Raw genomic sequence first — 106,503 nt, 5'->3', positions numbered from 1 at the left:
GAGTGGCCTTGGAAACGGCTGTATGCCCTGGTGTATATTTGGATAGCTTTTCTCCCATTAACCTAGACCAATTGTCCTCAACGGTTTCTACTTCTAAACCGTCTACCTGTCTCTTAGACCCCATCCCAACGAGGCTGCTTAAAGACGTGTTGCCTTTAATTGGCACCTCACTGTTGGATATTGTTAATGTGTCTTTGCTAACAGGCCATGTACCACATTCCTTCAAAGTAGCTGTAATTAAACCTCTCCTGAAGAAGCCCACTCTTAATCCAGAGGTGTTGGCTAACTACAGACCAATCTCTAACCTTCCCTTCCTCTCTAAGATCCTTGAGAAAGTAGTCACAAATCAGTTGTGTGACTTCCTACATCAGAATAGTTTATTTGAGGATTTAGAAAACACCACAGCACAGAGACAGCACTGGTGAAAATTACAAATGACCTCCTAATTGCATCAGATAAAGGACTCATCTCCGTACTTGTTTTGTTAGACCTTAGTGCTGCGTTCGACACCATTGACCATGACATCCTATTACAGAGACTGGATCAGTCGATTGGCATTTCATGTACCGCACTAAGTTGGTTTAAATCCTATTTATCAGATCAATCTCAATTTGTATTTGTAAACGATGAAGCCTCAATGACCACCAACGTTCTGGGTTAGGGCTGGTTCAGGTTTATAGTTAGGTCTGGCTCAGGTTTATAGTTAGGGCTGGTTCAGGTTTATAGTTAGGTCTGGCTCAGGTTTATAGTTAGGGCTGGTTCAGATTTATAGTTATGGGTGGCTCAGGTTTATAGTTAGTGCTGGCTCAGGTTCATAGTTAGGGCTGGTTCAGGTTTATAGTTAGGTCTGGCTCAGGTTTATAGTTAGAGCTGACTCAGGTTTATTGTTAGGACTGGTTCAGGTTTATAGTTAGTGCTGGCTCAGGTTTATAGTTAGAGCTGACTCAGGTTCATAGTTAGAGCTGACTCAGGTTCATAGTTAGGGCTGGTTCAGGTTCATAGTTAGAGCTGGCTCAGGTTTATAGTTAGGGCTGGTTCAGATTCATAGTTAGTGCTGGCTCAGGTTTATAGTTAGGGCTGGCTCAGGTTCATAGTTAGGGCTGGCTCAGGTTCATAGTTAGGTCTGGTTCAGGTTTATAGTTAGGGCTGGTTCAGGTTCATAGTTAGGACAGGCTAAGGTTTATAGTTAGGGCTGGCTCACGCAAATTAAATTACATTTATTTTGTCACAAATTACAAATTATCCTCAGAGGGCTTTACAATCTGTACACATACGACATCCCTGACCTTTGACCTCACATCGGATAGAAAAAAAACTTTCACAGGGAAAAAAGGGAAGAACCCTTCAGGAGAGCAACAGAGGAGGATCCCTCTCCCCGGATGGACAGAAGCAATAGATGTCATGTGACCAGATGAAGAGTGTTACAGAGTTACTACACATTCAATGAATATGACAGAAATTATGAATAATTAGTAGTATGCATAGACCACGATCCAGATAACCACGATCCATGAAACAGAAGGAGGAAGAGAGGAGAGGAGGGTGCATCAGGTCCATGGCAGGAGGCAGGAGGCATCGCGAAAGAGGCCGAACCAATGAGGCCAGGAGGCACAAAGAAGGAGGCAGAGCTATTGGGAAGGAGGCCAGGTCCAGGCCAGAGGCTGGATGCAGGAACACACACACACACACACACTGGTGATAAATAAATACAATAAGTGTCATGTTTCTTTCTTCGTGATATTCTAAAAGTTTCACACCGATGAGGCCGGTTCAAGTTGAACCTGGCTAGATTTTGCCTCAACGCAACGTTATCTGCTGCATTCACCAATCAAACAAATGCAAGCCCACATTCCGTTTACTGTGTAAAGGGTGTTTGCCGATTGTATTTCTTTGTCTCACAAATACCGGATCCACTTTCTGCTGGACTCTTCAGTATTTGTGTATCATGGATGAAGGCTGCCACTAGGAAGTTACAGTCGTGGCCCATTTTGGAACATCTCAGATTCGTCTTTGACGGTAAAGCTGCTGCAAGTGTAGTTCAGCCAACAGGAAATGTTTGTCCACCTTGAATTGGCCACCTTGGCCACAAAGTGTAGGCTCAGGCCCGGTTCTAGCACGGCACGATACGGGAACCCATCCAGACCGAACATGAACACCCGAGAAAGTTTCCTCCCCCCTCCTATTTAAATGAGTTCATTCCCCAATGTGTCCGTAGCTCCATGAACTGAGTCTAATGTGTCAAATGTGTCAAATATTCAGCACAATGCTGAAGGAGGCTTTTGTGACTGCGAAGGAGCACGCGGCCAGCTCGCCGTCTCCGGAGACGGCGAGCTGGCCGCGTGGACGAACTGTCAGATTCGGCTCTTTTGTGTGTCCGTCTTGTCTCGTGGGTCCATTGTGGAGGCTGGACAGGCCGAGCCCACCTCGAGAATCCAGTTGTCCTCCCTGCCTTGTATGCATGTCGGCCTTCCTCTATTCCCTGGGAGGGATTTCATTCCCCCCCACCGTCCCTTTTCAAATCAGACGCCTTGAATGCTACACTGATCAAGGAAACATAATCAACTGCCCTTTTGTTTTAGCAGTCGCTTGAACAGGATCAAATAAACGTATGGTAATGAAGCCTTATCGTGTGCGGTTCAGACGGTGGGCGGGATGTGATCTGCCTTCCGGCAGCGTGGAGCCGTCCAGCTGAGGCCAGCTGACCCAGCTCCAGCACATTCTAATGCTGCCGCTGGTCTGAAGCCCTCGAGTCCAACCTGCTGCCCCGCTGATTCCTCCTCCATGTGGTACGTCATCAGGTATATTCATATTAAGTTACATGCATTCACTTTTCTACCACGGAACAGATGTGCTGGCCCCATGAAAGGCCTGTTGATGACTTCTATATTAATAATACTGTCCCATAGACACCTATTGGAAACCACACTGATAATGTCGTATTTGGTTCTTTGCCTCAAAGAATAGTGCTCCACTGAGATCATATGTTTTTATAATATCAATCTATAATGTGTAAATAGGAGACACTCGCTGGTGAATAGGGTAAAACATGTAACAAGATATTGCCATGAAACTTCCCCAGTTGATTACCTTTTATGATAACAAATATTTTTCTGAAAAACGTATGTTTAAAAGGACACATAATCTTGTGCTAATTTACATACATTCCCAGAACATAAATCTGAACAGTGAACAAAGCCAGGTTCAAAATGATTGATTCATTTTGTTGATGTATCAAAGTCAAAGGTTGTCAATGAGGGGTTTATGGATATCTCTTTGTAGCACTTCAGAATTTATAAAACACTGTCAACAGCCATAAGACAACAAGTTTCACCATGTTTTTATTAATAAATGTAGTATAACTGAGTCTCTGAATGCTGTGTGAACAAACCCCTCTGCATAAAGCTTCAGAATATATTTATGAATGAAAGTGTAATGTTTGGTGCATGTAAAAGCTGCTGAAGAGTCTGAGAACAAACTCATTGAGAGAAAACGGCCTTTAAAAATAAAACATACATACTAATAAATATGACCCTGAAACTTCCCCAGTTGATTACTTTGGTTTAATTATGCAAATGAGGTTTATCTAAGAACTCTACAGACACAAAGAGACAAAGTAGTAAAATAAAAACACATAAATGTGTATTTCGGATGTTTTATTTCCACCAGTCTGAAAGAAGATATGAAAGCCAAATAGACCAGTTCCTGAAAAACTGCTCTGCATAAACACAATGTGAGAGTACGTCTGGAGGATTAATCCGCCACTAAAACAGTCCCGAACACAAGCACGATTTCCTCCTGTTGTTGTTGTTTTTGCTGTGAGGCATTATTGACATTCTACTCATAGACAAACTAACAAGCGTTTACTTAATATCCCAATCCATCTGTCCGAAAATAGTTCCACGCTATGCACGTCACATTGTTTGCAGGATGTACCATGACCTCGGGTTGATCTGTGCTTTGAATGTCCCTGAATGTAACATCTGAAAGCCTCACATGTAGAATATGAAACAGAAAGATGCTTTCATATTTCCATCTGCTAGCTGTGTGCGCTGTGTGCCTGTGAGGGAGCCGCTGGAGGCTGCAGCTTCGTCAGAGTCCCTCCATGGAGGGGTGCGAGGAGGGCCTCATTTAAATGGAGCCGCTCCACTATGTGAGATTACACTCCGGGGTGTGTGTAGGACACGCTCCGCTCATACAGAGCCAAACCGGCCGGGAAGATAAAGATGAGGAAAAATGGCAGGAAAATTACGGCGCGCCTCGGTGCTATCGCTGCCTCGGCAAGGCTGGAGGTGAGAGATAGAACTGTGCTAAAGATGCGAGGCGGAGAGCAACGACCTCTCACAACGTCGGACGTGGGAGCAAGCTGAGCATCAGTATCTGTCCTCGGCACCGCGCTCGCTTAAATGGCTGTTTTTCCTCAATGTCAGCCCCGTGAGACACGCGGGAACAACAATCAGCATCAGGCCGTCTACATGAGATATTACTGAAGCCATCATGTTTAGGGGATGGAGGTTTTCTTTTTTCAACCAATCGACTTGGAGGGGCTTGAATAACATATACTGTATATAGAGTCATAATTAACGTGGCGTTTCATTGGAATGTACAGAACGCTGCTCCTTCGTATTTCAAATAAGGTCACTTCCACTTATTGGTTGAAAAAAGTCAAGATGGCGCCGAACTCGAGGCTTTCAAAACCTCAGTCCACGAACAAATGGGTGATGTCATGATGACTACATCCACTTCTTATATTCAGTCTGTCTGCTGTTTGCTGTGCATTGGGTTTGTAGAGGGCAGGAAACAATAATAATTGCCGTATTGTTGTCTTGTGTTGTAATTTTTAGGAGACCAGGCTGCCTTTTCCCTTCATTCCACTTCATTAATCACCATCACTCAAACGGTTTTCTTATGATGTTCTCAGGAGATGCATCAGTTCAGTACAAATAGAATAGAATTGTGTTCAATTTCAATTCAATTCAGTTTATTTTATTATCAGTTTAAACTGAATTGAATTGAATTGAATTTATTTTGTATACCCCAATATCACAAATGACAAATTTGCCTCAGAGGGCTTTACAATCTGTACACATACGACATCCCTGTCCCAGGACCTCACATCGGATCAGGAAAAACCAAAATAACAGAAACAAACTTTCACAGTGAAAAAAGTGCCACCACATCGGGCGGGGCTGTACGCGTTGGGAGCGTCACGCGATGGCCCATTAACCGCACCACGATTAACGACGGCTGGGTTGTAAAGCTCTTGGTTGCCGGTTGTGTGGATAGCCGCCGCAGCGTGACGTTGGGTTCGATTTGCCAAAAGTTGATTGTTTTTTCAAATTTTCACCGCAGGCCAATGTGTTGTTGTTGTTTTTTCGGCATCCCCTGCTGCAACATAAACGCGCCACCCACATTCAAATGAATGGCAGGATTGGCATTTTCACCGCAACGCCTGATTTGATGTGAATGCAGCCTACAGTAAGACCTACTACAACAGTAATTAGGTCTTAGGGGAGAGGGATCCTCCTCTGTTGCTCTCCTGAAGGTTTCTTCCCTTTTTTCCCTGTGAAAGGTTATTTTTGGGGAGTTTTTCCTGATCCGATGTGAGGTCAAAGGTCATGGATGTCGTATGTGTACAGATTGTAAAGCCCTCTGAGGATAATTTGTAATTTGTGATATTGGGCGATACAAAATAAACTGAATTGAATTGAATTGAATTGAACAGTCTCTGCCAATCAGTTAATACAATAATGGCTCGCGGCTGCACCTGGATCAGCCGTCAAAGCAGCAGCACGGTGGCAATTGCCAAACTTTATGGCGGCTGAAATGAGCACTGTGGTTTGGAGAGGAGCCGTCAGTGACGGATCAGCCGATTCATGGGAAATGTAGGAATGCCCTCACCTCCACTTGTAAAACCCACCGCTGACCTTTAAATAGGTGCAGAGCTGAAGAACCGGGCTCTGCCTCTGGAAGATTATTACAGACTCCTCAGCTTCCTTTTATTCTACGAGCTGCGTTATCTGCAGCGGTGGAAAAGTGCTGCACTTCAGATGGCATTTTATAGTTGGTCGTTTTTTAACACTGCACCCCAACCTCTGAACAGAGTGATCGTTCAGGGCAACTGTGTTTGACTTCAAGGGTTACATTCCTTTGAACCTATTCAAAAGACGCTGTTTGTCATTTAGAGTTGCCATATTAAATTGTATTTAATATCGGCCCTAGGAAGAGGGGGGTGTGATGGAATAGATTCTCCTTTAAAGGCTTCACACAAATCAATTAAGGCTGTTGGTTACTTACCTACACGTATGGTGTCATATTCATGGTCCCCAGAGGATGACTCCAAATGATTTTAGTGACTGCTGGCACTCCCTTTAGTGTATATATATATATATCATATATGTACAGTATATATATATATATGTATAAGTATATATATAAATATATATAATCTCTGCTTCCATTCCTCTGCCTTCATGTATTTTTATGTTCCATCTTTAATCCTTAATGTATCTTGTGTAAATGTAATTTGCCAGCCTGAACACACATGTGCCGTCCTCTTTGTTTACACTTTTTTTCTTTCCCTGGTAAAGTCACATTGCTATGAATTCTGGGTAATTCCCTTGCAGAAATGCAGAGTTAACGAAAGTGTTCACAAAGAGCTCCACATGTCTCAGAGAGAGAGACAGAAGTGAACCCTCGTGATTGATGACACTGGCATCGCTCCAGGCTTTGAGTCAACCTCTATTAGCTTTCTAGCTAACGTCACCGGGAGAAACTGATGTCAGTTTGCGGGACACATAATGCACTATTCCGTTGTTAATGAGGGATTTATGGATATAACACAACAGCCATAAGACAACAAGTTTCAACATGTTTTTATTAATAAATGTAGTATATCTGATTCTCTGAATGCTGTGTGAACAAACCCCTCTGCATAAAGCTTCAGAATATAATTATGAATGACACTGAGCAGCTTTAAAACAGACGATGTCCATGATAATGTCCAATGTGCAGCATCACTATCATCTTCACATTTACTGTCACGTCCTCACCAGGGTCTCCACTGGACTTATTGGTGGCTCTTATTAGTGCGAGCTATTTTGTTGCCTCTTTTCGAAAATGCTGAGTGAATTTACCTTTTGTGCGACGTCAACCTGGCACTACAAAATGGCCAACTTTTGAGACCAACCTTTTGAACACGCACTTTGTGTTGAATGTTTCCAACCAAAGAACAGCAGACTTTCGCAGCCGGCTCGGAGCCCCGGGGAGCACGTCGCCTACGAGTCGGCGGCACCGGAAGATTTGCTTTCACGATGACATTTACCAGAAGATTTGAGAGCGTTCTTCTTCTCTTTCTGCGTTTTTTAATTGCTGGGGATAATTCCTGAGATAACATCTCCTCCATGTGGTGAAGACGTTTGGATGACCTTTTCCAGCTCGACTTTAATGACAAACTCTGCTGCTTTATTGCTCCGGCTGCTGTCTGTGTGTGTTAGAGTGCATGTGCATCAGTGTGTCTGCTTTGAAGGAGCTTCTGACAGCAGCCTCCACGCACGCAGTGCACGCACGGACGGACGCAAAAAAAGGTGCTAGCATCAACATGTGAATACTGGATTCACACAGATTTATTTTGGCTCAATAAACACATTTACAGATTGTGCTAATTCCACTGGAATATAAATTCTTTTGATACCAAACTAGTGTTTGCTAACTCTGCTAAAACAGATCATATCCCCATCATAGGTTCAAGACCAGCATATTCCCTGTGAGGCGGGTACCGCTGGTTGAAGCCTCGGCACCACCATCCACACATCTGGTATTTGATTGAAAGAACTCCAGGGTTTGACGTGCTGAGGCCATGACCAAGTGCACATGCTGTGATGAATGGAGAACAGCAGCTGAAAAGCCACCAAGAACAAAGGAAACACCATGACATGCTTTTAAAGTGGTTATCAGCAGAGCTGGAAATATACATGAGTGGAAGAAAAGAACACCATGTTCTGAGTTGTGTGCCTTGCTTTTGAATGTCATGTTGCACACTGCAATGTGTGTATGTGTTGTTATATGACTTTTTTTATGACCTGGATTTGAAGGAACAATTAGGTTTCCACTGTATTTTTATATAACAGGATTGAGAGACATTTTGTGCTTCAAACTTTTGTAGAAGTGGATTCATTTTGATCCCCTTCGGGCGTAGAATGTCCGCCATGTTCTGGTCTGAATGTCTGCAGGATATTTTGGCAGAATTAAAGCCAAAGGTTTTTCATGCTGTTACTGGTAATTGGCTTCTTGTGGAGATCGGTGTTGTGGGAATTATGTTCGCTTCATTGAAGATGTGCCATGTCAGTTGGGCATTGATTGGCAGGTCCTCTCTGGGAATCATAGATTAAATTGTAAAGACATTTCTCTACAAGTGTAATCCAAGTCCACGTGTGTGTATCAACTTGTGTATATCCGCCTGTGTGTCCATGTGTGTGTGTGACCGCCTGTGTGTCCGTGTGTGTGTCCATGTGTGTGTGTCCACCTGTGTGTCAATGTGTGTGTCCACCCGTGTGTGTGTCTGTGTGTGTGTGTGTGTCCACGTGTGCCTGTGTGTCCATGTGTGTGTGTGTGTCCATATGTGTGTCCATGTGTGTGTCCACCTTTGTGTCACGTGTGTGTGTCCACCTGTGTGTCCATGTGTGTGTGTGTCAACGTGTGTGTGTCCACCCTTGTGTCACGTGTGTGTCCACCTGTGTGTCCACGTGTGTCTGTCCATGTGTGTGTGTGTGTGTCCATGTGTGTGTGTGTGTCCATGTGTGCGTGTGTGTCCATGTGTGTGTGTGTCCGTGTGTGTGTGTGTGCGTGTGTGTCCATGTGTGTGTGTGTGCGTGTGTGTCCATGTGTGTGTGTGTGTGTGTGTCCATGTGTGCGTGTGTGTCCATGTGTGTGTGTGTGTGTCCATGTGTGTGTGTGTCCGTGTGTGTGTGTGTGTGCGTGTGTGTGTGTGTGCGCGTGTGTGTCCGTGTGTGTGTGTGCGTGTGTGTGTGTGTCCATGTGTGTGTGTGTGTGTGTGCGTGTGTGTGTGTGTGTCCGTGTGTGTGTGTGTGCGTGTGTGTGTGTCCATGTGTGCGTGTGTGTCCATGTGTGTGTTTGTGTCCATGTGTGTGTATGTGTCCATGTGTGCGTGTGTGTCCATGTGTATGTGTGTGTGCGTGTGTGTGTGTGTGTCCATGTGTGCGTGTGTGTCCATGTGTGTGTGTGTGTGTGTCCATGTGTGTGTGTGTGTGTCCATGTGTGCGTGTGTGTCCATGTGTGTGTGTGTCCATGTGTGTGTGTGTGTGCGTGTGTTTGTGTGTGTCCATGTGTGCGTGTGTCTGTGTGTGTCCATGTGTGCGTGTGTGTGTCCATGTGTATGTGTGTGTGTCCATGTGTGCGTGTGTGTCCATGTGTGTGTGTGTCCATGTGTGTGTGTGCGTGTGTCTGTGTGTGTCCATGTGTGCGTGTGTGTCCATGTCTGTGAGTGTGTCCATGTGTGCGTGTGTGTCCATGTGTATGTGTGTGTGCGTGTGTGTGTGTGTGTCCATGTGTGCGTGTGTGTCCATGTGTGTGTGTGTGTCCATGTGTGCGTGTGTCCATGTGTGCGTGTGTGTCCATGTGTGTGTGTGTGTGTGTGTGTCCATGTGTGTGTGTGTGTCCATGTGTGTGTGTGTGTGTGTGTGTCCATGTGTGTGTGTGTGTCCATGTGTGCGTGTGTCCATGTGTGCGTGTGTGTCCATGTGTGTGTGTCCATGTGTGTGTGTGTCCATGTGTGCGTGTGTGTCCATGTGTGTGTGTGTGTGTGTGTGTCCACCACGTGTTGGATACGATCCAGAACTGTTCTCCCAACTTTGTTCTGTCTTTCTTCCATCAGAGCAATAACCCATAATTCAGTCTGTTCATGTAGCTTTTATGACAGCTCCAACAAGCAGCAATCAGAGATCTTAGGCAAACAGCTTTATTCTTATGATACATTTGATTTTCTTTTACATACTGTACAGCTGCTCGTTGAATTTAATGGCTCAAAGAGAATCCCATTTATTTCATTATGTAAAACTCTCCTTCCTCTGCGTGTTTAATAACTGTGATTTTACTTTTATTCGGATGGATAAAAGACATTTTCTTTTGTTCATGTTAAGGTTTGACCATTAAAGTCATAATAGCATATTCTGCTTCAGATGTGATCTGAAATGATCATTTTATTTTGATTGTGCCTCTGAACCAGCATTTAAACACCATCATGTACGACCCCGATATGACCAGATATGTGCGTTCTGTTTTCAGTGGGGTTATGATTTTCTACTATATGTGGCCTTATGAGTCAATACAAAAAGGAAAGACATCAGGGAAGAGGCTCGTCCTTGGCACATGTCAAATTTACACCCACATAAAAAGGTAAATACCCTGCAAGGCTGCACAGATACAAGCTGCTGATTGTCCTTCCTATTATAGCTTTATGGAAGATGTAATTCATACAGACATCACCCACCACTGAGCCTTAACCGAGAATTGTCTCCCTTTCAGAAATTATCAGCTGATATACAGTACCTCCAAAATACCTCAACCAGTGAAAGACCATATAGGGGAGTGGATAAGATGATGGAGAATCATATGCTGCTTATGTTTTCTGTGGATGTCTCTGATTCTTCTTGTTCTATTTTATGGGAACAACACACTGTGGTTATTCTGATGTGTTTCCATTCCATTTGAATCCTGGCTGTAAATTCACCACCTGAAGAGCACGTATCAGTAGTAAACACACACACACACACACACACACACACACACACACACTGACTGATGAATGTGTAGTTGAGTGTGTGTGGTAGGGCAGAGGCTCGTGGTTGGGGGTCATAAAACACCCTGACCCTTAGAGGCCGGCTCCTGCCATTCTTCTCAGTCCCACAAGGACATGCACATGGCTTATGTCGTCAAACACGTCACTGTTGTCAGTAACCAGTAACCAGTAACCAGTAACCAGTAACCAGTAACCAGTACAGTCGGGTTAAATTGCTATATTGGTAGACCTTAACCTGTCTGCTGCTGCAGTGACGCAGGAGGAGCAGCGGCTGTAGTCAAAGCAGCTTTAAGGGACACACAGGTCTGCCAGAAATACGTGAAATGATCACGACCTGTTAAAGTCAAGTTACTTATCAAGCCGCTTATTTTCAATTATCTAGGCCAGTGGTTCTCAAATGGGGGTACGTGTAGGCACTCCAGAGATACAGTGCCAGCACGGTACTTCAGATGGTAAATTATTATATCATCTCAAAGCCCTTTTGTATTACGGGTACATTTAATGCCTCACATCTCTCCAGGTAAAGACTTATTTTTTAGCTGATGAGCATAAATACATGTATTCTTTTTTATTCTGAACAAATACATGTGTGCTCATTATATCTCCTGTCTGTTTGAAGATTGCATTCCTTGTATCTGCTCTTTGAAAGCACACCACGCTGTAGAGTTGTTCAATCTAAAGATACACAATATGCCAGAGCAAACAAGTCGGTGGCTTCAGGCCTTGTGTCAGTCACGCTGAGGTTAGTCTGTCTCCCTTAAGTCTCGTCCTGCACGGGTTTCTTTGAGTACTCTTATTAAATCGCCATACCATAGTAGCTCTCTCCATGACCTGCCAAGGATAACAAATCTGTTTACTGTAAATTGCACCCCGCTCTCAAATACCATCTGCTGCCCGAACTGTGCTTCGCTCACAACCTCTAAAAATAGACATCCTGATTGGCTCGTGAGCAGACAGGGGTCCACATCAGCCTCCAACCCCTCACTGCTGGTTTCATCTCCTCTAGTCCAACATTAAGTCCACCAATCTGCTTAAAGTCTAATGAAAGTGTGTGTTTGTATTCAGGTGGGACTGACAGGGTTTTGAAGCCAGAAACGGACACAGAGTATATATATACGTATATATATATATATATTTGTAACTTTGATTGTAATAAGAATTACAATCAAAGTTACAAACAGTATCTTTGAGGAGGACACATTAGAGTGTACAACGTAAACACTATAGCTTACAAGCTAAAGAGCATTTTGGTGAAGAATGAGGACCGTATTATATTATACACCACCCAAGTCACAATTACAATAACTTAAAGACTACAGCATCCGTGCAATTGATCAGAATTGTGACGGCCAGATGTGTTTGCACTACACTCCATCATCCGGACACGTGTGTGTTACGTGATGGTTGAGGATGTACCACGGATGCCAAGGCACAACAAAGTGAGCAGCACTTCCTCTGCTGAGCACCGCTCACGCCTCTGCGCATTTCTCTCATCATCACGAGCTGTTTAGTATGCTGCGGGTGTAAATGGGAGATTGGCGAGGCACCGGGTGGCAGAGCGGGCCACTCTGTCATTAATGTGCCCATCGCTGTTATCATACGCCTAATGACATCGCTCTCAGATGGCATGCTGGGAGCCCGACCGCGGGGAGCCCGGCTCAAACGTCTGCGGGCACCGACGCCTCCCGCCATCAATTCTACACGTCTGTACACCAAAAATCGGAGACCTCCCGATAATGTCTTTCACGGTTGGGCAGACTTACAGGGCTTCCCTCCTGCCTGGCCTTGAAATGGGCAAATTAATAGTTCCTTTGAAACAAATTGGAATTACACCCCTCGATGCCTTAATGTCAGAATGCGAGAGCGTTGACGTCCCGCGTCTGACTGCTGATGGAATATGAAGATCTGAGGAACACACTGGAGGGGGGGACAGTGTGAGGGTGCAAAGATATGCAGGACTCCCCCTCACACACACAGATTCCTCCCTCGCTGCTCAGCGTGGACCTTTACACTTCCACTGTGTGATCTGTGTGAATGAAGGTTGGAGGCGTTTAATCCTGAGCATTAGAAGGGAAACCCTTCCGCCCCGTGTAAACACTGAGAGACTTAATAATGTCATGAGACATTACGCAGTGCTGTCTGCCATTATAGCATTTATTAGAGAGCTGTTCACACTGGTTTAAATGACCAAGCAGAGTCTCTACATCCTTACGGTTGTTCTTCCTTTGCATGCTGCACCATGTTTGAATACTATACTTCCTGACTGTCAGCCGAGGAGGTGGAGTAGCTCTTTGACACAATGAGTTATAATTGTTATAACTCATTTGAAAGCCTTCTTCTTAATCTTTCACATCCAACCTGTAAAAAACACTGAAGCCAATTATATATGTTATAGTCCCCAGGTCAGTATTCTGAAATCCTATCGGAATGATCAAGTTTAGTCCTTTAGTGATGGGATCCAGGTCGCAGGTTGGAGTCTTCATACAAGATATGGATGTATTAAGATCTGAGAGGGAGATTAGGGAGAAGTGGGGGAGTGACCGGACGGTTAGTGGGGGATTTGCTGATCCAGGATCGGGGTGGCGGGGCTGGTCGTGGCCAGTTGCTTGTAGGTGGCCTCGGGAAAGCCTGGCGTAAGGACCCGGAGCCCAGGTCATATGGTGGAGGAAGCTGGGTGTCCCTAGCCAGGGGAGTAAAGTCCCTGGAATACAAATGTACATTTGTGGGACAAAGGGGGAGATCCAGACACTACGCCACACAACGCTAGCACATGACTTCTGAAATAGGAGAGAAAATCAAATGACGGGGAATCATGAGATCATGCGTGGTCATTTGTTGTCCTTGCAGATAGAGGACGCTTATGGTCTGTTTGACTCTAAATGACCATAATTTACTAAATGAACATCATTCTGTATTGAAGAAGACTTGAAACTAGAGATTGAGACCAAAAACTAATGTTTACAATGTTTACTGAGGGAATAAATCAAGAGAAGTAAAGTCATTTATATAGACTTCTATACAACCAGAGGAGTCGCCCCCTGGTGGTCAGGAGAGAGAATGCAGCTTTAACACATGAAGCATAGACTTCTATACAACCAGAGGAGTCGCCCCCTGGTGGTCAGTAGAGAGAATGCAGCTTTAACACATGAAGCATAGACTTCTATACAACCAGAGATTATTACAATCACTGGCAAGCATCAATTTAATCTGAGTACTGTTTTGCAGCCTTTAATGTTATTCTCTAAATAAATATAAATTACACTTTCTGCCTTTATAGTAATTTTTAACCATGGATGTTGTGTTACTGGTGTCAGAGCCACCTTGATCGATATATATTTGAAACATTCCATGTACATTGACTCTCAGTGATAGAGAAGCATAACATGTTGTCAGTTAAAATGTATTGGCACTTTAAGGGATAATTCCAGATTCACGGTGAGCGCCTGTCTGGTCAAAAATAATGATTAGTCAGTTCATGAATGCTAAATGTAATCATCACTTTACTCCTCATATGGTTGTAAACACTTGATGCATCTGTGGCTCCCAGAGAGCTTAGAGACCCAGTCTGGACCACAGACTACGAGCAGGTCAGATAACCAGAGACAAAGTAGAAGAAAAGAACCTACACATTTTCAAAGGATGGAAATACAATCAACAATCAAACATGGGAGATTTTATTACAAATCCAATGACAAAATAGATTGGTATGTAGCACGTAAAGATACTGTAAATCAAAGATTAAAAAACAGACTCAATACTTCTGTCAATTAGTGAGAAAACAAGTTGATGTTTTAAATGGGGGAAGAAAGAAGATATGCATGAAATATAAAAATAAAATCCTCCAGTCAAATGTCAAGTGAAATGTGTGCGAAGACGGTGAAAGGACGCTTCACTGCTGACGTCAGCGTGCTCGGCACTCTGCTCGCTTTATCTTGTAAACAGGACAGTGAGGATACTCTGTGTGGACACACTGTCTGATCATCATTAGTGTATGAAAATAGATTGCGTGGAAAGTGTCATAAACACGTCCGCTGGCTGGCCGTCCACAGACAGACACATGCCTCTGCTGTAGAAGTGAAGTGGGGTGTGTGATGCTTTCATGGTCTGAGATCTCGTTCATAAAAAGTACAAACTCTTCCCTTAAATCTCAAGATATCTCAATCTTAAATAGTGTTTTATTCTAAAATACTCCTCTGCTTGCTAAACTATGTGGGGTGGAAGCTACCTGCTGGGCATCTAGAAACTTTGGGGGGCTAGTAGAAAGTTACGTGTGCTGTAGTCTGAACAGAAATGCTAAGACTGGAGGTGAAGCCACAGAGCAGTGGTGTGTTCGTGTCCGCTCGCTCGGGTTCAGTTTGGAATCTCCTGCTCCACTGTTTCCTCTTTAACAGCGTCATCTTCCTCCAGCTGCTCCTGCTGCTCCTGCTCTTCCTCCTCCTCCTCCTCTTCTTCCTCCTGGAAACACAGGACACAACAAACCGTCAAGTAACGTTTACACCTTTGAACATGTCTGCGTTGGGAACGCATGAACCTGAGCCTTCTCTCTCTGACCGAGGTGTAACGTACGCTGTCTGACTCAGAGACATGTGGATGTGTTGCTGATCAGCCCGCTGTCCCCACGTCTCACATCCAAACAGAGTGCTGCAGGAATGAGTCCTAAAACCCAGAAACGAGTCCGCATTTTTGCACTTCTGGTTTCCTCGTCTAAAAGTCAATGGGTTTTTGATTAGAAGCCTGAAATAAGGTCCGTACACAAGCTGAAGAGATTGCTTCCAAGAATTCAATTCAATTCAATTCAGTTTATTTTGTATAGCCCAATATCACAAATTACAAATTTGCCTCAGAGGGCTTTACAATCTGTACACATACGACATCCCTGTCCCAGGACCTCACATCGGATCAGGAAAAACTCCCCAAAAATAATAAGAACATGATATACGTTAATAAATACCACTCTGGGGAATTTTGAAACCTTTTTGTGTCTTTTAAAAAGCTGGTTGCAGGTGTCATCATGCTGATCACTAGTCCGCCTTTTGCTTAGTGGTGATAATGGTCAAGCTGTCAGAGCGTACCGTGGTTACCATGGAGCCCACACAGTCACTAGCTGCACTCCCTGAATAAATATTATCACATTTCTGGTAAAATGCAGACAGAAGGACAAAAACAGGTTCAAAGATAAAGATAGAAGCTAAGCTACAGGAAACAGAGTAAAAGTGAACCGCCACATCAATGTTTCTGTAGAACCGAGCCGGTCTTTATTCACTTCAGAAGTGCTAACGGTAGTTAATGATGTGCTCAACTACTTTTTAGGCAGTTTAGAAACGTATTTCTCCTGTCAAACTCTCCGGGTAAATATTGTCACTATTAGACAACGTTTAACTATGACTAGAAATGATGAGACTCTGTGGAGCATAGTTGTAGGACCCTGGTTGGAGCTGGACGATGCTTTACTGTGATTGGCCGGTCTGTGTTCAAGGGGGCAGGGCTTAGCGAACAGCCGATACCCCACCTCAAAATGTACATCCAGGGCCAACTTTCAGGACCAAGGAAGTCGTTATGTAGAGCGGGAGAAGGTCAGGAGGTAGGCGAGTGATGAGATGGGCATGGAGCACATCTGACTTGCATGAAGGAGACAAGGGTTCATCAGTGTCTAACGTAACATCAGACTGCACAGTGTAGGTTCATCAGAATTGTTACTTCTTAAGCACACAAGGAATACTATAAGTGTCGTCACGAACCAGCTCCCCGGTGTTCTTCCAAAATATGACCAACCGTAGCTTTAAGTTTTGGTAAAATAGAAATAATAAAAGCCTCATTAGAAAGTTAAGCATTAGCTCAGATTGCACAGCTCGAATGGAATGGAACAAGTTGTATACATGTTAAGTAGTTAATTTTCAATAAAGGTTATTATGGCTATAAAGACCTGTCCTCACCATCTTCTAGCTAGCTTCTGTTTCACAGCTGAGGGCCAGCCTTATTGTTTGGCCCCGATAGATGTTTTATGTACTGTATATATCTAATGTTTAAAAATGCTGGATCACAGTATTAAGATGCAGCTTCTGATTCATTTTCATCACAATTGGATCCACTGTATTTGATTGATGAATTATTAATTACATATTGTGTTGCCCACCTACAACTGTGACTTTCTCAAGTCAAAACCAGCGGTTTACCATTATTTCTTTATATTATTTGCTGGAGACTGATGATAATTATTTTTTGATACAAATGCCAACAAATGTCCCAAATGTACACGTGAGTTTTACAGCCAACTAAAAGGGAAGTGACACAAGGAGAGCAGGAGGCGTAGTGGGCCAAGCGAGGAGCCAGCTGATTTAGTCAAACAGACAAAGTGAAAGTGACAGTGGGGAGAGAAGCAGCGGTGATTAAACGACTCTGACAGATACAATTATCCCCCCTCCAGAGGTTAATAAACACATCTCCACTCCAGAATGTGCGATCACCAGGTTAGGACCTGCAGTCCACGATGCCTCATGAATCCACGATGCTCCAGCGAGCGGTGAGGTTTTAATTCTCTGTCAATCACAAATGCTTTCCCTATGGATTCTTTGTGTGCGCACATAAATGTACACATTTCTTAAATATTGTAAACTTTTTCAAACATACTCATCCTGACACAATCTGGTGCAAGCCTACAGAAAATGTGAGCACTTCAAAAGTACTTAAAAAAACCCGAATCATGCCCCTCAAGGCCAATCACCAAAGGACTGCGCCGTGTCCCGACTCTGTGCTCGCTAATTAAAAAAACAGAATTCATCTTTTCACAAAAGATTGTGAGGAGGAATTTCCCTGGCAGACTCATTTAACACCATTAGACTATTGGGCAAAGACTTTCTCAAGCATTTGGTCTAAAGATTCTTTGGGTTGTAATTAAATCTGGAAAATGATCTTTGCAACTTGATAACAATAGCCCCATGGCTCTGTGAAGCGGTACTTAGCCACAGTGGTGCTTGGAGATGAACGCTAACATCAGCATGCTAACACACTCGGCATGACGAAGCTACCGTGCTGATGTTTTGCAGGTTACCGTTTGACCATGTTCACCATCTTCGTTTTAGAATGCTGGCATGCTGTCGAAAACATATGGGAAAAAACAAATGAACTTTGACCTCATGATGTCCCTGGATGCAAAGTCAGTACTCGAGAAAAAGTATCACAGTGCATCGACCGGACATGTGAGACGATCACCAACGGCTGTAAAAACACTGATCCAAAAGCTGGAGAACCTTTTCTATCTGGGCCCAAATGGTGGTGACACTTTCACTGCCACAGAAAGATGAACACCCAGCCTGACATTGTACACTTCGTTACGTCCCACTTCATTTGCTTTTGAAGTGGAGTTCTTCTAAACTGCAGACAAAGAAACCATTAATTTCATTAACGAGAGGACTGTGCTATGTACAGTAGTGTTATGTATAGTATGTACAGTTGTGCTATGTACAGTAGTGTTATGTATAGTAGTGCTATGTATAGTATGTACAGTAGGCTTATGTACAGAAGGCTTATGTATAGTAGGCTTATGTATAGTAGTGGTATGTACAGTAGTTATATGTATAGTATGTACAGTAGTGCTATGTATAGTAGTGCTATGTACAGTAGTTATATGTATAGTATGTACAGTAGTGCTATGTATAGTAGTGCTATGTACAGTAGTTATATGTATAGTATGTACAGTAGTGCTATGTATAGTAGTGCTATGTACAGTAGTTATATGTATAGTATGTACAGTAGTGCTATGTATAGTAGTGCTATGTACAGTAGTTATATGTATAGTATGTACAGTAGTGCTATGTATAGTCGTGCTATGTACAGTAGTGCTATGTATAGTATGTACAGTAGTGCTATGTATAGTATGTACAGTAGTGCTATGTATAGTAGTGCTATGTATAGTATGTACAGTAGTGCTATGTATAGTATGTACAGTAGTGCTATGTACAGTCGTGCTATGTACAGTAGTGCTATGTATAGTATGTACAGTAGTGCTATGTATAGTAGTGCTATGTATAGTATGTACAGTTGTGCTATGTATAGTATGTACAGTAGTGCTATGTATAGTATGTACATCAGTGCTATGTATAGTATGTACAGTAGTGCTATGTATAGTATGTACAGTAGTGCTATGTACAGTAGTGCTATGTATAGTATGTACAGTAGTGCTATGTATAGTATGTACAGTAGTGCTATGTATAGTAGTGCTATCTACAGTAGTTATATGTATAGTATGTACAGTAGTGCTATGTATAGTAGTGCTATGTATAGTATGTACAGTAGTGCTATGTATAGTAGTGCTATGTACAGTAGTGCTATGTATAGTATGTACAGTTGTGCTATGTACAGTAGTGCTATGTATAGTAGTGCTATGTATAGCAGTGCTATGTATAGTATGTACAGTAGGCTTATGTGTAGTAAGCTTATGTACAGTAGAATTATGTACAGTAGTGGTATGCAATGTAGTGCTATGAATAGTAGTGATATGTACAGTAGTGCTATGTACAGTCGTGCTATGTACAGTATGTACAGTAGTGCTATGTATAGTATGTACAGTAGTGCTATGTATAGTATGTACAGTAGTGCTATGTATAGTAGTGCTATGTATAGTATGTACAGTTGTGCTATGTATAGTATGTACAGTAGTGCTATGTACAGTAGTGCTATGTATAGTATGTACAGTAGTGCTATGTACAGTAGTGCAATGTATAGTATGTACAGTAGTGCTATGTATAGTATGTACAGTAGTGCTATGTATAGTAGTGCTATGTACAGTAGTTATATGTATAGTATGTACAGTAGTGCTATGTATAGTATGTACAGTCGTGCTATGTACAGTAGTGCTATGTATAGTAGTGCTATGTATAGTATGTACAGTCGTGCTATGTACAGTAGTGCTATGTACAGTCGTGCTATGTACAGTAGTGCTATGTATAGTAGTGCTATGTATAGTATGTACAGTAGTGCTATGTATAGTATGTACAGTAGTGCTATGTATAGTAGTGCTATGTATAGTAGTGCTATGTATAGTATGTACAGTAGGGCTATGTACAGTAGTGCTATGTATAGTATGTACAGTAGTGCTATGTACAGCAGTGCTATGTATAGTATGTACAGTAGTGCTATGTACAGTAGTGCTATGTATAGTAGTGCTATGTACAGTAGTGCTATGTATAGTATGTACAGTAGTGCTATGTACAGTAGTGCTATGTATAGTAGTGCTATGTATAGTAGTGCTATGTACAGTAGTGCTATGTATAGTATGTACAGTAGTGCTATGTACAGTAGTGCTATGTACAGTAGTGTTATGTATAGTAGTGCTATGTACAGTAGTGCTATGTACAGTAGTGCTATGTATAGTATGTACAGTAGTGCTATGTATAGTAGTGCTATGTACAGTAGTGCTATGTATAGTGGAGGATATGAACAAAAAGGACAACTTACACGTCGTTTATTCCTATCTGACATCTTTAATGTGATGGATATTGACAATACTGATTGACAACTGATGTTATTGCCTTACTCCCATCTCGTAATGTCATAATATGAAAGCTCGGAATATTTCTATTTTGGAACTTAAACAGGTCCCAATGTCCCTAACATTTACTTTTATTGCTATGTTTGTTAAATTTTTTGGCTAACATTTTTTTTTACAAGATTGCGTTTGAACACATGTTAATGTCAAAGTTTAACTTTTAGTTTAACTTTATTAAGTTAACGGTCTGCCGCCAAAGAACGAGCCGCTGTCATCGCTGCACAAACATCTGCAGAAATATGTTGGCAATCACCGGTTGTTGGTTTGATTTTGGCACATATTTCTCAACCCTAATCCACAAGTGCTAGAACATACATTGTTGAAATTCAGGGAGACCATTAAAAACAACAAAAATAATGTTTCGCAGCCCTTACATCTTCCCCTTTCCTGCACTGTGGATGAAATGACACATTCTTGACATTCTTGACCGATGAAATGAAGATTCCTGACCAGTCTTTAGTGAATAAAATACGTCTGGGATTCTATGTTGTGAACCATCGTTTGATGATGCAGATTTAAATTTAAATTGTCACAGAAGACGAATCAGCGTGTGGAATGTGCAAAGCTACTTGCAGTGCTTGTTAAGGCATGTGTAGAAACTGTAGATTAAGGATTGGGTTAATGCAAAGGACGGCTCATATATTATCTCTTTACTAACAGGAACCTTGTCCGTGCCTGGAGCAGTCTTGATGTGCTATGCTGGAGAAGAATGTGCTACTTTTTCCCTGAACTCCGGATCCTTTCTGGTGCCGGTCCATAGGGCTGATATAAATCTAGCTGTGGGGTGACACCTCATGAACTCCGCCATCGTATACACCCGTGCCATCCTCCAAATCTCTCTGACAAGCCTGCCAATTTTCCAATTACCTGTGGCGCCATCCGTTATCGGCTGGGGGGGCAGTCGGCTCTTAAATGGGAAACAAGAGAGGGGAGGAGGGGCCAGCGCATGCTAACTATCTCATAAAGCCAGAGATGTGCCTCCCATGCCTCCCGCACTGATATAGTGTGTGTCCCTGGGGAGCGGGGTGACACCGGTCCCCCCCCGGCCTTCTCGGGACTTGTCGTGTACGTGATCCTCCCAAGTCCAACCCCTCAGCCCCCCGTCACACCTGTGTCTGCCTGAGGCTGTCGGCGCTCCACAGCTTCATTGTTGCTGGTATTATCCTGCTGTCTGTCTGCCTGCAGAGTCCCCTCCCCCCCCAGTCTGAGTGGGAGGGACACAGCCCCAAATCTTCATCAGTTTTTCGTGTTTCTTTGAATCTCAGAGAAAAGCTGTGCTGGGAGTGATACTACAGTTTAAGATTGCCTTCCGTTAGGGCCCACTCCTCATTCATCTGCCCTTATAGTCAGGCTTATGGAGTGAGTCTACAGAAATTGCCTGTGCAGCGTGCAATTTAGAGTGTCACAGAGATGGAGAGGACGAGCTGTTAGTCGCATGTGAAACACAGACGTCACCTGGGGAGCATCTTAGGAGTTGTTTGGGGAGGGTGTAACTCCTGTTGGAGAGCACATACTGTGTCATAGCGTTATAATTCTGTAACTGAAATATCTATGCTGCAATTAAACCTCTTTGAGAGCGGGAGCATTATTTAAAGCCGCATTCCCCAACTTCCTGGCCACTTCGGGGTATCAGAGAAAGCTGTAAATACAACGCATTGTGACGTATAGCCTGATAAATGTGTGAAATTGTGTCAGCAAACAAATCCCTATTTGCACATCCAACAGACACACAGCAACATTAGGATTCATTTGGAGTCCTGCTGGTGTTAATTAAAATCTCACAAAAACAGTCACATTGCTTATTCAGACAGAGGCAAGTGCTGTTTTTATTGTATCTGTATATGTATCTTTAACATTACAATGGAACTTTACTCAATGCCGTACATTAATGTTGTTAACGTAGTTTTTATTCTCCTGTTGCAACCTCTATCCGGTTTGCATGACATAAGTTTGGACCCTGGCAAAAAATTAAATAAATCAGACCACAATTCCATCACAATTCTGACTATGCTATTATTAGCATTGGACTGTAAAGCACACTTTTGACTATGCCATGATTAGCATAGCACTATACACCACACTTCTGACTATGCTATTATTACTATACAGCACAATTCTGACTATGCTATTATTAGCATAGCACTATACAGCACACTTCTGACTATGCTATTAACAGCATAGCACTATACAGCACATTTCTGACTGCTATTATTACTATAGCGCACAGTTCGGACTATGGTATTATTAGCATAGCACTATAGAGCACACTTCTGACAATGCTAGTATTAGCATAGCACTATACAGGAGACTTCTGACTATGCTATTATTAGCATAGCACTATACAGCACACTTCTGACAATGCCATTATTAGCATAGCACTATTTAGCACACTTCTGACTATGCCATTTGTAGCATAGCACTACACAGCACACTTCTGACTATGCTAATATGAACATATCACTATACAGCACACTTTTGACTATGGTATTATTAGCATACAGCTCAATTCTGACTATGCTATTGTTAGCATAGCACTATACAGCATACTTCTGACTGCTCTATTATTACTATACTGCACAATTCTGACTATGCTATTATTAGCATAGCACTATACAGCACATTTCTGACTGCTATTATTAGCATAGCACTATACAGCACACTTCTGACTATGCCATTATTAGCATAACACTATTTAGCACACTTCTGATTGTGCCATTTGTAGCATAGCACTATACTGCACACTTCTGACTATGCTATTATTAGCATAGCACTATGCAGCACACTTCTGACTATGCTAATATGAACATATCACTATACAGCACACTTTTGACTATGGTATTATTAGTATACAGCACAATTCTGACTATGCTATTGTTAGCATAGCACTATACAGCACACTTCTGACTGCTCTATTATTAGTATACATCACAATTCTGACTATGCCATTATTAGCATAGCACTATACAGCACACTACTGACTATGCTATTATTACCATACCGCACAATTCTGACTCTGCTATTACTAGCATAGCACTACACAGCACATTTCTGACTGCTATTATTAGCATATAACTATAGAGAACACTTCTGACTATGCTATTATTAGCACAGTACTATAAAGCACACTTGTGACTATGCTAATATTAGCATAGCACTATACAGCACACTTCTGACTATGCCATTATTAGCATAGCACTATACTGCACACTTCTGACTATGCTATTATTAGCATATCACTATACAGCACACTTATGACTATGCTAATATTAGCATAGCACTATACAGCACACTTTTGACTATGGTATTATTAGTATACAGCACAATTCTGACTACGCTAATATTAGCATAGCACTATACAGCACATTTCTGACTGCTATTATTACTATCCAGCACACTTATGACTATGCTATTAGTAGCATAGCACTATACAGCACACCTCTGACTATGCTATGCACTTCTTACCAACCATGGGAGAGCTTTAGGGTGTAGCCCGATATTTATTTTGATCTTGTTACTGTTTTTGAGTAGTACAAAGCATACAGTGGACACTGAATGTACAATGTTTAACACGACATGGGCATATCGTTTGTTTGTGTGTTAAGTTTGTAGGAAAAATGTTGCTGCATTTAGGATTTACAATTCACTGTCACTACGAGGCAAAACGTAAATCCGATGCATTGATTATTCTATCACAGTTGTGTCCGGACCACAACAGCCTATTCAATTTTTCATGTGGACCCTCCATAGAAAATAATTGCCCACCCTTTACACAGTACCATTTTTGTAGCTCTGTTTTGGAAAATGTGAACTTATTGCCCAACCCTAATCCACAAGCACTTGAACGTACATTGTAGCATTCAGGGAGACCATTTAAAACGGTAAAACAATTTTTGCCCACTGTGTTCCACAGCCTTTACATCTTCCCTTTTCCTGCACTATGGATGAAATTCACTAGACATTTTTGACCGGCATGCTGCTGATGGAAACAAAGTTGATGAGAGCTGTGAGACTAAATACGGCATGCTTCAAAAACAAAACGCTGAGCTGAAAAGATGCTCAGAGGCCCTGTAGTGCTGCAGGGAGCTGCGGGGCTGTAACTGGGTGTGTCAGGATGACCGCCCCTTTCACATTACACACGTCATTTGATTCATTATCAAGATAAGAATATTGACTAGTGTAGCTTTAAACATTGGCTAACCTCTTCACTCTTCCAATGTTATGTTGCAGCCTTATGCTAAAATCGTTTAAATTAATTTTCCATGACCAATTGGCAAATTTATGAAAATATATAGGGATAAAGATATAATGTACTTACGAAAATCTTTCCTGAAATATGTTGAGTAAGCAATTTGCAATTATGAAGCATCCCCTTTTACCATTTCAATTTTTGGCAGAGGGATCTCCACCCTGGTTGGAGCAGCTCTGACAAACTAAACATAATCTGTAATGACTGGATTGACAATACGGTTAATGCTAAAATGATGAACAATAAGGTATTGGACGTTTCACAATCCCTCCTTGTGAAGTGTCTTTGAAACAAATGTGTGTACACGTCAATCATCCTGCATCATATCCATTACATCAATGACACATCAAATATCCTGTTTTTAGACAATAGCATAGCTATAATTATCGTGGCAAACCTAATATTATCTGCTTGTTTGAAGATTTGCAGCAGGTTTTTCAAGCGCTGCCCCTCCACTGATCCAGAGAAAGGGGACAGAGGGTCCGGTGGACTCCAGAGGGTGAGGTACGGAGCTGCCGCTCGAGACGTTTGCTTTGTGTGTTTGTGAGAGGCAGATGCTCCTCTCCACCCCCACCACTCCTCCCTCCGATGGACCTGCAAGAGCTGATGGGCTCTGGCATTGTGGGATATCTCCATCCATTCCCTCTGGGGAAACGAGGGATAGGAGAAAAGGGGGAGGGGGTGGGGGTGTTTTCACCGCTTGCTTTCCATAGGCTGGCAGGCCCCCGGCACTAACATATACATATATGATAATGAAATGCCACATTTTTCATTCGAGTCGGGGGTCGCCTTTTTAAAGGGCAGGAGCAGAGCGTCGTCTCTGTCATGAGATGAGGGGAGAGCAGGAGGAGGAGCAGGAAGAGGAGGAGGAAGGCTCAGATTCAGCCGTAGGGGCGACGAAGAGCAGTCCGGCGTTCACACTGTTCAGTCTCACATCCCCCGCTGCACCATCAACAATAAAACACGCACACGCACACAGGACCTCAGCTGCATCAAGGTGGCGCCGAGCTCTCAAAACTAAATGTGTTATGCTCTTTCCTGACATGAAAACTCACACACACACACACGTGCACACTCTCTCACACACGTGCACACTCTCTCTCACACACACACACACACACACACACACTCACACACACACACACACACACACACACACACACACACACACACACACACACACACACACACACACCTCATAAGCGCAGATTACATTTTTGGCTGTAAAGGAATCAGAATGTACAATACAGCAGCGTGAGCTTCAATAAGCTTCGCTTTACTTTATCAAACGTACGCAGTCCTCAAACAAATTAGCAGTTAATTAGAGGGACTGATTTTCTTATCTTGTTTTCTGCTTTTATCCTATTTATTTATGAGTGCGTCTTACGTCTGTGTGCAGAAGAGGCTCTGCTTCATCGTGTCCTCTCACCTTGGATGGATTCACTATGCGTCTCAGTGAGATCAATGTTCCGCAGCAGATAACCGCACACTTCTGCACCTTTTCTGTGCAGCGCTACCACTCACCTGTTTCAAATAATCCAATCAAACTTTGTCATGTTGCACAATTAATTAAACCCTAGTTCAGTTTAATGACGAATATATTATTTCAAATGCTCAAAAAAGATTCTGATGAGCTTAAAGGATCGTTGGCAAAAATAAAGTTCACACTCGAGCGGTAACTAAGGAACAATAACAGCGTCCAAGTTCTTTCTTGGCCTGTGAAAATAATCTGGACTTCACGTCATGTCAGCTCCTTGTCACAGTAATAAGGTATTTTTTAGATATTCTTTTAGGGCATCTAATGTTTTTCAAACACTACAGAAATATGGAATTCTAAAAAGTCAACAATTATTAGAAATTAAAATAATAATAAATAAAACAATAATAATAAGCAAAATAGTCATTATAATGATAATATTCTAATGTTAAATGTTATAATTTGAAGAAGAAAAAAAATGGCCAATTCTACTAATATTTCATAATTTATATATTTCTTAAGATATTCCTGAATACATTATTATTTAAACAGTTTCAGGGCTCTCCTACAGTTTATGTAAACTTGTAATTTTTTCTGTTTTCTTCTTCAGATGGTTTGACAACTGCAATTACTAAAAGTAAAACTGGGAGACAATTGCCTTTTTCTCAAAGCTCAATACTACACACATCACAAGTATTGAAATCGCGGTGATGTAAACAGTACACACATACTCAAATGTCCATGCCATCACTATATCCAGAGATCCAATTACATTTATAAATGGGGGAATACATTGTGAATTTGTTTTTATATGATTACAAGTTCATCTTAAATCATGCAAATTAACACGAGTGATTGCAGAGATTATTAGGAAATGCTTCCATATTTTATTTCACAATTTGTTATTGAATTATATACTTATTACTGGCCATGTTTGGTACATAAATCGTCTGTATATATATATTGCATTACTCTATTTTCATTGATATTATAAAGTCATTCCAACTGACTAATGTTGTATACTGTTAGATTGTTGGCTTGTACTGTGGGAATGTGGCTTCTTCTCAGCACCAAAAATACCCATCAACATATTAATAAATTATAAGACAATACCACATTGTGTGCGTGTGTGTGAGAGTGCCTCTCTGTGTGTGCACTGGCATCTTGTTGCCATTCAAGAGATGACACAGTTGCAGTGGGTCATAAACAGCGGCTTCATTAGCCTGTTCAGGCAGTGCTACGCGCTACATTTAACCACCTCCGCCCCGAGCGCTCCTCCTGCACCCACAACCCAGTCACCGGAGAGCACAATTACATTTCATGACTGCGCATATTTGCAATTCCCGTTTCATTTATTACAAAGGGCATTCTTTAATGTCCTTTTTTTTGTTCTCTCTCTCTCTGAAAGCTATTTCCATTTTAGTGAGGCATGACCGATACCGAGGTAGAGGTACCAGGCGGCTCCTAATTTAAGAAGGTGTTTTTTTTTTATCGCCTCATCACAGAACTACAGACTAACTTCCTCCCAGAAGAGGATATATGGTCGGGACACGGAGAGCTGCTTTCTCTCCGTTTCCATTCCAATTTGAATCATTTAGAATAAAGCAGGGGATCATAAATAGGTCTGAGTGCTCGGGCACTGTGGGATAAGTGCTTGTGCATCTCTGCTTTATCTCTGAACAACGCTGGGAACACACGGCATGCCAGCGAGAAAAGGAACAATATGTCTTGTTAAATTTGACTATTTTTAATATTTCACATGGCTTAATGAGTTCTACACCGAATATACAATGTGGCATCACAAGGGGACAGGTAGTGGAGGGGCGCTACAGAGTGGCCACCAGTGCAAAAACTACATCTCCCAGCCTGCCTCACCGCTCACCCAGCTGCAGCTGCTTAAGGCACCTGATTGAGGCAGGGCTGGGAGACTTAAGGGAGAGCACCTGGGAAGGAGAAAGGAGAGCGGAAGGTGAACCCACGAGCACCTGGAAGAGGACAACAAGGGAGAGGACCTCGTAGCCTGGATTCACCAGGATTGAGTTTTTGTTTGGTTAATTAACCACTTTCTCCTCCGGGATGTTTTGTGTTATCTAACTGGACCTTTTTTTTGATACTTTGTTGTTTTTGAATGTTACCTTGCTGGTGGGATGGGAAATAAACCTGGACTTTTTGTTAAATACCCTCGGACGTGCCTGTGTTCATCTCTCTCTTTGCACCGCCCCAGGCTAGCCTGTCCTAGCGACAGCCCGTGACACTACAACAAGTACATGCATATATATCACTTTTGCACAGCACTATATAGGCAACATATGGGCATTTATGAACTTCTCTAGTGTGCACAGAGGTTAACTGTCACCCCCGGGGCTCTTTATAACAATAACCTGCCATGCCAATCCAATTTTTGTATAAAATACCTGCATACGCTAAGCTCCAACAAATCTCTGACAAATAGTTAAGTCCCTCCTGTGTCTGTATTATGAGCAAAGAGCTAATTACAATGTACAGAACACTTTGACCAGCTGTAGAATAATGAACCCTTGTCTGGTTAATGTGTTCTCAGCAAGCCAGCGTCTGTCCATGGCCCGGGATCGTTGTAAGGAAAAGGAAATTGGTCTCATTGAGATAAATGGAATGCGTTTTTACAAGGAAAACATCAACATACAACACTATCTTTCTAGTCTCATGTCTATTAGTGCGACGCTCATTACCTAACACAAGTGAAGGCCACGACTCACCCCTTTGTTCAGCCGTGGTGTGTTCACAAACAGATGTTAAAGTAAAGTTTATTTTGAATATGTATTGGAGCATGCTTTCTGCCCACGCAGCAGGAGCCAGGGACTTGTTGGAATGCTATCTTAATGAAGGGCGATAAAGAAAAACTGACTGCTACACTGTTTATGGCCATGAAATACTGAGGGGGTCCGAAAAGCGGCCTCATGTACACTCACCGCTAAGAGGGTTGTTAGAATGAGCCAGGACCAGAGAAATGGACAGCCGGGGCCGCTGGGGACCCCGGCAGCAATCACACACTCCTGTTTACTCCACAAATTGGCCCCTGAGAGGGGCACGGGCGTCTGTAGCGCCTAGTTAAAGTGATTGAGGTGACTCCTAGCCATTGATTTTCTCTTCGTCTTCGCCGTCCCACCCGGCCACCCTTGACCGTGCCCTGTGCTCCCTGCAGGCTAGTTTAGCTGCCCCCGGCTTGCCTTTAAATCACATTAAACTGTGGTTAAACTTTGGCCATGACTAAAAGACAACCGTCATTGATGAGGTTCTCATGCTTTAAGCACTTCATACGCCTGAGTAAAAGCCCCGACCGTCGGGCTTATTGATCGCGCAGCCCTTACGGCATTAAGGTTCAACTCGAATACAGATAAGAGAATGTAGAGAGCAACAAATTCAGATCGCCCTGCGGGATTTGTCTCCATTCCATAAATGCACCAACAATACTGAGTAAACCGATCAGACTGCTAATGAAAAAGGCCTCATTGAGAAAATAAAAGCAGGCACCCACTGGCTGAGGAGTTGGTAAAAAAAATGCATTCTCTGTCTCACTCTAAATACCATAACATCTGATGAGTAATGATGCCAATTTTTCTTTCAATTTACTCGATACAGTAAAGGCAGCCAAGCGTGCCACTTCATTAAGTTAATTAGGCTAACTTAATTACAGTCTTTCACAGGTCAAGCGATGGAGCTTCTGATTGATGGCACAGCGTGTAAAGGTAATCTTCCTCTGAATCGAGAATGACATCGAAACATCAGCTGCTAAAAAAATATAAAAATAGACAAACACTAGTGAAAATAGGGAAATAGGCAAAGACTTTCCTCAAACACATAACTGCCACACACACATAAAAGGAGCTGCATATGCCTTGAGGTCGTAAAAGAAGTTCAAATACAAAGCCATTGCTGTGTAGGAGTGGGCCTGTGGCTGTGGAGGATGGGAGGAAGGTTAGGTTTTACGGACAGTAATTCCAACAGTTGCAATCCTTTTGATGACAACAAGTTTGAGTGCAGCTAAAGTAATGCATCCCACACAAGTTCACAGTTGAGTACTTTAAACACTGCCTGGGCAATTTTAAGAGCTTTTGGCATTTCAAACCTTTTATCCAAATCTTCTGGTCTGATTCACCGTGGTGCCCAGCATGCCAGGCGGTGCTGCAAGGGTGTAAATAAAGCCTTAAACAAGCACCCCTTGGCACAGTAACAGGCTTAAATTAAAGTACATCCGTATATTAAGGGGAAACTGTCACTTTACTACTGAAATCAATTCAGCGAGGGCCTGCGGCGACAGCAGGAGGGATGTGGCCTTGGTCAGAGCGGGTTTATCTAAGCCGAGCAGGCCGAGAGAAACACAGCGTCTATAATGAACTCAAGGCTGTCTAATAAACAACGTCTGCAATAGCAACACTGCAAACCAGCAGCTCCTCTGTAATTACTGCTGCTGTACAAACATCTCAACAATACGAGCACATCAAAGGGACAAATCATCAGCAATGTCAAGAAGACATTTTGATATTCAGAGTCTCAAACGAAAAGAGTAACAGACGAAAGCAAAAGCTCTTGTGTCTTAGGGTTTGTTTTCTTAAAGAAATATAGTGGTATAGTATCCTCTTTGTTGTGTGTCAGCCTTACGTGGCCATGTGTTTGGTATGTGCCAGATTTTAATAACACGGTTTTAGAACTTTGAGGCACCGACTAAACCTGGGATTTGTCCAATGATTCAAATAGACTTGGTATTCATTGATATCTGTTTCCCATGGTTGGAGAAACAATCGACCAATCAGGGTTGTCTAACTGGATTCAGAGCGGGTATGTCATCTTCACATAGCTAGCTAGCTACGGAGCTACATCCATGACATACAATGACACAAAGATAGCAAGGCAAAGCAAATAAGAACTATATTTAAAGAACAGCAAGACTAACAATCTGACATGGCATAAAATGCTAACCTTTGATACTGTGAGTTTTACCATACTAAACGCTACAATAAAAACCAGACATGTTAGTCAGTGGTCAAAGTGTATTGAGGTTTGATATTACAATTTACATTACATACTGTTGTGTTTTCAGTAAAAGAGTACTTTGAGGGGTGAATACATTTCATAAAATATCTCAATGTGGTTAAAAATGACTAAAAGCACAAACTGGCTTTCACATTGCGCTTGCAACTGGGTACAGCGCACATACCCAGCCATAGTTAACAAGCCATTGGAAATAATGGGTTTCAGAGCGTAGTGTTCTATGAAAGGCCCTATAGAGCTTTTATATAATTATTCAAAACAATTCAGGAACATATATGTGTACGTTGTGTAACATTGAAGTCAAAAAATATCTGTACTGTGTCAGCCTCCAGAGGCCCAAATCCGCCAAGCCCTTCATCTAACCATACTATAAACAGGCGTGGGGAGTAATGGATGAGTGAAACAGCATTACGTAACTAGGATACAAGACTGTATTTTATTATGGTAACAGAAAAAACTATGTAATCAAATTATTGATACAATTAGTAGAATTGGGGATTAGTGGAAGGATTTCAATTCTGAAATATATTTTAAAATAAGGTATGCTATACTACCATGCAGGTATATGCACACATTACAACTTGAGTCTGACAATAGCCTCTGATGTTAGTCAATACATGTATTTAACTGGGAGTTATCTATCTAACTGAAGGGGAACAACCTCACATTACAGTGCAAGTTATGCCTTTCAGCTGTGAAAATGCATAAGAAGTGTGGATACCATACCTAAAGTCCTTACATCTAATGCACATCCCAAATCTAAATGCACATAGCGTAAATTGTGTTACATTCAAATCCCACGATGTAGTTTCACTCATGGCAATTTATTTTCTGTACTTAACAACCATCTCAGTAACTTTTCTGAAATCTACGGATTGGCCAGATGTTTGAGGCTGTGAATGTAACCAGGATTTGATCTTCTTTCTCAAGCTTTCTTTTTGTTATTCTTTGAAATCATCAGGTCAAAGTCTCAATTTGTTCAATATGGTTGACCAAATACCCAGTGCAATCACAAACTAATGGCAGTGCCATCAGCCTCAGCTGTATGTGGTGTTCGGTGCTAAACTTCTAATATTACTATGCTACCATGCTAAACTGAAATGGTGGACATGGTAGACATTACACCTGATTGGTATCAGAATATGTTAGCATGCTGACTTCAGCTGAGCCTAAAAACAGCCTCTGGGAGCCGCTAGCATGGCTTTCAGTGTTTCACACCTAAAGGTCCGGTTCCTGAATCAAACCAATGCGAGGATGATACATTGTGTCAATGTGATCTCCCCTGTGGCAATATTGTGTGGATGAAGTATTACGTTGTTACATTTTACTCAATTAGGTGGCTGGCTACTTAGCTAACTAGCTTTCTAATTCCACCATGTGTTCACGCTACACTGGTTACAGAAAATGAGCCGAGCAGTGGGCGGGTTGCCAGCGGCAGCACTTGCTCTAAACGGTTTGTCTGTCACTCTCTGCCGCTAGGAGACTACGGAGCTGTCGACTGCTCTTGTACCGGTAAATTGGTCTCCATGCGGCAGGGAGCGAGGTGGAGGGACCGCATGCTGCGCTGGCTAGCTAATTATTGTCTCATTTGTGGTCTAATAAACAGTTAGTTCAGACGCAAATAAGCTACTAGTTCACCGACACAGGAAAAGCAATGGTTTTTAACCAATGAAATGACAATGGTGCGCAGCAAGGCACAACGGCTCCAGGGTTTGATTCAACCAGACTAAACAAGGCTGCTGTGAACTTAGTCTTGGGGTCTGATTTTTGCATCAATGTGAGGAAGTACTTTGATTTGACAGATATTACATTTGCATATACCTGTGACTCAAATACAACTAGCGAGCCATTATGTCCCTTGTTTGAATCATCGCATCTCGCCTCTTTTTACGGCTGCAATCTCAGTATATTTGAGTCGGTCGCTTGGAACAGGTTTTAATTTAGGTTGATTATGTGGATAGATGACACTTGGTATGACTGAGACCTTAATATTTGAAGAAGTATGCTGTCAATATATATATATATATATATATATATATATATATATATATATATATATATATATATATATATACACACAGTTATATTTGCTCAGCATTACATACTGTCAGACATTTTGTTCCTCTTCCTTCATACCTCTCCCTTCAGATGTCAAGTGTCTTCCTCTCAGATAAGAGCAGTGACTGCGGGGAGCTCAAATCACTTCCTGTACAATTCTTTGTAACAGACTTCCAGGCAGAAGGGTTGACCATCCACTATCTCTGCCAGCAGCTATATCTCAGTCGCAATGATCAGGTACTACTGTGCACTTAATGCTGGCATTTACAAAAACATTCTCCCCCCCATAGGCAAAAACGGTGCATGACTTGGCATTTAAAAGCAGATAATAAAACGTTCCTTAAATACAGCTCTCATCTCAGAGTGCTTTTTAGATGCCCTTAGTGGAGTCAATTATCTCCCTACACTTGCTATTACTGAGACACTCTGAGCACCTTGTGCCTTAAAAAGGTATGTACACTATGCTCTCTCAGAAATGTCACATTCTTCATTGCCTCTCAGAATGTAGACCCTGCAACATTAGAAATGGCGTACACGTGTTGGCTTCTTTCACACATTTGTTCCTTAAATAAGCCTCTTCAATGTGCCGGAAGAACTCAAAGCGAATATTTAAGATCCTTCAGAATCGGAAACCATTGACTCCTACATGTAATTCCAAAGTAGAATATGAACAGATGGGTATAACTAAGGCTTTGAACCGGTTTAAGGTTCTTAAACACGAGTGATCTTTGCCTACTCAAGGAATGGAGAGAAAAAACGTCCACACTAATTTGTCACGTCAACACAGCAAACATTATTCTCCCGTCACCAGTGAAATGTCGACCTGCTCTGGGGTAGAGAGAGCTGAAGGCAAGAGCTTCTCCCATTTGATGTTAACAAGTAGGAGGGAGGGGGAGGAGGATGGGAGCAACTTCATAGGGACCACATACTCCAGAGGGAAGGAGAAACGAAAGTCCAAGAGGTGGCAGAACGAGGGAGATGACACGAATAATTGAGCCACAGAGACTGGCTTAATACTCACTATTTGTCTTTACTGCTATCAGTCTGCAGCATACAAGTCTAAAATATATGAAGTCAACAATAAAAGAGGAAAATACCTTCTAGAACAGGTTTCATCTGACATGAGGATTTGAATGTTTACCGATCAGAAAACTCTCATATATTGATGGCTTGTGACACACACAGGGATTGTTCTGGAAGTCATCTGACTCACAATCAGAAAGCGTTGATATCATTTTGGAAGGCAATGACAAAAGTGTTTTTGTTGAGATGTAGTTTTTAGCAACCATAAGCTTTAAGTTTAGGGATGCACAAATCAAAACCTCAAACTGACATGTCATTACGTTCATACTTTAGAGACTAAATAATTTTTTCTCAGAACAAACAATACTATTTTACGGTGGAGTTTATTCAACACTGCAGCCTCTATGACTTCAAAGCAAGCAGGTAGTTTTATATATAACTAGAATTTACCGACTGAATTAAATGGATTCCATGTTGTGACAAGCATCAAACTGAAACTAATTAAGCAAGGATATGAGTTCTTCAAGATGCCTGAAAATGCAGTGCAAAGGAACTGTGCTGAGGTTCATTAGAAGTTAGAGTAAGATGCCAATGGACTGGAAATAATCCTGAATCCCTTTTTCGGATATAAGAGGACAGATGTTCACATCTGATACTGGATTATGCTGCCTGGACTGATCCTCTTATTCAGTTTTTCTGAACATGTTCTTCACTCATGACTCAGCTATGCCACAGATCAGACCATTAGGCGTGTATGCATTATGTGTACATACAACACAGAATGTCAAATAAAGAAATGTATGGCACTAAGGAAATACTAATAGTATAGGGCTTTAACCTTCTGGTTTTCTTGATAACGTTCTATTCCTGTGATATAGCATTTCCACTACAGCGCTTAGAATGTATTTTTTGTACGTCAGCATCAATCAGCCCAATATTCCACATAATATTCCCATCAGGACAGATTACTAGTTTCTAGACGGATAGAAAGGGGGTACACATTTATCAATTAGGTTGAGGCACCAGAATGGTCTCTTTATTGCAAATGTATTATATGTATAATAATGTATATAAAAACAAGCAAAGAACTAAATGAAAAGAAAAATGTAAATAGTTGTGCAGGTTTTAATTTTTTGAGTGAAAAGACATTTGCAATAGATAATAAAGAAGTAGCCTACAGTGTTAGCATTTGGGCCTCACAACATTTTTTCAAATAATTAGTGGGTAAGCAGGAGTCAGACGTAATTCATCAAACACACGATCTATGTATTCTTACAATGACCAATTTTCTAAATCAGAACTTAAAGGTACCTTGTGGAGTTTTTCCTTGAACAAATATAAAGTAGTTATTTGAGGTATAACATGTGACACCTGTTACAATGATTTCCTTCAGAACATTTACAAAGTCAGTTTGTGGAATATCATGAAACTTGCATCGTTTACATCCACATATTTCCTCTTTTTTTTTGCCTTTTGCTGCCACATTGCTAGTTTTTTTGGTTACTGTCACCAACTGTCAATTAGTGTGATGATTGATGTAGAAAAATGTATCAAAATGTGTATCCCTGTACGCTAGTTAATCATAACCTACAAACAGTACCTGCTCCTCAAACTTTGCTTAAAGTCAGCTGCCCCCATGTTGCATCGATAGACTGCATTTAAGAAATGGATGTAGTCATCGTGACATCATCCATTGGTTTGTGAACTGCTGTTTTAACGTATCAGGTGCGTCCATCTTGGATTACGGCCATCGCCATGTTGTTGTTTTTTGCAGCCAATGAATGGAAGTGACCATATTTGGAATGCAGAAGAGTGACCTACAGATATCGAATACGGCTCTGGTAGCGGCAGCGATCTATCAAGCATCCCCTGCTTTATGGTCTGTTTGACTCTAAATGAGCATCATTTACTAAATGAACATCACGCTGTATTGAAGAAGACTTGAAACTAGAGATTGAGACCATAAACTCATGTTTACAATGTTTACTGAGGGAATAAATCAAGACAGGAGTAGAGTCATTTTCTCAGAGACTTCTATACAACCAGACTTCTTTTTGCAACCGGAGGAGTCGGCCCCTGATGGTCAGTAGAGAGAATGCACATTTTAAGACACATTGGCATTGGCTTCACCCGGCAGAACCGAAGGTTGCCGCCTGGTTGCATTTTTCTTAGCTAGGAGAAAGCAATTGTTTGTTATACACCTTTGCTTCATACCATTACATAATGTATTGTTATTCATTATTATTATTATTATTATTATTATTATTATTAAGTTATTATCATGGATTAGGTAAATCACTTGGAAAATGTTTCAATTAACATATCCTCTCAGGTTATTAGTAGTAGATTATTAGTATTTTGTATACGGACACATTAGCTCATGAAGCTAGCCAATATACCAGTGGGATCAGTCCCTGGATTCTGGATGAATTAGATGAAATGTATCCACTCTCGACAGTATCTCGCTACGTTGGCTGCAGACTACTGGCGCTGCAGGGGAGCTGAAGAGAAGCAAAGCATAAAAGACATATCCTTTGCGGTAACACTGTCCAAAGACATAGAAATCAGTCTACAAGCTGTTAACCAAGAAAGTCGGGAAAGGTCTCTTGTTAAGTTTTGTTACAGTCCAATGTTTCACACATTGGCAATACAAACCCTTTAACACATACATTGCTTCACATAGTGCCTTTAACGAGTGCTGCACTGTGAAACTATATATCTATTCAATACTATTTTCTCATTGTGTTTATGAATAAATTCTGACCTCACAATTTGGTTTGGTTGAATTGAACCTGTGCCTCCTTTAAATTGTAAATGTGCTCAATCGGTACTGTCTGACCGACCCACTGTATTGAGATTTAGTGACCATTAGAGCCCATTTTGCTGATAGTTTGTATTCCCATTAGGAAATGGAAGCTAGTCAGACTAATATTAGCATGGATTCCCACCGGCATTGCTTTTTCTTTGTGCTATTTAACACCTGATGAGCTGCTCCTCAGCCCGGCGCTGTGTCTAGAATCTAACAAGCATTAGCTGAGTCCAGTTTCAGTTATGGGGGAAAAAAACAAAACAGGCATGACCTCAGCATTTGGTACATTTCTGTATGAGCAAAGGTGACAGAAAAAAACCTTTACGTCAGTCTGCCGGTTGTAATTCAGAGTCAGAGATATTGCCAATTTGTGACTGATACGATATCTCGGTGACAAGAACAACAGACATACCAACAGACAAGGGGCAAATTGTCTGCGACGCCACCACAGGCACATTGGAATGAAATCCAATATTTATTCTAATTCAGTTAGTTCAGATTAGAAGAAGGGAGCTATACATGCTTTGCAGCTATAGTTCAGTAGCTAATTTAGGCAATTTGTTTAGTTCAACAACAATAAATTCCCCCATCACCTCAGTTGCTTTCTGAGTCACGCACCACATGCAGTGCACACTCACCTTGGAGGAGGATGTGTCACACTCCTGGCAGATCCAGCCATACCCCGTCTGCTTGGGGGATTTCTTCAGCGGGGGGTCCAGACACCCGAAGTGATAGCAGAGCCGGCACTCGTCACACCTGGACAGGGAGGGCACGTGTTACGCCTCGCACAAAGAAAGCCCCCGTCCTCTTACAATGAAGAGGCCTGCTCACGGAGCAGTGATGGATGAGGACAAGGCAGCTAGTTGTCAGTCATGAAACTTTGTTAATGCGCTCCAACGTCCCTCTAATCACTCCAGCCCCGTGACCTTACACAGCCATTGACTGTCCAATGGGTCATATGAGTAGCCAGATAAATACAGCTTTTGTCATATATATGACGGCCAGGTCTCCTGAAGCTGAACTCCTAACAATGGTCAGACTAGAGAGAGAATATCCCCTCAGAAGATGATTGAAGTTGGGTTGAATTATAAAAGCACTGACAGATAAGTCCAGAACGATGCTATTGATCTTTTTAAAGGGTGATATCTAAAACTACTACCCAAACTACTCTTTTTTTGTGCATTTTCTTACGTAAGCCAGCAAATCGAGTCAATATCCGCTCGATAGATGCATACAATCCTTCTTAAAATAAACTTCAGTCTTCACAGTTCAAACTGAACTAACTACCTAGACTACCTAAACTACTTAGGTTAGGAAAAGCTTGTGAAATACTTAGTTAGGAATAGGCAACAATGCACTTTGTTTTGGCACAACTGCACTTGATTAGTATTCACAAAATATTCTGGAACAGTGCTGTAACTGAAGTATGCAAGTTAGGTGACAAAAACATCAACACTGTCTTATAATGGGGATCAAACAGCTTTCCTGGCTGAAAGATGGCTGTTTGTTAGATCAATCCCCATCCCCTGTCCACCCAGGTTATATACAGTATATATATATTGTGTATATATATATACACAATATATATACACAATATATATATATATATATATATATATATATATATATATATATATATATATACACACACACATATATATGTATATGTATATACATATACACGTATATATATATATATATATGGCCACTTGCTAATGTATTCTACTCACTAATAGCATACAGATCTAGATGGTCAATTTGCATAGGTTGCATTTGCAACCACTTTGAGTTAATCCCCTTGCATAGTTATTGCATATTGTATTTTACAAACTTTAAAAAGGATCTATACATGAAAGAAAAATAAGCATGAAAGCCAGAGCCAGAAAAAGCTCATCAAATGTGCTGTAGTTCTGTAATGTCAGCTACAGGTAATGCCATTTACTTTTGTTTTTATTTATCATTCGGAATTATGCTTTACATGTACCACAGGGAATAGTTGACCTCCCACTCTACTCTTCCTCCTGTCCAAATGGGGCTTTAGATTGATATTTCAGTCTTAGATATCCGGCGCTTTACTAATTTCCCAGGTTAGACATTGATCTGAAACTACCCTGAAGATAACCAGGGCTTAAAGTCTCTCTGAAACCTGCAGACACAGTAGTGATTATTGTGCACCTGTGCTTCTCTCCGTGTCTAAAGCCCCCACGCTGTCCTTCTTTCCCAGTAATGGAGACGAATAGAGAGGGTTCAGGTTGACCTCCCTGGCTGTTAAGCTGTTACCACATTTTCATTGGAGAATGTGAATCTCCTTCATTGATTAGAACATAATTGGCCCTAATTGTGGAGTGTGAGTGTGTCTGTGTGTATACCAGGGAGGGGGGGGGGGGGGGGGGGGGGGCGGGGGGCAGTCAGCCTCATAATGATTCAAAGAAGACTCTGCTCTCTCCTTGCTCCATGCTTTTAACCCTCTGGTCCTACAGTATTTACGCCACGGTTATATTCATATCTCGGCGGTAAAACGGCACATAAATATGGTTCGGATGTTGCCGTAATCTGTAGACGTTCTACTTCCGTGTCCTTCTTCTCACGAGATCGTACGTGATTCACACATCGAGCCAAGGGCTTGGACGTGCCGTGTGACGTTTGTGTCGAGCTCCGCCCTGCAACGTAATTTGTGGAATCGTGTGTCAATATTTTTTCAATTGTCAATTGTGAAACTAACCAATGAACACTTAGGAAATCACCAAGGACCTACCCAACAAAAGCGGTTGTGATGTTCATTTTTTTCATTTGCATACATCCCATGACGCTTGATCTGTAGGATGAAGTCATTTCTCAGTCCCATTTTATCTCAGTCTCTCTCACATTTGTTGAAAGACTGACAGACAACACTTTTACCAAATAAATGATATTACAACATTTGGTTTTAGACATTTATTACATGTATCTACTATGTTATTTATATATTCCACGACTTTTGTGAACCTAAGGCTTCGGTAAACCAATTTCCATCACCAAAACAGTTCGTCCACATGAGTAAAAGAGATTTGAAGAATTTTAATAAATTGGACTTCAACTTTTTAGCTTAAGAGCCACATTACCTCTTTACACTGTGCCTAAAGACAATGGTGCTTTGTTATATAGACAGCTGAGATTGTTCTGCACAACACATGGGTATGTAACAAATGCAAGTGCCTTTTAAAAGGTGAATTTAAGAAATTACGTAAAATCGAGAAGACCTTGGACCCCAGAGAGGGTTAATGGAGTTGGCAGCAGCATTGGCTTCCCTCAGGTCTTTCTTGATGTTAGGTGTTTTACTAGCTCTGCTGACCGTAAATAAGATTTGAGGAAATAGTTATTAAAAAGAAAGATGGTAATGTACTTGTTCTGCAAAAGGGTTAAACATAAATAAATATGAAGGTGTTTTGGTGGCCGAGCAGCCTTTTCAGTCCAAACAACGCAAACCTTTTCTCTGCAGTTGTTTCAATTTCCGTGAACTAAGGATGACAATAAGAACAAACCAAGCAATAAAACTGACACTTGCTCAGGCTATCATCACATTTTATTGAATGTCCATTTCATGGATTCTCGCGATATCACGATATGGTAAAAGTTTGATAGACTTGTCCATGTAGAGCGCTTTTCTAGTCTTCCGACCACTGATGGCGCCATTTACACACTGATGGGAGGAGCCACCATGCAAGATGCAAGGTGCCACCTGCCCATCATGACTATGTCACCATTCATACACTACAGGAACAGCCTGCGGTGGCAATTTGGGGTTAAGTGTCTTGCCTAAGGACGCATTGACATGGACTAGCGGGACTGGGATTGAACTATCGATCTTATGATTGAAGGGCCCTGATCCACAGCCGCCCCCCTCAAAATCACTCCGGAATCGAGAAATCCATCAGGCTTCGAGTATTGAGTTTGTGTCCAGACCGATCAGCTTCCAGCAAGGCTACAATATACGGCTACAATACAATACAATAGCATCAGTTACTTACTATACTATATCAGAACTGGAGAGTATTGAAAGAAGAGCAGATGATGGCACTGAAGGTTTTTCACCATGGGAAAGGTGTTTTCTTTCTTCTCCCGACAGACAAGGGTTTGATTGACAAACGGTTCGTCCAATTGCCTGCCAAGTATTTTGTGGCAAACAGTTCCCAACGACGGCTTCTCAGATGGTTCTGTGTGGCGTTATCTTATTATACAGCGTACCCCACCCTTTAGCTAGGGGCTAAACAGGAAGACCTGCAGACACTTACGAAGGGGCTTTAAAAAGTTAATCTTTGATTATTTTTGTTGACATTTTTATTTACAACGCTTGTTTTGAACATCTTTTAAGCAAGGGGGTACAGCACAAAGCTCTTTGTAGTTAAGGTGCAAATATAATGATTTTAGGTTTTCAGTTGTGAGAATTAACTGTGCATTATATACATTCCTGTGGTTACCTGCTGTTTAACAAATTGAAAATGTTGCATATGGATGTAGAATAGCGGTTCAATTTTAAAAACTATATCCGAGACATTCCACCTTATTTTAAAGAAAATCTGCCGGCCAATGAGAAACGAGTATAAATATAATGTTTCCGCCGTTTTAAGGATCCACATATATTTCCTTCACCAATGTTCAGGAAGCTGTCAATAAAAAGAACAGGAATTATTGAATCAGTGGGCGAACAGCGCTCCTCCACACCGATTCTGTTTCATTCAGTTGGGATGTTCTGTCTCCTCATGCTGTGGTTTCAGGATGAATATCATGAAATCACATTATACGCTCCGTCCAAGAGGCTGTCTTGTGAGTGATTTATGGCAGCTGGTGTTTGGATATCAATTACTAGCCCTCACAATTGAAGCCAGCTTTGTGTTGGACGTGTGCGCTGAAAGGAATTAGGCAGTTTGATGCCGTCAGATATGATTGCTCGTCAGGCATGTTCAATATGGTGAAAGGAAAATGTGCCTCAGGCTTTGACGGTGGCCGACGTTCCACAGAAAGAGCTGAGAACACGTCCAGTCTGAACATGAAGGAGTCAGCAGGTCACTCTTTATTCACTTCCTGTTATGTTACACTGCTATCTATGAGAATTGTATATGTGATTTCTGACATTCCAATTCTCTAATGATCTCCCATTCATTTAGTAATGTAATAACAAGTCATTGAATAACATCTTCAGTCAAAAGAGGTACAAATTGAATTCTGTGGATGCAGGTACTAATAACTGCCTTGTTTTTGGGGAGTTTTCTCCTGATCTGATGTGATGTCCTGGGACAGGGATGTCGTATGTGTACAGATTGTAAAGCCCTTTGGAGGCAAATTTGTAATTTGTGATATTGGGCTATACAAAATAAACTGAATTGAATTGATAGTAACCGATTTGAATTCAGGAACTTAAATAACAATGAAAGATCTTGTGGTACTTTTCATGCTTTCAGATTTATGGGAAATCTCCCACAATGTGATAACAAAAACAATGACAGGATGTCAATGCATTCATGAATTAAATAATTGAGACAGTAGCTACATTTTCGACAAAACGACATTCTCCTGAAGAAGTAGCTCATATAACACCTGTTTTGTGGATTGTCCACAGGAACCGCCCCATTGTTTCTGGGGTTGCTGGTGAATCTTTCAAAGTGGGGAAAATCAGACCAAACCCATCTGGTATGATGGCTGCAGCACATCAAAGACGGGCCAATCATAAGAGTGTTAGAGGTCCAGTCTGGTTCACTTGTAGAAAGTTCAAGGTACCCTGAGAAGCTTTAGACATTAAGGAGAACTCGTACGTCACAAGGACGTCCTCGCATGCAGGTGATACAGTTCTACCAATGACGTGACACCACTCCACTGATCACTAGGTGTCGGTCACATGCCAAGACATGCTGCAATGCACCAGCAAGGGCAGGAAGGAGGAGGACACAAACTAATTAGAAGGGATGTGATGCATTAAAAATACTTACAAAATTGGCTTTGCGAATGTTTTATGGGGAGGAAAATGCACCAGTCAGGTTGCGTAGACTTCAAGGGACACAGATTCCTGGTTTTGCCGGTCCGGTCCGTTGTACGAGCTCACACCGGTTTGACGTTATGCAAACTAAAAAGTGGCCAACATCAACCTTCGCCAATGGCGTCATGGGGCTAAATCCAACTTGTATAACATTAATAGTATGCAACATGACACTGATTTACATAATATCGTGTCATTTTTTTAAAGATGTTATATTATATAGTTGGTGTTTTAAGTCATTGAGGTTAAATTGAAAATCAGCAGTGGTGGAAGAAGTATTCAGATTTTTTAATTGAGCAAAAATAGCAAGTAGAAGTATAATCAATTGGAAATACACATACCTTACAATTGTTCTTAAGTGCAGTACCTGAGTAAATGTAGTTACTTTCCACTACTGAAAATCAGTGTTTTGCTGTAAAAGTGGCAGCTGGAAGGCCTTCGGCTGGCAGGGCCAATTCTAGGTTGCTGCATGTGTATTACTGACTAACGGAGCCACTAGTGTCACGGCAGCATGAAGGAAATCAAATGTCAATGGGTTCAGAGGTGGGAGTGGGACATTGGGTTTGTCCCATAGACAGTGTGTGTGTTTTTTGGAATGACAGGACAGGTTTCCAGAAGGTTTCCACCAGCCAGTGTATTGTACGCCCGGCAGCAGGTGTTAGTGAGCGAGTGGTGGTGTGCAGGGAGCAAACATGTGACTTACGGTGAGCATTAAGGCAGCGGAGACGCTGTAGCTGTGAGCGTAGCGGTGCATGGCCTTTAACAGGAATGCTGGCCTGCTTGTGTTAGGAAGGCTAACAGCAGCAGCTAGTACCAGAGCTCCAGTCAGCCAGAGAACATCTTGTTGTTGAGATACATAGATATCTCTAGATTAACTTCATCGGCCACAGTGCTCTGTACCTGGTACCGTGTAATTATATATAAACAGTAAACGATATTGGCAGCATATTCAATTATTTTTACCTAATTGTATTATACTTGCATGATAAAAGCAGACCAGTGTGGACCTGGCCATAATCATATTCATATGATTTCTAAAAAAATAAAAGTAGCAGTCTAAGCTGTTACAAGGGGATACGTCTGCAGTTATATTATAAACAAAACGACTATCACGCATTTATTAGACTAACGTGACCCCTGATGTCAGCGTTTAACTGGGTGCTCTTCACTAAGGATGATGGCAAAAAGCAAAAAAATAAAGCCCAAGTGGTAATAATCTAGAATGTTCCTTTAAGTAACTAGCAGGACATGGTGATGACCTCCATTTAGACTGGGACAAGCCAAACTCTAATAAACATAAAGTTATGGAAGGAAGCCTTCTGGCACTGGCCTAAAAAAGAAGACGCTGTGAATAGGTCTAATAATATCTACCTGTAGTGTTTACATATTAAGTCCAGTGGATTTACTAAATTCAGAGTTGAAATTTAATTAGCGTAGATAATTGGCATCTTGAGTTGTAGGGGCATGAGCTAACAGCTGCTGCACATTAGCACAAATGTGCAGAGGCAGGTGGATCTCTCTCTCACACACACACACACACACACACACACACACACACACACACACACACACACACACACACACACACACACACACACACACACACACACACACACACACACACACACACACACACACACACACACACACACACACACACACACACACACACACACACACGACGGGCTGAGCAGGCATATCTGCCTAGGAAACGATGGGAATTTTAAGTGCCCTCCGGCCACCTAGTGAATAGAAGACAAATGACCAAAGTGTGTGCGCTCCACTAATGAGCACACTCCCATAGTTGCACACAAACCACCCAATTGATTTCACATGAATCTCTAACCAAGACAAAAAAAAGGGAAGCAGCAAACCCTTCATATTCGCTGCTGGAGACTCTTGAAGACCTTCTAAACTCACAGGAGGGCTCGTTTTATTTGGCGAGACTGTGGCGGCTGCACGCATGCTTCCCTAATTACTTTACCTTAATGAACCCTTGCTTAATGTTTGTTGTGTATAGTGGGGAAGATCTTTGAATTGAAGCACTGCTCACTGATGCAGATGCAGGGTTTATTTTTTGTGATAATGTGGTTTTTAATCTTCATTTATCCGTGAAAGGTGGGATTAAATTAGCTACAATGAGCTACACATTTGGAGAGTACCACATATTCACACAGAGAGCTGACGAACACAACCTCCCAGTCCACTGCTGAGAGTAATGGTAAATGGACTTGTATAACCCTTTTCTAGTCTTAGGACCACTCCAAGCTCTTTAACACTACATGACATCATGCACACCCATTCATACACTGATGGGAGGAGCTAAGGTTCCACCTGGCCATCAGGACTAACATTCATACACATTCACACACCGTAGTCACAGCTACGGGAGCAATGTTGGGGTTAAGTGTCTTGCCCAAGGACACATCGACATGAGTTAGTATCCTCTGATTGAAGGACGACCCTGTTCCCCACTGAGCCACAGTCGCTATCTGACAGATACATGCTAATGCGGTCTAAAGAATCACACAAGGAGATTTTATGTTACGTTTTCATGTACTTTGGCGCAGTACTTTGAGTTGTTGACCAATAGCAAAACAGTGCTGACCTTGAGGGAAGGGAAAGGTACAACCCTCTAATAAAAGAAGCTATGATAGCATTAGCATTGTCCAGTTAGCTAATACTACGGGAGTTGATGGTATGGTCTGGTGCGAAAAGGGGACAAAGCAACTAGAACAGTAAAAGGAACATTCCAACATTTTGGTAAAGTTTTGTTGTTCGCCTATAAAGCCTTATAAAGCCTTGAGTTCGACGATTTTGCATCGCCACCTTGGATCACGGCCGTCAACATGTTGTTTTTTACAACCAATAAACATTAGTTGATCGAATGAACATTGATGGCTCCATCGACACCCCCTCCACCGAGGTCCGCAACCTCGGTATCATCCTCGACCCCACCCTCTCTTTCCTACCCTACGCCAACCACATCAACAAAACTGCCTTCTTTCACCTCAGGAATATTGCACACCTCCGGCCCTCCCTGTCCTCTGCCACCACTGAAATTCTCATCCATTCCCTCATAACCTCACTCCTGTACTCTACCCTCCACTACATGACTCATCCCTGCACCCTACCCTCCACTACATGACTCATCCATGCACCCTACCCTCCACTACATGACTCACTCCTGTACCCTAACCCCCACTACATGACTCATCCCTGCACCCTACCCTCCACTACTTGACTCATCCCTGCACCCTACCCTCCACTACATGACTCATCCCTGCACCCTACCCTCCACTACATGACTCACTCCTGTACCCTAACCCCCACTACATGACTCATCCCTGCACCCTACCCTCCACTACTTGACTCATCCCTGCACCCTACCCTCCACTACATGACTCATCCCTGCACCCTACCCTCCACTACATGACTCACTCCTGTACCCTAACCCCCACTACATGACTCATCCCTGCACCCTACCCTCCACTACTTGACTCATCCCTGCACCCTACCCTCCACTACATGACTCATTCCGCATAGCTTCTCCAGTTTTTTTCATGGACCATCATTTAATAAATGAACATCATGCTTTATTGTAGAAGACTTGGAACTATAGAGATTGAGACCATAAATTCATGTTTACTGACAAATCAAGTGAGGAGTCATTTTCTCAAAGACTTCTATACAAGACTAATTTGTGCAACCGTTAGAGTCGCCCCCTGCTGGTCAGTAGAGATAATGCAAGTTGTAGACACAGACATTGGCTACACTCTGAAAAATCTGAGGTTGCCACATGGGAAAAACAGCCAACAAAAAAAAGAAAGAATTCCAATCATACCATCATTCAGCACAGGTAATTAAGTCAGCAATCAAACAGCTATCTAACTGGTATGTTCTGTCTGGCAACAGCTGGCTGGAGTGTAAATGTTGTCTCACCTGACAGAGGCTTGTATAACCAAAAATGCCTGACAACAATATCTTTATTGGCAATACACATTTTTTTACCAGATTTATGTTTGTTCAGGAAAGAGGTTAAAGCCACGCTGTAAATTCAGTACCAATAGCCAGACACTGAAGGTTAGGCATCAGTGACTTAAGATAAAGTACCACAAATCGCCACTAGATGGTGATTTCAGAAACCTCTGACTTTAAAGAAATCTATTCAGACTGAACCAGAAATCACTGACACCGTTGGTCACTTGTACTCAATTAAAATCCCAATGAATGCAAACGACTGATAGTGTATGCGATTGTCAATGTTGAGCAATAATTTTGTTGAGGATTTTACCTCGAGAACCATATTGCACTGGGAAAGATAACGTTTAACTGGCTGGTAGCGCTAGAGTAAAAGTCAGGACATCACCAAAGTAATTTGTCATTCCGATTTCTGTGAATGTTTGTGCACAATTTCATGGCAAGCCGTACTATGGATGTTGAGATATTTTCAGTCTGCAGTGGCTGACAGACCATGATAAACACCGTATAGTTTGATACAGCTAACATTTGGCAAACATTTGATTACTTGCACATCCATCATTAGCATTCATTATTATCTCAGCCAAGAGGATCATGAGTCTGTCCACGGCCAATCTCGAAAACTGGAAATATTTTAGGTGGCTAGCTATGCCTCCATGGACAAATACCTCTGTGGTTGCGATCACTCACACTTTCTCAAAGCACCATTTATTCAATTCAATTTAATTTATTTTGTATAGCCCATAATCACAAATTTGTCTGAGAGGGTTTATTGTACTGCCATTGACTGCCAGCAGACCCCTCACTCAGTGCTCTTAATCGTCCGTTACTCCTCACCCAAAGACATAGTGGGGGTAAAACATGTTTGCCCACTTTTATTGTTTTGGACGGTGTATTTGGCTAAGAGAACAACCAGCACACCACTGTTGAGTACATTGCTGCCAATCAACTGCTGCTACACAGATTTGTCTTTGAGCGGATTGCCTGTTTCTTTTCAATTTGTTTTTAGTTTGAACGAAGTGTGAATTTTTACGATGCTTTACAGCCTGTTGGTGTCTAGAAGGGGGGTTAGCCAATAGTGGGTTGTATTCACTGAATCACACAGACAATACAGTAGCGGTCGGTGCACACACATTGGGCAGAGATCTGCACCTGTCTAGTTTGCAGTTGTGTTTCTAACCACCTGATGAATGTAAGTCCACTATTCACTTTCTTGCTCTGTTTTTGGTCTCAACCAGCTAGTCTGCCTCTCTCCACTTTGTTCACCAGCTAGTGTCTCACTGTGTCTCTCTGTTGTAGTGAACAGTTGGTCTTTAAAGCTTTGAGAGCAGGGAGAGTGACTCAGAACACCAACGTTGTGGGCTGGGCCACTAAACAATGAGCTGAAACTCACTCTAAAGCTCTGTAAAGTGCAGATTCAGGTGATTATTCTCTGGATGCTCATCATGATGGGCGATCACTTTACAGTGTCACATTGTTCTGCATCGTCAATACACTGTCATTCCTAGCTTCCGAGGAAAATGGAACACAGCCCTAATAACTTCCGGGACAACCAAAATGTCAATCATCAAAACATCTATTGAGAAACTATAGGTGATAACACAGACCATCCCTGTTTTCTGTGCTTTTGGCCAGTGTTAGGCTGATTAACTACCTAGGTAGCTCCCAACACTTGCCCTTACACACCCAGCCACAGCAAGGTCCTTGATGTTATCCAAGCAATTTGGCCCTGCTTTAATCATTGGGAAAATTGAGCAGCCCCCCCACACTTTGGAAGCAGACAAAATCCAATCACTCATAGGAGAGATTATTGATTGATGTAATCTTATTGGAGGTGAGGTGGTGGAGGGGACATGATTGATTGCTTTTGTCTGCTACACATGTTGCTCTCGGTTGGCGATTCGTGTCCACTTTCATCTGGTATTTAATCTCTGTGTGAAGTTCTAAACCCCCCCCCCCCCCCCACAGCGACACCGGGGGGGGGGGGGACCTGTCCTCGCCGAGCGGGGCTCAGGACCCACAAATCGGAGCTGGCTTCATTTGATCTCCTCCGCCAAAATAGCTGTCACATTGCTGTCATAAAGAGGAAGCGCCATCGCTCGAGGATCCGCAAAGAGCCCCCACATCCTTCGACGGACGCTGCAGAAGTATCACCACAACTAACTGAAATTGCACTGATGAGGACATTGAAAATGCAATATTAAACAGAGTCAGTTGGACGGAATATCAAATGATGTGCCTAAATGATTTTTTGGACTTGGGAATGAGTAGTGAAATAATTCAAGCTAAGTGAACCATGTTGAAGGAGAAGGATCTCTGCAGAAATACTTATCCCCATGATGGCGCCTATCGATTAAAGTCTGTCGATATTTAGTTTATCTAGACCAAGATACAACAGGACACAACTGTACACATTAAGTCTGTTTGTAAGCTAATTTCTAAACGTTATCTATGTTAATTTATGCAAAGCCTCTATTTTCTCAGTGTGGAATTATCAATGCCAGTTGATCAGCACAAGCATACTGTGCCAGCACAAAGCAATGAAAGCAAGCAACACTAACCTTCTCCTGTCCTTATCAAAACCAAAGCAGACTGCAAAAAAACAATGGGAAAAATCAAAAACACAAACTGAGCACTGAGCTAAATAACCTTAATGATGAGAAACAGAACCTGTAGGGTTATTGATGACTGTTGCTTCCCACTTGCTTTGTACCCAGTCATGGGTCCATGTATCGATGGTGGGTTTGTGGCCTGAAAAACATGTTTTCTCTCCAGCAGCCTGAGCAGTCTGAGCCCAAGTGGCTGAAACAAGGCAAGGAATTTATCACGAGTGGGCAATGCAATTACCTTGGGAGTGGCCATGTGACGGAAATCAATATGACACAAAGGCACTCAGCCATCGACTCTCATCCATGACAAAGTGTGCCGCCGGTGTCTTTCCATAGAAAGGAGTGGATTATTGGACTTGAGCCTCCTACTTTTTTTGATTTACTGTTGGGTCACTACAACATTAGAAAAGAGCCATTGTTTTACAAGAGGGGCGAAGAAATTAATGGACTGCCGAAGTCGCACCTATGGTGAAAGCCAAGTCAGAGCAGTGGCCTTTATTAGCTCATCTGGACACAACTCATTCACAGCTGGGAGGGGAGGGGAACGATGTCTACAACTCTCACCTGCTTTGTATTTGACTGAAGGCGTGTTTCTTTCTAATTCCAGCAGGGGTCCCCGGTGAGCTGGGTACAACCCTGGAGAAGAGTCTATTTCAGCGGCAGGTCTGTGCCCTCACCTCTGTGGGACAAACCTGAGCCTTCTAGCGTCCGACCCCAGTAAGGAACATAGTCTTCTTTATTGGTACCTCTGGGAATTCCACTAGAGATACAAACAGCTTGTGGCCCACTGCAACTCCATTAAAACAATGATGAGGTTATCAATTAAGATATAAGGCACCCACAGGGTTTTGTGGCTCATGTTCAGTATGGGATGATTAAAAAAGGGGTAGGAGGCAACCCAGTGCAGTTAAAAGAGAATACGACAGAAAGGAGGAGAGGGGAGAGCGTGTACATCAGGAAGCATTGGAGCAGACCCACACTGTGGCAGAATCAGTGGGATAAAGAGACGGGGAAGAAGCTGGGGAGTAATAGATTTTAGCTGCTTGGCCACACTTCCCACACAGCCCCAGTCCCAGCTCTAATGTTTTCTGTTTTAATAGGGGGGGAAAGGGTGAAGTCAGCAAAAACAAAATGCTGCCATTAAATCATCTCCCCGGATCTGGTGTCAGAGCAGTAATGGGAAACGCACTCATCATCGGAAAGGTTACTGCCTTCCAGAACCCCCCCCCAATCGCTAGCTTTGTCTGTCTTTGCCCCTCCCCTTCCTGCGCCCCTCCTGGCCCCGGTCTCATCCCAAACAGAAACCAGCTGTGGCCGAGCCGATCTCTGGTTTGCCGGTTGCTGCTGGGTCCCTAAAGACCCCATGGTGGAGGATGAGGGATCAGGGGGCTGGGGGGAGGGTACAGTTCACCACGGTGAGATGACTCCATCTCACAGAGATGCCACAAACCAAAATGTCTCTGTCTTCTGCCACAGCTGTTGAAGGAACAAGGGCTGAGCTGAACTAAGCTTGCTCAGATGAACTTGCCTGTATTCCTGAAAAAATATAAATATTTTTCCTTTCGGGAGAATTATATTATTCTATAATATTCTATTATTAATTATATTTAATTGATCTGCTTAACCGTATTTTACTAATTATTTCTCCAGTATGAATTATGAAATAAAAGTTGGCTCACACGCTGTCCCCCATGTCTCAGTCGTCCAGCTCCGCTCTGATTGGGCCAACTCGGGAGTACATTGACATACCTGAGCGATGGATGTGCTCGTGTCTAGATTTAATTCCCTGTTCTTTTTTTTGATGACGACGTGCTGAAGCCTGACAAAGATCTCTGTTAGTTTGTTTCCTTTGATTGTTGCCATAGTTAGATCTTTTGGATTCAGGCCCATTTGAAGTTGTATGTATGTGCACCCTGACATGTTGGGGCTGCCCATCGCCTCTTCTGTCTGTCAAAAAGTGACCAACGGCCAAGTCTATAACTTTTGACAAAAAGAAAATCTCACTGACAGCTCCAGGAAATGTCCAATAAGTTTTCTCATATACCATTTTAGTTCAGTAATGAGCCTTAAAGCTCCACTACTGCCATGAAATATGATGTGGATGATTCATAACGTTTCCAGTGACCTCCTTTACGCTATCAATTATTTCTACCAATACGATGTTGTAGTTTTTAACTCTCAAATATAATCAGTATTGGTCTCAGAACTCAACATCGTGTCAGGCTTAAACAAAATTCACAGAGCACAGTCGTGCACTCCAGAGGATGAACCCTTTACCCTTTATGAATGACACTTTAGTCGAGCACCAATCTCAGGTCATGATGTCAACTTTAGCCACAGATATGTCATGAATGACAAACTGCCATGAAATCTACTACATTCATGCTCCTGAGGTGATGAACCCTTTTGTTTTATCTTCATTTCATGAAAAACCATCAATGGGGTTAAATGCTGATGTGATTGACATGAAATATTATTTAGGGCTGTATTAAATCTTCTATAGAGGTTTTCGAAAAAGATGTTCAATGTTTGTCAGCATCCCCCCCCAAAAAATGATAAAACATGAGGTGTGAGCGTAGGGGTATTCATTCATATGGCTGCAACCATACTGCCAAACACCCCCAAATCCTACATACTGTGCCTTTAAGGTTCACAATAAGTTTAATTATGACATGAATATTTAAATACTCTACAGCTGATATTTAATTATTTCCATATAGGCAAAGGCAGAGCAACATTATTACAAAAAACATCAAGAAATGCTATTGTTATGAAAACATCCAACATCTGAGTTGAAATCGTTAACCCCACCAATCTTGTTCATTAGCAGTAACTTTAATAAATTCTGCGAAGAAGCCGGCGAGTATTGGCCAATCAGAGGCGGGGTAGGGCGACCCGATTGGGGAACAATCAAACTACCTTAAATAACAGGCCTCGTAACTGTCAATAGCTGTGAGAGGTGCCGTTGGTCCAACACGTGCCACCGTGGGCGTGCGTTGCCTGGCGCTGGAGTAGCCTAGTCTTTGTTTATGCAGAAATACTGGTTTTAAACAGAATGAATAGAGGTGCAATGAACATAACAGTCCAGCCCGATGATCATTGCTTCATTGGTTGTCTATTGGTTGACAGCTTCAGAGTTCTAGGCTCAATAATGGTCTTGGGTCTTTTTCAGACACGAGAGACGTGAAATGGTCAAGATATTCCAAATCAGCAGCTTCTCAGTGTACTTCAGAGTGTTCACTGGTTTTAAAAGTAATGGATGCTGCTCCGACCTGCTCAGTGACTGCAGTGAGAGAATAGAGAATCCAGCAGAGCAGTTCTAGACTGTATTGTATGTGGGCTGAGCGGCAAGATTCTGTCTGAGAGCCCCCCCCAAACCAGAACGCCACTTCCCAGGTGATAAATCACAGATGACAGAGGGCATTACACGCACAAACGGGCTGCCGCCGCCGCACCTTTAGAACAATTAATTAGCTAGCTGACACTCATTTATCACTACGGCAATAAGGTGAAAAAGTCAAGAGTTTATTAAAGCGCCGCTTAATTTTCAAGAGCTGTAGGCCAGAGGCTGACACACTGCACATACACAACAGCAGCAACATTCACATTCTTACTTCATACAGTATCACAATACAATTAATCAGAAATATTCCCCTAAAAGCATGGGTGTAAACAACCAATGTTTGGCGAGCCAAAGGAAATATGGTAGTCGCTTCAAGACTATATCACAAACCAGAGTTCAACTCTTTTCACGACACAAGCTTATGATGTATAATCAAGTATGTAGGCACATCAATGTATGATTGGCCTCTTCAATAAATACTGTACACATTGTCACACTTATAGCTACCTGGCATTCAAATTCAACAAGACCACATCACTTATTTGACTTGTTTTTTTAATTACTGTATAGATCTGGATAAATAGATACAGCCATGCATTGTAGAACTGACTTTGAGACGGCCTGAGTGTGATGATGTGAAAGGACTGGTCAGGGGACAGCGAGTCGTTCTGCACGAGGTCTCGTCTCTAAAGACGGACCCGGTGTGGAGTTGGGTCCGCACAAACTCCAGAGAAGCAAAACGCAGTAAACTGCATGAGTTTGACTGCTCCCAAAAGCATGTATATAGCCCTGGAGGGGCAACGGAGTGACATCTGAGGGCAGAGTGGGACACTTGTCATGAGCCCTGACAGAGCAGCAAGCAGCTGTTGTTTTGACAGCTGTGACTATGGGCCGCCAGGGACATGGAGACAGATCTGGGCTTCTTTCTGAGGAAGTGTCACTTGAACTGTCACTTCAAGAAATGGAGACAGAGGAAGACCTAATGCCTAAAGACAATAAAGACATTTGGACTAGTATGTAGGTGCTATTACCACTAACTAAACTATAGTTTGTTTCTACTACAGATGCTATATAGTAGCATTCTTGAACCAGAAACAGTTGGCTTTTCTATTCACAACACTGACTTTTCTTAATACTTGGGGTCCTCTATGTACATAGAAAAACACAACACAACATTCAAGTCTGGGAGATCCTCGATAATACTGATCGGTACTGATGAGCAGTGGTATTGAGAGGGTTACAAGTGTAGAGACCTGATATAATTCAAACACATGGTGGGTGCAGGAGCACTAAGAGGCAAAAAGAGGAATGAGTCCAAAGTCAGAAGAGGCAACAGGCTTTGATCTTCCTCACTGTGAGCAACTCGGCCAACAAGCCAAGAGTCCTGCACTCACGTCTCCAGAGAGGAGACAGCTGCCATGCCAGCAATCAAGAGGCGCGTCAGCTTTGGACAAACGTATTGCACTCTTCTGCCAGATTTGAACACAATCTTTAAGAGCCCATGACATTTTTCTTCTTCTGCTTCTTTGTGGAAAACAGTGTATCTTCAGTGGTCTCCGTGGTTCATGAGTGGGTGGACAAAGAATCCTGCCTTTATGCTCATCTAATACTCCTATAAAGAAAGGTGCTAACTAGAACTATATAGAGAAACATTTCTGTCCCGGTAGAACCTTTCATAAAAGTAGTACCTTTCATAAAGGTTCTAAAACACAACGTAAAGGGTTGGCTGGTAGAATCTTTAAACACTCATGCTTCCAATAATCCATGAAGCTTTATTTATTTCAAAGAAGGGTTCTACCAAGAACCCTTTTTGTCTACCCTTCAGAAAGAACCATTATATAACAATTATTGAGTGTATCAACTCAAACTGATTTCCCATTCATCGTTGATAAATCCCTCGCTGTGTAACTATGTCTAGAAGAAATCCTTCACATTAAAAGGAGTAATTACAGCATTTAAAGAACCCAATGACTCAATGTCTTACAAATTAAATTAGTCCGACCAACAGTCGGCTCCAAGTCAACCTCGTCAGTCATTTTCTACTTATTTTTATTGAATGCTCCCTAACTAGCACAAGAGAGGTGTTGTGGTTATTCGCCAGAACAGTTTAATACATGAATTGTATAAAAAACATAACTTTTTCGTACTTAGCTTTGTAGATGCAGAAAATTGCATAGATGCAACTTGCGCCACAATCGGTCACAAAGAGAATCAACCAAGTTGCTCGTAGTGTGTAAAAGCAGTTAAGAGTCCAACATTAACCAAAAAGTACTGACTCCGTGATTTGGATTCAGACAGTCCCGCTCAATTTTCGTTGGACAGTTCTTGGTCCAGTTTGGATCAAAGGTGGTTGCGGGCGGCGTGACGGTCTCGATCTTCAGCCTGAATCGAGCGCCATTCTTCAAACGCGTCAATTTGCCTCTCTGTCTCTAAGCCAACGGTCATCTGTCCCGAGTTTTTACGGGAGGTGAGCTGGCTGCCCCGGCTCTCACAACCTGTGCAATGCAAAGATAGAAAGAGTCAGGGCAGCACACCTCACAACCCGACCCGCAACCCGCACAACGTTTTTCATCTCTCTCCATGAGCGTATTTTTTCAGTACAAGATGTTACTACATGGATCGTGCGGTTTTTTATTCTACATTGATTTTTTCTTGTTGGGTTCGGTCTACACAGACTGCTCTGTGAAGGTAGTGCAAGGGAAAAAAACACTCTTGAATAAAAGCCAGTTTTTAAGAAATATCTGCGTCTCAAATAATAAGCATGCACGGACAAAATACTGGTCAAATATTTTGGGTATGGTGGGTGACCTCTTGCATCTTAAATTCAGCACATTTTTGACAGCACTATTCATCAGTACATGCTTCTACTTTGCTGTTTATCTCCATAACTGTTGAGGGATCAACAGCACTGCTTCGTTTCACATTAAGGGGAGACACCCCAGCTGAATGGGTTCAAACATTTGCATTGAGACGTTGTGTTCTGAAAATATATGCTTAAATATAAGGCATTATCTTAAATAGGTGCTAAAAACATAAATGTGAACATCGGATGAAGCCAGGTTCAAAATTCTTGTTTCATTTGTTTGGAATGTTAGAGTCAAGGTTTTTACAGAGGGAGTTTTGAATATCTCTTTGTATCACTGCTTATAAGTTGTTGTATGAATCCGGCTATGAATGAGATATGAACAAACCTCTGTAAAAACCTTCAGAATACAGATACTGGAGTGGATGTAAGTGCGACTCAAGTGGACATTTATGGCTTATGTTTAGTAAAATGACATACACTTTGAAGACAGTAATATAGAAAAGGGTACACTCTAACTAGTAGATATCATAATGCAACTTGACTTACATTCGGCTATTATTTTTTCGAAATACTGTTGACATGATATGGAAGCAAAATAGCCCAAAAAGTAACCCCCCCCCCCCCTCAAAATATTGGCAAATAATTTTCTGCTGATTGACTTCAACTCTAGAGGGATTATATTCTTTGAGATGCTGGAATTGACCAAAGAAAAAAAACAGCAAAATAAGTGGTTGTAAATAAGTAGTGAGTGACCGTAGTATTTCTATAAAACATTTAAAAACTACAATAGAGTTCTGAGTATGGAAACATTGGGTGGAATTACAGCTGTAGAATGTACATTACTTCAACCAGGTGAAGACGGAGGAAGTGTTTCGCTTGTAGCAACAGAAAATGACAGCAGGAGCAGATCAGAACTGAGGAAAATGATCAAAATGATAAATTATAAAACGAGCTTTAAAACAAGAACAAACTGTAACACAAGCAACACAACTCAAAAGTAATAATCTGGTTCCAGTTACTATATACTACAATGATGAAATACATGAAGTCTGATGAGAATGGAGAAGGGTTTCATGGAAGACATTCATCACATGACGATGCTGTGATCTGGTGGTTTTAATATGCTTTCTCAAACAATTCCAATGTCAAAGGAAAAGAAACTGCTTATTACCTGACACCTGAAATCCCAAGAAAGGAGCAGAATAAATTGTGCTATTCATTACGCCTTAATGAACTGTGCAAATGTATGTGGCAGGTCAATACAAGGGGCCCATGGACGAGATACCCTCAGCCCCTCGTCTGCAGAGCCCATGCGACCAGAGCCTAATGAAGACTGAACTTTAATCATCAGGAGGATATGGCTGCCTCACGAGACCCCCCCCCCCCCACACACACACACACAGAGCGTACCAATTAACCCCACCCCGCTGCTTCCACTCTGAACCACACACACACACACTCCCTCACCTCACAAGGTTCTCGTTGTCACCCGGTCCTCTGCAGGTTGTGCACTCGGTCCTCGTGTCGTCAGCTTTGGGTTTTTTCTGCATTGCAGACTGCCGTTGTCGGCGTTCCCGTGGCAGTGGTTCCTATGGAAACATGGACTATTAGAATCCTGTACGCACACTTTTTGGCGGTCGAGATGTGAAAAAACAAAGAATGGAATGTTGAACTGGGGGAGAGATGGGGGAACACGCCAGAGCATCACTTCATGAAAGTGACCGTTAGGATGTGGATTCTTCACAGGAGACCTTTCTGGACTAAAAGAAACTAACATGGAATAGTCTTTATGTGATAACATCTTCCACATTGTTTTGATGGCGTAAGGTTTGTTTATAGAAAAAAAAGAAGAACTGCCGACTTCTGCTGTTTTTATTCTTTGAGAGAGATGAGAAGGCGCTGGAAGGTTACAAAAGGTTCAACTATTTCTTCCCTCGGGAGTCTGACAGCACTGACACATTCGATTTGAATTATTTAAGTTAATTTAGCAAACAGTTGCTTCCTTTTCCCCATGAATGTAACAGGAGCTGCTGGTTAAAAAGAGAAAGCAATTTTTAATGTTGGAGGGCATTTCCTATTATATTTTTAAAATGTTTACATGATTCATAAATGATCCATGGAAAATAAGTTGTGTCTAAAATCCATTTATTGACATGAAGTTGTGAAATAAATATATCACTTGATATCACCCTTCTACCAATCATATAAATAATGGTTAATTAGGTGTCAGAAATCCATTAACTGATCAATAATACGACGTAATACGTTGATCCTTGCAACTCAAATATACCTGGATTAGTAAAGTAAAAGGGGTCAGTAAAGGTCGAGAGCAGAGCATAAGCAAGTAAACGAGGACACACCTCCATCTTCTCTTCTCTGTCTTCCCCGATGGGAACCCTCTTCCTCTTCTGCCCTCTGGTTCTCTGCAAAACACAAACACATCAATAAACAACTCGAACTAGAATTTAGATCACGACCCTCGTCATATTGGTTTGTTCAAAGAAAAGTACAGACAAAAGAAGAAGCAATCTCTTCATATTTTTATGTTAAAGTCCGATAATGTTTCTTCCTGGAAAGCAAAACATGACGTGTAACCGAGTACCAACGGATTTCAACCAATTATATATCATGCAACATTTAGCAACAAGATGATGTGTGTGTGTGTGTGTGTGTGTGTGTGTGTGTGTGTGTGTGTGTGTGTGTGTGTGTGTGTGTGTGTGTGTGTGTGTGTGTAGTGTGTTATGGAGTCACACTCCACCCACTTTGTATCAGTCCAATCAAATGCAAAGGGTTGGATTTCCATCCTTAAATATTAATTTTCACGTGGGACTACGAGTACAGAAGCTAAAGACGCTCCAGCTTCCACTTCACTGGACTTTGAATGCTGCTTTTCTAGTAATGAATATCCAAACCACGTCCTTGTATAGAAGGACTCCTTCCAGCCCGTTCATAGAGAAGCCAGATGGAATTCAGTGCCCTCTCTTTGCCCAAAGCACTGCTCTCTTCATGTCAACAATACTCGCTCACCCCTTCCACAGCGAGTCGCGCTGTGGCCCCAAAGAGGACTTTCCCAACATGCCGCAGCACCAATCCCATTGGATCTGAGGGAGCTAAAGGTCTCCTATGGTCTGCAGTGTGCTCTGTCCTCGCAGGAGACTGAACAAAGCATGAAGGGAAATACGAAATCAAACATCCCCTTCTTGTTTTCTAGCGAGCGAGCGTCGGGAGCTGCTGGGGAGGGTTTAAAAGGGGAAGAAAAATTGACAACATATTTAAACAGATTGTGAAAACAATCCCATCTGTCGCCTCCGGCTCGCCAGATGGGGCACTTATCGTTAAGAAGGCTAACTGCAAGAACGCTGCCAATTGGCTCCTGCGGACCTCCGCGGTTTCTCCCGCGACTGCACCACCAAACAAATGAGATGATTTGGTTATTTCTGTATTGAAGTAGTGTCTGTGAAGTAATCTATGGGAAGGCCGGGGAGAGCAAGGTGCAGGTCAGCAGCTGGTTAACACACATAAACCCCCGCTCAGCCACACAGCACGGCTAATCTCAGGCTCTGCTCAGGTGAGGAAATTAAAACTGCAGGCAGTTTATAAGTCCCAGGCAAAATCAATCTTTTAATTAAGTACATCAGTGCGTCTTTAACAAGCATGAATCATTTCACACAGGATTAGAGAAATTAACAGAGCATAGGAAGTGGTAGTTACTAGATATATTAACTTAATTCTCATAATTTCCAACTGATTAATGGCATATGTTCATATTGGAGGATTTAATGTTATCACTGCAGTGGTAGAAGGCAGCAGTAAATCACGTCCTATTAGGAGGAGCATTTTATTGCCACCTCCAGTTAGCCTCTGGAACCTTGAATTTCCCTTAATTATCATTACATCAAATGAATGTGGTGCACTTTGCCACATAATATCTTTTAAGAACATGTAATTACAATGGAGAATAAAAAAAATCCTACATGGCACGGTGAAAACAACCCTTGACACTTTGATTTTAATAAAAACTGCGGCTACAAATAACTCATAATGCAATACTCTCTGCAGGAGGCGGTGTTTCACCGGTGCTCTGTTGAAAAAGAATATCTGATAGTGCTTAAATACAAGACCACCTATTAATAAGATCATATTTTCATGTAGGCCTCGTTTTGGCTCAATTGTTGAACAAGACCTAGTGTACAGATTTACCCACGAAGGGTAGGAGGCCAATGGGGGCCACCAAAGTTCACCTTCAAGGTTAAGTGCAGCCCAAAACCAACAATGATGATGATTATGAAGTTATAAGGTTTCACATGAACTCAAAGTAGATTTACATCAACAATGGACTCCATGGCCACGACGCAGAGAGGAGGGCATTGTAGAATCAAAGGGGTTTGAAGGGTTTAAACAGATGGACAACTGAATGCAACGTGTCCATTACAGCAGTGTTCCTCATTCATTATCTACAATGCTCCCGGGGCCGTGAACTTACAGGGACGGAGACGGGGAGGATTGTCCTCAATGTCTTAAAAACACAGACCTTCACATGACCATTCATATCCATACACCCAAAGCGCTTATGATGACATCATTTACTCGAGCACAGAAAAAATAAAAAAATAAAAATACTCAATTCAAAATGTTACCGCAGTAAAAGTCTAAATATATTTAAAGTACCAAAAGTCAAAGTAGATTCATGAGCGGAATGAGCAGCCTAAAGGTACTTTGTTACTTTCCATCACTGCTGGAGAAAACATCGTTCATAGTTCTAGCCTTTCATTTCTTTCTCAAAGTGCACCAGATTGATGCATTTCTACTTTGAAATGGACACATTTGTCCTCCAGGGGAGCATTCCCCCAGACCCCCAGACCCTAGAGTGCAGGCTCCACCCACCACTGTCACACAATCTCCTACATTCAGAGGCGACTGAAGGGGACTCAGCACTGGATCAGATGGAGGGTTCTAGAGAGGCTTTTCCTGTTCACGGCCATGGTGTTCCAGGGCCCTTCTAGCTCAACTGATGGCATATATATATATATATATATATATATATATATATATATATATATATATATATATATATATATATATATATATATATATCTGCATCAGGAAGTGAGATGAGTTACTGTTTTTTTTACTTCTTACTCTTTTAAAATGTAGTTTTACTATACTTTTTACTTGGTGTATTGCTTTTAAAGTAATATAGTAACGGTAAAGTAAAGTTTACAACGGAATGTTCTTTTCATCTTTGACTGAGACAAACTCAAAATAATGCCGATCCTCCCAGCGGTTGGAGGTTTCCTGTCATCCTCTCCAGAGGGGAACAGTCACTCATGCCTGCTGAGGCCATATTCACTTCACATGTTGTGAAGATGCAATGCAGACTGACCGTGTTTTATTTTGGAAATTAACTCTCCTTACGTTTCAGGTTCCGTGCCCTTCCTTTTGTGTCACCAGTCTGATTGTCATTCCTGATTGTGTCCACCTGTTTCCCCACTTCCCTCATGTGTACTTATAGTCTGTCTCCCCTTGTCCTGTGCCAGTGTGTCTGATCCTTCGTACTGCACACACGCCTAGTCATAGTCATGTCCAGGAACCTAGTGTTAGATAATTATTTTGTTCCCGTTCATCCCTCTTCGGAGGAGCTAGTCATTTCCAGGTTTTTTTCCCTGTGATTTTTTGTTAGTCGTTTCCAGGTTTTTTTCCCTGTGATTTTTTGTTAAGAAATAAATATACTGTTAGTTAAACCTCCACTCTGTGTCCGAGTCCTCCTCCACAGTTCCCGCCGCGTGACAGTACACACTGGCCAGAATGGACTCGGCAGAGAAGGACCAGCTAACTGCGGCGCTGTGCGCTCAAACCTCAAGGCTGGCGCAGCATGAGGATCGGGTGGCTAGCCTCGATCGAGGAGTCAGGGGACTAGCTCAAAGCCAGGAGGGATTTAAAGCCACCATGACCACGCAGGTGGGACTTCTCAGCACCCAGGTGGAACAGATCTTCACCCTCCTCGCCACGAACCCAGCTGCTGCTCTCGAGCAACCTTCCACGCCTTCTGAGCCCTCTCCTGTAGCCATACATGCTGACGCATGCACCCGGCTGGCACCCCCGGAACGATACTCTGGGACCATCGGACAAAGTAGGTCATTCATTGTTGAATGCGAAATGCACTTTGAGCACTCTCCTCTTCACTTTCGCACAGAGAGATCCAAGGTCGCCTTCATGATGTCGCATCTCACGGGAAGGGCCAGATGTCGCCTCAGAGGTTTGCCGACGCTCTCAGACTCTTCTTTGACCCTGTAGCGACAGACCGAGAAGGGGCTAGGGAGCTCAGTCGGTTGAAGCAGGGAGGAGAGCCCGTCTCGGAGAGCGGGTGGAACAACACAGCCCTATACGATGTTTTTCTGAAGGGACTTTCAGATCCGATCCAGGATCTCTTGGTCCCATTGGACCTCCCTCCGGACCTCGATTCTCTCATCGCCCTCGCTATCCGCACAGATAACCGGAAGCAGCAGCGCGGGTCCAGGTCGACAGTCACTGCATCGGATTCCTCAGCGGCTCTCTGGCAAGCCAGACCACGTCGGATCTCGCCTGAGCAACTTTCACGACCTCCCGCCGGAGGAGAGGAGCAGCCCATGCAGATGGGAAGGACCCGGCTCTCTCAGGCGGAGCGGCAGCGGCGCTATCAGGAGGGCAGGTGCTTTTACTGTGGTGAGCATGGCCACCTCATTGCCGCCTGTCCCATGAAGGCCAACCTGTCGGTGAGTCATGTCACAGCAGTTACTCTCACCCCACGACGATTAACCACAGTGAGGATTAAGCACCACAATAAAGACCTTGAGCTGGGAGTGCTGATTGACTCCCAGCTCAAGTGAACAATGCGCTCAACGGGAGCGCATTGTTCACTATAACGCATGTTACTGAACCAGTAGATCATAGGGAGCACATAGGGCTGTACCTTATCCACTCACCTCTTCACCATCTCATCCTCGGGTATCCGTGGCTAGTTTGCCACAACCCACACGTAGATTGGCGCACCGGGGACATTTTGGCGTGGGGGGAGAGTTGTAGTAACCAATGTCGGGAAACACAGCTCCAAGATAGGAACCCTATTCTAAGCAGTGCTTTTACTCACTCGGTTCCAGACTCGGAGATCTCCGATCTGAAAGCGGTGCCAAGTTGCTACCATCATCTCGCGGAGGTTTTTAGTAAAAGCAAGGCCACAGCCCTACCTCCTCATCGCGCATATGACTGCCCCATTGATCTCCTGCCCGGCTCCACCATCCCGAAGGGTCGTCTTTATTCGGTTTCTGGGCTGGAGAGGCAGGCCATGAAGGACTATATTGAGTCTTCTCTGAGAACAGGGTTGATCCGACCTTCCTCATCCCCAGCAGGGGATGGTTTCTTCTTTGTGGGGAAAAAGGATGGAACTCTTCGCCCCTGCAATGACTATAGCCCGCTTAACGAGATCACAGTTAAGAACAGATATCCCCTTCCCCTCATGACTACAGTATTTGACCAGCTTCAACAGGCACAGATTTTCACCAAACTGGACTTACGCAACGCTTATCATCTGGTCCGCATTAGGGAGCGGGATGAGTGGAAAACAGGATTCAACACGCCAACCGGACATTATGAATATCTGGTCATGCCTTTTGGTCTCACCAACGCCCCAGCAGTTTTTCAGTCAATGATACACCATTTTGTGTATGTTTATATTGATGACATTCTGATTTATTCCCCCGACCTAGACACTCATAGGAATCATGTTGAACTCGTCCTGCAACGTCTCCTAGACAACGGGTTATACGTTAAAGCAGAAAAGAGTGAATTTCATGCCAATACTGTCTCCTTCCTGGGCTTTATCGTAGCCCCTGGAAGGGTTCAGATGGACCCGGCTAAAGTAAGCGCTGTAGCCAAATGGCCAACACCTGATAGCCGCAAGAGGGTGCAGCAGTTCCTCGGTTTTGCCAACTTTTACAGGCGGTTTATCAGAGGTTTCAGCGCAACAGCAGCTCCGCTCCATGCTCTCACTTCTCCGCAGGTATCGTTTCACTGGTCCGCGGATGCGGACGCAGCCTTCCGAGAGCTTAAGCGGCGGTTCACCACCGCACCCATCCTCACGCTCCCCGATCCCGCTCGCCAGTTCGTGGTGGAGTTGGACGCCTCTAATAACGGGATCGGGGCCATTCTCTCCCAGCGAGCAGAGTTGGACAACAAGCTTCACCCCTGTGCTTTCTTATCACGACGACTGACGGCGGCGGAACAGAACTACGGCGTGGGAGATCGTGAGCTGCTGGCAGTGAAGGTGGCGCTGGAGGAGTGGCGGCACTGGCTGGAGGGGGCACAGCACCCATTTCTGGTTTGGACAGACCACAAGAACTTGCAGTATATCAAGAAAGCCAAACGTTTAAATTGCTGCAGCCGCTGCCCATTCCATCCCGGCCTTGGGCAGAAATCTCTATGGACTTTGTCACGGGGCTCCCGATCTCCAAGGGTAACACCACGGTTTTGACCGTGGTGGACAGATTCTCTAAGATGGCTCATTTTTTAGCCTTACCCAAGTTGCCGTCAGCTAAAGATATGGCGGATATTATGATGAACAATGTGTTTAGGAGCCACGGATTCCCCCAAGACATTGTGTCGGATCGGGGGCCCCAATTTGTCTCAAGGTTCTGGAAGGAGTTCTGTAAGCTCATCGGAGCCACCGTTAGCCTCACATCTGGGTACCATCCTGAGGCTAACGGCCAGGCGGAGCGCCTCAATCAACAGCTGGAAACCGGCCTCCGATGCCTGGTGGCACAGAATCCTGCGTCATGGAGCCAACACCTGACATGGGTCGAGTACGCGCATAATTCCCTTCCCACCTCCGCCACTGGTATGTCTCCCTTCCATTGTGTGTTTGGTTACCAACCCCCTGTTTTTTCCTAGTTCGAACCAGAGGTGTCTGTGCCCTCCGCCCATGCCTTAGTCCGTCGCTGCCACCGCATCTGGGCAGCAGCACGCCAGACCCTAATCCGACAGGGGGACAGGGTAAAGAGAGCAGCAAGAGGAGACCGGCACCGGTATATCAGTCCGGCCAGCGAGTATGGCTCGCAGCCAAGGAACTACCCTTACAGGTAGAATCAAGAAAGCTTGCTCCACGTTTTGTCGGCCTGTTCCCCATCTCGAGGATCATCAACCCAGCAGCTGTGCGTCTTCGCCTGCCCCGGTCCCTCAGAGTACATCCTACATTTCACGTTAGCAAGATCAAGCCAGTCAAGGAGAGCGCCATGATGCCGAACCCCAAGCCACCCCCGCAACATGATTAATAACCGCCATGTAATTACTGCTTTGGGAGGAGTGATCCCTCACACGATGGCTACTGGGCACCGGTCAGTGACAAAACAACCTTCGGGTAATTTGGCTGTGTATTTTTCAAACCTCAGAGAGACCTGCCGCACAAAGTTCTTTCATTTTCAGAGTCATCAACTCGTGCTTCAACTGGCTATCTCTGAAAAACACCTTTGCTTAATTAGAGCATTGGGGGCGGGGGGGACTGAAAGCTGCTGACGGTGAGAAAGGCTCAGTATTAAAACTTGATCCACGATAGAGCCGGACCAAAGCCTGGCTGCGTTTCTTTTACACCGAAGAACAAACGTGTGCCAGCGGCTCGTCCTTGCATGACGCTCCATCTGGACAGAAGGTTGTTGGAGCGGTCCATCTTATGCAGGGCATTCATTTTACAGCTGTGACATTACATACATGCTGAAGACGTTTCAGCTCGCGGGTTGACTTTGACGGTTCTACTGTGGACCATGAAGAACAGCCACGAGGACCTCAGCTGCATCAAGGTGGCGCCGAGCTCTCAAAACTAAATGTGTTTTGCTCTTTCCTGACACACATGCACACTCTCTCACACACACACACACACACACAGGAGGTTGATTAGCCAGTCCTGATACATTAAAACGTGGCTTTAGAGAAGTGCCAGTGCTCCGGCGCCCTGGTAAAAGCATAACAAATGCAAAGCGGGGCCCTTTTAGCGTCTGCCATGGCGCCTTGCATATGAAGATAAACGCTGCACTGAAGTGCCTCGCCCGAGTGGCTGTGGCCGCGAGGAAAAATCAGAAAGCTGCTTAATCCCCGAGAGCTCCAGCAGGGTCCTCGGCACATGTCTGGGTTTCCGAACCTGAACAGAGGAACACATTAACCCAGACAGCCACTGTGCTCCAACACACTGCGCCGTTTCCCCTCTAAGACAGATAGGCTACAGAGAGCGGAGGAGTGGCTGAGGCACTTCCTTTGTTTGTAACAGAGACGGCTTTCGGTGGAATCGACTCTGCTGTGAGCGTCCGCGGTCACAAGAGGGAAAGTTCACTTCAGGTCCCAAGTGAGTGGCACCGGGTCACACATTGACAGTGGAAAAACAAAAAGGGAAGTGAAAGACATTCCCCCCTCCACCGAGCTGTCAGATATCAATCTGGAGTGTTTCTTGAGGGAGCGGGGAGGCTGCTCCGTATCGCAGGATCAGAGAGCATGGTCGGTACAGATAAGTGGGATCCAGTGAGGGATGGTCCTGTTCCCTCTCAATGCTGACAGAAAATGTTTCACCACAAGCGGACACAGTCCCCATGCCGTCGCTCCTTTTAAAAGCCCGGAAGAAAAAAGCAGCTGGAAGGTAACACACAACAAGAGTCGTAGCCTTTAAAACCACATGACCATCCACTTATGTCACTGGTGCTGATCATTTGAGCAGTCGTTTAGGGTGTTACTGAAATACCATCTATTATTGATCATTTATCATCGTCATGTTTTAAGAAGATTTTTGCCAAACCTTAAAGGCATTCTGGGGAAAAAAGAAAACATCAAGAGGTGTGATGGTGTGTAATTCCTGGCTACATGCTCCCAGCTGAGCGGGGGCGGCAACTGGGCACAGTCGCCGGTTGGGGTTCAACGATGCACTCAGCCGGTCACTGGCAGCAGTAGCAAACAGGCAATAAAAGGGGAAGCCACTGCAACCACGAGGGGTCCTTGAGCATGCAGCCGCAACTGGCCACCCAAATGATTAGATAGACATCGAGGTGCACACTCACTCACTGACTCATGGTCACATGATCCTGCTGGTGGAGATGATTAAAAAATACAAAATACAAATAAAATAAACAAGCATCCATGCAGCTTTACAACAATGCAATAGATGTAGGAATCTACATTCTTGGAGAAATTCACAAAAGCTTAAATTCTTCATAGATCAGAGCCTCATTCAGGTTGATGTTTTGGCATCGAGCTGACCAACTGGATTTAATTCCAAAAAGTAATCAGTAATGAGGCGAGTTACAGTCAGTTTGTAGAGAAAGCTGCTCAATACATAATCATGTGGGTGCCCTTTGCCATTCACTGTGTCTTGTCTCTGTACAACATTCAGTAGTTGAGTTGGTGGACGAGGACTTCATAGTTACGTCGCTTGAATCGTTCAACATAAATCTGACGACACAGCCCCCCCACCCCCCCCCCCCCACCCACACCCCCCTTGTGGAGGATGTCCAGCTCACTGAGTGTGAGTGACAGAGTTTCTTGTGTGCACATGGACACCTGACCATTGTCTGTCTTTACACCCCTTCTGAAGTTTGGACTGACATTTAACTGGACTTGTGCTCAACCTTGAAGAGGCTTGATCTGAATGACTGTGAAGTGCACAAATCATTTGATTATTTCCCCCCATAAAACCCTACACATCACTTTGTACAGTAGATGTAGACATCCGTGCATTCATCCTGTGGAGGCATGATGCTTTGAGCTGCAGCCCTCCGAGTTTCAGTTGCTGCTGCTGCCCCGTATTTCTCTTTATTCTTTTCAAACACCTTAAAAACCAAGAGACTATCTTTGAAACAGAGTCTCTGCAGGGCATAAAATCACATACATATACAAAAAAGGTTTTCTGGAGTGTGCGACTGCACAGAATGATTTTAAACATTTGTTTCTAGTATTTCCCAGCAGGCCTTCCTGCTCTTATAATCAAATGAAGTGAGAACAACAACTGTGTCCACTGACGTTGTATTGTGTAACAGAAGTTACAGATGTTTATCCTCTGCCCATGGGAACCCACTATCACCTTGTTCACCTTTCTGATAACCTTAAAGACTCAAGTTAATTAGTTGTGATCAATGCAGGTCGATCAATCGGCTGCACTCTAATTACAACTGATCACTTTCTTAAATTCTCAGTGTGTCAATACACACCGTGCCTCTCACTTGATGTTTCTTGGGCTCCGGGGACATCTCCTGTGGGATGAATTTGATCGGTCCTTTGATCTGCCTCCTGGACCTCTTGGTGCCGTCTGGCAGCGTCTCCATGGCGATATCGGCCTCATCGCTGCTGGCCTGGTCACACTCGGAGCATTGCCTGAGGAGAAAGAAGACAACTCCTCTCACTGAACTGTATTGATTTTTATTATCACAGACCCCAATCTATACTGTAAAAAAACAACAACTAAACAGCTTCTTCTCATCAAAAGAGGAAATAAAACGGAGGGCTGAGTGAAAAAAGAAAATCAATAAACAAATATGTTCCCCAGACTGAAATATCTTGACTGATATTGGATTGATGCAAATCTCAATTGTGGGTCACCATGAGTCTCTCAGCTCGCTCCATGATCCAGCACCACCATTAGGTCAGAGTAGCTGATGACCACCAACCAGCAGAACTAATGATTCCCATCATCCTTTGCTGCACTTTGTGTTAGCTGCTAATTCGCTAATGTTAGCTCACTGTGCCCAAGTACAGCTGCTAGCATTGCAGTGGAAACCTGATGACATATTGTGTGTAGTTTGTGTGTTGATGCTGTTGTTGTTTGTGACGACATTATTTCTAACATCCATCCATCCATCCATTATCACCCGCTTATCTGGGGTCGGGTCGCGGTGGCAGCAGGTTCAGCAGGCCGACCCAGGCTTCCCTCTCACTCGCAACACTTTCCAGCTCATTCTGGGGGATCCCGAGGCGTTCCAAGGCCAGCCGGGAGATATAATCCCTCCAGCGTGTCCTCGGTCTTCCCCGGGGCCTCCTACCAGTTGGACGTGCCCGGAAAACCTCTAATGGGAGGCGTCCAGGAGGCATCCTGACTAGATGCCCGAACCACCTCAGCTGACTCCTTTCGACACGAAGGAGCAGCGACTCGACTCCAAGCTCCCCCCTGATGTCCGAGCTCCTTACCCTATCTCTAAGGCTGAGCCCGGCCACCCTACGGAGGAAGCTCATTTTGGCCGCTTGTATCCGAGATCTCGTTCTTTCGGTCACGACCCAGAGTTCGTGACCATAGGTGAGGGTTGGAACGTAGACCGACCAGTAAATGGAGAGCTTTGCCTTCCGGCTCAGCTCCCTCTTCACCAAGACGGACCGGTACAGCGCCTGTTTTACTGCTGCAGCCGCACCGATCCGCCTGTCGATCTCCCGCTCCACCTTACCCTCACTCGTGAACAAGACCCCGAGATACTTGAACTCCTTCGCTTGGGGTAGGCAGTTTGCCCCCACCTGAAGGGAGCAATCCGCCGGTTTCCGGCAGAGCACCATGGCCTCAGATTTGGAGGTGCTAACTCTCATCCCTGCCGCTTCGCACTCGGCTGCAAAACGCCCCAGTGAATGCTGGAGGTCACGGTCCGAGGAGGCAAACAGGACCACATCATCCGCAAACAGCAGAGAGGCGAGGGATCCTCCTCTGTTGCTCTCCTGAAGGTTTCTTCCCTTTTTTCCCTGTCAAAGGTTATTTTTGGGGAGTTTTTCCTGATTCGATGTGAGGTCCTGGGACAGGGATGTCGTATGTGTACAGATTGTAAAGCCCTCTGAGGATAATTTGTAATTTGTGATATTGGGCTATACAAAATAAACTGAATTGAAAATAAACTGAATGTCTGCACACATGAATAAAGAGGCATGAAACCTGCATTCAAGGGACACTGAGCGCGTGTCAGTCAAAGTAAACAGACTGAATTATTGTGTGAGTGTTGTGTGAGTGGAGCAGATGGTTATCGTCGTGTTTTGGTGATGATGATGGATCACACATCTCCATTTCTGAGAAGTAGCACACACAAGAGAAATGGAGGTAAACGTCACCAGCTCCCGGACTTGGTTCAGCATTTGCTAAAGTCTACACCCAAACCTTATCAGATGTCCTTGCCAATACACAACCCCATGAGATAATACTGAGATGTACTGCATCAAGTCAGCGTCAGTCCTATAACTGAATACACTTCCCAAAACAAGCCACAGAAGAGCACTGTTAATTTTCAGTCAAATAAAAGCACAAGTAATTACTCCAGTCACAGGCAGATTGTGTGAGACAAACACAAACGCCTATTGTATTGTGACACCAGCTGCATATCCTTATGTCCTTAATTCAGCAGAGATTCTCTCTTTTCTACTTCTAACAGAATATCTCAGAGCTATCATATGTGGGGGAGATGCACTAAATCTCCTGTCTAGATAAGGAAGTGCAGTAGCTGAGAGAAGAGACTGACATTTCTACCATCTGATAATCCCGCTGCCACCGACTGGCCTTAAATGTCAAAACTAATGGGACTAAACATCCTCTGGATCCCAATGTGTCGCTACTGCGAGCAGACGGATAATGAATATGTAAAGCACTCTTCTGTTCATATTCACACAGTGAAGATGTTTTATGATGTCAGGGTTATCAAAAGTATAGATCTTTCTTGAAATATAATAATACAATCTCCAACAGCTAATCCGAATACCCTGCTGGTACAATGTAGTAATGTGAGAGATCCACAGCTGAGCATTTACATGTCGGGCTGTGAAATGGTACTTGATGTTCAGCAGAGTTGACCCATTAGTAACGCATTCATTAAGTGTCCCTTTAAGTCCTATTGAAGGACGGTTAGTCAAACAAGATGACCGACCTCACTGTGGCAGGCTTTATGTCCTGATGACCGTGTGTACAAATGTTTGGAAGCATAATGCATTCGGATGAAGAAGTTAACCTGGTCAATTCAGAAAAAAACACACTTATGACGTCTGTTTGGAGAGTCGACTCGAGATGCATGTGGAAACTGAAAGTCCTCAATAAGTGCTAGAGGAACAACCTTGACAACACGTGGAGCAACTAACTTCATCATCTGGATTCATTCCCATGCATGCTGCTCGGTCCTCCCTAACAGAGTTTATGGACTTGCATTATGGTGTGTTCCAGCTCTAGTCAGTACAAATGAAGATCAAGCGAGGGTGAAGTATAACGCTATCGTGATGTGTTCAAATAAAATGTAGGTTTTGGCCAGACCTTGAACAAATCCAGTTGGTTGACGGAGATGTTTTCACAGCAATATTAAATAGATAGAGAGGGAACTATGAGCTGTTTAACTTCCTAACACTTCTAAGCTTATAATGCATCATCTAAAGCTACTAATGCAAAGGTTTATTTCAAATAGTTAGATATATTTACGAATCATTTGAAAACTAAAGATGAAAGTAACACATATTTAGAATTTCTATATATGTATATAATATTCTGACTTCTGTCTGGTTGAAACAATTTTTTTGGGAGCCGGGACTGTGGTGAAAGAAGTTAGTCTGGAGTCTGGCTGTCAATTATCCTTCAGAGCAACAACATGTCAACAAGTTAGATTTAACAACAACAACAAATGAAAGTGATGTAAACGATACACATGTACCTTGTCACGGACATTAACGGAGACTACGTGATTTACAGGCCCCTAACCTTTAGGTCCCCTAAGCCCCTCGTGTCTCTCACCAGTAGCTGTTCTTGGTCTTCTTGGGCATGCGTGTGAGTGGTGGCTCCAGGCAGCCCAGGTGGTAGTAGAGCTTGCAGGTGTCACACAGCACCAGCAGATGCTGGTCCTGGTTCTTCTTACAGATGCCACAACTGCAGGAAAACATGTGAAATAATGCGTGAGAAAAAAGGTTGGTTATTGGATATTTGGCAGGAAAAGCCGTGTTTTGAGAAACAGTGTGACATAAAAGCCTCATTCATTTGAGCCTTTCCTTAAAAAAGGGATTATATATATAGATTTAAAAACACACATGCAACCCTAAATGGTTGATAAACAATGATGGGCGTCTGCAGTGCAACACACATTTCTGCCTCTGGCATTTGATATTTAAAACAACTGCACCCTAGTTTCACTATATTTACTTTATCATTTAACCTTCATCTTTAATCCTTCCTATTTGTTGCTTAGCATCTCTCAGGACACCGTGTGTTCACCTGTAGAGGATTGCTGGCAGGCTGGATGATTTCCCTGGGGATCCTCCCTCCTTCTTGCTGGGCTTCCTCTCTTTTGGGGCTTTCAGAACAGCTGGGGTGTTCAGTTTCTGCCAAAAAAAAAAGGTGCACACGTGTGTTCATGTTACACCTATGAACAGAAACATTTCTTCCCAAAACAGTGGCTTTACCCAGACCCTTTCCTCCTGGTAACCCACAGAACACGCCGTTTACCCACGGATTGTTACTTTCTGAAGGAAGTGGTTCTAATCAAAAGTGTCAACTCGATCTTTCAGAATAAAGTTAGAAAAGTTGATACGTTGCTGAATCGTGTAGGTTTTGAAGTCAGGAAAACAATTCCAGCATCCCAGAGAGTATTTGACATCCCAGTCATTTCTGTGCTCACACTTGAAAATGTAATACAGAAATAGTAATAATAATAGAAAGAGACTGAACACCCTCCCATATTCTCATTCATCATTTGTATTGTTCTTTAATTGTTTTGTTTATTCACATGGCATAAGTTCATCGGCAATAGAAACTGACATGTTTTATGCACTTAGGTTGCGCTGACCTTTTGTATTTTTGTGCTTTCAGGTGGGTAAAAGTGGTGGAAAACTGTATAAAACAACACAAATGTATCATAAGTGGAAGAGTAATGGACAATCAGGAATGAAGATAATGTATGAGAAGAATGTAATCAGTTGTGTTAATGTACATATGTCGCTAGCGTAAATGAAGTTGTGAGAGCAACAGTGGAAGCTGACATGTGATGTGTATCGGTATTTAAGACAGAAGGAGAATGTTCACAGCCTGCAGTACGTGGCTACGTTGTGTACATGTATTCCTGTGCTTTCAGAGAAGGCCCATGAAGTCACTGTAACCATGAAAAGTACTGCGCAGCAACCCTGAGATTGAGACGTAAACCATTAATATCAGATTTTGCTTCCTAAATGTAATCTAATGTTAAATTCACTTCAACTGGTTGTGTGTTTTGGCACAGAGCTGAGAGGCATCATCTTTTTAGCAAGCATGGGGTCTGTTCGTCCAATCAGTTTTAGGAAGAGTTCCTGTTGTCGATAAGGAAAGGGGACAACTGTTTATCATCTAATGTGCAGCCTCGTCTGTCTCTGAGAAAATTAAATTCTACCACACCCACTACACCCTTGGAATGAAAAGTAACATTGTTGAACAAGTGACACTTCATTGATCCCCGGCGTTGTGATTGCTAATAGTTCAGACTGTCCAAATAAAGTGTGAGCCAAAGCAGAGCTGTGAAAGAGTTGTGAGGGGAAGCTCTTACATGTGGCAGGTGAAACGCAGCAGCAGACAGACAGACCAGCCATGTATCTCAGGTGCATTGCTGCCACGCAGGTTAATTAGAAAACTTATCTGGTCGGGACCAAGTTTGTCACTAAACAGACAAGGTTTCCCCTGAGGAAGCTCTAATCTGGGCGTGCTCGCTCTGCCTGCAGCGCCGAGGGAGCGTCCCCGCGGGGAGGCCTGATAGATTGGGGGGGCGGGGGGGGGGGGGGGGGGGGGGGCCTCAACCTGGACCGCGGTCGGACCGAATCCGACCACGAGGCAGTGTCTCGACTGCTGATACGGAGCAGTTTCAACATCTTTAACATGCTTTATCAGACGGATGAAGACGTTTAAAAAGGTCCAGGTTATAAAAGGTGAGTGGAAGCAGCCGGCGCAGAGACGCTTTAGGCCGTCTGGCTTCCTGCTCCACTGCTGTGTCCTCGGGGAAAGATGGAAACATCACAGTGCAGGAGCAGACTGGATATGTACATTCATTATATAGAATAAGCCATTAGATTAATCAAAACAATTATCTGTATATCAATTGATACAAATGAACATATTGTCAGGTGGTATCTATGTATATATGTGTTAATGTTAATGTACATTGTGTTTTACAGAGGAAAGCAAATCCATGTTTAGGTCAAGCCTGATGTTGCCCAACACACACACACACACACACACACACACACAGTGAGGCATACAGTTTATGAATGAAAGACAGGTATGCCAAAAGGCATTGGAAGTGAACAATCCAAATCGCTGCACCCCTGGTAATAATTTGCTTCATAATAATGGCAGACTTGTAGCCTCCTACAGTCTGGCCTCTCCCAGCAGCCAGCTGATGTCAACTCAATTCCTCCGTCATGATGATAATGTTCAGTCAACCCCATTTTCTCAGCCTCCACCTTGGGATACGTTTTACAACCGCTCAACAGTGTTGCTGTTAGTGCTGGACGACACGGAGGAAATCAAAAACATGTTGGATCAAACACCTCAATATTCATATCGGGACTATATTGCTAGGTGAGATATTTTTTAAATGTGGATATAATGACTTGAAGGCAAATAACAGTGAGTTCAGAAAATCGGATCACTTTACTATAATGCAGCCTTTAAAACTAGGAGAAGACTAAACCATATTATACTATGACTATATCCAAAAGCCTGAGAGGATATCAACCTTTCAAGTCTCAGACTAAAATCCGCCTTAATTTGATATTTTCTGCTTCTCAAACTATGACAATTTGCTGCTTTACACGGTTTTCCATCATTATGAATATTACATTAAAATAAATTAAACATATATGTGTTTTGTAAAATCACAGATTATTATTCAATATTGAAAATAATATTTCTGATCCGTTATAATGAATACATTATCTTTTACTAACACTCAGCTTCAACTTCATTTAGAGACCGGTATCTATTCCTTTTGGTTTTATAAAATCCATTTAATTTCATGCAATACTGTGCTTGTAACTGTTGTGCAATTCCTGTTCATATTGTTTCATAATCACATTTCATTATAATATATAATTCACTATAATATATCATTCCAGTTTGTAGATAATATAATGATGTTGTGGTACAGCATGCTGAGGTTAGTTCAGGAGTTTCTCTTCAGTATCAGTGAACCTGACAATGAACTTATTTCATTCTCTCTCTCTTTGCCTTTTTGGTTTCAAGCTTATAGCAGAGAACGCAACCACAACTAATATACACTTCGACTCTCGTGACTCAGAGACCAAATGATTTATTGAGGATTGTTTTAGTGCAGCTATGCACTCCAAGGCCAAGGCCTCCAAAGGTTGCTGGGGGAAATAGTGGAAGTGTGCACTGCGGGAGGAAAGCACACAAATACATGGTTTCAGCCGTCGTCAGAGACAGTCTGGGTCTCTCGGTCGCCCTCACTGCCCCGTGGAACCACTTTCAGTCCGGAAGGCAGACACACTCACCACAGTTAAGACTTTCCTCTTTGATTACACACAGTCAGGCCCAGACTGCAGGCGGACTTCCAAATGGTTGTGCCTCCTGTAGTAGCTCTACCTGAAACCTGCTGCTACTATTATTATTATTAGAAGTCACATTACTATTACTGTTTTTGTTATTGTTATTATTCCATTATATCTACTGCTGCTGTTAATATTAGTATATTAATAATAATATATGTGTTTTTTTATTCTGCTATTATTAGTGCTGCTACTGCTATTGCTTCTGTCACTATACGTATCACTTCTATCATATGGATGGGCCATGTTATAATTGTGTCATGTTGTTCATTCTGTACATGACACATATCACACTTCTGTCCATTCTGGGAGAGGGATCCCTCCTCTGTAGCTCTCCCTGAGGTGCCTTCCTTTTTCTCCCATGAATGTGAGATGATGTGAGGTCCTGGGACAGGGATGTCGTATGTGTACAGATTGTAAAGCCCTCTGAGGCAAATTAGTGATTTTCGGTTGCTGATACAACATGCATATCTGGTTTCAGGACAAGTTGGCAATTATATTTCCGTTGATGAACACTAAACTGGACTACACTGTAACACTTATCCCAGTTATAATATCTGCTGCCCAGTAGCCGTTTGTGCCTTATGGCATTTTAAAGTGGCTGGTGGCAAATGTCTTGTGAGTGCTCTCTTGTGAAGTTGCCAGGAGCATCAGGGACAAAAGCTCTGACTGTGAACTGGAAGAGGGATGAGAGTCCCGGTTGGGGACATCAATAATTTCTGCAAATGCACGGGCAGGATGACAAATAGGAGATGAAAATGTGTCAGATAGATGACACAAAAGCATGCAGTGCTGTGACTGATGTTGCTACTTAAATCGTACGTGTTCATAATTAGGTGATTTATGGTGGTCGTTGCAGATTCACTGCCAGCTCCTGTCCATTCTGCTGCCTCACCCCCGCATTAGCATCGTGTAGCCATTTATCCACACGGCTCATACTCACAACGACCATACTTTTAACAAGGCTTTTTATGGCTTTAGCTGGTATTCATATACATAAAAACCCTGAAGGAGTGCCAGGCACTGCAGTGGAAATGCTGAATAATAGTTGTAAGTAATGGGTCAGAGTTAACAGCTTCCTCTGATCCTAGAGGTCAAAGAAACTCGTAATTGCTGTGAGTGACTAGAAAATACTTCCCAAAGAAATCATGGACAACCAAAAATGCATAAGAAGCCATAGGTATTATCCACATCCCGTATTATTCCTGGAAAGCGGAGGGACAGTCCTACAAACGCAAAAGTCTGAGTGTGGGAGTGAGCGAGGGATTAAGTCGCACCATTAAGGCTGTATTGCCTTAAAAGCAGCTTTGAGATGTTGAAGAGTGACTTGTGGGAAAGGACACAACTGTGTTGTTGATGTGATGTATATATATATATATATATATATATATATATATATATATATATATATATATATATTTTATTCTGATTAATCTGATCATATATTTCATAATGTATATTTTCCATTAAACCCTTTTGGGTACCATATTTGTGTGCCAAAAAGTGTTAACCAAACAGATTGACTTCAGAGACAGGAGTGTTGGGCTGATGCTGCTATGTTATCACCATATATACCTGAATGCTGCAGGAGTCACAGGAATACTGGATGTAAACTCAAGTTTTAGCCAGTCCCCCCAAAGAAAAAAAACTAAGCTTTCAGTCTATTTTTGTAGATTGCAGTTCACATTCATTAAAAAACCCATCAGCCATAGTGGCACATCTTGGCAATTGGTTACCATAGGAACGGGAAGCGGGAGACGGCTTTTACTTCCCCACAGTCAGGTTTGACTTCATGGCGAATGGCAGGTCAATCAGTTAGTGCAAAGTGAAAGGATATTTATAAAAAGCAGGGTTATTACAGACTGCAGTCACCCCACTGTTGGCCGTGTGGGTTGCTAGTCCCAATTTGATTAACTCTCCATCACAAATCACTGCTACGCAAAAAAATTAATTCTACAAACGGGCGTATTCTGTACACGTTCTCAACAGCTGATCTGTGCGTGGAGAGCAGGACAGGAAAGGGGGAGCAGGGTGTGTGAAGAGGCAGTGATACCTGGCCCAGGATGCCTCCCAGCAGAGTCCACATGGCCTGGCCGTCACTCCGCAGCTCTCCGTTCACATTGAGCAGCTCCTTCAGGGAGTCGCAGAGCTGCAGGAGGAGAGAGGAGACAACACCACGACTTACACACTCACATTTTATTAAGCATATCAAAGCAGATCATTGTACACTCACATATATATATATATATGTATCTATGTAATGTTTATGGACCAATTATGCACCAATGCACTTATTGTAAGCCGCTTTGGATAAAAGGGTCAGCTAAATGACATGTAATGTAATGTAAAAATGGTATGTCCTGTGTCCTGAGGTAGCAGTTAACCCTTACAGCTACTGTGTAATATAAATATATATATACACAGTAAGGGTTTTAACTGCTGCCTCAGCACACAGGACATACCATGTCCATAATTGGTCCATAAACATTACAGAGAGCGTAAAAGTCACATTTTGTGTGGCTGCAGTTGGCCGAGGCGTCCACACACAGACCTCTCCAAAACACCTTTTATGTATGTTAACTTTATCCTCCTTCCCTTTGATGAGTCTTATGTTCACATGCCTCTGAATATCATGTGTGTGTAAATTATTTAATTTATTACATGCTTTTCATTTTAATAGCCTTTTGTGAATTTTCTCATAGACTAGATTAGTTAGAATGTGCACAGTTGCACCAAAGGTTAATGTTCATATCTGCAAGAGTTGGGCGTTGTGTCACAAAGTCAACCTTGCACTGGGCTCTACTACTATATATCAGTCAAAGCCAGACTTGTAATTGTCTCCAAGGCCAAAGTCATGTAAGAGCAGCTCAGTCAATGCAATTAGCAACACACACTCCATTAATAACGTTTAACACGCACGGCAGACGACTGAACGCAACATTAACTCTTGTGACTTTTACTCCGCTGCTGTGTTCCCTTCCTCGTATTGACAGATGGACCGGCAGCCTCTACAGAGGTCACATGTTTGAGTGGAGATGAGAGAAAGGCTCACACGGGATGTCCCCACGCCATGTCTAATGTGGTGGTCCTGCACCAGATAACACAAGATAAGATGAACCTTATCCATAAGAAACCGAGGTCAGATGGCCGCCTACTTGGTAAAAGAATTACCAAACGACGCTTGAAATTCACAAATTGATTGTGTTCTATTTGACACATTCTCTCACATAATCGTGCACTTTAAACTGAACACACATAGCAGCACTGCTGATGCTGCTACACTGCAGAGACCTGGGTTGTACTGTGTGGTACATTGTTGTACAGTGTCGGCGATGTAGAACATCAGGAAAGCTGTATGCAGCGCTGTTCATAAAGTTTATTTAGCGCTTAAGAGACTCATGGATGTGTTCATTACATTCCCTGGCCATGTCCGAGTAAATGCAATAAAAGTTTTATATAGTCATCTCCACATACATGTGGATATATACACACATATATATACACATATATATATATATATATATATATATATATATATATATATATATATATATATATATATATATATATATATATATATATATATATATATATGTATACTGACATCTGGTTCAACTATCCTGATTACTGACATCTGGTTCAACTATCCTGATTACTGAAGTCTGGTTCAACTATCCTGAGTACTGAAGTCTGGTTCAACTATCCTGATTACTGACATCTGGTTCAACTATCCTGATTACTGACATCTGGTTCAACTATCCTGAGTACTGAAGTCTGGTTCAACTATCCTGAGTACTGAAGTCTGGTTCAACTATCCTGAGTACTGAAATCTGGTTCAACTATCCTGAGTACTGAAGTCTGGTTCAACTATCCTGATTACTGAAGTCTGGTTCAACTATCCTGAGTACTGAAGTCTGGTTCAACTATCCTGAGTACTGAAGTCTGGTTCAACTATCCTGAGTACTGAAATCTGGTTCAACTATCCTGAGTACTGAAGTCTGGTTCAACTATCCTGATTACTGACATCTGGTTCAACTATCCTGATTACTGACATCTGGTTCAACTATCCTGATTACTGAAGTCTGGTTCAACTATCCTGAGTACTGAAGTCTGGTTCAACTATCTTGAGTACTGAAGTCTGGTTCAACTATCCTGATTACTGAAGTCTGGTTCAACTATCCTGAGTACTGAAGTCTGGTTCAACTATCCTGAGTACTGAAGTCTGGTTCAACTATCCTGAGTACTGAAGTCTGGTTCAACTATCCTGAGTACTGAAGTCTGGTTCAACTAGTCTGGTTCAACTATCCTGAGTACTGACGTCTGGTTCAACTAGTCTGGTTCAACTATTCTGAGTACTGAAGTCTGGTTCAACTATCCTGAGTACTGAAGTCTGGTTCAACTATCCTGAGTACTGAAGTCTGGTTCAACTATCCTGAGTACTGACGTCTGGTTCAACTAGTCTGGTTCAACTATTCTGAGTACTGACGTCTGGTTCAACTAGTCTGGTTCAACTATCCTGAGTACTGAAGTCTGGTTCAACTATCCTGAGTACTGAAGTCTGGTTCAACTATCCTGAGTACTGAAGTCTGGTTCAACTATCCTGATTACTGAAGTCTGGTTCAACTATCCTGATTACTGAAGTCTGGTTCAACTATCCTGTGAACTGAAGTCTGGTTCAACTATCCTGATTACTGAAGTCTGGTTCAACTATCCTGATTACTGAAGTCTGGTTCAACTATCCTGTGAACTGACGTCTGGCTCAAATTAACGAGATTGTTTGAGCGCGGATCAGCCTTTGAGAAACCCAGATAGCCTGATTTCAATCATTGGGTTAATTTAAGCTGGATAATAGGACATCTGATTGACTTAGTTGAACCACGTACGAGAAATAGGGCCCAGCAACACTACAGGTAACAACACTATTAAAAACTCACTCAGGGCCCGGTTCAAATGATCTATAGCGAATAGTCTAAAGTGCATAAAGCATGTACAAGTGTATTGAACAAGTCTATTTAGCAATGACAGTTGTGCTGATAATATTCATGCAGGCAGGTGTGCAGTTAGTACCAGTGTGGGCTCCAAGAAAGCTTTGACGGCTTAGCAAAGTCACTTTAGAGTAGAGATATGCGTGTTCCCCTCAGGATGAACAACTTCAGTGATCCCCTAAATAATCCTCCAGCACCTTCATCAGGTTAACATTTAAATGTTTCCAATAGTTTGTTTGTCAAACATTAGCATGCTAACAAACTAAGATTGTGATATTGGCATCACCATCAACACATAACTGCTAGCATGGCTGTAAATTCTTGCTAGAGTTTTCACCATGATTTTTTTTGCATTATATGTCTTTTAATCAGCTGTTACTTGAATAACATTAAAACCCTTTACAAAATATAAATAACCTCAAATAAAACACCTGAAAGATAACAGAGCAATATACTTCAAGAGACACTTTTTCTTTAGCTTGATTTTTGAATGACACTGGTGGGTGGAGCCTATTTCACCTGTACCAGGTGTTATCCTGAGGGGATCATTATTTGTTCATATAGTCTTGTTTGTGTAGTAACTGGTGTCGGAATAACTGCCTCACAATTGTGCATATCTCACTACAATATTGAATGAGTTAGAGCTAAACTTCATGCAGCAGAAATGGCCCATAACTCTGGGGGTTAGGGTCGTGTTGCTCACCTTGTTGTACTCCACGTGCAGTTTTTCTTGCTCGCTCTCCAGCTTGTCTTTTAAGTTCTTCTGTTCAGAGATGTTGTCCTGGATCTGGATCATTCGCATGTTTCGCTCTGAATGTCAATTGGACAAAAATCAATAGCACGATCACAATCTATATATACAGGAAAACGCACATGAGAGAGTGTACTGATGGCAGATAGGCCCTCTGCTGCAGGCTAATGGAGTATGCTCTCAAGGTTACTGGCGTGGCATCTCACACATCTGGCATCACAATCGTTTATTTGGGGAGAGAAAAAATGCTTTTACACAGCATTCCCACAATAAATATAAGGGATAGTTTGGGTGTTTTGGAGTTGGGTTGTACGAGGTTCTTATCCAGAGTCAGTGTATTACCCAGAAGATTGCAATCGGGCACGCCCTGAATTTGGAGAAACCCAGTACTCCTGCTCGTTTATCCAAACTGGGGGTGTGCCGACCGCCGTCTACTGTAGGTTATCCACTGACTATGTATATGTACCTCACAAAACTTCAAAACAGCCAAACTAAGCCTTTAACCATCCTGTATACAATATGGAGATAAATGCAAAACCCTTTTGAGCTTTGTTCAAATTACAATCGTGACACTGGACTTCATTTTGCACTTTGGATCTAAAAAATTCCTAGAAGTTTCCCACTTTAAAATGTTGTTAATGCCCAAAATGCATATCCATGAATTTAAGTGCACAGAGCACGTGGACAGCCAGAAGAGGGACTGTCAGCGAACTTTCAGATAAGCATCACGTTTTAAGCTCTTCCTCAGGGAGCTCTGAAGGAGAACGGAGGAGGAAAAGAGTGCTGCTAGTGTCGCTGCTGCTTGTTGAATACAGGCGGTTTGACTACTGTGCATGCGCATGTCCCAATGTCGATGCTGGAATCATATATTGTGCAGCCCTCCTATAAAGTAAGAATGGCAGGAAAATGGTTAATCAACTGATTCTAAAACTGATCAGATAACTAGTATGTGGAAATACTCTCCACTAGCATTACTAGTAATTTTTTTAAATGTCCCTTTTAAAGACTTACATTTCTGCAATCTGTGAGGAAAAGACACAACACCCATGCAGTGACTGGAGCGGAATACGAGTTTCCTCACCCAGGTAGTAGTTGACGAAGTCTGCTGTGAGGGCGGGCTGCTTATGCTTCCTGCGTCCGTCCAGGCTGGCGTTGGCGTCGGACGTGTCCACGGGGAAAATGTCGGTGCTGATGCCCATCAGCTCCGCTTTCCTCATCAGCTTCCTGATGGCTGAGGCACTAGAGGTCAGGGGTCGCGGCAGCTTCTCCCGGGGCACCCACGCCTGAGGCCGAGTGTTCCTGGACAGCTCTGCTTTTGCCCTGTATTGCTGCAGGCGGGTAGTGATTCGGGCCTGTGGTGGGATGTACACATGTTCACATACAGCTGTATACCGCTAAATTATATTCCAGGCCTACACCAATCATCAGCAGATCTTCTTTTCTTTGTAAAGTCATACGAGCACATTTGGACGGAGGTACAAACACACAGGTTTAAACGCTGTTGTGACATGAATAAAACAACATCACCTGGGCTTCAGGAGTGAGCTGTTTCTCTCTCTCCTGCAGGGAGACTTTGCAGTACGACTGTAAAGCCAGATAATTCTTCCTTTTCCACTTCCTGTCAAAGCGGTCAGCGTGCTGTTTGCAGTACGCAAAAAACGGATCGGCAATATCCTGAGGAAGCAGAAACATGTGCATGCATTAACAGTTGTAACCGTGACTCAATACCCCACCTGATGATCAACTCACACTTTAGAGCTGGACAGAAGGTCACCTCTTTACATTCAAAGCTTCTATTGAGGTTTTGGTCACAGTGAAGATGTTTTTTAAAAGGCTAAACGCCAACAAACATGGATTGAAGCAGAATTTTTGTTAGATTAAAACCCATTGTGAATTTAAGAAACACCTATCTTGGGTGACTGTGGCTCCACTAGCCCATGTCGATGTGGACAAGACACTTAACCTCCAAATGTACCTCCCGTAGCTGTGCCGACGGTGTATGAATGTGTGTGTGAATGTTAGTTAGTCCTGGTGTGTGGTGGAACCGTAGCTCCTCCCATCAGGGTGTGAATGATGTCATGTAGTGACTAGAAAAGCGCTTTACAAGTACAGTCCATTTACCATTTACCATCTTTTTTCAATAGACTTTACAACACTCTGGTGATTATTAGTAATGCATGTATCACACAATCCTATGCAACCACCACTGGAATCCAATTTTCTAAATTGTATAATACTAATACAATATGTGTGTACCCTGATCTTTCTCTGCATCTGTGCAGAAATACCAGGTTTAAAAACTATAAATAGACATGCAAAGAGAAAAAAGACTGCACCGCATTCAAATTTGATTTAGAATTTCAATGTCAACATTATGAATGAAGCATCAAAGCTTTGAACTATTCGGTAGAGCCACATCTCCTTAAGCCAAAATATGTTCACTATCTGAGCTAAAAAAAAACCTTTGTTTAGTTGATCATACGAAGAAATAAAACATCGTTATAGTTTTGTAAACTTTGTAAGTTGTATGTAAACTGTAAGTCATACGTAAATTGTAAATATGGTAATTGAGGAACTTAACCTTGGCCATGTGGTGTGATGAGAACGCAGACAAGCGGTTGTACAACATTTACAGTGCTAGTCTTTACTTGTGTTTGGTGTGTTGTGCCTGCCTTATAAAACCTCAACTCTTTAAATATGGCTTCAATCGGGTTTTCTAACCTTGACAGTTGCCAAGCAACACAATAGCGTAAATGTCAATTTTAGTCTTTGACCCTTTAGAAAAGTGAAGAACTCACCTCCTCTGCTGCAGCCTCAGACAGGAGCCCCTCCCTCTGTGCACAGGTGACATGGAAGTAGGAGCGACACATTCCTGCATCGCAGCTGATGCAAACACCGGTCCGGGCAAAGCGTGCGTCCTCACAGAAACTGCACTCCTAAAGGCAACAGAAGACAACAGGGAGACGTCAGGATGGAGCTGCAGCGAGGAGAAAAACAACACCGGTCTCTTTTAGCCCATCACCACATAGGTTGCTTTCCTACTATATTTAGCTAAAGGCCTTTTTAAAGGGGTTCTGTAAGATAAGCACTTATCTAACGAATGAATGATTCAATTGTAGCTGTTTTGATTTCAGATATTGTGCATGCACTGTCACTCAAAATTAAAATGAACAGGGCCATTATTAGATATTAGTAACACCGAGCGTTTTTCTACAATGACAAGTCCAAATGTCTTCTGTGAGAAAGGCCTACTATTACACTTACTGACATGTCAAAACGCAACTATCTCCAGCTTTTCCACTTCAACCGACATTTCAAGGGAAAATTGACAAAAGAGGTTTTTCATCGCTCCCAAATAAACATTTCAACTGCTTTCATCTTTAACTTCATCTCATTCTTCTGAGTTCAACTGTGTTCAGTGATTTGAAGTGTTTTTAGCACTTCCACTTCACCCACTATGGAAGCCAAATGTGGTAAAAAGAAATGGATCCTCTAAGTCGCTATCATGAAATTATGACGTTGTATCTCAAAGTAACAAGAAACACTCAAAATAATGACTTGATGTCTGAAAATGAAAAAAAAAAAAATTATCAAGATATAAACCTAATATCTAAAAATAACGAGTACACACATATATCTATATAATAACTTGCATGATCAGAAATGGGTTCCCTTATCTGAGGCTTCAGATCACTGATGTCATTGCTTGTACATCTATTGACACCTTCCTGTAAACCTCCACTTTAACTCTTGAAACCCTTTTAGTGCTCAAACTAGTTCTAGTGGACAATGACTAAGCAGGAACGATGAAACATAATCAATATATTTGGATAAACAATCATGATACACTAATCAAAAACAAAGTGGCCCCCGCAAAATGCGAAACATGTGACATGAACATGAATGTATAATCCCGCCTGCATAAATATGGTAAAAGAGTACTTGCCTTGGCCCCGTATTTTGAATAATTCATCTCTGTGAGCGTCACTGGTCGTAGTTTATCGATGTCTCCAAATGCTACGCCGGGAACATAAAGTGCACAGACCACATGCACCCATCTAAAAATGAAGAGGAACAAAGTCTAATGGGTCGATCAACAGAAAAACAACTAAAACACATTAGTATGAAAACCTTGAAAATGTCATAATTTAAAATATATTGATTTCCGGTCACTGATTTCAAGCGACGCCATCAAATTGATTACAATCCATGGCTGTGGTTATTTAGCATTTAGTACAGTGGATTAGTGCAGACAATAAGAAGCTTCGTATCGTGAAAATGGCTGCAGTTAGTTGCTCACACACTTCAAAAAGAAATGGATTCATAGATTTATGTAGCCCCAGACTCTAGCTGTGGTTGGTGTGACACAATTTCAAATGCGGACTTTGGGGAAGAGAATCCGAAGTCCAATATAAAGATATCCATCTCTAGCAAGCAACCGCTTCACAGTTTAATTTGCTGTGTTTTTCATGCTCTAGTGAAGTAGTAAATTCGGGTGCAGCCTGGCTGAGGAGCACTATCAGCGATAACGTGGCTGAAGTCGCCACGCTTCACATAACACACTCTTTTCTCTCACTCCTTTTCTTTCTCTATCTCTTCTCCTCCCTCCATCCTCTTCTCTCGTTCCTCTGACAGTTCTCTCTCGCGCCTCCTTAATCCAACTTATTTTTCTCTCCACTGCTGAGTACACTGTATGTGCAATTTAGCTTGTACATATATCGCCTTGAGCATTTCAAGCAGCTGAGGTCATTGGGCATTATTCCACTCGCTGCCTCTCGTAAATGGCAGCCGACCACCGGGTCAATGTGTTATTGTATCCCACCTCCCGGCGTCCGTCTCTTTGAAGATGCCGTCCTGGTTGGGGCACAGCTCACAGCTGGGAGTCACTCCGTTCTTGCAGGCGTCACAGAACCACGGCTCTGTCGAATTCTCTGAGGCAGAGCTCATGATGGAGTCGCTCTCGCCGTCCACGCCGTAACATCCTGGAAACACAGGAAAGGATTGTCGGTATGGCTGTATTGATGATGTGACTACTGCATCCACTGAGGACATGCAGGCCTGTGAGCTTGCAGTAATTAAAAGACCAATGATTAAAAGTAAGTTAGAAAGGGAAGGAGGGTTGTAGGCAAGCCAAGGGTTCATCTAGAATATCAAAACCTCTTTAAAAAACTGGCAATGAATTGTTGGTATTAACCCCTCGTGGTACTAGAAGTGTGCAAAATAGAAAGACAAGACGGTAAGCTCAAAGATAAAATAGGGAGTGGGTCTAAAAAGTAAGTAAACTGTGATGATTGTTTTCCATAAAGAAATGGGGGTAATCATTTTACTGTTCACACTAGTTGTCTCTTCCAAAACAGATAACCTGAAGGCTAACAACCTTGACAACCTCTCCAACCACCTGACTGTTCATCTTTCTTGTCAGACAATAAACAAAGTAATCACCAGACATGATGACCAAATCTACAAAAATAAGAACTAGGTGGTGATGAAATGGAATTCAGGTAAGAAACATAGAAGTGGAAGAAATATTGGATAAAAAAAACATTTTGTTGTTATAAGTTGGTCTATCACAACTCGTATGGAGCAAGAACATTATTTATCACAATCAGAAACGACTAATATCCATATATATACCTCTCTAGAGCCTCTGTGTTCGCTGCTCTGAGATCTGTCCTGAGCCAGAGATACTACATTGCTAGACTGTATGTCCTGTCTTCAATTGACTCAAATGATTGGACACTGAACAAGTGTCAATATTGTTGATTGAAATATTGGTCAATAATTGTATAATATGTGTCCTCCTGTGGTTTGCTCTTGTAACAGTCTGGGAACCAATTTGAAGACAAAAAGTATGAAATTAAAAATATTAAATAGACCTGGTTTGCTCTGGTTTCAAAGCTGTCAATCTACTGGGACTCTGCAGCACCACAAATTGAACATTTGATGTAAAAATATGCCCCAGAGAAGAACGAAGATGCGAAAGAATTTTAATGTTGCCTTCTTAATTTTCTGAGGTTGCCTAAACAATTACTTGGCTGATGTGGTTTCTATGGCAGCTATTACACCAGGCAGACGTGCTCTTCACTACCAATGAGGGCAGCAATCAGTACTCTGCCTCCGCTGGGGAGATAACACTAACTCCTAATTCAGTCAACCAGCCTTCGGGCTTTTTGAGCAATGGGAAAGACTCACAAATCAAAAGCTCAATGTTCTGCATGCCCGTCACTGTGTGGCACTCCGGGGAGTCGGGAGTCCATCGAAAGCAAACACGGTTTATTCAGCTCTGTACTTTGTTCGGTGGGTGCATGTCCTTTTCTGATTGCGAGACCTTTGCTGTGTGTCATGGTGAATCACTCATTTTGAATTCTGCTCTACACACGCTGGAGTGCTATATCTTGCGTTTTTACAAGCCACTGGGTTTGGTTTCAGAGGCCGGATACACCAGTCAAGCTTCTGATTATTACACTTGTGCAATTAAGTCACAGCTGGAAAGTGCCCTGACCTTCAAAATGGGCTAACTACCCGAGATGTCACCGTAACTCCTGCCTATTTTTCTACCTCCATTTTCCTCCACAGCAGGTGGCAAGGAGGCTAAATCCTGCCAGCTCCAATATATCTCTACTCAACGTTTATTTTCTTAAAGAAAGAGGTATTACTGGAGTAACTGTGGCAACAGTTGGGCCCTTCATCCTTACTGATTGGGCTCTGAACCGTGGAACTGGGGGTTGTGAACGACCACTATGCTGGTTTAACCGACTTATGGCTGAACCGTGGCACAAATCTTCGGTGTTCCTTTTGAACTGAGATACAAAGCTCAGACTGTTAAGCCACGGGTTGCTGGCTAATAGGAGCTAAGCTGACAAAAAGTGATGACTACTGGATATCTTCATAATCCCTGAAGGAAAGATTATCCTTGTCAGAAATGACGAGCTTGGCAAGAAAAAAAAAAAGGGGCAAGGTAGAGTTGACTGAACCAGGAACAGTACTTTTTAGATTAGTAGATTTAATAGAAACAACTGTTTTCTTGCCTTCGACAAAAGCCACCTTGTTGTGGTTGCATCCAGCAGTGAGAATTAATATAAAAGGCAGTAAAGACAATGTAGGGGTGTTCCCATGGGTGGTGTTCCCATGAGATGATGAGATGATGAGAGTTTTGCAGCAGTCCGCCAGTATCCATCTATCCATCTGCTTGCCATATAATGCAGATGAATGAGTGACCGATTAAAAGAAAAAAACGAATGAGTGGAGAAAGATAATGAATGCAGACGTTTCCATACAGGGCACGAGGGTCACAACTGGTTGATGACTGGTAGTTATAAATTAGTTTCCATGTAAATTGTAAAAAAAAAAAATGTGCCAAAGAGACAACTGAAGTGTATCCAAAGCCTGTTTGTTAGATATTTTAAGTGGTTTTACAGATGTTTAAGTTTATGTTTGGAGTTCAGTGCTACAGCCTCAGGTTAGGGAAGTCAGAAAGTATTAAGAGGCACGTGGTTGGTTTATGTTTTTCCATGGGGTTTGTTGACAAATCCCCCCCATGTGGCAAACAATGAGGCATCAATGAGTTGGAAATGCGATAATAACTATATTTAGGGTACATTGAACTCACATTTCAGTATAAAAGTCAACATCACTTTCACTGGATCAGAAGAGGATGACAGCTCGATGGTGATGAATTATTAACCTTTACCTTTACTACAGTAACCTATCATAGACGGGAGAAATGTGTTGCACTTAAATGATAAAATAAAGGTTCTGGATGTTCAGACTACTGAATAAAAAGAAAACTAGAAGCTTAACACATGACTATGTGGCAAAGGGGCCTTCTTTGGCATTTAGAGTCAAAGGCAAATAAAGGAAAAGGGAATTCTTGTGGTATGGTAATGATGTCTGCCTGAATGACTGGCGAGTGTGATAATCAAAAGGCAGGCTGGTGAAAACAGGACTCCTCTTCTGCTCACTCCAGCTTTTGATCTCTCACCCAGGTCGTGTGTGCCAACCTTTCATGTCGTCTGAGAGGCAAAGGTGGTGCAAAGAGAACAAAGAGAAGCAGTGAAATCGAGCAGCAAGACCGACTCGTATGACTCAAAGTCCTTCCTAGTTTGACCTTTTCCTAACCTTGAGATCTTTGTGATCTCTAAATTTGTGTTATGAGCACATCTTCATCCCCAGCATCAGACTATCAGACTCTCACCAAGTACTCAAATTAAAAAATAAAGCTGTCAACATAATGATTCTTAAATGTAGGCAGGATAGTTTTTGCATTATTTTTCTGTAGTTCCATTAATTATTTACTCTAGAGAATATGCCGTTGCAGTTAATACAGTATATTGCCCAGTGGAGGCACACAGGTAAAATTAAAGTTATCCTAGAGGTACTTTTAACTACATTTTAACCACAAAGATGACTGATTTCCTTTGAAAACATGTCTATTTTCTAGGATTCAGGAATTTTGAAAGATACGATTTGCTATATTAGAGGGAATGAATAGCATTCTCATTTTAGTGTGATTTGTGCAGGGATCTGTACCAAACCAAAAATAATATGTGTAGACCAGGACATATAACATCTAAAATGTTGTTGGCCTTATTGGGATTTTGATAACATCTTGATGAATTATGCAGCCCTATGTTCACATGTTCTAGTAAAACAGAGCCCATACCACCACTTACATTATCAGTCCTACACAATAAGTAGTTTACAGTGATGGTGAGTAAACAAAATCCTCCTTCAATATATTACTTTTTATATTACAATATATACTTTTCCACCACATGCAACCTATTCTTTCTGAATTACTCTTAGCTTCATCAGAAACTCTTCCACCAGGAGTAGGCTTGCCGGTGTTACCAGGGTTACGGCATTCACCGGTTAAATTACTTGACCACTGCCCTCACCGTCATTGTACATGTTTTCATAGAAATAAAACCAATTTAGTACATTTTCATGCATCAGCTCTCAAGTAAAAAAAACTCAAATTTGTAAAATTCTAAGCGTGCTACAATTGAAGCAGCAGAGTCGCGGCACGAAACAGGGTTCACTCATCAGGTCACGAGAGGAAGGAGAGATGACCGGCAAGACCGCGGCGCAACGTTTGGTGTCAGAGTGAAAAGCAAGAGCGCCGATTTGGCAACATTTCAGATGTAATAGGGAACCTGATAACGATAAAAACATGCACATAATCTAGTCTGTTTTGGAAGGAGCCAAAACAGATGGAGCCGGGAATATTTGTGAAAGCTTGACAAGGGAGACCAACGCACAGCCATCCAACGTTAGAGATCAAAGTAAGTGCTCCACAGACATTGGGCGTCACTGACGACCGTCTTCTTTTGTAAAACGTCCACTAATTGGTTGGTACATTGTGTGCTTTAAATATCAAGGATAAGATCATATGTCTTGACAAAAAAACTAAAACAGCTGAGCCACTGAATTCTACCTCTAATAGCACAATAGATCTATCCATTGTGAGGACAAGTACACATGCGCTCAAATTCGGTTTGCCAGAATGAAGTTCCGTATTCTACTGCCCAGACCATCCACGTCCTTGGAGAGGGAGATAGGAGGCTGGCCGCAAGTGCTGCCACTGCCTCCTCGCTCTCAGGCCTCTACTGCAAACCACTTAGTCTCCCTTCTGTGTCTTTTTCAGGGAGATTAAACATGTCTCAGAGGAAGAAAATATCAAGCAACCTAAAGAACAAGATAAAGTTAAGACCTACTCCTAATATCTCCTGTCTGACTATGGAGAATTTGTGATTAGGACGATTCCCACCCAACAGCGTGCACACGCTGTGTGTGTGTGTGTGTGTGTGTGTGTGTACACACACGTCATGAGAGGGTGCGTTAGGCTGTCTGAGATAATCCAACAAGTCCTGCTGCCTGAAGGCTGAACCCTGATACACAAGCCGATCACAGTGATGGTGGACCGTGTCCCGGTGTGAGTTTGTGTGATGTTGTGTGTTTTATGTGTGATGCGATTACAGGCATGTGAACTTGGGCTGATATGTAACCCAAGGAATGCCTGTATTTAGTGCTCAATATTTCATCACATTTGCAAAACATTTTTTTCACGTTTTTTAGGTCATAATAAAAAATTGTATTTGTTTTGCATTTGCCTCTCAGGGTGAAGTTCAATTCAATTCAGTTTATTTTGTATAGCCCAGAATCACAAATTACACATACGACATCCCTGTCCTCAGGAAAAACTCCCAAAAAACAGAAAAACCCTTTCAGAGGGAAGTGAAGTGAAGGGAAAGATGGCAACGCAGTGCAATAAGAGAAGTGCTCTACACTGTGCAATGTATTAGCACGTAACTTAAAACAAGGATGCTGGTTTTACGATTCAAGGTTTGGGTACGGCCCAACTGTCACTTCAAGCCATTATATTGGTATTAATGGAGCTCAAAATCAAAAATATGCACATTTTGCAATCTGTCTCATTTCCTAGTATCAACATGTAGGAACCTCCTCTCCCATTACCATATAGTTCTGCATGCGTGTCCAGTGTGTGTGTGTGTGTGTGTGTGTGTGTGTGTGTGTGTGTGTTTGGCGTCATTCTTTTATTATATTTTCAAAGATGGTCGCAGCTTTTGAGAGGCTGGATTCAGTGATGTCTGGCACTGTTGTTTTGTTTTTGTCTTCATTAACTGATAATCATTCAACTTCAAATCATTATCTGTCAAGTGACTGGACATTTAATAATAATCATATTTAATTACTTAAAATAATCAGTTCTAATTCATATATTCCTAATTAAAATAAGCATTTTGTTTAATAACAATGTTCTTGAGAAGCAGCTCTTCTCCGTCTGCCTTGCTTTGACTGGTGCCTTTAGATTAGCACAAGGGGAAATGAAGTCATAAATGAAGTCATTGAAAATGATGAGGGTCACATTGATCCACATCGCTTGGTCAGCCTTAACTATGACTGTCTGGGACACACCAATCAAAAAAAGATGAGCCACAGAGTCATCGATTGGGACAAATACCTCGACACACTTCTATGTTGGTCGAAGCTCAGCAGCCTACCTTCGTGCACCGTCACCCCACAGTTGTCACACTGGATGATCTCATCTGCGTCCTCGCTGTTGTCTCCCAGACAGACGCAGCAGATGAGGATGTGCTGAGTGCTCCAGGTTTGGGACCGGTCCAGCAAGGCATCCTGGGGAATCAGGAAACAGAGACACAGTAAAGCCACTTACCAACGTCCCCTCCTCCTCTGATCTGACCGTAGATCCACTAACTGACTGTTAGTAAATCCCATATACAATGCTCATGGACACTGTGCTAAGTCGATTAGAACAAAGGCAGAAATTATCCTGCAATCACGCTGATACCATCTAAACCTCTCATTGGATTATATGGTGACTTAGTGACTCATATTGTTGTTTGGTATTATGGAGCACCATACAAAGAAAGTAGCCAATGTGCAGACCAAATACCTAACTCATCCACAGTGGTTACTGAACTAGTACAATGAAGACTGCGTTTGCTTCAATGCTCAATAGTGTAGCAGCTCTCAATCAGCCCAAAGTCGGGTTCACAAGAATGTGTCCATAACCCCCCGCCCCCAAAAAGTTAACATCTTCCAACAAAATCCTTCATTTGAGTAAAGTTCAAATTGAAATTGAAATCCTGTTCAGAATAAAAACATTTTTTTAAATGATATATTTAAAAGCCCAAAAAAATTTTTTAGATGAATAAATGAGAAAAAAAAAAGATACAAATGTGCAATAAAGAACCAAGCTGATGAGGCGAGAGAAGTAATAGAATCCTATCCTAATGTGCAGCATATACATAATGATTTAAATGATTTGAATGCCAACGTTATGAGTGAAGCTATTTGGTACAGCCCAAAACTAAATAGTGGGAAATGTTTCTGGACTGCTATTCTGTGAATTTCAATGATAAAGCCATGTTCTCACACTGTAGAATGAACATTGCTCTATACAGTCGTTGTGGCTCAGCCGCCGTTCTTGAGAGGCGGCTGCATTTTACATAGTCAGACAGCCTCAGCTCTTCCCCACATTTTTCAATCTATGATGTGGAATCCCAAAAACGTCCTGGCACGAATAATGGCGCTCACCTCATTGCCTTTTCCCTGGGACACGCTGTCGTTAGTCAACTCTTCATCAAAAGCATTGGTGCTCTTAGTCTTCTTCTTGAGCTTCTTCATATCTTTGTCACTTTCACTGCTACTGTTGTTGTTGTTTTTTTCGCCATCACCGTCCTCCTTGTCATCGTCTTCATCATCATCATCATCGTCGTCCTCGTCGTCGTCGTCCTCATCCTCGTTATCGTCGTCCTCGTCATCATCCTCACTAGCACTGCCCCCGTCCTCCTCAGGCCCTCCTTTCTGAGCAGCTGCTTTGCCTTTCTTCTTCCCCGCCGTGGGTCTCCAGTCGTTGTCGTCCTCGCTGTCATAGTCGTCCATCTCGTTCAGTTCCTCCATCGTGGTGAAGTCCAGAAGTGGGCGATTCCTGCGGAAATTCCATTTCTTGGGCTCGGCCTGAGATTCCTCTGTGTTCGCACTGCCAAACCCGGATGTCGAGGTAGATTCAGTGCCGGCCCCTGCAGCGGGCTCCAGCTCCAGCTTCGGCTCGGGCTCAGGCTCCGTCTTTAGCTCCGCCTCCGGCTCTGGCGGAGGCTCGGGCTCCGCCGTCTTCTTGCTCTTGCGTCGGCTTTTGGGTGGGGTGGCGGTGGTGGTGTCTTTGGTGGAGCTGTCCGAGGAGGCCTGCTGTTTGGTCTTCCCTTCATCTTCAGTGCAGTTGTCGTCAGCAGCCAGGTCTTTGGCCTCCTCTTCGTCTATGCCATCGTCTGCAGAACCAGCGTCGTTGTCCTCGTCGCTCCCTGAACCCGCAGCGCTGGCTTTAGACCCTTCCTCGTCGCTGTTGTTGCCTGTGCCGTCCGACCCTGGGGGTTGTACACAATCATGGAAGCTTCAGTAGGCTTGCAACACATCCTACCTTTGAGAATCTTTAAATATGAAATATTACATAAGGCTGCTAGACATTACAAAAAGCCCATGCTTACCTGAAGCATCTCCCACTTCAAAGTCGCTGTCATCTGAGCTGTCATAATCCAAGGCATCTAAGAGGGAGGTAGCGAGGGGCTTCACCTGCCGGCGCTTCAGACTGCGGTCCACTGGGAAACAGGACAGAAACACACAGAAGCAAAGTTTGAGTGAGCAGGTAATTGGAGAAATCTCGACCACATGAAACCTGTTATTAAAGTGTTGCCTAAAGATGATTACTCCCACACATTATAAGAAGATACAGGCCCAACGCCTCCAATGGGTGATAATATGAAAACACTGTCAAAGGGAGATTAATCAAAGGAATATCAGTTCTGTCCTCCTTTACACATAAATGCATTCGGAGCCTTAACAAAATAGTACAGGTACAAATATAGCTAAAAGCATCAGGTTAGGGCTGAGGTTGGCCAGCGTGTTTTGTCATGATCCGTTTAGATGTAAATTATTTCAAAGCTTCATTGTTTTATTATATTTATGTTTTAAACTTTATCAGCATTATGCCTTTGTCTAAATGTATACAGATTAATCAAATAAGATTACAAGAACTTTAATTTATCCGACACAAACTTTCCATTGCAGCCTGGGATATTTGAGAAAACTCGGTTTTCAAGCACCACGCTTGAAAAGTAGAGACCATAGTGTGATCCTCAAGATCAAGTGCCATATAACAGACTCCTTTTCCGACCTCCACAACCCCGGAGAGATGCATCATGTGTGATCGGGCTGTATCGTGCTTTCATTTGAATCCACACTGTACTTTGTGGCACAGAGCGATGACGGAAAAGTAACTTCTAGTTTGCCTTCTTTTTTCACATGTAAAGAAATAGGGACAGCAAACAGCAACACGCGCACCCCAAAACAAATCCATTTGCAGCTTTAGTGGCATTAGTGGTGTATAGACATTGCGTTTCGAGTCAGAACCAGAACCAGACAACCCTGAAACATGAGTTGGTGCGTTCGGTTTTAGAGACGACGGCAAAGCTACTTAAGATGTTTGAAGACAATAACATCGCAAACAAACGCGCAAATAGTTCAACCGACGAAAAACTAGAACTGGAAATGTGTGAAGTATCCTGGTTGAACAGAAAAGGGTGAACACGCACGACATGTCAGTTTCTTTCCAAAAGGAATACTTCAACCACCAAGCGGGTGTGCGTTAGTGCAGACGTCAACTTGACTTTTTAAGACTTGTCTCACTCCTGCACAGGTGAGTTACTTGTTCGCCTGATGTGCTTTACATAGAAAGGTTATAGCGAAGATGTTTGGGAAGCAGGGAGCATTCTTTCTTTAACTTCCTCAGCAGCGTTTGCACCATCAGTGATCCCGACCAGCATTGGAAACGTATCAGAGCTGCACACACTAAAACAAGAGAGACACACCATCAGCACATGTCATCTGCCAGCTGAACACAAGTCGTGCCATTTATGAGTGGCCCACAGCGGGCTGTACCCTAATCAGTAGTGGCATGTCAGTAAGAACCAGTACGGGACAGTGGGACACACTATTGCCAGTAGAGCACGAGTGACATACTGTATTGTTTCCAAGCGCCATATGTCAGTGGAACAGACACACCAATAGTGATCATGATCCACGACCAAGAATCCATATGACAGTAAAACAAGAAGGGTGTCTCGGCATCGCTCTAACGGTCTTGTCTTTGGGTTCACCGGGACCGGAAGCTCAGCCTGCTCCATGTCGGGGCAGCTGAATGAAACGGCTTTGCCTGAATAAAACCCACAAGGGCTCTCGTTGCGCCGGGTCCCCGTTTCAGAAGAGGAGGGGCGGGAGGGGGGGGGTCTGGTTCTGCTCCTTCTTTGGAGGAAAAAGGCCCCACGACTGGTGTTTGTTGACATTCTGCAACCCTTAAAAACGAAGTCACAGCAGCGAAAGCAGGAACGCGACACGCGAGTTGAGTCGGGTTCGGCCAGGCAGCTTTAACCGGAGACGTTCTCTGGTGCTGAAGTTCGCTCGATGCCCCGAACCTCACGCGCACACTGCGTTTGATGTTAGCGTGGTGTTAGCAAACAAAGCGCTCTCGCTTAGCAGCGCAGCTTCTCTCTCGGCAAAAAACGTCTCCGCGTGCACAACAACGCCTCGCGGACACGACCGTTGAGAGAGTGTATCAGCCCACGTCCTCCTCTGCCAAGCGGAGTAGCTAACGGTGGCTAGCATTAGCTGTGGCCATTCGCGTCATATTACGGCATTGTCACACACAGACCTCTCCGTCGGCTCCGTGCAGATACAAGTATGACAGAGAAGTGTGAGAGCGTCCGGCCGGCCTAACGATGAAAGACCAAACAAAGAGGCAAAACTCTGCGCAGAGCAAATTAGCATTAGCATTATTAGCAACACCAGGCGCTAGTCACAAAGCACAGCTGGGCTAGCTAGCTTAGCCGGCTAGCTGATAATTAGGAGTTCGAGGCAACAAAACGCGTTGTTAAATCCAACTAAACGACATCGTGCTGAATCGTAGAGGGAAACGACAACGTGGGAAAGCAGCACTCACTTTGTAGTTCGTTTTTAATACAAGGAACAAGGCGGCTCTCCTTTTAGCAGCATGTTATGTGGACAATGGGAAACACAGCCGCTGTGACGTATAGACGACCGGAGGATGTTGCCATGGGGACACGTATGGGACAGATGAGGAGGAACGCCAAAGGACCGTTACGTTACGGACAAATGAATACACGAGAATGATGCCTAAATGAATAATAATCGTATTATTAAATAATCACTTAGAGATGAAATGCTGCTTTGGTATATAGGCATGTACTTCTTTCTATCTTTGGAAACACATATGTACAGCATAAGCATTAATTAAGACCATTTATAAAGCATTCAAAACCAAAACATGTTCGGCCCAAAAACAAAATATGTAAGATGTAAGAACATCTCTGTTATGTTTGGTCATGGTATGGTGGACAGTAAACTAAAACCAGCCTTAAAAGGGAAACTAATTAATTAAAGAGGTACTGCACACACAAACATGTTTTTGAGCTATACGCTAATGGGGCGTTCACACCAAACGCGTTGCGAATATTTGATAACACAACAGTGGTGTATTTGGCGTGTTAGCTATATACACCACTGTTGTGTTATCTGCTGTAAGTCAGCCCTGAACCTTGAAAGGCCAATACTGACATAGAGTTGACCGTTTAGGACTAATCTTGTGAAATTCATATTCGATAAAAGGATATCAATGCCTCCTGCTTTGCAAGTATGCAGTGGATGGAGTTAGGCTAAGACCTGGACATGAAGGTACACTTTAAGTGTCTCAGTAAAGTTATTCCACCTGAAAACCAGAAAAGCTTTAGTGCTCCTTGTCATGGATTACCAAAGTGTGTAAAAGTCTTCTGGAAGGCTGCATTCTTCCAAACAATAGTCCCTAACTTGGTGTTTTGAGGATAGGGGTGTATATGTAATATATTAATATTAATATATGTACATATATGTATTCATATTTTATATCTCTGTTTTTAATTTTTTGTTTTGTTATTGTTGACGATGCAATTGTGTAACATTTATGAGAACGCAACAGACCCGTTGATTCTGTTTAAATGTTTGGAACAGCTTGGTAATAAAATTGCCTAAATTGGTTCTGATTAAATTATCATGAGTGCTGAAAATGGCTATAATTAATTTCCCCTAATTAATATCCTATTTATATTTCTTTACTTTGCTGCAATATTTTCTTCTTGAAAACATTTTTTTTTCTATTGAGAAGTCATGCGCTTACTGCATTCAGACTTTCTTTGGGATTCATGAAGAAACTGGAAAGTTCCTTTCAAAGGATGCTGTTGCACAAAACGTACAATCATACATTAGCTCATTTTCAAAAAGGAGCTTTGTTTCTATTGTCCTCCACTGACTTTGCCAGTTTAGCAAATAAGAGACGATTAAAATAAATGAGCTTAGATTGATCCTGATATATGGAAAGGGGAAGACTGATGGTGTAGGCAAGCAAAAGGGATGATTACAACTGTCCTTGCTTGATGACAAATGGCTCTGCATTGTGCTGGAGAGAGGTAGTTTTTTATCAGCTTGCATCAAAACATCATAGGGATATCACAGTGGCCGTCATTGTCATCATCACTATCAGCGTTTTCATCGTTTTCCCTCCTGCACTGATTTGATCAACATAGAACCTGTGATGCAGGCAGATAGTGTTGGAGGGAATGTGACGAATGGAGGGTCTGATATTACATTGGTCACTGTGATCATGTTAGTGAGGCCAGGTGTAACTTTTAACATTGTTAGACTCACTGAAGTAGATCCCAGTTTATACAGGTCCTGGTAGTACAAACGGATATAGAGCAGTAAAGGCTGCACTTCTAAACATTAGGTCAGATGACACATTTTATTACACACAATGTATTTCTGACCTCCACTTGGCCAAGCATCGTACCAAGTTAGAATGTAAATATATCAAGAAATGCATGTTAAATATACAGCAGTTCAGTTTTTTTCTCTTTAAAAGTATGTTATCGGGCTCTGTGTCAGTAACAGCAGTCATGTACATGCTGCGGCTGGTTGCTCCCATGAATTTCACTGCATTTCATGTTTTGTGTGTGTGTGCGTGTGTGTGTGTGCGTGTGTGTGTGAAAGAATATATTGCTCAATATCTGAGAAGGAAGTGTGGGGATTTAGTGCAGCGGACTTTGAGACCGCCCACGGCCGCCCAACCTGCCGGGACGAGAGGCAAGATGGAAGCTAAGCTAACCCAGCTAGGACCTCAGGCTACTCCAATAGACAGCATGCTGCTGGTTGTTTGAAGGAAATAAGATGGATGCAAGCAGCAGGAGATCGTGACCATTGAGCCCACATCTTCACAGAGACCTGGACCCAGGATCAAGCTACACTTGACGGGTGGACAGCAGGACAGAGATCAGGACTGTGGTGGGACGAGAGGAGGTGGACTGTGTTTACATCGTGATACTTGCTGCTTAAACATCAGTCAAAGTTGACAATGCTTTTTTGACAATGCTTTTTTTCCTCATGTTTAATTTTGAATGTGAAGATGTCGGCCATATATTATGTGCCCAGAGAATTGTTTTTGTTGCTGCTGTTTACCTTCCTCGGAATGCACTACTGTACATGTGTGGTCTATGTGGTCCGGGCACTTTAATGTGGACGGTCAAATAACTAGAAAAACATACAGGAAGTTCTTATTGTGATTTCAGTAATTGAACAAATCATTTTTCAGAATCCCCAGACTCCAGTGTCAACATCTTGCTCTTTGTAACTCTACATCTTATATTTGATGTGCTGTACTCTGAAAACACGAGCTAGACTGAAAACATTTTTGTCCAGTGCACATAATACCTATGCTAAATATGTTTTTGCATCAAGTTTGTCGGCAGTATAGAAAAGCAATTGTTGGGAGAAAAGCGGTGCACGCTCTCTTCCGCCCTACTGACTTTGTACTTGGATGGACGATTCAAACAATACAATTTTGGAGGAATTGAAATCCTGTCAAACGGATGATCGTTCCATGGGTGGTGTAAGAGCCCAACGTGATAATCAAATTGTGTTACTCTATATGTACACTGGGTGGCGCTGTGCTTGCCTATATAGTCAATTAGAAAACAAAAAACTGGAGAAAATAAAACCTCAGTAGCCTGGGCTCCTCTACCAGGTGGTAATGAGATATCAAAACAAAAGGAAAATGAAACGCTGTCCATGAAGCTGCACTCATTGGTTTAGAAAGAACAGACTGGTGAAGTTGTGCTGGCCGTGAAGACGTGCCTATATGATCACATTTTAATGACGTATTTAAGGGTTTGAATTTGAAAATTATCTCCTGAATGATTACACATGGACTCAACTGTTTATTTAGTATATTGTGATTTGAAAAGCACAGAGAGGCTTGAGTCATTTAAACGAGACAAATGAGGTGCACACACATACTGTACACATTGAAAATTACCCTCGATCCATTCCGCTGAGGGGTAGAATGAAATGCGGCAGACGATAAAACTAGATAGTTGCAACTTTAGAGGAGCGGTAGAAAAGGCTGTGCAGAGAGCTGAGAACGTGTCCTAGCACAGATATCAGTCAGCTTGATGAGCCAGAGGACAGAAGCAATTACATTGAGAGCAAGAATAACACTGGGTTTAGGAAATAAAAACATTACTATAAGGACGCACCATGACAAGTAAAGTTTAAAACCTCATTTGAAGAGGAGTAATTGCATTGGATGTTATTTATGAATCCTGAAGTCAAATGTACCAAAATGTCTGTGTTGATCAACACATCCAGCCTCCCTCCACTTCAACATTTTGCATTTAAATTGGAATATCTATCTATTCATATGGTGTAAATCATGTGACGCCATATTCTTCATTTATCTTTCATGAGACTGCCTTTACATCACATTCTAGATCTGGAGAAAGTGAGTCGTGTTACTAGCCGGCTGGCAGTGCATGCCGATGTGTGGCAATAAAATGTTGACTGGTGAGCAATTACTAAACCAATTATATTTTAAGAAGAATCATTTTCTAGCTTTCAGTAAAATCAATTTGTTCATGCAATTTGATGAAGATAAAAGTAAATGTTTTTATTTATTTTTAATGCAGTGGTTGCTCAGATACGGCTCCATCAGGGGCCTCCAGGAGACCTTGTGGAAAAGGATTCCAATGGATGGGACAACTAGCATTATTTCGAGGGATTGTACTATCGTTGACTTGAAAATGTACTTAAAGTTAGTCCGGACTCAGATTTACCGGAATCAGAATGACAGGACTAATAACTTTCATTTATGTGCGTAGAGTACAGAGATAACTGTGGGTCGTTTTTGGGCCTAGATTAAAACAAGACATGGGCTGTGTTTGAAATTGACCACAGAGTACTGTTCATACTAAGTATGAAGTGAAATGGTGCTTGGGCAAGACACTTAACCCCAAATTGCTATGAATGGGTATGAATGGTCAGTTCGAGGTGGCTCCTGTCATCATGGTATCAATGGGTGTGAATGGGTGACTGATGACAAGTAGTGTTAAAGCACTTTGAGTGGTCGGAAGACTAGAAAAGAGAAACACAAGTACAGGTCCACTGACCATGTATTATCACCAGTCCCAGGGAGCTCTTGAACAGCCTCATCAGACTCGGCATCATGAACATGACTATCTTACTATGTTTAACTATGTTAAAGACCTACCGACCTCATGTTTGGCCATGAGGTTAACTGGACCCCTAAGAAAAAGAAAAATCACAGTCAGCTGTCCTCATGAAGATAGATGTTCACAAAACACAGTAACACACTCAGTCACAGAAACACATAGACAGCATAAGTATAAGCAAGGTTAATAGATGTCATGGAAAGTCTATTCATTAGCCCTCGACGTGTTACTGAGCCATGAATAGGCCGCTCTCTGTGCAGCAGGAGATCCAATCGCTCCCATATAGGCTTTCAGTTCTGCCACTTTATATGTTATGATGCTTCAGTCATGTTTAAAGAGTGCCTCTATTGAAGATATACTCCAAAAAAATGCAGATGGCATGTGTCTGACAACTTCCAATTTCCTTTAAAAGGCTGTACTATTAATAAAACTTCCAGACACTTGGCGTTTTAGACACAGCCTCAATTTCCCTGATGGATTGGCTGTCATATTCCGACAGTGCAGTGCTTCTTTCACTTTATAGACGTGTCTGTGCTCCTGACTGTGCACTATGAGCTGTAGTTTTTCTCCCTTATCGTCACGTCGCTCTTTCTGGGCCTCCTCAAGTAAACAAACAAGCAGCACTTGTGAATAATCATGACTTTGAGAGGGTTGAACTCCAGTGATGGAGCTCATATACCATGTAAGGTCATCTTCATCACTCACTACCTCATCGGACTTGTTAATTACTTCCATGTTCATGATGTCACGGGAGCGATATGCATGCACGTATTGTATGTTAGTGTGCAAGCAAATATAATTCAATTTGATCACGACAATAAGGGGACATTTCCCAATGTGATAACAATTAGGTGTAGACATATTTAAAGGATTAGTCGAAACAGGATCAAGGTTCAGGGTTAAGATTAAAATGGAATGAATTAGGGACAGTGCTTCCATCTTGACAGCTGTCCCTTGACACCCATAGAACATAGAACATAGAACATATGGCCTTCATTAACAGGTTTTTCTTTTGTCATAGTTTCATTTGGGCACATTTGGGATCACCTACTGCTGGTATCATATAGAACCTGGATGACCCGGACTCCTTCTTTACCAAAGCTTTATTTATCATGAATATCTGATGCAATGGGTCATTTTTATCCTGAAAAAATAAATTAAAATAAGATACAATATGTGAATACGTTGCACATAATTAAGCCCCGTAAGTGCGACTATCCTCAATCACAACCACCAATCTCTGATATGAATCACACTGCCTGTGAAATTAAAAAGTGTTATTAAAGATTCAACACACCACACTCACAGTCTGGAAGGGATACTGGTGCATCCGGGCCATCAGTAGGCTTTCCTCACGCAGCTAATTCGATGCCCTTCAGATAGCACTTTATATTCTGTAGTTTGGTATCATATTTGTATTACATGTGTGTGTGTACGCGTGTGTATATCACACTCACACATTTAAAGTGAGACTATGTCATTTTTGAAAGAAAACCAAAGAACACATTCTTCCTCTGAACTCATAATAAACAAAACACATTTAGCTCACTTCTGTTCATTCAGAGGTTCTGAAGCCGCACTTGTTGTGACCTCAACAGAAGCCCATCATTACTAATGCTTGAAATATCTATCTAAAGTTTGCTAATGCCATTTGTGCTATTTGGTTGACAATATTGACTCCACTCAACTTGTGCTATTGTTACACTCCATTACCGTAATTACAACTTGTGGCCACATTAGCCACTGGTTAGCAAATAGTCTCTCTCTCTCTTATGCCTTTTTAAAAATGTATTTGCAAGAGTAGGCTAGCTCCTTGTCAGATGTTAATATTAAAGTTAAGTTCATTTTATTTGTACATCCCAATGTCACAAATCACACATTCGTCTCCAGGGGCTTTACCCTCTGTACATCACCCTGTGTCTATAGACCCTCCATAGACTCCCTCCAAGACCAACTCCCCCAAAACACCTTTAACAGGGAAAGATGGAAGAAACCTCAAGAGAAGTAACTGAGGAGGCATTCCTCTTTCTGCAAGTACAGGCATGCAATAGAATAACCAACATAATAAAAGTAGAGACAATTCAAATGACTAAAGAGATTTATGAAAAACTGACAATATCGTCTTCAATCTTGAAGCTTTGGGGTTTTTGGGAGACTTTCACACAACAAGGCTAGCACCTACTTTGAGTCTGTAACGTGAGGCTCTTGTTGTACTTTTGGCCACTTTGGAGCGAACTAGCATTCAGTAAAAGTTACATTGTGTTGGAAATGGCATACTAACATTACTGCACACGATACCTTAATAATCAATATGTCCTGATACCGCATGTTAAATGAACGACAAGGTATTCCACTCAAGCAATATGTCTTCTCTGTATCAAACGACCATCAAATCAATCACGACGTTACCGGTCCGAGCTCCCGTCACCACAAACGTGAACAATGAATAGTATGAATAGTTTTGATACAAAATGTTATTGCAGGTGAGTATTTTCGTGTTGTTTATTCATCATGCCACTAGTTTGTAAATGCCGTAAGGGGCCTGACTTTTTAAAATTGTTCTAACTAATAAAATGAAACAACATTTTCTTCAAAGAAGTTTGGCCAAATTATGACCTATATGCCCATTTATATATGTATTTATTTTAATAATTTAATAAATAATCCTCATTTGTTGTACCTCCTCTGTTCCAAACTGCTATTTCAAAGTAGTACAGATAAAAATAATAAAAAAGGAGAGAATCCAAGTTACTGGGCCTTCAACTGTAATTCATCTCAATTTGATAATTATATATAGTTAAGCTAACTTCTGTTTTCTTTCACTCAATCATGTTCCTCCAAGTTGCATATCTCCTATTTCATTAAATAGAAAGTTTAGACGTTGCAATATAAATGTATGTCCTCACAAGTATAAATATATAGATGAGTGTGTGTGTGTGTGTGTGTGTGTGTGTGTCTGTTTGTGTGTTTTTGCGCATGTGTGTGCTCCCTCCAGCAGGCCATGTGTGTGAGCAGCAGCTTATCAGCTCTGACCAGAGTTAGCCTCACTCCCAACCACCTCCATCGCCTCAGAGGAAAATAAATTGCACCCTTTGCAGTTAATAAGAATCAAAAAACATATTGCGGCGAAGTCTCACACAACCATTACACATACTACATAGACATAGCTGGTGGGGTGGTGTGTGTGTGTGTGTGTGTGTGTGTGTGGTATTTTCTGACAGGAACACGTTGGCATGGTGAGACATCTCCCAAGATCAGAGGCGGGTTGGACCTGCTTCTCATGATGAACAGCCGAGGTGGCCCTTGCCCCTCCTCCACAAAACCAAACAAACATTTATTTCCTTTGCGTTAGACCGCCAGTGTCATGGGTGCATATTGAATTCCCGACAACACTGTGACGATGTCTATGGAAGGTAATTACATATTGAATGTTCTTTTTCTTCATTCAGCTCCTGGAGGGGAAAATCCATCTGTTACACCCAGAGATTGTATGGAGAAATCATGTTTCCTCAAGCCCTCAAACACATCCATTTACATCGATATGAAAACAGGTAGAGCAGTGCGGGGTATCTGCGCCGTGGTAAATGAACTCCTGGCAACGCTGCACGTGATATATTTCCTGTGAAATAAGGAGGGTGTTCTATTATACAGTGCTGAAAAAGAAACACACAGAGTTATTCCTACAAATATAGTTTAATATGAAGACCTAGTGTTGGGTCTGAGAACCTTTTAGAAACACAGTGCCATTCTGTTCCAGGCTGTGGAAAGATAGGCAGGCATGAGCAGAAGAGAATGAAAGCAAAATGTTTGCTGGATTTGGGGCATATATATTCATTGAAAGGGCACCCAGGTAAACACAGTTATTATCAATGTGCTATGGGACAGAAAAAGCAGAGCTAGTGACGTAGTGTAAAGAGTGTTGATGGGCCAACGAACACAGGAACACCGATGTTTATGTCCTTGTGCTAATGTCAAGTTACTTTGTGATGTGTTTACACTTTTAACTGACTTTAAGCCCAGCAATGAACCTCACCTAAATACGGAACGTTTCCAAGAGAGCCCAACGCCATTTTAACATGATACCAGCCACAAGCACTAAATGCACTACGTCTTTCTTTGAGATCACGTTGCCTGGCTCCACATTACATTACATTACATGTCATTTAGCTGACGCTTTTATCCAAAGCGACTTACAATAAGTGCATTAAACTCAGAACAACAAGAATCAAGCAAGTACAATTTCTTCAATAACGTTAAACTACAGAATACTATCTGTAAGTGCCGTTTAAGTGCTACTAAAGTGCTAAACAACAAAGTGCTATCGGTAAGGGACATTTAAGTGCTACTACGGCTCTACCCTCCCTATTCAAGGTATACCTCTGGACTTCACACACAAACATGAAAATGACGTAGATCTTTTCTCTTTCTTGCAATGACATCATTTTACTAGATTCCCCTAAAGGTTTAGCTATTCATTTAACTGCGAGACCCGATTGCAGCAATCCAATAAGATAATGTAACTGGCTTGATTTGAACTAGACCACCTTCGCCATCCAACGCTAGCTTGGACAGTTAGGCTCCAATCTATCGAGGGGAAAGCTGGCATGGCCTTTTTTAAAGGGTCCTTTGACCTTTCACTTGAGGATATGTGAATACAAACCAGTTCTATGGGTACCCACAAGACTCCCCATTACAGATAATCCCATGCAGTTTTGGGTCTAAACCATGCAGGTTGTTTGCATGCAGTATGAATGTGTTCCTTCATCCTTTTCAAAAATGGTGTATTTTAATATTTCTGTGGTCCCTAAACCGTTTTGGAATCCCATAAATTGGGTATGACTGGAACAACTCTTGTGGATCCAATATGCCCAAGTATATCCATGTGTGATGATAATAGTCCCCATACTTGACATTTAACATAGTGAGAGCATTTTTTAAAACATGATGCACCTGTATAAAATGACGTGTTGTGACCTCTAGGATGCTCACAGAGAACTAGAGGCCTCAGAGGATGTATGGCTTGTCTACCTTATATTGACAATAAGGTAGTTTTTGAGCAGTTTCCAGAAATGAAGTCAATCCAATCACCAAAAAATGTTGTCAAAGAAATCACAATATATTGAAAGTATTTTGAATCGCTATCCCTGTATCATGATACATATTGTATCACCATATTCTTGCCAGTACACAGCCCTATTTCTCTACAACAAGCATTGTGTGTCTGTATTTATCCGGTCCTAAACCCTCCTAGGTAGCACTCTGGGGATCCGACAAAACCTCTGCAATTTCCACGCATCTGTCAGACTTTTGAAATAGAGCTTTTGTTCTCTGTAAGATCTCCAGCTTCAC

General features: G+C 42.5%; 1 protein-coding gene across 7 annotated transcripts; it reads right to left on the bottom strand.

Annotated features, from left to right (window-relative positions):
- Nucleotides 1-14,466: 14,466 nt before the first annotated feature.
- phf14 (PHD finger protein 14) lies at nt 14,467-96,649 on the bottom strand. Of its 7 annotated transcripts, none has more exons than XM_034545266.1 (18): nt 96,543-96,649; nt 94,036-94,146; nt 93,089-93,915; nt 92,032-92,164; nt 85,830-85,989; nt 84,954-85,065; nt 83,806-83,943; nt 82,535-82,681; nt 82,089-82,359; nt 80,960-81,066; nt 77,325-77,420; nt 71,958-72,064; nt 71,484-71,615; nt 67,960-68,122; nt 58,108-58,170; nt 57,215-57,336; nt 37,637-37,754; nt 14,467-15,268 (listed from the first exon to the last, which is right to left on the bottom strand). In XM_034545266.1, coding segments are annotated over exons 1-18 (2,913 nt in total). In that variant the 5' UTR covers nt 96,544-96,649; the 3' UTR covers nt 14,467-15,163. The 7 variants fall into 7 exon arrangements, with proteins under 7 accessions (XP_034401157.1, XP_034401159.1, XP_034401155.1 ...); XM_034545268.1 differs by having other exon boundaries at nt 67,972-68,122; XM_034545264.1 differs by having other exon boundaries at nt 92,032-92,173; nt 96,543-96,641.
- Nucleotides 96,650-106,503: the final 9,854 nt, after the last annotated feature.

Source organism: Cyclopterus lumpus, chromosome 11 (genome assembly GCF_009769545.1).
Source record: "Cyclopterus lumpus isolate fCycLum1 chromosome 11, fCycLum1.pri, whole genome shotgun sequence".
Classification (NCBI taxonomy): Eukaryota; Metazoa; Chordata; class Actinopteri; order Perciformes; family Cyclopteridae; genus Cyclopterus; species Cyclopterus lumpus.
Note: the sequence above shows the minus strand (reverse complement) of the source record. Positions and strands in the feature narration are given on the sequence as shown.

Excerpts from the sequence above, each read along its gene's own strand:
- phf14 (XM_034545264.1), bottom strand. Across the intron at positions 85,066-85,829 it reads AAAGAGACGGACGCCGGGAG|ATGGGTGCATGTGGTCTGTG; the intron begins GTGGGATACAAT and ends CTTCATTTTTAG. Across the intron at positions 71,616-71,957 it reads CTGCCAGCAATCCTCTACAG|TTGTGGCATCTGTAAGAAGA; the intron begins GTGAACACACGG and ends GTTTTCCTGCAG.